General features: G+C 39.2%; 11 protein-coding genes and 2 long non-coding RNA genes across 19 annotated transcripts in view; 6 read left to right on the top strand and 7 right to left on the bottom strand.

The window, feature by feature from the left end:
- Window positions 1-14,718, bottom strand: part of atf7ip (activating transcription factor 7 interacting protein) — a 31,574-nt gene extending 16,856 nt beyond the window's left edge. Inside the window, exon 1 of the mRNA XM_077569732.1 lies at window positions 14,571-14,718. The gene's annotated coding sequence lies outside the window, so the exon portion shown is untranslated. The remainder of the gene's footprint in view (window positions 1-14,570) is intronic.
- Window positions 14,719-14,818: 100 nt separating this feature from the next.
- On the top strand, window positions 14,819-39,422 carry LOC144054603 (uncharacterized). 2 transcript variants are annotated; one of them, XR_013294681.1, is made up of 9 exons: window positions 14,819-15,031; window positions 22,596-22,800; window positions 28,048-28,148; window positions 32,299-32,537; window positions 32,606-32,740; window positions 32,810-32,989; window positions 34,032-34,126; window positions 34,237-34,393; window positions 36,092-39,422. It is a non-coding gene; the product is annotated as an uncharacterized LOC144054603 (long non-coding RNA). The 2 variants fall into 2 exon arrangements; XR_013294680.1 differs by having other exon boundaries at window positions 31,810-32,537.
- septin3 (septin 3) lies at window positions 20,216-32,518 on the bottom strand. Of its 5 annotated transcripts, none has more exons than XM_077569735.1 (10): window positions 32,375-32,518; window positions 26,570-26,965; window positions 25,673-25,801; window positions 24,859-24,940; window positions 24,528-24,665; window positions 24,150-24,267; window positions 21,966-22,061; window positions 21,780-21,876; window positions 21,632-21,683; window positions 20,216-21,551 (listed from the first exon to the last, which is right to left on the bottom strand). In XM_077569735.1, exons 2-10 carry the CDS (start codon window positions 26,961-26,963, stop codon window positions 21,431-21,433), a joined length of 1,227 nt encoding a protein of 408 aa, XP_077425861.1. In that variant the 5' UTR covers window positions 26,964-26,965; window positions 32,375-32,518; the 3' UTR covers window positions 20,216-21,430. The 5 variants fall into 5 exon arrangements, with proteins under 5 accessions (XP_077425861.1, XP_077425862.1, XP_077425864.1 ...); XM_077569736.1 differs by lacking the exon at window positions 32,375-32,518 and adding an exon at window positions 32,172-32,316; XM_077569738.1 differs by lacking the exon at window positions 32,375-32,518 and adding an exon at window positions 32,162-32,307.
- Window positions 39,423-46,570: 7,148 nt separating the features above from the next.
- Window positions 46,571-52,437, bottom strand: serhl (serine hydrolase like). The gene is made up of 12 exons (XM_077570871.1): window positions 52,243-52,437; window positions 51,764-51,901; window positions 51,046-51,159; window positions 50,726-50,767; window positions 50,618-50,637; window positions 50,450-50,524; window positions 48,690-48,796; window positions 48,526-48,605; window positions 48,388-48,422; window positions 48,232-48,308; window positions 48,047-48,134; window positions 46,571-46,836 (listed from the first exon to the last, which is right to left on the bottom strand). Exons 1-12 carry the CDS (start codon window positions 52,298-52,300, stop codon window positions 46,696-46,698), a joined length of 975 nt encoding a protein of 324 aa, XP_077426997.1. The 5' UTR covers window positions 52,301-52,437; the 3' UTR covers window positions 46,571-46,695.
- A 1,275-nt stretch (window positions 52,438-53,712) lies between these two features.
- On the top strand, window positions 53,713-55,028 carry mb (myoglobin). The gene is made up of 4 exons (XM_077570715.1): window positions 53,713-53,864; window positions 54,181-54,287; window positions 54,375-54,594; window positions 54,673-55,028. The coding sequence occupies exons 2-4, from the start codon at window positions 54,205-54,207 to the stop codon at window positions 54,811-54,813; spliced, it is 444 nt and encodes a 147-aa protein (XP_077426841.1). The 5' UTR covers window positions 53,713-53,864; window positions 54,181-54,204; the 3' UTR covers window positions 54,814-55,028.
- A 2,672-nt stretch (window positions 55,029-57,700) lies between these two features.
- pane1 (proliferation associated nuclear element) lies at window positions 57,701-62,140 on the bottom strand. The gene is made up of 6 exons (XM_077571067.1): window positions 61,965-62,140; window positions 60,988-61,064; window positions 60,421-60,519; window positions 59,442-59,521; window positions 59,222-59,313; window positions 57,701-58,662 (listed from the first exon to the last, which is right to left on the bottom strand). The coding sequence occupies exons 1-6, from the start codon at window positions 62,028-62,030 to the stop codon at window positions 58,513-58,515; spliced, it is 564 nt and encodes a 187-aa protein (XP_077427193.1). The 5' UTR covers window positions 62,031-62,140; the 3' UTR covers window positions 57,701-58,512.
- An 841-nt stretch (window positions 62,141-62,981) lies between these two features.
- On the bottom strand, window positions 62,982-69,389 carry LOC144055816 (putative RNA-binding protein Luc7-like 1). The gene is made up of 10 exons (XM_077572138.1): window positions 68,877-69,389; window positions 68,173-68,267; window positions 67,638-67,736; window positions 66,453-66,563; window positions 66,219-66,362; window positions 65,938-66,114; window positions 64,743-64,915; window positions 64,636-64,665; window positions 64,349-64,510; window positions 62,982-63,874 (listed from the first exon to the last, which is right to left on the bottom strand). The coding sequence occupies exons 1-10, from the start codon at window positions 68,935-68,937 to the stop codon at window positions 63,643-63,645; spliced, it is 1,284 nt and encodes a 427-aa protein (XP_077428264.1). The 5' UTR covers window positions 68,938-69,389; the 3' UTR covers window positions 62,982-63,642.
- A 362-nt stretch (window positions 69,390-69,751) lies between these two features.
- Window positions 69,752-71,280, top strand: smdt1b (single-pass membrane protein with aspartate-rich tail 1b). Its single transcript, XM_077572139.1, has 3 exons — window positions 69,752-69,949; window positions 70,795-70,968; window positions 71,051-71,280. The coding sequence occupies exons 1-2, from the start codon at window positions 69,791-69,793 to the stop codon at window positions 70,930-70,932; spliced, it is 297 nt and encodes a 98-aa protein (XP_077428265.1). The 5' UTR covers window positions 69,752-69,790; the 3' UTR covers window positions 70,933-70,968; window positions 71,051-71,280.
- On the bottom strand, window positions 71,234-124,922 carry LOC144055813 (uncharacterized). Its single transcript, XM_077572134.1, has 19 exons — window positions 124,889-124,922; window positions 87,241-87,397; window positions 85,077-85,228; window positions 84,405-84,571; window positions 82,320-83,383; window positions 81,806-81,945; window positions 80,096-80,246; window positions 79,946-80,023; window positions 79,088-79,120; window positions 78,918-78,986; window positions 78,494-78,583; window positions 78,187-78,281; window positions 75,975-76,605; window positions 74,511-74,745; window positions 73,278-73,377; window positions 73,040-73,199; window positions 72,839-72,943; window positions 72,081-72,167; window positions 71,234-71,557 (listed from the first exon to the last, which is right to left on the bottom strand). The coding sequence occupies exons 2-19, from the start codon at window positions 87,373-87,375 to the stop codon at window positions 71,402-71,404; spliced, it is 3,648 nt and encodes a 1,215-aa protein (XP_077428260.1). The 5' UTR covers window positions 87,376-87,397; window positions 124,889-124,922; the 3' UTR covers window positions 71,234-71,401.
- LOC144055814 (ATP-sensitive inward rectifier potassium channel 12-like) lies at window positions 80,842-103,936 on the top strand. Of its 2 annotated transcripts, XM_077572135.1 has the most exons (6): window positions 80,842-80,886; window positions 84,452-84,612; window positions 92,939-92,998; window positions 93,241-93,475; window positions 99,040-99,213; window positions 101,086-103,936. In XM_077572135.1, the coding sequence occupies exons 5-6, from the start codon at window positions 99,122-99,124 to the stop codon at window positions 102,716-102,718; spliced, it is 1,725 nt and encodes a 574-aa protein (XP_077428261.1). In that variant the 5' UTR covers window positions 80,842-80,886; window positions 84,452-84,612; window positions 92,939-92,998; window positions 93,241-93,475; window positions 99,040-99,121; the 3' UTR covers window positions 102,719-103,936. The 2 variants fall into 2 exon arrangements, with proteins under 2 accessions (XP_077428261.1, XP_077428262.1); XM_077572136.1 differs by lacking the exons at window positions 80,842-80,886; window positions 84,452-84,612; window positions 92,939-92,998 and having other exon boundaries at window positions 93,228-93,475.
- LOC144055815 (transcription factor SOX-10-like) lies at window positions 106,235-132,520 on the top strand. The gene is made up of 5 exons (XM_077572137.1): window positions 106,235-106,437; window positions 127,350-127,462; window positions 127,708-128,333; window positions 128,636-128,907; window positions 130,509-132,520. The coding sequence occupies exons 3-5, from the start codon at window positions 127,897-127,899 to the stop codon at window positions 131,285-131,287; spliced, it is 1,488 nt and encodes a 495-aa protein (XP_077428263.1). The 5' UTR covers window positions 106,235-106,437; window positions 127,350-127,462; window positions 127,708-127,896; the 3' UTR covers window positions 131,288-132,520.
- A 1,321-nt stretch (window positions 132,521-133,841) lies between these two features.
- On the top strand, window positions 133,842-138,535 carry rnaseh2a (ribonuclease H2, subunit A). The gene is made up of 9 exons (XM_077572047.1): window positions 133,842-133,995; window positions 134,234-134,365; window positions 135,534-135,605; window positions 135,730-135,856; window positions 135,933-136,020; window positions 136,196-136,333; window positions 137,438-137,525; window positions 137,602-137,725; window positions 138,263-138,535. Exons 2-9 carry the CDS (start codon window positions 134,239-134,241, stop codon window positions 138,414-138,416), a joined length of 918 nt encoding a protein of 305 aa, XP_077428173.1. The 5' UTR covers window positions 133,842-133,995; window positions 134,234-134,238; the 3' UTR covers window positions 138,417-138,535.
- On the bottom strand, window positions 137,336-141,086 carry LOC144055767 (uncharacterized). Its single transcript, XR_013294930.1, has 3 exons — window positions 140,946-141,086; window positions 138,253-139,603; window positions 137,336-138,069 (listed from the first exon to the last, which is right to left on the bottom strand). It is a non-coding gene; the product is annotated as an uncharacterized LOC144055767 (long non-coding RNA).
- Between the last annotated feature and the right edge of the window lie 1,779 nt (window positions 141,087-142,865).

Genomic DNA, 142,865 nt, shown 5'->3' with positions numbered 1-142,865 from the left:
GGACTGACTGTGTTGTTTACAGATCTGCAAGGAAACAGAAGGAAGAAGGAGGAGCTCTTCAAGGACTAGTCCATCTTGCTCTAAATCAGGGTGCGACCTGCATTAGGGTGTGTGGCCTGATTTACCTTCTAATTTGTGCAATGTAACCTAAAAGTGAAGACAACCATGGACTAAAATCTGAACTAAAATCAAAGACGGTATGTATGCACATATTTAACGTCAGAATTTAGGGTTCAATGTGCTTTTAAAAAACGGTTTATCTTTATCAGGAAACATGATCAAGGCCTTTGATGACTGTGGGGGAAGGCACTGGCTGTGTCGTTTACAGACCTGCAGGAAACAGAAGGAAGGAGGAGGAGCTTTTCAGGACTAGTCCATCTTGCTCTAAATCAGGGTGCATCCTGTGTTAGTGTGTGTAGCCTGATTTACCTTCTAATTTGTGCTAAAACTGAAAGAATTGTCTAGTTTATGAACCTACATGTAGAAATTTGACTTCTACATATACTACTTTTATGCAATCTTCTACTTTTGATTACACAAAATGTAAATCATCTTTGTATTTCATTCTGTACAAATTGATGTTTATAGCATGCTAGGGTATAACATAGTGATTGTCAAAATGTGCTGTAGCTAGCAACACAGACAGGCAGAATGGGAGGAACTGCACAAGCAGTTGCTAAGCAACACCCCTCCCCCAACTCTAGCACGGAGTAGTACACCGTATGGAAAACTACAGCCAGTACGGACAAAACCATTTGGAAAGAGGGCGGGGGGTTGCTTTTGTCGAGGGAAAAACTAAATCAAGTTACTAGATTACACATCAAGTTTATATGTAGATTAAGTTTCTATAGCCAAAAACTGACTAACACTTGAAAAGCTGTTATCTCATTTTCAGTGGTAACCCCCGAGAGGCCGAGACTGTTTTAGTGGTTTCTGTTCGTCCCAGAGAAAACCAGTTGCAGACGTTTACAGTGGAATGTATATAAATATATAGATAGATGTACATATATAGATAGATTTTCTTCCCAGGTACCCAAAAGACACGATCAAAGGAAAGGTAAAAGCAAAGGGGAGGAGCCTACTTCAGACCATACCATTAATTTAAAATCTTGATTTTTAAAGCCATTAAATCTGCTCTCTACCCACAAAAAGCTAATTGTCGGAAAAAAATATTTAAAAAAACAAATACGCTTAAAAAAAATTATATGTAGAGGCACAGCACAGACTGCTCCAAAACGCACTGAACCCATGTGCAGCCGCAAGCCTGCTCCTCCACCGTACACAATTGCGCCCCCTCCCCCACCCGCCCCCCTTCCTTTTTCTCATATGGACTGAACCATTGAAATGGTGGTGGTGAAATAGTAGCTTGTTCAAAAAGACAAAATAAAATATTCAAATAATTTTTTAAAAATCATAGTACCATTAATGGCACCCAGATTAGTTTATAGTAACATTTATTTTATGGGTAGAGTAGGACATCTTTGCTTACGACAACATGTACAAAAGGAAGCCGAACAAGCACTTCATGGATAAACAGGAATAAGTTCATTCAGATTACCATAAAGGTTGGCATAAAAAAAACATGTATTTTGTCAAATCGTAACACAAAATCAGAACATGAAATATGCAGTTAGCGTGGTAGCCTTGCAGCGTATGAAAGTGGAGCGCAGTCGGAAACACTACAAAGCCTCCATCTGCCCTCTCGCTACCAGAGCAGACAGAGCGGTTGTTGAATGGACTGAACCATTCGAAGACAGGGGTAGTCCCTTAAAAACAAGAAATGGGTAAAGAGAACCTATGACTGATTAAATTTGACTTGAAACATACTTTGCTTTGTTGTTCACAAAATAGGTTTAATAAGTGATTTGATCTTTTATTTTAGCTAATAACATGAGGCATATATTTTATATATATATATATATATATATATATATATATATATATATATATATATGAGGTATAACATTAAGGAGTGTGAAGTGTGATACAGACAAACTTTCATTTGAACACAAGCCGGTCTTCTTTAAAAGCCCTGTTATAAGAAATAAACAAGCTGCATGTCCGTTCTTTGCCCATCCCCCACCCTGTGATAGTGCAGAAACACAAAATGGCCACCAGTTCTCCTGCGAGCAGCATGCTCTGCTGAGACATGAGCGGATCCTTGAACAGGCTCCGCCTACCACCCAGGAAGAAAAAAACAAGGAAAGTCTATCAATAGAAAACGGCATTCTCATGTACGGAAGTGCATAGGAAAGATAAATGAACCCTGGTAAACATAAAATGAAATTGTATTTCCTTGTCAATGTTGTTGTTAAGAGACCATGTTATCTGATCACTGTTAACTATTTAACTCTGAGTGAAGCGTACAGAAAAACAATGTTTGAAAGTTGTTTAAAAAAAAAAATCTGTATTAACTATATTTATACGTCCAGTATATTCAAAGGCAAGTCATTGAGAGCTCAGTGTCTGCATTCCAATAATACTGCACACGGTGCATATGGTTCCCCTCCCCCCACCCTCACTGTGCTCATCTGGATTCAGTGAAACTCAAAATGGCCACCAGGTCTGCTGGTGTGCTGATCCTGCTACCTCGAGCACGTCTTGTGTTACAACACTTATTTTTTTCTTAGATGTCACCAAGTCCAAGATACTTAATGAAAACTGACCAAGACGTCAAGAGATGATGAACCAGAAGTTAATTTCGCACAACATCGACAGTAGTTTGCAAAGATAACTATGCTCTCTTTCTTCTCCTGGTCGGCATGGTTTTTAAATATTATCCGATAAATATAAAACTACAGTAGAGATTATCCAGCAACAGCTGATAAAATCTTAATAAGTAGAACAACTGACATGTATCGCTACGATTTGCGTCTTTCTCACACCTGATCACATGAGAACTGTAGGCACTGAACTATAAATATGAATTCTGATGTTTGTTCAGAATCCAGTTGCTAAATTGTACAACAAATGATTAATACAGTTAAGTGTGCGCAACTGAAATATCAAATAAAAGAAAGAAAGGAAAAAAAACAGCACAAATAACCCGAAAATTTGCAATCCAAAAGCACCGCCTCCTAGTCTGCCAAACGGGAGTACGCATAATATGCTCTCATTTTTTCACAGGCTGAGTAGAAGGAAAAAAGGGAAGAAAAGGTGGGGGAGGGTAGAAGCGACAGTTTTCACTCAGCGCATAGTGAGTATTCTTTAGCGTTATGCTACCGCACAAGTTCTTACGGGTGCAAAAAAAAAAAATGCAGGTTCTTTAATGTAAGAGAATAAACAAAACCAGTAATGTGCCAAATTAGTGTAACCAAGCTCATATAAAAGGTGAGAAAAAAAATGAAGAGTTACAGTTAATACATGTTGCGGTGTTGTTGTTAAATGTTTTGTGACATAAGGAGCAGCTTTAAAATGACTACATTTGAAAGTTTTACGGTTAGACTATAGCTAGCACCAAACAGTCGGGTCTGAAATCAGGAGGCAGACACAGAGCGGCAACACCCCTCCCCCACAACAGCATTCTGCCTGCTCCAGTTGGAAGTTTTTACAGCACAACCCGGACTAAACCATTGTAGCAGAAATGGGGGTTTCAACACACACCCCTAGAGCAAGGACACGTTCAGCTAAAGCAAGTCCGTTTGAGCTTTACGCATTTTAGTTCACAATGTTTATATTTTCCTTAGATTGCCTACGAGAGGGAGAGCATGTTAAGTTGTTAGCGCGCATGTCTGTAGAGCTATAAATGTGGCCCAGCTCCTCCTTTTTTATATCAACGTGTAAGATTACATTATTTTGTAGAATCCATCAATTTCGTGTTCTATAGATCATCAAGAGTAGAGAGCACGCTCTCTGCTACAAAAGAAGCTCAACAAACTTCAAACATTCCACGATCTTTAGGACTTAGAATCACTGGTACTCATGCGAGCAACACACTTCCCCTCCCCCACTCCCTGCTTCCCCTTTAATCGATTGCAGTCAACACGACGTTCCAAAATGGCTCCTACTGCTCGATGTAGTTACTGCAGGAAAGCTCCTCAGATTTTGCCTAATAATGTCTCTGGGTGCGTTTTCTTGAGAATCTTTTTTGTTGTTGTAAGGTTTTCTGTGAACTGAAATTCCATCTTTACCGAACAGATAGATTTTACTGATTTACTATAATTAACAATTCAAATGAGGTCCTAACTAAAGAGATGGCTATAGAATTCCGACACTTTCGAAAATGTGAAGTGTATGTTTAGTTACAATAAGGTAAGAGTTAAAAAAGAAAAGAAAAAGTAAATACCTTAAACAGTGTTGCAAAAACTAGAGAACACCTGAAAAAGTATTTGCCTTCTCAAATTCTTTTTTTTTGGGGGTTTCCCTACCTAAATGTTTAATCAGCATTCATCAAACAAATGCAAATATCAGACAAAGATGGCACACAGTTGTGATTCTATTTATTAATGAAGAAACATACCCAAAGCTACCTGGCCCTGTGTGGAAAAGTACCTACCGGTAAACCAAATAAGTGCTTGGCCCACATTTTCTACAAATGGCAATGAGTCTTCCACGCCTTTGTGGAGATATTCGAACCACTCCCCACCACCAACCTTGAACTATTGCGTTAATTCAGCAACACTGGAGGGTTTTCGAGTATGAACAAGTTTTTAAAAGAATAACTATCCCCCCAACAAATTGTGTTGTTTTTTGTTTTTGGCAAGAATATGTTGTATGTCACAGCACAACAACTTAATACAATGATACTGCATTTGTGGAAAAACAGTTAAACGATCACGATTAGCGTAGCTTGTTGCTTTACATTTGACTAAGCGTTCAATAAAAGCTGGTTTCATTCACACCCATCAAACTGCCTTTGAGAAGTAGTCCGCCGACTGTCGGCATTCTACCAGGCACTTACGGCTCGCCGGCGTAGACCAAATGGCCGTACACCCCAGCTAAGCACTGTGTGCGAATGGCCAAGGCTGCTAGCTGTTAGCCACTAGCCAGTAACGCCAGCGACAATTGAGATTAGCCGTTACAAATCAGCGCGCGCGCCATGAGCTGGCTCGGTAAGTGGGTCTGACAAATGTGAAGCTTGTCATTACTGAATATTTATCTACTCTGCCTGGTTTTGTCAGTAAATAACACGGGCAGGAAGGGCTGATCGATGTCCCATTCTTGCGACTTCGCACATGTCCTAAGGTCACGCAACAGCATTTCAATCTCATTCAAGTTCGGACTTTCACTCGGCCACTCCCAAACCTTCGTTTTGTTTGTTTGTTGTTGTTCATTTGTTTGAAGCCATTCTGAAGTTGACTTGCTGGTGTGTTTTGGATCGTTGCCCTACTCCAGAAGGAAAGCGCGCTTTAGCTTCAAGTCACGAACTGACGGCATCCAGGTCCTAAAGGAGCAAGCCGCCCAAATCATCACACTACCAACGTGTTTGACTGTTGGTATAATGTTGTTTTTCTGAAGTACTTGTTCATTTACGGTAGATTAACAAAACACAAATCCAAAATGTTCAACCTACATCTCGTCAGTCCATAGACTATTGTTCCAAGTCATTCAGTTGTTTTGTTTCTGTAAAAGTAAGGCAAGCCTTTATGTCCTTTTTGTTTCGCAGTTTTGTTCGCCTTGGTACTCTGCCACGGATGTATTTTTTTCCCTAGTCTATTCCTTATTGTTGAGTCTTGAACACTGAACTTAACTGAGGCGAACGAGGCCTGCAGTTCTTTCTATAGACTAGAGTGGCTCAAACTACTGGAGACAAGTTCCTTGTGCGTTTTTAACATTCTTCGCCAATAAAGATGATTCTGATTACAGTCATTTCTGGACTATAAGGCGCACCTGACTATAAGCCGTGCTAGCCAAATTTGGGGAATAATTGAGTTTGTTGCACATATAAGCCACACCCGACTGTATGCCGCAGGTGTTTTAATGTTACCGCACCGGGTTCCCGCTACTTTCGTTTCCATAATGAGGGCACAAATTGTATTGCTCTCGTTCTGTCTCTCCCACTGTATTTGGGCTCACTTGGTTTGTTTTGCTACCTGGCGCTCTTGCGCTTCCTTTAAAGTGTGCCCCCTTGTGACCTGATGGATAAGCCGCACCTTTGTATTAGCCGCAGGGTCGAATGCAAGTGAAAAAAGTAGCGCCTATTAGTCCAGAAATTACTGTAGATTTTTTCCTGGATTCCTTTATGACCCTGGATGAGTCGTCACTGTGATCTTGGGGTAATTTCTGTAGGCCACTTCTGGGACGGTTCACCACTGTTCCATGTTTTCTCCATTTATGGTTTGCTAGAGTCCTTAAGTTCTAGGAATGGCTATGGATGACTAATGGATGTCAATTTTATTGCTCATCGGTTCTTGAATTTCTTTGGACCACGGAATTTTGTTGTAGCTTCTTGAGATCTTTTGGCTGACTTCACTATGTCAGAAAGGTTTTAATGAAGTGATTTCTTGATTGTACAGGTACGGAGGTAATCATGCTTGGGTGTTTTCAGAGAATATGATCCCAGCTTTTCTAAAAATATGATAGCCACAGTAGATTCTGGATTTAAGGAGGGGCACTTGGTACTTTTCCCACACAAGGCCAGGTAGATTTCAATATTTTTTCTCCTTAATAAAAAAAAAAAAATCACCATTTAAAGACTACAATTTATATTTGCTTGGGTTATATTAGTCTGACAGTTACATTTGATTGGTGATATTAAAATTTGACGTGGAGAAACTAGGCAACAGCAAAAAAATATTTTACAAAGCACTGTATTTCTACAACTAACAATGCTGTTTGATATTGATTTTAAGATAGATTGTTGGCGTATCAAAAATCTACTATTGAAAAGTTGTTCTGTCCCCTGAATGGAAGCAAAAACGTATTTGTTTTTAAAATAAGCACTTACTTTGCAGTCTTTAAATTTAGGTTACAGACAGTGATGAAAACAGCAGCATACAACATCGCCAAGCCACCACCACATATTTAATCACGATTAATCACTACTATTTTCTACAAAGATTGTTAAAGATATTTACTTGAATAAAATCTTAGAATTCCATGTAAAATCAAAGTATATTTTGATTCAAAGGCTGTTCTTATTACTTAATTTAATCCTTGATGATCCTTGACAGTTGAACGCAACCGTTGAACAAAACGATCAAAACTGAGATATTTATCTCATATTCTTCTCTTAAGACCTCCATACCATTGGCGGCGGTAGTCACTATTTCTCATTGACAAAGGCAACTGGAGAGCTCTTACAGGGGTAGGAGGGGTATAAAAACGCAAACCATGCATACCCACGACATATTCCCACGGAAAGCACACCCTCGGGCTCTTTACAGAGTATTGTGTACTCTAAAAGTAAATCCTACCTGATATATCCAGTTGCGTGATATATCATAATCATATTACGTCCAAATGCGAAGGGTGATAATGAGCAAAACGAGCGATATTGTAACACAAAATTACATGAGAGCCCGGTTATTATACAGGCTTATTGTTTATCCATATTCCTCATGTCATGTTGTTGCCCCATGCACTAATTCGCTAGCTAACAGCCAATCAGAGTGATCAAATGTCACAACGGGCCGACACCGATTCGACATGCTGAACCACCAACCCCCAAACGGGATCCAACATTACGACGGGGAGTTATACATTAATCAGACGGCATATACCGACGCCCGGGTGCTTCCCAACGTCGGATTGGTGTATCAAGGCCTATAGAAACAGTTCTTACAATTGATCGATTATAAAGTTAGTTCTGCCCACCAGCACCACACTCCAGCAGTGTTATGCTCGGAGATGATACGCCAGAGACGTACAATTAATATGGTTTAATTTTGCAACTTTTTAAAGCAATACCTCGTAAAAGTTTGTTTTTATATGTCGTCGTGCCAATGACCCTCTTAAGTTTAGCTGCAAAGTAAGCAGAGGTCAGCTGCCACAGGAAGTAAATCAAAGTGAGTTAACTAAGTTAATTTACTACCGAGTTAATTTAAATTGTTGTATAATTTAAAACGTTATAGATTCGTATTTTGGCATTATAAGAATTGAAGTGTAGCTTGCCTTCATTTTCCTTTCTCCTGAGTTTGGGACACAAATAGTTTCCTACGGAAAAGTTCAAGGCATGCCAGCAAGCAGCATACAACGCAACAACTTAACTAGTCCGGATGACATCAAAGTACTCTCGAGTACTTAAATAAAGTACAAAGCCAGCCAGCCAGCCAGCCATCTTTCATCTTGCACAGTTGTATCATATAGCACCAACGGGATGTTGGACACCGCCTCTTTTTGTGTTTGTGTTTATGTCACAACCTTTTGAACCACATCTCATGAGGCTATGCGACAGGGAGAAGTACCCGTTCCTATTCATTATAAAGTAAGTTATTTTGAGTACCTTTGGAGTACCTGAATCTGGTGGAAAACTCTCCAATGAGAGTAGACTGTCATGGCGAGAGTAAAGAAATGAAATTCAAACTTGCAACTAAGGTACAGCCTGTCTATAAAGTCACTGTTGAAACTGTTGAAAACCAATTCAACAGAGCATTTGGTGCTTCTGATTGGGAGGACAATGATCACAAGACCTGACACTCAAGAGCCACGTATGAACTGTGGCACACTATCTTTGCTTATTTCATTAGTTAGCAGGCTACTTGCTGGTTCGTGGAGTGTTAGTTTGGAAATGCTTTTTGAATCAGGTGGGCTGACCATGAATTCTGAAAGCGAAAAAAAAAAATCATTAACTTTATCCAGATCATGACCAAATTTTACTGTGCGCTTCCTTGGTCATCGTGCCCGTTTTCCAAGTTTATTGGAAATGAGTTTGTAGTTTTGGCTGAATCGTGCTAATTAACCAACAAATAAAATGACATCCAAATAATACCACGCCACTTTCGCATTTAGCTTTGAAAAGCTAACCTTGCAGACCAAAATGTTTGTTTAACAAATTATTCTAATGGCAGACCATTGTAATCTATTTCATGGTGGCTGGATAAAGAGACTTTAATAGAGCAACAAAACATCATAGACCTGCTCCTGCCTAAGTCAATCATAACCTTTACACTCAGATTCAGATTTGTTTTAAATGCTACATTCATTGATAGTTAGAGGTGTAATCAACATAAAAATCACGTTATCTTGAAAAAAGAGCAACTGCGAAGCTGAGAGGGGAGGTCAAAATAATCTGAAGCAGTTCATAAACATCGGTCATAATACAACCGTCAAGAATGTCCTTAAGAAGAAAGACACCAATGGTGTACTAAATAACCAACGCCGAATAGGTAGATCCAGGAAACATGAAGCAGTTGATGAAGGTCCAGAAACAGCTTTGTCATATCAGCAACAATCTTCAGAGAGCTGGAGTGAAGGTATCAAAAGCTCATGTTTACAAAGACTTATAGAACAAAATAGGCCTGATCATCCAAGAGTACAGGTGACAAAAATTCTGGGACTCGATGATGCAAATATTCATCTTTTGAAAGTTTGAAGAGTCAAGAAACAGATGATCTTCTCATGGTCCCAAATATACAAGGTCATCTGTAAAACAGTGGAGGTAATGTCTTGACGTGAGCTTTCATGGATTCTTATGGACAGCTCAATCTTCATTGATGTAACACATGGTGGTGCCAGGTGCCAATATTAAGTCTCTCGTCTCTCTTGGTATCAAATCCAAATGTGTTCAGTGTACAGTAATAATCTAAAATGAATTGGTCTCACTGTACCAATAGGTTTGGAGGGGAGTAAAGATGGTAGCATACATAGTTTTTGGTAAGCTTGGCAGCTTCAGCATGGCAATAGCTTCTGTCTCCAAGGAGCATGAAGAAGGGTTTGATACCTATATTCTCCCTGACAACCTTAGTCTGCTTCTAAGATTCTGTCAGTTCTTCCAAAGAGATTTCGATGCAGATAAAATTGGTTCATATATTGAATGAATGAATTTTAAAAAGAAAACCAGCAACAACATCAAGGAGTAAGGTAATGGGCAGAAATGCAGCTATGATGCACTGGCAGAATATCATAGCAGCTAGACCGCCAATCAAGGTAGTTGGCTGGAATGAACACTGGCATTCCTATCAACCTGGGTAGGATCAGAAGATGGATGTGGGTTTACATGGAGGCTTTATGTGTCAATCCAATTGAAATCATTCCGATTGATGATCTGTGGTCTACTGTTTTACATGTGATGCAATTTACATGCGTCACGACATTACTCAGAAGAGCGGTATTACAGGCGTGCGATGCACAGATGATCAACGCAAACGTCACGTGATTTATCCAGGTGGACTTCACTTGTCTATTGAGTACATGAGCCCTGACTGTTTTACTCTGACTGCCCATTATAGCTTTTTTCTTCCCTTTATAGTAGAGTGTGTGGACCCTGCACACTCCACAGTTTCTTTGGGGAGGGGAGGGCAAAGTTTTTCTTACTTCATTTGATGTCATGTCTTTGTTTGTCAACTGTGGCTGTCGCCTTAAGATCGTGCAAGTCCTCGCACGCACTACGCACACCATGCACGAGCCTGACACAGATGCTGCAGTTACGCTTTAGGCCAGAGGTGGCAGTCACGAGTAAAAAAGTGACAAACTGCACAACGATCCTTTAAACTAAATTTTTTAGAAGAAAAATGAACTCTGTTCACACACTATTTTTGGTTAACGAAATATCTTAGCATGGGCGAGCAAGGCTTTTTCCTCACGCCGTGTAAACATCAGTGTCTTCGTACATCACAAGTTGCAGGACAGCCATTTAAAATATTCTTAACATGAGTGCACAAAGACACAAGTAAGTAAATAAATAAAACAAACACTGAAGCCTCAGTGGATGCAGCAGTTGCAACAAAGTCCTCCCTCCACGCAAAGAGAAGCCACTAGCAAGCGACAGCTACCTAGCAAGCGACAGCTACCTAGCAAGCGACAGCTACCTAGCAAGCTCCAGAAGGAGCTACCGATCCCAACCAGAAAGTGCTAACCTGACAGGTGAAAGTCTACCTGGGTTCCATTATAAGCCTCAGTACGAAAGCCTGCTGATGAGGATTGGCGAGGATTCTTGGTTTGCATTTTTAACATGCCGTCGTTCACTGCGAGACAACACAGCCTTGTTTCCGTTCACCGTGGATACCGCTAGCCCAAAATGGCCACCACAGCCCACAATGCAACAAGGTTCACAAAGCTTGCAGGATTTGCGAGCAAACACACTGTTGTTCTTTCCTAAAGTGTCTTTTCACTTATTTTTATATTGAACTACCGGTATTTATTTGTAACTACACAACTATACTTATAAGATCAAGGAAAACCAATTTTGTTTTGGACTGGAATTCATTCACTCTTTCCATTCATTTAAGTGAGAAACAAACATTCACATTCCGAGTTATGCAACAAATGAAACTGAGCTTCCACTGTACATACTGTTCTTGGTGTTTCTATGATGATGTGACACGGTGATATTGGGCAAAACCTGAGGGAATTGTGATCTTACCTGGGTTGAATTGGGCTGCTTTGTGAATTTGAAATCACTCATAATTTCTACCAATCAAGTGATAATGGTGCTGAGTTGATTTTGGATGGATATTACGATGTTGATCTGTTGATAGGCTGCAGAATAACTCAAACAGGTTGCACTCAGCCAAATGTTAATGATTTGCTATGCAATATGCTCAATTGAGAAGAAGCACAGCTTGATATGGCAACATTCGTGCTAGAAAATAAAAGATTGTGGTACATATATGAATGGCTCAGTTTGAGTCCGGCAAAGTCAGCATACTATTACATTATTTTATTTGTGCGTGCCATGTTTAAATATTTTTATGCATCCATGGCGTCTCCAGCAACCACTTAATGGCAGAACATGCACAATATCACTTTTCATTGCTTAGCTACACACTACAGGTGACGCGTCACACTTGGTTTTCATTTCAGTTATTCGTTACATTTCCATGACCTTAAAATCATGGCATGTGCCGAACCATTATTACTGAACACCATCTCATACAGGGTATGAGGTACAGAATCTACTCTAAAATCATCTTAATTCTATGCTGTTCCTGCGGCAGACATTTTGCCTCACTCATTCAGATGTGCGGAACGTGAAATCGCTGGAGTGGCCATGTTCTGCAGCCACTGGAGCTACTCTTCGCCTGCCCCATTTTAAACAGACCGAATACATTCTTCCTAGATAGAATAATATGTAACTAACATGTTGACAAATGGTCGATTCAGTATGGTTTTTTTGAGCATATAAAATGAAATGGATTTGTGGTTGATTTTGGCACCTTGCACAGCTTTTTCTTATTTAAAAATATGACAAAATGGGTTTGCAATTTTAAAAGTCTCAAAAACAGTTTGTGAAGCCGTAGAATCTGCAACTATTCAGGTGTCAGATTTTGAGTTGCTATCTATGTGCCCCTTTGAAATTAGATGAGAAATGACCCCCCAAAAAAGAAAATTTTCACAAGGGCATAGGTTCTGAAAATCTGCTCCTGTGAAATACAAATGAATCAGTTATGATGAATGGGTGTAAACCAGACATACTCTGATTAGTGCCAAATTAATCGGCCTTCAACAGTATACAGTAGCTGACTTGTGCCCCGTTGTTTAAATAGAAAAAAACACCACTGCTTACTTATCTATAAATAGAAAAAACACAGCGGGTTACTTATCTATAAATTACTACATATATGTCAAGTATATTGGTTATATTTTTAAAGGGACTTCTGAACTGCTCATGTCAGCCCAGCCGCTGAAATTAAGCCACACCCACATTCAAGGCCAGTGTGGCGCATGGAAAATTACTGGCCTGTACCATTTCAAACCAAGAGGGGGGTTGAATGTAGAATGATTACAAAGAATGCAGCAGCCTAATACTCACCTGTGACAAAATTCTGTTGCAAGAGGCCATAGGATGATGTTAAATCTAAACATAATGTAACCTAAAAGTATTAATCTGGTTTACTTTTTTTTAATGAATCACGGAAAATGGATTAGGTATACTTAGTGTTAAAGTGAGTTTATATTTTTTTTTTCATTTACGCTGTTTGTTACACTCAGAACACCGACAACTTCTAAACAAACCTGGTCCCCTCAAACTCTCATCTCTGCAGTCTGCTGGGCATTGAGCTCTTTTTAGCTCTAACACATTCAGTTCAATTTAATGGTTTAAGCATCCATATGCGGGACACCCAGTACACATGGATCGACACTGAAGTAGCAAGAAAATCTGTTAAAATCACAACAAACCGTGAGAGTCCTGGTATAAAGCAAGATCACGGACCAAAAAACAGTGGTGAGCATAGCAATTACAAAACACCGAAACATCAAGTCAGACAATAGACACTGGTGTAATGTAATCCCCTATTCTGCTCTCTGCCTCTAGGGGACGTATTTACAACACAGCGTTTTGATTCCTCAGTCCGTTTCTGTTAGGCAGTAGCGCAGTTATATAAAAAGATGGCAAAGCTGGCACAAAAAGCGCTTAGGCCCATTCATATGGTTTTACAACTCTTTGCATTCCGCTGTTTCTAATAATAATCATAAAATAGCAACCAAAACAGACAAAGTGATTAGACCATATCAGAACGGTTTTAAACCTGTCTCTGTATTTTACAACTATTTTGGCAAAAAAAACAAAAAAACAACTCTAATATGCTAAGCTAAGTTGGTATGGTCACATAGCATCAAAATACTAGATGTCCATTAATTGGCCACCGATCGTGATTGGCCTATTTTCGTAAAAAAGTTTGTGTTCGGCATAGATCGTTAAACAATTTCACTGCAGGGCACAAAAAGCGATCACCATCAATCACCAACATTAATTGATTAATCCATTATGAAAATGATAGTGAATAAATACTAGTAATTAATATAGTGTGTATAGTGACTAGCTCTAAAAAGAATGTATGGAATATTATCGGCCGATCTCACTCGCGCATGATCGGAATCTGCAGCATAGAACTCTAATCGGAACACCGCTACAAAATACATGAAGCATGATGTTCCGAATTAGTTTAACAGTTTGACGTTGGAATCGTTACATTGAGACATGTGGAAGGATTAGAAAAATGTGTAAATTAGTAAATTAACGTTAACTGTGGAATTTTGGAAAACAATGGGGATTTTTTTATGTGAAAATTATTCCAAAAGTCCTGAATTAACTGCACATTTTGACGCTGGGATGCTCTGATTTGGTTAAGAAATGTAGAAGTATTTGGAAAATGTGTAAAATGTTTCCATCAATTTGAAAAATTGTCATGCAAAACGTGGATTTCTGTAAAAGGTGAAGTGTTAAAAATACTTCCCAAGATACCTGAATGGCTTCAATATTTTAACATTGCTACGGTTAGAGTCGGTCAAGTAACGTGGAAGTTTAACTGACACACAATTTCGAAACGCAAGCGCTAACCAATCGCGTCTGGCTAAAAGTGCAAACTCTAAGTCCTTACAATTGAAGAAAAACTGTCCAAATACAGTATAAGGTAAAAATGTGTCTATAATGAAGAGCATATTGTGGAAAAAAGTGTCCATGAGTTGTGATAAAATGCCAAAAGTGTGTTGTCCTGCATGCTAGCTTTAGCCGCAGTACCATCACTCACCGACAGTGGCGTCGTCAAGCGATGTTCCCGCGATTTTTCCCGTGTCGCAAACGGTAAAAGAAGTCCGTCCGCTCCTTTTCCACGCCTCGGGATGTTGTGCCAACACTACTTTCTAAAAGTCCGCTGGCCCAGGAAACGTGAAAGCCGGCTAACTGTGCCACAACGACGACGAGCAGTGGTGGTGTGCTTGGTTCTCTTTTGCGCTCGCGAACCGACTCCAGTCTTCTCTCAGTCGTCCGGTCGCCTGCAGTCGCTCCTCCTCTTTTCCAACACACACAAAAACCGTCTGTGGCGCGGAGGCGGGAAGAGTGAACAGCTCGTGGAGGAGGTGGAGGAGGAGGAGTGGGAGGGGAGATGGCGGACTCAACCAACTCTCAAGTCCTGGTCGTCAGTTGAGTCTTGTCTTTAACGGTTTGTGTGTGAGAGCTCAGCCACTACACAGCTACGACAACAACAGGAAGGTAGGTATGAAAGTCCACACTCGACAGGCTCCCGGTGAGACTTAAGCAGAAGCTGTGCTAAAACAATGGGGGAGGGAAAAAGTGGAGGTCCAGCCTGTCCTAACACAGAACGCTATCATGGCGGATTGGCGGGGGCCGGGCTTGTTTGACCTGAGGGGAGGGATTAAATGGCGGGGGAGGAGTCAATTCGAAAAAACAACTAACAGCATTGTTTAAGCAAAAACTGCATTACACTGGAGCAGCGAAGTACACTAGTGGTTGGCACATTTGTCCCACAGTTCTTAAATTCAGAGTTCAAATTTCACAGTGGCTTGCCACGTCATCTCATCGCAATTATGGAAAACATCAACGAAAGCGCAGTACTGAACAGCACACAACTGTGCCATGCACACCATGGGTCAGAATCAGTAATTACCTAAAAACATGATAAAAACAAATCAAGTACTGTTTAGCATATTGGGCCAGCTGATGCAAATTTGAAATCTTGATTGGTTTAAAATACAGACTCATTGCTCATATACTTAAAAGTACCGGTGTGATTTGCCGAGGCGAGCTGAAAGTATTACGCAAATTTGTCACGGCCAAAGCATCGAGGCCGTCGAGGCATGCAGAATGAATTAACTGAAGTCCTTTATTCACATTCAAATATACTTTTAACTGTCGTATAATTGTCAAATACTCAACATAAAGAAAAAAACACTGGGTAAGTCTTTCATCCTAACTCACTGCATCAGACTGTCAAGAGGAGCTGACGGTAACTTAGCATGCACACGAGTAGACCCATCGGTCCATGACGATCGAAAAGTTGCTTATTTCAAAGGTACATTAGTCACAACTAATTCTAGAAACCACGGGCAGATTGGATTGACATGGCAGCAAATAAGAGTCTGAAATCTGGTTAATTTTTAATTCATATATTAAAAGTAACATTGTGCCACTCAGTTAAATTTGTTTATTCATCACAGGAGTTTTGGTGACGGTTCTAGATTAAATAGTGTATCTCCCGCCAACAAAAATCAGCCCTTCTACACAATAAATGTCACGATCATAGCAGTGGAGTGACATGTCTGTTTCCTCATTCTGCTGACCTCATGCAGCAGGCAGCCATTTTGTTGATGTGCCTGAAATGCGCAGTTCCTCAGGCAGCCACAGGGTGGGGTAAGCCATGCTAATGTAGCAAAGCACGAAGACGTTCTATGTTCCTGCTCCTGTAGTACGCAGGCTAAATCACTTTGTGGTCAACTTGTTTCAGCTTCAAAAGCCACAGGATGAGCAAGAATTGAGATGTAGTGTAGATATTGTCTGTTTCTCACACAATTGCTTACCACACCTGACAAGTCGGTGAGGTGACAGTCCTTTTCTAACCTTTATGCCAAAAAATAGCTACTTTACGATGTAAGTTCTACAAAACCTATTAAACTGCATAATGCCGAATGATCTTACATTTCTAGAAATGTAATGTTAACTAAAAATGAACATTAGTTTCAGGAACACTGTTTTACTATATAGTTCTTCACCACTCGCTGTTGTGAATTGACGCAAATTAGTGGAAGAAACACGTATGATCAAAAAAGTAAAGCTGATTGTGAAATGGTTAATAAATCCATAGTTTATGTAACATATCTGCATTTTGTCCCTGTGACAAAGGCCTTTCCAATTATACCATTCGTAGACACGTGTTTAGACTTAGGTGAACCTTTTATTTCCTATATAATTATTTTTGGGTGATTCTGATGCTAATCAAATAGGCCTACCCATTACACGCAAAAAATGTAAAATACTGAACATGTTTCAGAATTAACATCTCTGAAACATCCCCCGAGACAGACACACTTACTGTCGTTAACTTAAACATTATGTTATCGGAACTGTTGCTAATCGTCAAATTCTTCAGTGTCATTATGTTCGACACTCAAGTGTGTTGGTCAAGAACAAGGAAACAAATGGCCTTGGTTTAGTGACATCTACTGGTCTTTGGAGGGAAATTCCCTCTTGCTTCTTGTGACTTCCCCTTTTTCTGCAAGGAGGATCATAATAGTCAAAGTAATACATCATATCTTGCTACCTGGAAGGAAAAAGAAGTCGTTGGTTTTGCTGAGGATCTGAATAAAAAGTACAGGAATTTATGTACGTCATCGATGGAACCGGCCACTCCCGTAGAATGTTTAATGGCACCGCACATCTACTCATGAACCTTTGTGAACCAGGAAGTAGCCAGCTAACAAACAAACTCGAATATAGGCTTATTGTAGGGCTGCTAAAATAAATCGAATGGTGGTGCGCAGGTATGCGTAGAATTTGAAAACGTGATCTGGGACACAAGTCTAAACCATAGGCTCCATCTCACCAAAGGACTCTTTCCTTGCTACGTACTTTAATCACGTTTGTGTTCCCAAGTGAGAAAGTTGCTATTCAATGTCACTATCTAATCTATCAGTAAAGAAGTTGTTGTGAGACAGCAGCATTGCTCTCAGCCTTAAGCATTTTGTCAATGAAACTTTGGTTCCTCCCTTTTGCTCATCCCTCTGTCGGTGGCAGCCATACCTTGCTCAATGTGTATTTGCTCTGCCCCAAATACATTATCCAGTTATCAAGGTCGCTAGTTGACATTTGGGGGATGTAATGCGAAATACGGGAAGGGTTTAAGTAGGAGAAGCTTACATGAAGACAGCCTTGATTTCTTCGGCACGCTCTTTTCTGTTGGGTTTGCACAAGTTAAATGAGATGACAGCGCCATTATTTTCTGCTTGAGGATGGTATCAGAGACATTAAAGCGTGAAATCCGCTGGGAGGCTCAAAGGTAACAAAAGCTCCAGTCCACATATGACAATTCAGTCTCTTGATTTATCTGCTTAATAAAAATCATTGGTATCAACACATCACACATTTATTGCGTGTGTGTTGGTAATACCCGATGATACTTCTCATTCTGAATTATCCTGCCACGGCCAATAAGATGAGAGAACTACAACGTGTATGCTATCAACCATTTGGTGATAGAACCATAGAAGAGAATTGAGCATTTGAAAAACTGAAGAAATTTTAATTTTATATTTGATACGATAAACGAGTTCTGGATTTTAATCCTTAATATTCTCACAGTGCCTGCACATTAGGTTCATTGAAGACTCCAAACTGGTGTGAATTTGAGTGTGAATGGTTGTCTACATGTGCCCTGGGCTTGGCTAGCGACCAGTCCAGGGTGTGTGCCGCATCCTGCCCAAAGTTATCTGGGGTAGCGGCCCAAATTAATGAGGACAATAGAAAACTAGATGGATGACATACTGGAAGAAAAATCATCCGTCTGCGTTAATCCCTTTGGCATTTCGCGGTTAACGTAGATCGGAAAATATCGACACAAAAAAACAGCATGTCTCCCAGCCTGTCTAAACACAACATTCAACAACAATATATTCCGTTTCTGGACTAATGGGGATGATCAACCAAAGTAACATCCAAGGTTTTAAAACTAAAAAAATTGTACCGATCGGTTTTATTTGCATTTGTTTCCAGTGCAAGCCTGACCTCTAGGGGCCACACATATACACAGCCCATTTTGTATGTGGACAAAGATTAGCATTAAAAGCTTCCCTTAATTACTGGGAAGTTACAAAAATATATTTCTAACATAACATTTGATCTATGTCAATTATGACTTAATATAATTAAGTGTGAGGATAAGAAAGAGTACGGTGTTTGTCCGCCACTTGCTCGCTCTCTTTCTCTGATACTGTATTTTAATTTCTCTGAGTCAAAAGAAGATGTCTGTGTTTAGGAAGGGAGGGGGGGGGCAGTTGCATGGAGCAGGGGATTACTGCCTGCTCTCGTTTTTATTTTTGACTTCACCTCATGACAAATAGACGGATTCTTCGTAGAAAGCAGCCATCAGGTTGTGTCTGAACTTTCTTCTTGTATGCAAGGTTTTCATTAAATTGCATTTCTCATCATTCTCTAAGTGTACTAAACACATAATTCATTCATTACAAATGAACCAAACGATTATATTTAGTAAGGGTGGGAAAAAGTACTAATATATAGCAAACCAATATCAAACTATACCTGTATTGTCGCTGTCCAAAAAAAAGAATGGACTTCCACATTTGTTTTTTGTTTTTTTTTACTACTTTGATTAAAAAAAAAAAATAAAAAATGTAACATACAAGGATTATGTTTCACACCTAATTTTTAAATCATCCTAAAATATGGAGATATTGTACAAACAATATTTTGGACAGCAGTGATGGAATGGAGTCTTTATGTATACTGATATCACGCTTGTGGTTTGGAATATACTGGTTTACTAAAGCAGTGTTGCCCAAGTGAACCATTTCATGTAAAATAATCCGCATAGCTACTGAATAACTGAAGATTTCTTAGGACCAGAAGTATTTGAACAATTACATAGTTTTTGTATCAAATCATTTATTGTAAAACAATCTGCATGGATACCGAATAACTGAAGATGTATCCAGTTTGGATCAAAAGTATTTTTCTCTTCATACACCACTGTAATGAATTTGAAATTTGAGTAATGTGCAGACTTTGAGCTTTAATTTAAAAGGCTTCACAAAATATAGTGCTTTCCATTACAATTACAAATATTTGATGTATTTCAGGGGGTTCAACAAATTGGACATTTAACATTCAAACCCCATTTTTGAAATATTGACTCCTTTCCTGTAAGTGCAATGTTAAAAGTTTGGAGCTCAAAGGCAAATGTCATCCATACCTTTGCTTGCTGCTTGTTTGTGGCTTTTACTCGAGCTGCCTTCACTTCTGTCTTCAGTAAGTAAGAGATCCGACCACTGCCTTGACCATGGAAGATTATTCCAATGACGAAACCATAAATCTTTGTCATTAGCCAAAAACGTGTGGTACAAACTACAGTGTGTAAAGCCTCCAATGAATTGACAACACGACAAACAATGATTCAATTGAGATTCTTGGTTGACGCTAACTTGCATGTTTTTGGAATGTGGAAGAAGTAAAAGAGTATCCGGAGCAAATCACACAGCAGGTTTTAGCCAAGATTTAAACCTTGGATCGCTAGTTGCAATTGTGAGACAAATGTGCTAACCCCTGAACTACTTTTTTCTGGAAATAAAATGTATTCTTGAAATCAGCTCTGACATCCAACGAGTGAATCAGCTGTGGTGTAAAGTTTCAATAAAACACATTCAAATGAACAGATTTTCTATGGGAATGTACGTTTATTAAATAAATCCCAATAAATAAGACAAGAAAAATGTTGAATCAACATTATTTTGTATGATTCACAGCAACTTTAAGACGTGATGAAAGATTAAAAATAAAAAAGATGAGCAATCTTCCTATCGTGGGCTGCCAACTTAGCTGCAGACTGCAGTGCTTCCTTACACTTACTGTATTTAACTAAATATTACATGTTTGGAAATAGTTGATGATGTAACAGTACAGCGAGTGGCATTAGGTGCACAGAACATTTGGATTCAAGCATGCACAAGTTGAACAGACCAGAAAAAGAAGTCACATGATGTCCCACTGTTTCTTTACGTTTCTCCAAACTACATCAAATCACAAACAACTAATTTGCATCAGACATTACATCGCAAATCAAAAATTACACAAATGTGCACAGTTGTATAAAATAATGATTCATCTCATAAAAAAAAAAAAAAAAAAACCTGATCGGTCAAAGTGCCTGTAGTTTATTGGAAACGTCTTGCAAGGATCCAGAGACATAGAAGAGTGCTGCCACCAAGTGGTAGAGAGGAGTATGGCAATTAAATGACATCATACTTAGCTGTGGTTTTTACATAAAATAGTCATCATCTTGTCTCAGTTAGATACTAATAAATGTATTTGAATGAGTTAGACATGTGTTAAATGATTTAATTATGTGATCTTGGCACACGTTTGAGCTTTGTACTCTTTCTGCTGACTTCTCTGAATAGTTTAAACTACCGGTAGTTTTGTACACGTAAACTTTTTTAAGTAAAAACTATTATGAAAGTGACTAAATGTCTATGGAAGACACAAATGAATGACAATTGTGATTAAAGTAATAAAAAAATCCTATACGTCCATCAGCCACAAAACCTACAGTATTTACTAACTGAAATATAATGACAAACTTTGCCATTCTCACTGAGACGTCTCCTAAGCTTCAACTAACCTACAAATGCTGTCAGTGTCCGGGCATTGGCAGTCTTTCGTATCATGGCACCAAGACACTGGGTGGCACACCCAAATATTTACTTACTTTGACAAGCAAGGGGCGGGTTATAAAAATAGAACATTAAATGACACGGATATGTACACATTGAAGTGTATTTCAAGCATGCGGCGATGCCAGTCATGATCATATAATGTCGAGCATATCAGTCAGCATCACTAAAGTTGTACGACAACACCGACTGATTACAGGTTGCTTTCCTGGGTGTCGACGGGGTGCAGGCCTCCGTTCTCATGCAGTCTCTTGGCACGGTATGTTTCGTAGTGGATGTTATGAGTCACCTCTTTCAGATCCTGTAAGTGAGACCTGTGCAAGCAAAGGTGAGTTTGTGTTTAAATGGGGTCAATTCATGTCAACCTTACAAATGAGGCACAAGCCGTTTTTACCGGATGATGAAGTCTCTCAGCTGGGCAAACTCGCAGTGATTCATATTTTCAACTGCAACAAAAGCAAACAAAATGCGAGGGAAATGCTTAACCTGTCAATAGCTTCTCTGTGGCTGAGGCTGGAAATGTCAAAAGAAACAATGCTCACCTTCTACAACTCCCCATGCAGTCTTCCTCCCCAAAATGCGCTTGCCATTCACTTGATATTCTTTGTCGCTGCCCACCACGGCAAAGGGCATCGCCTCCTGTGGATGCCAGACATTTGCATGAGGTTTAATGGATCGTCGCGAGAGAGCTTTGGCAAGTGTTGTGTGGGAAAACCCAAATCACTTACCCTGATCTTGTCGTTGTCGCTCTTGTCCTCCATGTCCTCGTCAAACTCTTTCTGCGGGTAAAACTCGATGCCGTTCATCTCCAGCTCCTTCTTCACCTGCATCACAAAGCAGGGAGAATACAACATTATGAAGCCGCACGTTTTTTTGTTTATCAGTGCAATCTATGTTAATTGAATCATTAATTAGGCACAGGTTTTTTTTCGATTTTTTTTACGCTACTACTGTATTTTAATGTTGATCATTGAGTGTTGCCAGTGCCCTTGAAAAATGTACTTAATATTTTTTAAGGCAGTGTGTCTTGGCCTGACATTTTTTAACTGTTAATATGGTCATGGCAAAAATTAACTCTTATAATGTACATTGTTTATAAATAGAATGATTACATTTTGGGAACTCACACAATCACACAGCCTTGTGAGTCTTTCTTTTTAAGCTTGAATGTGCTGTGATCCATTTTTTATATATAGTTGATGTGCTGGGAGTGTGTTTGACGCTAGATAACACTTTGTCAACAGCACATAGTGTGGAAAGTAGCTTAATATTTTCTACAGCTAACACACTCAAAATAGTGACTAGATTTCCAACTTGAAAACATTCATCTCTCTCCTTCCTGCATTGTTATTTTTCAGGTGGTCGAAACGTGATATGGTGCATGCATGACATCACTTCCCAGACGGGAATGCTAATTGTGGACAGAGCTGGGCACTTCCGTTAATCGTCACTTCCCAGCGACGACGACGCCCATCTTTCGGCGAATGCTTTATGACACGAAGCCGCGAAAAAATCCACAGACTTAAAATTGCCGGCTTAAGCACTTTTACTTCATCAATCAAGGTGAGTACAGACGGTCCCTCTCATTACGTGTATTTTTGCGTATTTCGCTGTAAACACTGTAGTTTATCTTCTATTGGATTCTACACTCTAAAAATGGATTGGTTAAAAAAAAAAATCTAGTAGGTTAAGCTCACATTGACCATTCCGTGTGGTTACGGGCATACCAATTTTATTGGTTAGCCAAACAACCGATGAAATTGGTTATAATAGAAAGTCGCAATAGATCACTTGGAAATATATTTATTGTATCAATTCGAAATGTATTTATTAATTATTATAAGTGATTACAATATATTATAATATATATTATAGATAATACACTGTTTAAAAATGGAAATGTGTGTCGAGATAGATCACGAGGGATGACCAGCTCAGTGGCCTGGTGGTAGCGTGTCTACCCTGAGGCTGGGAGGTTGTGGGTTCAATCCCTGGCTGGGTCATACCAAAGACTATAAAAATTGGACCCATTTGCCTCCCTGCTTGACATTCAGCATTATGAGTTGGAATTGGGGGATTTGATCACCAAATGATTCTCGAGCGTGGCACCTGCTGCTGCTCACCGCTCCCTCAAGGGATGGGTCAAATGCCGAGAACAAATCTGACCAATCTGTTTTTTAGGGTGTGTAGTGTACAGTTGATTGTTATGTGTCGTTTTTGTGGAATGGGGTCTTCTCCTGTATTTTATTTTAATGATTAGTTTTGTTCCATGCACACACGTGATGGAAGACTGTCACCTCACTGCTGCTCTCAAGAGGCAGTTAATGGTACTAGCCCCTGATAGTGATCGGTAAGTGTCAATTAGATCTTCTGTGATCTACTTGCCAACATTGATCAAATATAGGCCGTAATGAATTGTGACTTTTCAAAGTAAGTGTAGTCAGATTACTTCACCAGGAGGAGTATTGCATTCGATTAGTTGTAGACTAATTGTACTACTAGTTGTAGTTGTAGACAGACACGTCACTTTCAAGCACGTTACTGGTGATGACGTGGTAAGCAATTTGATGTACTAAAGGTAATAGTTTTTTGGAAATGTGCCAATCTGCACAGTAACCCATAACTTCAATTAGTGCAACATGATCGGTGTCTGGTTCCTCAGGCTGACACAGTTAGCATGCCTGCCTCCCCTGTGGCTCTGCGGCCTTGCAGTGGATCCATTTTGACGACACAGTTATGAAAACAAACATGGATCCTGCATAATAATCGCTGGAAACCCCTTATGTCACAATTTGGTGAATTTCATACTTTTTCACAAATCTATACCATTTGTCAGTCCAGCATTTTTAAATCCAAAAGGCCACAATAAGCACACTACGAAAAGGTTTGTGATTTCAATGGAGCACACTCACCCGCTGCTTGAACTCATGTCTCTCTTCGGGGGTCATGGTGTCGGCCTTGGCTATCACAGGGATGATGTTGACGGAGTGACTCAAGCGCTTCATGAACTCCACGTCGAGCTGCCGCAGTCTGTCGCGTACAGTCGATAAATGAAAGGCGAGAAAGTGGGTTGGGAGGGGAGCTGTCACTCTCCATGAATGCACAAGCGCTAATAATCAGAATGGCAGACGGAGGCGCGGGAAATTAAGTTGTCATGTCTCATCTGTCTCATTAACCTTCACTGCTCTGGGAATTCTCTCTCATGCACTGGATTTGAGACACAACAGATGACTAGAATGTGGACTTAATAGAGTGGGGACAATTTCAGCCATTGACAAAGACCCACTTACGAGTGTCCAGTCGGGGAGATGAAATAGAGACAGCAGTGCACTCTGGTATCTGGGATGCGCTTCTTTCTGGTGATATTCACCTCCTCTTTGAGGAACTTCTCATACTGCTCATTGATATACTTGCAAATGGGCTCCCAGCTGTGGACACGAATGAAAAAGCTAAGTTGAGCAGAGAAAATGACAAAGGAAATGGTTCCCATATTTAAGAGAATTAGAGGTAATGTATGTGCAAGACTAAACAGTTACTCCCTTAGCTTTGCTATAATTCAGCTGTGAGTTTAAAGTTTCAAATAGTGAAGTGAAGCTGCACCTCAAATGGAAAACCACCCACCAGTTGTCGTTATTGATTAGGTCCCCAAAGCCGGGAGTGTCGACAACAGTCAGCTTCATTTTCACGCCGCCTTCCTCAATAACTGCATACAAAGAGCCATAAAACATACAATAAAACATACTTCCATTTTTATATTTTATTAATATTGGCAACATGGTGAAATAGTGGCCCGAATGCCACCTCGCAATTATAAGTTCTGGGTTATTTGTCTATTTGTGCCCTGTGATTGGCTGTCAACCAGCCCAGGGTGTACCCCGGCTCCCACCCAAAGCCAGCTGAGGATGGCTTGTCCTAATTAGGACAAAGCAGCGGTAGAGAAAACGGCTGGGTGAATTAATTAATGTTTTAATTTATTGCAACACATGTAAATGTCCTTTGCCGCTGCTGCGGACATGGCCATGAAAATGGACCACCCAAGCAGCTTATCACCGATTTATCACCTCTAACTCCCTGGTGCTCTAAATCATGGAGGACGCTCTACAATTTTTATCTTCATGCCAATCCAGAAATATCTGCCTCACAGGAATGACAAAAGCATTGGCGTGATATATCTTCAGTAGGCCTTTAAGCAAATGTCATAAATGCCTACCTCCATATTACTGTCTGTTCATAACATTACTGGGGGGTGGGGGTCATAAATAGGCATGCAAAAATAAGGTCAAGCTTTTCATCACTGAATATCACAACAACAAGGTAGTTCAGAAAGGAGCTCCAAACCTCCCATATTAACAACCTGCGTGAGAATGAATTGGCAAGTGCATTATTTCATTTCTAAAAATAGAAATGCTGAGTGTGTCTTGCTGCGTGTACTCACCGTGAGACACAGATTTGATCTCCACAGTTTTGGGGATCTTGTCATCACGGGGCCATCCTGCGCTCCTCCTGCTCACTTGCGACTTAAACAAGGTGTTTACTAGAGTCGACTTCCCCAGACCGCTGTGACCTGATGGTGAAAAGAGTCTGATGAGCAGGCCTGATAGAGACACTTATTTGTGTCCGCCCTCACAGTATGATAGTGAAGTCAAATGAAAAATAGTTACTTTTAATGATAAAATAATGAAAACTAATGTTTTTAATCAACAAATATTTTTTATTTAAAAACCTAAAAAAAAACTAAATGTTATATGTGTATGTATTTTGTTTGAGAGGTTTTTTTTTAATTATTAAATTGTGGAAATGAAAATTAAAACAAGTGCATTTTAAAATGCGGCTAAATTAATGCAGTAAATATGACATGACTCTTGACTATTGATAATAAATGAAGATTGAACATATTCTTTTCTGCCTTTTTTTATTAAATTCTCTGAAATTGTTGGCAATTTCATGGACATTTTATGGTAATTTTCCTCTTTTTGGACATATGGTCACTTTTTTTTTTTAAATTACATTTTTAGGTAATTTTAAAAACTTTTTCATTTACCTTTCGTCTCTCTTTTTCTGATAACTTATAAATTTGGACTCTGACATTTTTTTGAATATTTAAATATTCATTTTTAATCTAAATCATTAATTAATTTAAATAATAATTACAATATATATAATTAAATATGTCAAAAAATATTAATTTCTACACATTTTTAGAGATCCATAGGTGAGGGACTAACGAGCCACATGTGGCTCAAGAGCCGCAGGTTGCAGACACCTGGTCTAGACCCTCACTGTGCTGAAGTTTCACAAGCTTTCATGGGAGGCTGCAGTCAGTCACACTCACCGACAACCATGATGTTAAATTCAAAGCCCGTCTTCATGGTCTTCTTCCTCATCTGCTCAATGATGGTGTCGATACCGATGTACCCCAGCAGAGTGGACCCCCCGCTGGTGCTGTTGGAGGTGCTGTGACCATGACCACCAATGTGGGCTGCAGCATGACCGTGGCTCACATTGTGGCCTGCGGCGTGCCCAACGACATGAGAGCCCCCGAGGCTCTGGCCGTGACTCCCGATGGGCACCGGGATGGCGCTGGGAGGTGGCGCGGATACTCCAACTCCTCCCATGCCCGGCCCTTGAGGCGGGAAGGGGCTGGAGGGGGAGGGGGCGCCCACATTGGGGGGTTTGGCGGGGACGGCCGGTTTGGGTCTCACTTCTGGAGGAATTATGTCAGACATGTCTGTAGAGGAGAGAGAGGTAAAAAAATATATATATCAGTTTTCATACAGAATGTCGGTCATGTGTAAGAAGTAGGGCAGTAGAGTAGCTGGGTCGCCTGCTCCTTCCTATCTGGAGCTAGGTCAACAACAGGGATGGGTAGCGTACGGCACAATTGGTCTTCACCGTTCTTTATTCTGACCCACTGAGTACTTTTTCTGAAAATTTGGTTTATAAAATGTGTTTATTCTTTTTTCCTACTGTATTCATCTCAGTCAGTAAATAATTTGTATGTATTGGAAGTACTAAAATATTAGTAAAATATGAAATATAAAAAATAAAACTTATCATAAAATTAAATTAATTAAATGATTAAATGATCATGAATTTTGAAATCATTATTAAAATAAACAATTTGATTTGTTCCATTAATTTTGTTATTTTGTTTTATAGATTGGTTAATTAAAATCATTTATTCATTCTTTGTAGTCCTGTTTTCTTATTGAATAATTTGTTAATTGATGTATTGTATTAAATTAAATTAAATTAAAAATTAATTACATTAATTATAACAGAAATACTTATGAATATGACTTTTTAAAGGATGTGATTTATTTTTAACTAAAACTAACTATTTTACGGTACATACAAATTGTTCACACTTTTTCAATTTTACCTCATCTACAAATGATCTGGTGTTCAATTCCGAGATCAAATGTGGCCCTTGAGCAACTTTTTTTAACCTCAGAGATATTTCTCGAGTACTGATAAATAAATAAAAAAAGATGATAACTAAATTATCCATCCATCCATCCATTTTCTTAACCGCTTATTCCTCACTAGGGTCGCGGGGGTGCTGGAGCCTATCCCAGCTGGCTTCGGGCAGTAGGCGGGGTACACCCTGAACTGGTTGCCAGCCAATCACAGGGCAGATAACTAAATTATATATGTTTTAATTTACAATACATGTGATTTAGAAAAACAATAGCAACATGAAAAAAATTACAGATGTCTTACTAATGAGCGATGGGCTACCTGGTGCCCACGGGCACCATGTTGGTGAACCTTGACCTATAACCCATCCATCCATTTTCTTTCATTTAGGTTACACGTGAGCTAGATCCCATCTGACTTTGAGCAAGAGATGGTGTACCTGCACTGGCCGCCAGCCAATCACAGGACCCGCAGAGATGAGTTGAGTTAAGGTACCAACATTATTTTTTGGTGATGCTGTCATCGGGAATGACAATGGAGTCATTGCAAAAGCATGTCTAATTTAAAGAGCTTATAGGTGACAAGACAGGATTTGCGCATGGTGGCCAGTGGCTCAGTCCCTGCTGTGGATAAGACAGCAGCCCACATTCAGAGCCAAAATAAGTTGACAATCTTCAAAATATTATAGTCTCATTAGATACTAGAAAGTACGGTGGACATGACATAATTTTTGGTTTGGGGTTTGAATTCCCGACCTTTTTGAATGATGCTTGTGGATATTCTCATTCATTTAGGTCATTGAATCGATCACAACTGGACTGTTCTGTTTGTCTAAGAATTTTGAATGATGTGCGTGAGATGGGATAGGCTCCAGCCCATTAGCGACTAAAATGAGGACAAACAGTACAGAAAATGATTGTGGAGACGAGCTTCTGCTGCCTCAAATGAGAATGAATATAGTTATTAAATTGCTTTACGCACCCTGACCTATATTGGATTATTTTTAGCATGTTTGAAAATCTAAAGGTGAAGAACATCCAAGTAGGGACACCCTGGTGGATGTTGTGGGGCTGTCGTGGTTGACACGTCTCTGCAGCATCGCGTGGACATCGGGCACGGTGCCTCTGGATTGTCAGACCGGGGTGGTGGTTCCCCTTTTTAAGAAGGGGGACCGGAGGGTGTGTTCCAACTTTAGAGGGATCACACTCCTCAGCCTCCCAGGTAAGGTCTATTCAGGGGTGCTGGAGAGGAGGGTCCGTCGGGAGGTCGAATCTCGGATCCAGGAGGAGCAGTGTGGTTTTCGTCCCGGCCGTGGAACAGTGGACCAGCTCTACACCCTCAGCAGGGTCCTCGAGGGTGCGTGGGAATTCGCCCAACCAGTCCACATGTGCTTTGTGGACTTGGAGAAGGCGTTTGACCGTGTCCCTCGGGGAGTTCTGTGGGGGTTGCTTCGGGAGTATGGGTTACCGAGCCCCCTGATACGGGCTATTCGGTCCCTGTACGACCGATGTCAGAGTCTGGTCCGCATTGCCGGCAGTAAGTCGAATTTGTTTCCGGTGAGGGTTGGACTCCGCCAAGGTTGCCCTTTGTCACCGATTCTGTTCATAACTTTTATAGACAGAATTTCTAGGCGTAGCCGAGGCGTTGAGGGGCCTCAGCATTGCCTCTCTGCTTTTTGTAGATGATGTGGTGCTGTTGGCTTCTTCAAGCTGTGACCTCCAGCTCTCACTGGAGCGGTTCGCAGCCGAGTGTGAAGCGGTTGGGATGAGGATCAGCACCTCCAAATCCGAGACCATGGTCCTCAGTCGGAAAAGGGTGGAGTGCCCTCTCCGGGTCGGGGAGGAGGTCCTGCCCCAAGTGGAGGAGTTCAAGTATCTTGGGGTCTTGTTCACGAGTGAGGGTAGGTTAGAGCGGGAGATCGACAGGCGGATCGGTGCAGCGTCTGCAGTGATGCGGACGCTGTATCGGTCCGTTGTGGTGAAGAAGGAGCTGAGCCGAAAGGCAAAGCTCTCGATTTACCGGTCGATCTACGTTCCTACCCTCACCTATGGTCACGAGCTGTGGGTCGTGACCGAAAGAACAAGATACCGGATACAAGCGGCCGAAATGAGTTTCCTCCGCAGGGTAGCCGGGCTCTCCCTTAGAGATAGGGTGAGAAGCTCGGTCATCCGAGAGGGACTCAGCGTCGAGTCGCTGCTCCTCCACGTTGAGAGGAACCAGTTGAGGTGGCTCGGGCATCTGGTTCGGATGCCTCCTGGACACCTCCCTGGGGAGGTGTTCCGGGCATGTCCTACCGGCAGGAGGCCCTGGGGACGACCCAGGACACGCTGGAGAGACTATGTCTCTCGGCTGTCCTGGGAACGCCTTGGGGTCCCGTCGGATGAGCTGGCTGAAGTGGCTGGGGAGAGGGAAGTCTGGGCTTCCCTGCTAAAGCTGCTGCCCCCGCGACCCGACCCCGGATAAGCGGAAGAAGACCGACGGACGGACGGACGGACCCTGGTGAAAGCGCAGAGGAATTCATCTATCCAATTTCTTAACCGCTTATTCCTCACAAGGAGCGCGGGGGTTCTGGAGCCTATCCCAGGCATGCATGTCTTTGGAATGTGGGAGGAGACCAGAGCACCCGGAAAAAACCCACGCAGGCACGGGGAGAACATGCAAACTCCACCCAGGAAGGCCGAAGCCTGGACTCGAACTCACGTCCTGAGAGGCAGACGCGCACGGAAATTGTCATAAAAAATAGCCCTGATGTATTTGACCCACAGGATAATACCACAAAATAAGCAATTTTGTGATAAAAGGGAGAAAGTCATAAGGATGTTCACCACTGTACTCCACCCAGCCAGACACCCTTATAAATGTTTAAATAGGCAGACAAGCATAACTGTAGTCTGTGATATACTTGAGGAGTTGAGGTGTGTCTGGGCTGAATCAGCAGTGTTGAGCTGACAGATGGTAAATAATAACAACAGATAAAAGACAAGCGAGGTCCCAGCCTGCAGGCTTGTGCACATGGAGCTGGCTGCGCTTCTGTCGGGCTTCCGTTCGGTGAAGCCTGGGCCACATAATGCAGGTCACCCTGGCTGTCACTGCACATTTACCACATGCACTAGCCATGCAGTGCGTTGTGCTGTCATTTCGCACACATGCATGCGCACTGTCACAGCAGCGCAAGCTGAGACGATTAAGGGCGAGATACACATATGGTGGTGATGAATACAGTACGTAAAAACGGTCACCTGTTTCTCATAATGAACACCTTTCTTTGAGTGAGGTTAATATTAAAAAGAAAAGCACATTTTCAGCGCCTGTGTATCTTCCGGTTGTATACAACACAATCATCCTAGCAGCCTGTGTCGGCCCCTATTGTCTCTCGCGGTGTTCAAGACGGCTAGCGGCTAATGGGAGCCACGCGCTGCGATGCTAACAGCTGCTTCGTCACTAACCTGTAGACGCGACGACGTCTCTTCGGGAGGTCGCTAAAGTCGCCTTATTTCAACAAAGTGGCTTCTGACAAGGCGATGGCGAGATGAGCAGATTGTTCTGGGTACCTCCTCTCCTTCCCTCTGGCTTTGAGAGCTCCCCCCTCCCCTCCCTCCTTTTCTTTTCCTCCGTTACTAAGGCGACACGAGAGGAAAGAGGGCGTGGGAAGATGCGGTGCGCATGCGCAATACATTCTGAACGTGAGAAAGCTGAAGGTACGTCGAGTTCACACAAGAAGGCCAAGATTTGAACCCTTGAAAGTATAATAAAATGAGAGCATTTTGAAATACAAAATTACTTCCAGCAGCCCAAAAAATTGTTGTAATGCGTATTTTTTTAAATCATATTTTTATGAGGAATAATAGCACTCCTTATTTTTTTTTCATACTAACATCAATAACGTACTTAAACAGAACTAAAAAAGTTTTTTTTGTCACATGGCCGGGCTGCTGCTCTTTCTGGTATGCCGGTCTTGGCCACCTGGGGGCAGTATAAGACAAACATGTATATAATTTATTGAGACGTCTCAACTTCTCAGTTTATCAGTTTAGATATAAAATGCATTCTTCCTCACACATAAAAAATATATGTGACTGCCCGGCACAGAACAAACCATCTGGGCCAACTTTAGTGTGATAAAAGACTTCAAATGATTTTTTTGTATTGCAGAAGCATAATCTCATACCGAAAATGGTTCACACGGAATCAAGTCTCGCCCATGGCCATGTCAGTCCCCAGACCGCAACACCATTGAAAACCTGTGGAGTGAGCTGAAGAGGAAAGTACCCAGGTCGCTGGATAACTTAGAGGGATTGTCCAAAAAAGAGGAATAAATTGAATTAATAATAGACAAATAAGAATGAATTACTGTATGCTCTATTATTAAAATAAAGCTATTTTATGTACGTACGCATTTTTTTTTACCTCATCTAAGAATGTCAGTTAAAAATGTGACCCATCATGCCAACAAAGGTTGTTAAAACTACATTACACGTGCAGCTGCTGCGATAGTTTACATCACCTGTACGTACGGTATCTCATTCTCCTCCCATTCTTCCTCGGCTCTTCTTCTTCATATATTTACGTGCGCCACATCGAAACACTCCACTAACCAATGTTTTCCTTAATCGACATGCCTGCTCCTCTACTGATAAGCAGCAACATCTGAGTCTGATCACGCCCCCCCCACACCCTGCGACGGCCTTCAGTCCTCTTACAACGGCTCTGTACTCACCCTCATACACGGAATCTGGATCATAAATGCTGACGTAATAGGGATCCTCTGGTTCCTGCCTTGGAAAGCGAGTCCTTTTTGAGGATTCGGGTGCAGACGGCCTGCTAAACAGCTCCCCGCCGAGGTTTGAGGGATGTCGCAGTTTGGTGGTAGTTTCATGACGGTAGGCTCCTTTTAGAAAGTCACTCACTTCACTGACATTTCCTGATGAGATTCCATTTTGCCGTACAGGAGATGTTTGCACAGGATGCACCAGACACGTCTTAAATTTTGTTCCTCTGTACGTCCACCGGGGAGCCTGCGTTGCTCGAACCTGGTCTCTTGATTGACAGCTGTGTTCCTGATCAACCTCAACATCAGTCCAAGGTTTGGAGCAGAATCGTTGCTTCTCTATGGATTCAATGTTGACTGATGTGTTGGTTGATGTGATTTTAGTATCTTCTCTGGGATGCCAACTGAGTTGATCTTTTCTCCAGCTCGTTCTCCAGCCCTCAACGCTGGCAACGGACTTTTCAGGAGTCATCTCTCCATCTGCTTGCTTCTCACGGTGTATTTTCTCATATCCAGGATGAGGATAGCGCTGCGAAAACTCTGCTTAAAGAAAAAAGACAAAAAGTAACCAAATGAGGAATGTATTACTTAATTTAAGCAAAAATAATTTGCCAGTCATACGGGAAAATTTGACTTGGCAAATATTCTTACAACAAATAAACAGCTCGCTTCAAACACCCCATCCATGTCTAAGTTAAAACTAGTGTAATTGTGGTATAACTATTTCTTATGTTAAACTAAATTTATAGCCAGTGATAAAATCTCATAAACAAATTTAATTCATTTTTATAAAATGCAGCCTGAGGAGGACACTTGTGAAAAAATTGGAATAAAAAAAAATCATACATCAACATCAATCAATCTGATGCATTATTATTGTTGTTGTTGTTGTTATCGTTATTATAGAATGATGGTACTTCTTATTTTAACCAGTAATCTCGACAGCAAGGTACAATATATTATTAAGATTTTTAAAGGCGAAGTCAACCCCAAAAATGTCTTGACAATAATATATTCTATGCAAGCCAACTAGTCTAAATATAGTATTTTTAGTTAATATTGTGTTAGTGGAATATGAGATATGAGTTAAGCAGCAAAATCCAGCAGTTTTATCAATATCAGAAGGCGGCCATTTTGCCAGTTGCTGTCGAGTGATAATGACATCACAGTTGCTCAGGTCTCAGGTAACAACCAATCACAGCTCAGCTTCAGAAAACAGGTGAGCTGGGATTGGTCGTTGCCTGAGCAACTGTGATGTCATCTTCAGTCGACAGCAAGCGGCAAAATGGCCGCCCCCTGAGATGGATCAAGCCGCATAACTCCTATTCCACAAATGTAACATTAATCAGAATGTCATGTTTAGACGAGTGAGGTCACATATTATTGTCAAGAAATGTTTTACGTCGACTTCCCCTTAAGGTTTAGGTCAAAGACTTTGCTCATCTCTTGTACTTAATCCATGTTTACCTCTATTAGAAAAGTCCAATACTGCGTTCCGATCAAGCCCATCCTGCCTGGCTCGGGGCTCTGTGTTCGTCTTTGGAGAAAAGGAGACGGAGGGCTTTGCGGGACGTTTGACATTTATTTCTGCGTTATCCCTCTGCAGATGCTGACCGTGATTTCTCCAAGAAGGACATGTAGATGAACGAGCAGGTCCAAAATATGTTAAGCTGGGGGAACATGATAAACGGATTGATTGCTGTAGGCCTACATGTTTTTGTTGTTGATTTTCTTCCTCAAATGACCCATAATAAACCCCATTGCTCTTTTACCTGTCAGCACCCGATTCCTTTGTTTGATTTCTTTCATAGGTGACACCCTGGAGCCTAAATGAAGGCATGTCAATCCCTTTCCTGTTGACGGGAGCAGACAACGGCGCGGATGAAGGATGAGGAAGATGAGGAAGATGAGGAAGATGAGGAGGATCTTTTGCTTGTTTGGAGGACGCCGACAGCCGAGGGATTAAAGGTGACAGACGCTCAAATACGCTCATTCTTCCTTTGTCTGCTGCTGCTTACGATGGGGAAATGAGATTAAAGCGCAACCTGGTGAAGAATGAAATAAAGAAACATTTGTTAAAGGCTTGCAATTCCCTCTGGAAAACTGCAGGCAATCGACAAAACACAATTTAAGTGTCGAAATACAGAGCCATCCATCAATTTATTTTTGGAGACTGGCAAGCATTTACTCTCACATTCACACACTGAGTGCAAAATGAACCGACACTGATAGTGTAGTCAGCCAAGTGTGACGCTGTGGATACGCCGTCACTCCACAATATTGACGTTTCTCAAAATTTTAGCATTACCTCTCGAATCATTTCAGTTTTATTTATATAGCACTTTAAGAACAACCATGGCTGAAATTAAGTATTTTACACAAATACAAATTTAATTTGAATTTAAGACAGCATAATATAATGTGATACAATAAAAAAAAAAAAATAACGTAAAAAAAAAATAGTCAAAGGTTGAATCTCAAGATGTGCGAATTTACATTTTGTTCGAGTTCGAGTAGTGACAAGTACTGAATACTTAAGCGCCTTCCAAGCATTAGCCATTAAGTAGCAGAATAGATAGTTTGACTTTTTTTCACATCATTGTAGTGAAAATTACTGTCTATATTGGTCGCTAAATCAGCTATTTCTGCTACTGGAAGTGGTGTGATGTGTCTTTCAGAATAAAAGCATAATACAGGAAGTGCAATGTTAACTGTAAATGTTGCTAACTAAATTACTGTCTTGTGTCTACATTGGTCGCTAAATCAGCTATTTCTGCTACTGGAAGTGGTGTGATGTGTCTTTCAGAATAAAAGCATAATACAGGAAGTGCAATGTTAACTGTAAATGTTGATAACTAAATTACTGTCTAGTGTCTACATTGGTCGCTAAATCAGCTATTTCTGCTACTGGAAGTGGTGTGATGTGTCTTTCAGAATAAAAGCATAATACAGGAAGTGCAATGTTAACTGTAAATGTTGATAACTAAATTACAGTCTTGTGTCTATATTGGTCGCTAAATCAGCTATTTCTGCTACTGGAAGTGGTGTGCTGTGTCTTTCAGAATAAGAGCATAATACAAGGAAGTGCAACGTTAACTGTGTAAATGTTGCTAACTTTTCTTCTTCTTTTTGTACCTGGATCAGAACCTGATTTTGGACCATCTTGTTCTTGCGGTTCTCTAATAAAACCCCAAATTAAGCATTAAATAAATAAAACTAATAAGAACAATCCTGCACTAACAACTAATCAAAAATAGCTGAATTTAAAAGACAAAGTCAAAATGAAATAAAATCTATTCATTGTGTAAAATCCAAAATATTATAACCCTCTTTGGCAGTATTAAAAAAAATATATATAATCTGTATATTTAAAACAATGACAATGAAGATTTTTAAAAAGCAATTAAAAGTCACTAACCCGCACGTGGAGGCTGTCTTGTTGTTGTGAGTCTTGAGTGAGTAAAGGAGACAAAGAGCATGATGAGGAAAGAAAGACAAAGTGGGTGTCACGGGCGGACAAGTGCCATTCTCGTGATTCCTGCACACTGAGGCGGCACTGTTGTTTCGCACCCACACTGCATCCTCGCTCTGAGCTCTGTCCTGCACTTGACATCACAACGTACTCATCACAACTACAGACCAGACTTTTATTTTTGGTGTCAACAGATAAGGAAGCGCACGAGAGTGGAGTGACTCACCCACAGGCACGACAAAAGATCTCTTGTGATGCCATTTTCTGTCATCGATCAACACACATCTGCTGCTTTTATTAGTCACACATTGTACTATAGTCACGACTAACACAGTGGCACAAACTATCCACATGCGTCTCGGCGTCTGTTGTTGCCATGGAGAGGAGGGACACGCCCACATCCTGAATAATTCAATGCATTTACAGCAGGGGTGGGCAAAATTTAGGGCTCAAGGACCATTTTATTTTGAAAACAGTCATGGGCCAGGTCATTCGTATTTCAATATTTATATATATATATATATTTTTTATTTATTTTTTTACCAGTTATTTGATTAATTAAATACTTTTGGAATTTATATGTAATGATAATTTTAATGTATTAGTTCTTATGAACTCATACGCCGTTAGTCCAGTTAAAATGGATCTTTGACGTCTATAATCGTCAATGGCATTGAATGAGCTAAAAATAAATCACCAAACATGTCATTAATAAACACATGACATAATTTTAGCAACAAGAAAAAAGACAGAACACATTTTATTGAGAATGTAAATGCTCAAGGGCCAGACTTTGCCCACAGGCTATATGTTGCCTACCCACTGATTTACAGCGTCAACAGCCACAACATTAGGTACACCTGACAACACGATCCAATACAAAAATCGGCCTTTACAAAGAAAATCATGCACAGTTTTCATTCTTGTATGTGGTTGTACAATTGTATTATAGATAGACATCTGTTTGTAATTTTTGATGTTATGGGAATTAATAAGGTCACCAATATATTAAGAACACCTCCCAAGATGATGTAGTGCAGTTTGACACCAACACAACCGCCATGATAAATGTGATGCTGTCATATACGAAATAGAGGAAGCGAGATGGATGGTCGGAACAGATTTTCAATGTGTCCCACCGGGTATCTTGCAATTGTTTATGATATGCAGCAAAGCACAATTTTTGTTCATACCCTAAGTTTTGTGTTCAGTTTGTAAATATTCAATGAGTTAGATTAAAAAAAACATTCAGATAGTAATTTAACTCGGGGTATAAAATAACTTTGGGCTGAACTATTATGTACCATAAGCGGGATGACATTAGATTAAATCAGTTTAATTATTAAATTATGAATGAACGTGTTAACTGTATTTTGAATTACATTGAATCCATGAGGGAAAGGTCATAAAAAACGGAAGAGCTTTTTTTCTTCTTTAACTCTTTGACTGCCAAAAACGTTTAATAACGTTTAGTAAAATCCTAAGGAGGGCTGCCAAAGATGTTAAAAGTCGTTAACTATGTTTTTTTTTTTTTTTGGAAAAGGGTGGAGGAAAGCCTTGGTAGTATGTGTGTTTCCATAGTCCAAACACAAAATTTTCTGTGAACCTTGAAAGATCAGTCAAAATGCTTAAATCAGCTGGCACCCACAGCATCCCTTTTCTGAAAACGCTTGGCAGTCAAAGAGTTAAATAGAAGAGAATTTTTTTTGTAACAATGAGATATTAAATAATGTTGCAAACAATTCAGGTGCATCTCAATAAATTTGAATATTGTTGGAAAATAATTGCTTTAGCAGTTCATTGAAAAAAAATAATTACATAGGCCTATATTCAATATACATGTATATTTATTATAAATATGTATATTTATTTTTTATTGTTGTTGCTAGGTATGTGAGTTTCACTATTTCCATGATTGAATTACTGAAATAAATGAACTTTTCCACAAAGTTCAAATGTATGCAACTGTATCTGCATTTGAATGAGTGACCCAAATAAAACAGTAACCCGGGTTCTACATGCAAAGTAGGCTACTGGATTTTAACAATTACGCAAGGTTACCTGATGTGTCTGGTATTATATGACACTTTAACAATAGGAATACAGTACATACATCGACACTATTATACACTTGAAATGGTAGTCAAAGTACAAAAACAAAATTGCATGTTAAAAATTGGCACAGGTGGACAATGGCACGAAAGTTGACATCAAGTCTTCCCAAAAAGTCATCAAGCCCCTCCACAATCTCGTTCTGGCATCATTTACACTAAAGTCCATTTGCTTCACTTTAGTCTAATTCACCACTGAAAAAAAAAAAAACAATATGCTTGGGATCAGTCAGAGAAAAGTTGGTGTGATGAGATAAGGCTTATCCAATCATCCCTCCTTTTTCCATTGTGGAAGCGGAAGCCCCCCCAGACCCCCCCTCTGCCCTCCCGTGGGATCATATGAGAGCATCTGTGTCATCATCTCTGCAGTTCACGCTGGCCACCAGCGGGCGATGCCTGCCGCTTTTATTGCTCCACATGTGTGTGTCTTGCATCCCGGGTTCCAGGAAGTACAGGCACGCTCCGAAGCCCGCCAGCACCAGGACGGAAACCAGCAGGTAGAGCGGCACGAACCAGTCCAAGAACAACCACGACATCGCCGGTGGTTTCGGAGGTCTCAAATGGATGAGGAGGAAGAAGCTGGGAAGAAGACAAGAATTATTTTTGCTGTACTTAAAACAACACCCCCACCTACCCCCAAACATTGTAATGTGTTTTTTTTAATAAGGAAAAACAGCACTGTGTGGTTGTACTTTATAAATGTAAAGAATTAAACAGTTTGTGCGTTATGATTTAATATTTCGTTTCAATTCATTATGATGCTTCTACGGATGTGTCCATCTTGGCCACACGAGGGCAGTATAATACTGTCATACAGACAAATGAAGAAGCGCCACTACTATTCTCAGTGACTTAAAAACCTGAAATATGAGTTATTTTTCAGACAAAAAAAGAATATATTGAGATTCCTATATTTTCTGCGAATGGGTTGCTTTTATCGTTTGTGCTCAAATATAATATCAGGGTTGTAACAAACAGAATGACCATCGATGCTACTTAGCATGCTAGTTAGCAGTAGCACATCGATAATGTTTTGATGGTAAGCTAGCATATGCATTCTTAGGGCAAAGTTGTTTGTTTACATGTATTTCTCTTTCATGTTTATTTTGACAGCAAACCAACTGAGTGTTTTTTGTTAAGAATTGTTCACTATTTGCCTACTAAACTGCTTATTGTGACGTTAGTTAAGTCGAAGTCACTGTTAACATGGAGCACTCGTACCATGAGATTGTGCTCACAAGCTTTATTTTACAGTGGTTACCATTTAACACCTGTATGGCACTTACGAACAGTGAACTACGGCATATTTACAGCTTGTCATTCATGTATTCATCTTTTTTTTTAAACTCAAGTTATTCAGTTGAAAGCAAACTATTCACTGTTTTTGTACTCAAGCCCAAGCAATAAAAGTACAGTCGTGCCTTAATATACAAGTTACCAGACGATTTTTTTTTATGAGTAGTTACTGAGCTTTCGTTTTTCTTTCGAGATACAAGCCAATATAGTATAGTAGTAGTAGTATAATAGTATTAAAATTATTATAATTATTATTTTTTTGGACATATGAGCCAACATTTCACAAAGCTGCGTACATGCACAAAAAGCTAAATGTCACTTAATGACACAAAAACGCTATGACTCATCATCAAAATGAGTATTTTGGATATTTGGGCAATACGCAGGAATATAAACTTATGAGCACAGCTGTATTTATTTATTTTATTTTTTTTACCGTGGTCAACTTTCTTTTACGCTCGTATGGCAGTTATGATATTAAAGTGTTAAAAGAAAATACATGTTTTACGTATTATATGGTTTAAGAATGGAAGGAATCAGTTCAGCACAGTGCCCTAGTGGTTAGTCACAGATGTGAGGTTCAGGGTTCGAATCCTTTGTGGAGTTTGCATGTTCTCCCTGTGGATTTTCCTGCGAGAACTCGCTCCCACAACATGCATGTTAAGATTCACTGAAGACTGAACTGTCCAGAAGTGTTGAATGTGTTTGTCTCTGTGATTGTGCGGCGTCCGAATCGAGGGTTTACCCGGCCAAATCTCACCCATGTGGAATTTAACATACAAAAGAAGACAAAACATGCCAAAAATCAGCTGCGTGCTCTCTCCGGAAACAATAGCGAGTGAACAGGCAAGCGCTCACCTGTGCACGCAGCCGGACCGGCGTGTGAAGGTGTGCGACTCGGGTCGGCGATCAAATCCGTCCACGCGGCGCGAGGCGTTCCGTCACAGCTCTCGGAGTGTCACGCAAAAGAAAAATAAAGTCCCCAACAGATGACAGGTGCTCTCCGGGAAGCACGAGAGACAGATGCTGCGCGCGGATTCATCCTCCGAGCTCATGCCTCTGACGTTGAAAAGGAGGGGTGGGGTTGCCATGACAACACCCCTGCTCACGGCAGAGGGGAAGGAGGGAGTGGGAGGGAAACTTATATAACTATCATCTTTTTCTCTGTGTGTGGGAGGAGACGGGTGCGAGCCCTTCAGATGTCTCCGGCTTGCCGCGTAAAATCAATTCCACTCAATTTAACACCCAGGGCCATCGTTGAGTTTCTGTGACAAGGAGAAGGCGGATGGTGGCGGGGTGGGGTGGGGGGAGGGGGGTCTGTCATATCAACAATGACTGAAGGCGGCCCCGCGATGATGTTGAAGAGTAAAAGCTGATTTATTATCGCTCACAAGAGAAAAGAAAAGCTCAGCACAAACAAGTTTAGTGGCTATTTTTAGCCGAAGGAGGGGATTCATAAAAAGCAGCCGGATGACAGGAAGGTCATAACGATGACATTTACACGCAGGAAATGATGATGTGACACTTTTAAAGGCGAGAAGAAAGGTGTTTTCTTCATCATCTTAATGTTTCAAAATGATAAAACACTGTGAAATGGCAGCTTTGCAGATGCCGTGTCCGCTCCACAGGTGGAGTGTGTTGTAGTTAATCTGTCAACCCAAAAATTCTCTATACAAAAATATATTGTATGCGACCCTACTAGTCTAAACACAGCATTTTCTATCTAGGGGCGGCCATTTTGCCACTTGCTGTCCATTGAAAGGGACATCAGTTACTCAGGGACCAATCACAGCTCACCTCTTTTCTGAGCTGGAGATTTGAACCCACGACCTCTCTACAGTAAGGCAGATGTGCTGACAAAATTTGTTATTTTTTTAAATTTCCATTTATTGCACCGTACATGCCAGTATTATGTTGGGCAGGATGCTGCTGTATGGGTAGCTGAAGTTCCCATAGTTCAGGGGTCAGCAACCTCTTTACTGTCAAAAGATACCATTTTAGGCCAAATAAATAACAAAAAATCTGTCTGCAGCCATAAAACCTTTGAACATTGTGATGAACCAAACAGTGTGTTATGGTAATTTTCTGCCTCTCTTTTTCCATTTTTGGACATTTTATGGCTATTTTTGATGACTTTTTTCTGCCTTTTTCACATTCAATTTTCTGACATTTTTGAGCAATTTTGTGAACATTTGATGGTATTTTTGGGGATTTCTTCTTTTGTTTTCTGACTTTAAAAAAACATTTTCTGACATTTTGGGGAATTTTTTTGTTTTCTGACTTCAAAAATAAATTTTCTGACTTTTTTTGGCATTTTGAGGGGGATTTCTTCTTTTGTTTTGGGACATTTTATGGCAACACTTTTTTCTGCTTTTTTTCACTATCAATTTTCTGACATTTTATTTTTACAATTTTGTGAACATTTTATGGTGATTTAATTTTTGGGATTTCTTCTTTTGTTTTTGGACATTTTGTAGTTACTTTTAAAATATTTTGTTTTCTGACTTTAAAAATAAAATTTTTGACTTTTTTGGGCAATTTTCTGTACATTATATGATAATTATCGGGATTTCTTCTTTTGTTTTTGAACATTTTATGGCAATCTTTTAGATACTTTTTTCTGCCTTTTATCAATTTTCTGACATTTTGGGCAATTTTGAGAACATTTTATGGTATTTTTTTGTCCATCTTTTGTTTTTGGAAATTTTATAGTTACTTTTTAAATATTTTGTTTTATGTCTTTAACAATAAATTTTCTGACTTTTTTTTGGGCAATTTTCTGTACATTATATGATAATTATCAACATTTCTTCTTGGACATTTTAATGTTACTTTTGGAATGTTTTCTGCCCAAAAAAAAAAAAGAAAGATTTTTTTGTGCAATTTTGTGTACATGGTTATTTTCTTCTATTTCCTTTATCAGTGTGGACATTTTATGGTCACTTATTATCTAGTTTTCGTGTCTGTTTCTGACAACTTATAATAACTATGTGCACTTTTGAATATTTAATTATTATGTTTTTAATCTAAATGATTATTTCATATTTTATCTAAAAAATGTAATAACTATAGAAAAAAAAATTTCAACAAATTATTTTAGAGATCAAGAGGGAGCCACAGAATTCCAAACATACTTAACAGTTTCTTCACGACCAGTTAACCAATTATTACGCCACACCACTGCATTCCCTTACGGAATCATTTGCAGCCACTGAATCCGACCATTACCTTCAATTATAGATATTATGGACAACCAATCTTTAACAGTGGCCACACATTCATATGGCAGAATACTGTTTGACGACTGTAGCCTCTGTATGAAATGCAATGCACATCCACATCCACGCTTAGATGTCATTAGCCAGTGTAACTAATGCAATGCGTAGCCTAACAAAACAAGTACAATATAAATTAAGCTCAAATATTTGATTGTGTCTCCGGCCTCCAAAGTGTTGTGGCTGACAACAAAAAGACACTTGGCCTGTTGGGGCCCAAATGTTACGCTTCATTTGTAAAAGGGATGAGAAAAAAACAAAGCCGCCGATCTCAGGGGAGGGGAAGACAAATCCTGCCAAAAGAGATGCACAGCCAGCACACCAGGGCAAAGGAAGTGAGATTATTTCCTGCGAGAGGACGAGAGGAGATAAAAACAAATTCACCCATTTCGCATTTTATGAGCCTCTCGGTCTAGAGAGCGGCGTTAAACTCCCTCCAAGTCATCACCGCAAAGTTAAAGATGCCTCGGACCAGAATGATGACACATCAGTGTGTCTGATTTTATTTCATTTTCACTACTTCAGCACTCTGCAATTTAGCCTAAAGTGTCCCACATAATAGGATGATTGCTGCCGCCAAAGAACTTGTGGTTTTTAATTCACTGCACACTGCGGAAGGGCAACACTTCCCCAAATGCAAATATTAGTTTTACAAATCCATCCATTCAATTCAGCGCTACATCACAATGAATGCGCACACATCGAAGGCATCTGTTTATAGTGTCATGAATCTAAAAATGTTTCTTCTCAGTCAAGCTCTTTTTAGTGACAATCTGGGGCTCGAATAGATACAATTGATATCCTTGAAAATAAAGTGACATACACATAAAAATGGTGAAACCATTTGAAGGTGAGATTCAAACCCAGATCTTCAGAACTGTGAGTCAGACACGCTAACCGTTAGCACACTGTGACCCCCCTAAAAAAAGATACTACTGCCTGTACGGGAATGAAAAATAGTTAAAGTTGACTCAAATATATTTATTGAACCTACAATTTGAATTCATTCTAAAGAAATAAAGAAATGACATCAGAATATGCTGAAATTGGAAAATTATTTAACCATCTTGGCTCACATATCTTTTAAAATCAACAGTGTTCTTGCTCTAGTTAAAAAAAATAATAAAAAATCACAGACTATGATTGATGATCACAAAATTTAGCGAATAATCTCAAATTTGACTCCACAATTATTTCCACCATTTTAGGTCAAAAACAGTCCCGTCCAAACGTATTGGAACGGAAACGTCAATTCCTTCGTTTTTTGTTGTATAATGAAAACTGAATAGCTCTGATTGAACTTCGCTCAGCTTCCTCCCATGACAACTCTCTGGTCTTCATGTTTGCATAACAGCAAATAATAATAATAATAAATTGTATTTGTAATGCACTTCTAATTTCAAAGAGCTCAAACAAGTTCCAAGAGGGAATCGAACCCTGGCCTTCCACATGCCAGCCATTTGCTTTAACCACTCCACTACCCTGAACGCAATTTTCACAAGTCAAATCCAAAAGTGAAAAAAACATTCTCTCACATGCAAGCAAATCTAAAAAGGCACCACCTGAGAAATTAAAAACGCCCGTCAGTCACATGTCCCAACACTTTTGGCGGGGGTCGAACAAAAAGGTGCTCTCGCCTGAGTTGTTAACCACGTCTCCATGAAATAAAAGCTGGAAATGTGAACTTTTGTCTCTTTCACACAATCGACAATTTCTAGTTGGTTTGGAAATCGTTCAAGCAGGACCCTGACATTTAAAACGGTCCTTTCCCACCTGGAACCAAGGAAGTGTGCATGCAGCTCAAACATGAGACCCGCACACACAACGTTTATGCACTCTTGTGTGATAAACGAGAGAAAAGACGCAATTAGGAGAGGGGGTGCTACGTCCTGCTTTGTTTACTAATTGATTGCAGCTCTAATGATATCCCGGTGGCTTAGGACTGACTGATTGGATGTGATGAGACCCAAGTGGTACCCTTATCACCTGAGGAGGGTGTGAGGATGCAGCATGAATCGGGTGGACTATTTATATATCAGTGTGGTGTGTGTGTGTGTGTGTTTGTAGTTTGACTCACCCACGCCGCTATCCACACTTTCGTCCACGGAGACCTGTTATGAGAGATCATCTAGGAAACAAACTGATTGATACAGAGCATGGCAAGTAACCTTTAAAAACGATGACCTCATGCAGAAGCAGTCATCCTCTGTAATCCTGCTCTTTACGCCTACAGAAAGTAAAGGCTGTAGGTTTGTTTTTAAGAATGTACATTTTTGGGCATGATATATGTTGTGAGATAAGATTGGTAGTGTGTGAACCCCCCCCCCCCCCCAAAAAAAAAATCTTGACAATAATGTTATATGTGACCTCACTACTCTAAACATGACATTCGGATTAATATTGTATTCGTGGAATATGATTTATGAAGCAAAATCCTGTCGACTGAAGATAACATCAACGTTGCTCAGGCAACGACCAATCATAGCTCACCTGTTTTCTGAAGCTGCGCTGTGATTGGTTGTTACCTGAGCCCTTAGCCACTGTGATGTCATCGTCAGTCGACAGCAAGTGGCAAAATGGCCGCCCCCTGAGATGGACAAAAACAACTGGATTTTACTTCATAAATCATATTCCACAAATGTAATATTAACTCATTCACTGCCATTGACAGCTATAGACTTTAAAAAAATAATTTTAACTATTTCTATTAGTTTAACATTTTTTTCCCATTTTTGTTAACAAGAGTATAAAAACCTATAATTTTTTTTTGTTTATTTAGAACAATGCCCCAAATTTTTTAGTAATCTTGTCTTTTTAAAAAAACAAACAAACATTTTTTGTTTAATTAAAAAAAATTGTTTTTAAAGAAAAGATTATTAAAAATTAGGGGCGCCAGGCGATTACAATTTTTAATCGTAATTCATCGCATGACTTCACTAGTTAACTCACAATTAATCATACATTTTATATCTGTTCTAATGCAATAAAAAATTCTAGGTTTTCATACTCTTGTTATCAAAAGTGGGAAAAAAATGTTAAACTAATAGAAATAGTTCAAATGCATTTTTGACGTCTATAGCCGTCAATGGCAGTGAATGAGTTAATCAGAATGTCATGTTTAGACTAGAAAAAAATGCTATATAAGCTAAATGCTATAAAAACATATACGATACTATTAATTCAGAAACGAGTGAACTCATTTGTACACAAGAACAATACAATGGTAGAATTTCATTTGAGCCAACTAACTGCAAAATTGTATCACTTTTGTAACTTTTCTGACCACAGCGCCATCGGCTGGAGCTAACAGCACACTGCACTATTTAATTTAATCTGAATGCATCCTTTTGCTCCAAGGTGGTTTAGGATTGCTGACTACTGGCCTTAAACACACCTTACAGTGCTTCCAGGCATTTTTTTTTGTATTGACACACGGAAGGTTTTTCAGTTAAATAGCAAACTAAAAACAAAACAAAAAAATCCTCAAACACATCGGGGCTTTTAACAGCAGCTTATAAAGCCTCGAAAGGCGAGAGCAGCGGAATTCAAGGATGCAAAATGCTTGCCATGCAAATTGGAAATCCTCCACAGAGCAGAGCAGCCGGACCACCTTTCTAATATGCAGCCCCTGAGCCGCTCTGGTGCTGCTGCTTTCCTCTGCTTGGTTGCCTTTTGATTTATTCATGCAACCTCTGAAATATTAATGGCGGGAGACTTCAAAGTCAGTGATTTAAAGCGTTGCTCAAAGGTAGCGGGTAGCAGGCGATACGGCGACCGCCGTCTTGCGCATGTTGCACGAGTCGACTCGCCAGACTAAATAAAATGAGCCGGACGGAAAGAAAAACAAACCTCACCGGAGACATGAAGAGGCTGCTTCCCGTATCGACTGTAGCCAAAGGGCCTGAAATGTTAAACAGTTTTTTTCCCCCCAGAGTGTCAGGAAGTGTCTATGGAATCCTACCCTAAGGCAGGAAAAAAAGTGCCACATAAAGGCAACAACACATTGAAATTTATTTCAAATATGAACAATTTCAAGTAACACGGCAACTTGGATGTAAGCAGTAAGAAAGTTTGAAATGAGAATTGTAATGAAAGAATGCGTGCGACGTGTTCGTCCTACAGCTTCGTCGTGAGTCCGTCCGCTCTGACCGTCGACGATAAGACTTTGCTGTGGAGGAATTCGCACACTAACGGAGCGACCAGCTCGGGGTTGTTCAGGTGGACGTGATGGCCGCCGGGTACCGTCGCCACCGAGTGCTGAAGGAAAGGAAACGAGGGACGAGTGAGGCTGCAGCTTTTCCCCGCCGATGGAACTCCGCCCTCAAGCATGTCTAGCTGATCTGCCTCAGTCTCCTCATTAGCAGAACTTGACCACATTCCATTATGTAGGTCACTTGATGAAACATTCCGAATGTTGCTTTAGCATCTCTGCAGCTATTTGGATGCTGTTGGAATGTCGGTTTGAAGGTCGACAGGCTTTCGGCTTTATTTATTCTCTCTCGTCCGACTGTCCTTCTTATTATTCGTCTGTCTGTCTGTCTAGCACTTTAAAACAACCACTGTTTTCTTAAGATGGAACCCAAAGGCATCAGATCAGTGTTAATTTTACTAATATATATATTTTTTTAGCTTTAGTTATCTTTTGACTAATTTTTTTGCATTTTAGTTATAATGCAATTTTAGTCAAAACTAAATTGCCAATTAATTGTGATTAATCACAAATTTTATATCTGTTGTAAATGTACGATAATTTTCTCAAATTTTCCAGGTTTTCATACTCTTGTTAACAAAAGTGGAAAAAATGTTAAATGTTAATAGAAATAGTTCAAATGAATTTTTGACATCTATAACCGTCAATGGCAGTGAATGAGTTAATATTTTTCTTTTTATAAATTGTCAATTTAGTCGATTAAAGTTTTCCTTCAGCTGCACAATGAATGTAAACATGTTTGAACATTAAATTAAAGAGCAGTGAGCAGTTCCTCCCAACCCGCGTTTCATTCCTTCTGATTGGATTTAGTGAATTTTCGTCACTCGTTTTAGTCACTGACGAAATTGTCAGTCAATTTTAGTTATCGTCATCGTCTCAAAGAATGCCCTCCATTTTTCCGTTTAATGGTCTGAAGAAAAAAAACTTTTGTGACGAAAAATACGTCGAAAAAAATATCACTACAGCCGATACAATAAAAACCAGCAGAGGCCCCAGAATTGAACCCTGTGGAACACCGCAATTTCTGTTATTTGTTTTTCTGTCAGTATGTTAGTCTGACTACCCGATGGTCATTTCATTTTTGCTACCCTGTTGGTTTATCAGTCCTTCTGTCTGACTCAATGTCCGTCAGTCATTCAGTTGGTCAGTCTGTCGGTCATTTCTAGACACTTAGTTACTGTGTTCTCTCCATTATTTGGCTGTTCTGTCGATTTGTGGGTCTCTACAAGCACACCTACTCTACATGGACACACTTACATTTTTGTGTTTATAGCCCTGCAGGATCGCTGATGTAAATTTCTTCTGATCTGCTTCTGCAAATATTTTTTCAAAGCCTTCATCCGCACTAGGGGGAAAAAAAAAGAGCTGTAGAATTCCAATGTTGAAGTGTAGGCAATAGAGTAAATTCATTATTGTATGTGGCTGAAAAATTAATAACTCACAGAACCACCAGAACAGAGGCTTGTATCCTGGAGAGCAGCTCCAGACTCTGCTCCAAGCTGATACGAACTATGTTTTTCTTCATACAAAAAAAACAAAAAACAACATTGTTAATGCATGAGATACCTTAGAGATGAAGACACACAACAGGAACCTACCAAATTGATACGGAAGTCACGTGAGAAGACAACTCCTATATGACAAGATCATAGTGATTTCAATTTACAGAAGAAAAAAAAACTAGGGATTCATTTGAGTGAGGGGCAAAAAAAAAAAAAAACAAGCTGAAAACAAACCTCCTTCAACTTGAACAAGACCGCGTTCTAAAAGGCTGCACGCAGACGCCTCAGACAGAGTTGGGTTTGCTGCCGACAACCTGAGACCAAAAAAAGAAAGAAAATCAAGAGGCAGACGCTAAGCACAGTGGTCTTAAGGAAGAAAAAAAACAAGACTGGCGTACCTTTCAACTGCTTTCTCATAGGTGTAAACTCGCTCACTCTTTTCAGGCTTCTTTTCAAACTGAAGCAGCTCATCCATCCCCTGCCGCATTATTTTGGCTACGTCTTTCTGTAAACAAGACAACTTATTGTGAGACGCAATTTTACCATTTCAAATGTATTCAACTGGTTATATTTTTGCAAGCGTGCCACACGACACGTCTGAAAACATTTGAGATCTCAGTCAGCGGCATCGTTAAAAAATATATTTTGGGGTAAATGATCATTTATTAATCACTCACTATTTCATGCCAACGCACTGATTGCTTTAATCTGCTACCAACCATCCTGAAATATTTCTGAACCTACAAACTATGCAGTAACGTGGGTTTGACAAGGGAAAGACTGGCCCACATTTCTGGTATTGTAATACCTCTGACATTGTTTTCCCCAACCAACTGCAGTTTTAAAGGACCACACACTTTCTAACCAGATGCATGACAAAAATGCTCTTAACTCATTCACTGCCATTGACGGCTATTGACGTCAAAAATGCATTTGAACTATTTCTATTAGTTTAACATTTTTTTCCACTTTTGTTAACAAGAGTATGAAAACCTAGAATTTTTTTTATTGTACATTTAGAACAGATATAAAATTTGTGATTAATCGTGAGTTAACTAGTGAAGTCATGCGATTAATTCCGATTAAAAATTTTAATTGCCTGACGCCCCTAATTTTTAATAATCTTTTCTCTCTTTCTTTTTTTTTTAATCGCATCAGGCATTACATTTTTTTTAATTGTAATTAATTGCATGACTTCAATAGTTAACTCACGATTAATCACAAATTTTATATCTGTTGTAAATGCACGATAATTTTCTCAAATGTTCCAGGTTTTCATACTCTTGTTAACAAAAACGGAAAAAATGTTAAATATTAATAGAAATAGTTCAAATGAATTTTTGACATCTATAACCGTCAATGGCAGTGAATGAGTTAATATTTTTCATTTTTTTATAATACATTTCTTAATGAATGTATGTATAAAAACAACAAAATAACCACATACTGTAATTTTTTTTTCCAGTGCAAAAAGATGGCACAAAACTGCTAAACAGCAAACCTACATTAGGTGCAAGAACTCATTTTGTGCATTCGTTCACAAAACTTAAATTATTTCACTTGAGATTTTAATATTATGTGTGACTGTTTGTCCAGCAATATCATTCTAAATTCACAAACAATTATTAGACTTACTCATGTTGATAAAGTATAGGGCACTTGTTTAAGATCTATCTCTAGTGCAAGAAGCAATGTCTGCCATCTAATGGTGGATGGTGATATTACAACTTAAAACCGAACAGTTGAACCTCAGTCCTCGCAGAGGATTGGCATTGGGACCGGCTGTGAATAGCAAAAATCTACATATAATTGACGGCCATTGAAATGCATTGGAGAGAAAAAAAATTTGGGTTAACGATTAAAAAAATAAAAAACACTAATGAAACTCCAATATCAATTTTCCAGAAAGAATAAGGGATTACTCCTAGAAAAAATAGTAAATTTGCAAATGCTAAATAAGTTGCAAGTATTCAGATGTCCACTGTAGTCGAGAAAACATGTTTATAATAACCTCCCTTCCATAAAAAAAAAATAAAAAATGGGGGGGGAAATTAGTGCCGCTCCCTAAAATAGTTTCTTTATTAGCCCTAAACAGGAAACACAGGGATAACAACTCAATGCAATGGGCTTCTTGCTAAAATCATTCTTTTAAGTTTACCGGATCGGTGGGTATGAATCCGTAAGAGTCCAGCATTACACAAGCTTCCACCATCTCAGGGAAAAGAGCACTGAACTGCATCAAACACAAGGTGGATCGAAGTCAGCACTGATTACAACATGTCAAAACGCTGGCTAAAAATAATGACAGGCGAAGCAACACACTTACCATTCCAGCAATATTCCCTCCTGAAAAAAAAAAAAAAAAAAGATCAATGTGCACATTTACCAAGGAGCAATACACAAATAGATGTGACTAATCCAAGGCCTTGCTCACCCATACTGTGGCCCAGGATGGAGAACCTGCGCCAGCGGAGGGCTGTGGGAGTTAATTTCACAGATCATCAGGCAGCTACTGCATCTCATCACAATACTACGCCGCACATTGGTTCGACTTGCCGTAGAACATCAAGGGCTTGTGAGCACGGATGCTCAATGTGATTGAAATCAATAAAAGGATTATTATCTTTTTTTTTTTTTTGGGGGGGGGGGGGGTACTAATAATCAGTCTATATCAAACGATAGCAAGTGTATGCAAATGAGATTAACACAGCAATATGCTAATAAAGCCTACTTGGAAAAAAACCACACACTTACAGTCAACAACTCTGTGAATATCGGCCACATATGAAGGAAAGGAGTAAAAGACGCCAGGTGGACGATGGGAGGACAGACCGTGACCTGGCAGGTCCACCGCCACGTATCTGCACTCTAACAGAAAGAGACAGATAACGGACATAAACAATTATGGTTTATTACCTTTAAAAAAAAAAAAAAGGTTAAGTCCAGGTTTACAAAACTGAACAAATACAGTGATATTTTTGTTATAGTAATTTCACGAGAATAACATACACTCAAATATTATACACCTCAAAAAATATATGTATTTTTGCTTGAATGTTCTACTTCATTTTAGCTTTTGTATTTTATTTCCATGTATTTTTTGTTGTTGTTGTTGTCTGTTTCATATTTATCCTCCCAGTGGACCTGGCAGCGTCCTGCACGGACACTGGTGTGTTAGAGGGTGAATGTGAGCCTTTTATAAAGTGCTTTAGGCACCATATGGTGTAAATAAAGAGCTATATCCCAAGCATTCCATTTTTTGGGGGGGTGTTTCTGCATATCTGTTGTCATTTGGTTTTATACAGTATTTTGTGTCTTGTCTATGCCTGGACCTCGAATAAATAAAGCTGATTGTACTACTGATGAATGTGTATGTGATGAATAAGGTTTACTTTGATTTACAATTATTAATATTTATTGAGCAAACAACAGTAAACTTTTACATGTATGTTGATTCAATATTTGTATTTACCTTTAGGGAGAAGAGGAATAAGAGTGTTAAAGGTGCCACAGTTGTCAGCCCAGCCGTGCAGGCAAAGCACAGGACGGCCATGATCAGGACCCCAAATTTTCCCTCTGATCTCTCCCCAGGGGACTGGTACAGACAGTTCTGGGGGGTAAAAACAACCTGAACACATACTGTATGTACTACATACAGTAACATACATAACAATGTCCATATATGGTTATTTAGCTATGAGGAACTGTAAGGTTTGAAGGTTACATTACACATACTATATTTATTCACCTTAATTTAATTGTCAAATTATATTATGAAAAGTTGGGCCTGTGTCTACGGCTCGTTTGTATCAGTAATATCCATTAAAACCCCCTCTTGGTTGTTTTTAGGTCGTTGTTTATGTGATTAGATTTCTTATGATGTAATTAGTACAGCACAAAATGAAACACAAATGAAACAATCATTCAAGGGATACAACTAATAGATGTTACCAGTTTGTTTCATTGGAGCGGTGGACAGGTTTCTGACGTTTTTCAAAACTCGTATCATCGAAGAACGCGTGGAATTCTACTTAGCAAACAATGTGATTTAAAAGTTTGAATTACTTTAGATCGCGTCAATAAGTACACATTAGCGATAAACTCATCAACTCTGGAAAGGCAATTCTGCCGACTGGTACTGTGTTGTTCCGGGTTTGTTAAGCCATGTGACTAAAATAGAAGAAGCGATTGGACAAGCACGGACGCTGAGCTCCGATGTGACCAATCACCATTCAGAGGAGGAATGTTTTACCTTTCACTGACTCATGCCAGCAATAAAAGTTGTAGTGGTTCTCTTTGCAAACTTAGATGAAGTGTCACCTCAAAAAATGGTTTAGCTCTCCAAGTCTCTCCAAAATGAATGAGAAAACGAGACAATGGTTTCATCCCGAAAATGTATATTTAAAGGGGACATAAAGTCGTAAACCCAACATCCGTTTTTAAATGTCTCAACTCAGCTCAACTTTATTTATATAGTGTAGATGCCACGGACTTCCGACTTCCGGGTTTTACACATCAGCGGCGTTTCCGGCCACTGCTGGCCATGTTCCAAGACTCCCACGTCGCAAACCGGAACAGAAACAAAGTTGATGGGTGAAAACCCGGAAGTTGGAAGTCCCGCCTCCTCCGTGGCATATAGTTCATAGAGCATTGTAAAAACAACCATAGCTACATACAGTGCTGTGCATAAAGTAAAAAAAAGACATATAAAATATAGTTATTTTATTAAAAACAGTACACAAACACAATAAAACAGTTTTAAAAATGTACAGAGAAGGGGTTTCTAACGGTTAGCAAGAGGTCATTCCAAAGAGAGATCCCGGCAACAGAAAAAGCTTAATATTCTCTCTTAAGTCCTCGGAACCTCGAGTAGTATCTGGTCCGCTGATCTGAGGCACAGGGCAGGTGCGGAGTGGTGGAGGAGCTCAGAAGGGTAAGGTAAGATGAGACCTTTTAAAGATAAAAAAAAAAAAAAATCAATCTTAAAATGGACTCTAATGTGTACGGCAAGCCAGTGAAAGGAGGCCAGAAGTGGAGGTACATGCTCCCTCCGACAAGCTCATTAGGAGGCAACTGGACCAACTGGAGATGCTAGAGCAAGGACTGTCTGACTCCAAAATAAAGCTTACTACAGTAATCCAGCCGGGTAAGGCATGGATTGCTGTTTCTATGTGTTTTGTGAGAGGAGAGGCTTTACTTGCGACAAAAAAATTTATTAAATATAAAAAGCTGGATTTAACTGTCTGATTTAAAACCCAAGTTCGAGATTGTTGACATTAGATAAGACGCCAAACAGCGTGGGATGTACAAGCGGCACTGGGCCTAAATATTATAAGATGTTTTCTTTTTGTACACATAATGCAAACCATTTGCTAATGATCTGTTTATCTACATTCTTAAGTGGCGGAAAAGCGTGGTGTGGACGTGTTGAAGCCTGTGAGACGTGCATGACGGTTGGAGTCCCGTGCCAGGATATTTTCGTGATGTGACAGAGGGAGGGAATATATAAGGTGGTTGAAAGGCCATACCCAGAAGAATTGGACAACGCAGCAAGATCTTTTATATCTTCACAGGTAGGCTTTGCCATTTTATCGTCTTCATCATTTTAATATTAGAAAGCTGAATTTTATTGTTTGAAGTTAAGGAATTAAGATTCAAAATTAAACATGCACGTTTGAAGAACATGGCACACAATGCTGCTGCATTGGGGTCAAAGCTGAGGTAATGTATTCATAATAACTTTCATGTAACGCTTAATGGCTGCTGGCCATTAAATACAATACTGGAACAAAAGGATAATAGTCTTGGTTTTTCCTCCTCCTTTCCTTTTGAATTTCTCTCCAATTAGCTTTGTATTCTCCAGTGTGCTCTAATCTTTCCCCCACACAGTTTCTTCAAACATATCCTTAAGTCATGGCTGACTTTGACACAATTCTGAAATTCTGGGCTCCAGTAGAGGCGGACATTAACACATACGGAGGTCTGGTTCTAACTCGGTCAGTTGCTTTTGGGATAAAAAATGCAGTCCAAGACATAAAGGTTAATCAATAAAAGACAGCAACCAGCATACTTTCTCTTTACAGCTTATTCACTGAGCATCCTGAGACCCAGAAGCTGTTCCCGAAATTTGCAGGGATTTCCAAAGAAGACCTGGCTGGAAATTCGGCCGTTTCTGCCCATGGTGTCACAGTGCTTACCAAACTGGGGGAGCTGCTGAAAGCTAAAGGCAATCACGCCAATATCCTCAAACCCTTGTCCAAGACCCATGCCACAAAACACAAGATAGCCCTTGTCAATTACAAGGTTAAATTGAATTATACTCCCAAGACTGGTGTCCTGGAACTTTTCTGACACACCTCCTGCTGTTTGACTCTTTTACAGCTGATTACGGAAATAATTGCAAAGGTTTTGGAGGAGAAGGTAGGACTGGACAGCGCCGGGAAGCAGGCTTTGAATAACGTGATGGACGTCATCATTGCCGACATTGACGCCGACTACAAAGAGTTGGGCTTCGCCGGCTGATGTTAGCTTGCAGATAGAAATCTGGCTGCTTGAAAATGTGTCAACCTTTATGCCTTCTATTTTCAAATGAAGAGCTAAAATGTTACCAATATAGAGTATCCAGTTCATGAGCGACATAGTATTATTGGTTGTGTGAGACATGTTTTGTTTTCTTGGTGCACGTTTGTAACTGTGCAGTAATAAAAACGAGTAAATAAAAAGTAAATAAAGTCTGATTGTATTGATCAACATGATGCAAACTTTACCCACAGTTAGGGATTGGCAGGTTTAAAAAGATTTTTTTAGACATTTATAAAGGCTACTTTGATCAAATTTAAGGCCTGTGGTTTAAAGAGTGGACACAGACACAAATTCAGCAAAGGGTAGTCTTTTAAAATGCAGCAATTTTGCACAGATTTAATGATCAAGTGTAATTTTTGAGTATGAATAAGTCATTAATTTTGTCAAATCTCCACTCTGGTCTAATTTTGAGCGATACAAAATTAATTTGGAAATAGGTAAGGGTGTTTTAGCCTGGCAAGCCACGCCCACTTGCTTGAAAGAGAAAGTGGGTCTGGACAGGCGTCAGTAGACAGCGCTTAGGCACCCGCCAAAAACATGCCGGGCGAATCAAATGCGTGACGTCATCTTCGTGAGCAACGTTACTCTTCACTCTTCAAGTTTTTCCCAGCAAAACGACATCCAACAACGGCGTCATTCACAACTGTCTCTTTTCGTCTCCGCAAAATAAATAAATAAAATAATTCAACAATTCACTTTTCTGACGTCACGTCCGCTCTTCCCTCATTGGCTCATTCCACTGTCAGTTAGCTCAGGTTTGCTCCGCCCCAGAAATGCGACTGATAGGGCGGTTGACCTGGCTTGCCAGGTAAAGGGGGTTTACCATGGTATTTAAAAATATATATCTGGATTTCAATAACTGCTAATACTGGCTTAGCTGGCAATTGTGATATTTAGGCTACCAAAATGTTTCTGACAGACCGATTGTTTTACTCTAACAAAAACCAATGAGTCCAACAAACCCGTTTTGGGGAACTCAGCCATTGACTCTCATTGCTAGATGTTAGCTCTTTGTATTGTTAGCTAATCACTGTTGAATTGTGTACATGTAGGCTATAGGGTCCTCAATTCCAGACATGCTAATGTGAGGTGCAAGTGCAGTTTAAGTTTTGCTTTTGGGGCCAACAATAATCAGCCACATTCAAGGCTTCTGTTGGAAACAAGGTGACTTGGTAAAAGTCGGGCATGTTTCGGATCATTTTTAAAGAGCAACGTTAGTGACACCATCAGCAACATTCCACAGGCCGTTGCTTTCCTCTCCATGTCTGGCTCCACGTACGTGAACTTGAATTATGGATAATTGCCATGATGATAAGATATTAATAGTGAACAGTGCAGGAGGTAGACGTGACACCTTGCATAACCCCCCCACCCGGGTCGGGGGCCCTCACTCCATTTGCCATTCAAATGTCTGTAAAATAAATCCCTTCATTCTTACCATTATTGATATATGCTACAACTCCCACATTCGAAAAATTCCAACATAAGGTCATTCAGCTATATTCTTCATTTCCAGAATTGTCACTTTTCCCACAATTCTATCTTAGTGAAGAAATAGTCTCACTGTATATGCTGCTTTATATTAGCATGTTAGCATGCTTGGAAACAGTGTCGATGGAAATGGTGTCCATCTATTAATTATTACATATTGTGTTGTCTGCAATTGTGACGATTTTAAACATTTTGGGAGCGATGCAGATACATCCAGCCAATCCATCCCATAATTGCATGATGTAAATACCCATTTACGGGGGGCAGCTTGCCAACAGCATTAAATATAATTGGCAAGAAGCATTGTTAAAAATGAGAAACAATCTACAAACTTTTAAAGGGTGACTCAGGCTCTCGGCTCAGCTTAAGAAAACAGGCGAGCCATAATTGGTCATTACCCGGCCCATGTCCTACGCAACTGTGATGTCATTTTTAGTCAGCAGTAAGGGGCAAAATGGCCGCCCCCCCTGAGATGTATAAAAACAGGTGGATTTTGCTGCTTCATTCACAAACTCAATATTAATTTGAATGCCGTGTTTAGACTAGTAGGACTGCATATAACATATCATTTTAAAGAACGTATTTGGCTTAACTTTGCGAGAGGACTGCAGCCATTTGTCTGTAAACTTGCTCGTGTCCAGAATATTCTATAAAATAAATCCTTCGAAGGACCTGTTCACCGATCTCCAGTCTGTATTCAGAAAATCAACAATCTCTCTACCCGAACAACAACGAACACGCGGAAGACAAAGATAGTCTTCTAACAGTACCACTAATGAACACTCAGTAGACAAAAACACTTTCATTTCAAGTAAAGAACAATTTGAGCAAAAGGGCATTTAAATACTTTAAGATGACATTTATAAATGGAGCTTGACCAACACTGCGGTTATTTCATTGAGTCTGTTATTTTTAATGATCTAAGGATAAGTTCATCTTCCCACCAATATTAGAATTTATGTTCTCACCCTTTTATTTTCACCCCCCCCCCCCCAATAAATTCATTTAAACTCAAGCATGGCTGGAATCTTTTAATATGTTATGTTTATTAATTTAGGCATATTTCCATCATGAAAGTTAAATGGAAAAACTTTAGAGGAAAGATTCTGAAATCAGCCCCTCATGTGCTTCCAGCATCTTGCACGTGAAAAAACAACGCACGTGAACATGAATGATGGATAATTGCCATGATGATAACCTATTAATAGTAAGTGCGCGCGTGCATCAGCGCAGGATGAAGACATGACACGGGGCGCGAAGACTGCCATCAACAAGCCCCCTCGGGGTCCCCAACCACTGCATTGCAGTGAAATGTTTGACACCATTTAAAGTCTCCTTCACGGGAAGAAATCAGTTTATGTGGAAATGTTATCTTACGCGTTCTATTGAACTGTTGGATACAGATGGGCCAGAAATACATACAGAGCAAACATGGCTACTTGAGAACGACGCTGCAATATACGAGCCGTTTTTAATGCTTTGACATTTAGTTCAATAAGGTAACCAAGTAGAAAAACAGTCTGAGTGCCGTTTGGATCCGAAACTGAGCCCTAATAATTGTAATGGATTGTGAAGGTGTACCTAATGTCAAATATAATAATATTAATTAACAATAATGGGTGTCAAAATCAGTGTGTTCATTTAAAGTTCCTTTAAAACCACACATTTTTTTAACTTGTGATTAATGACCGCCCCTTACTTGGAAAGCATGTACTGGGGGAATTCCAGTTGCAACGTGACAGACACGTCCACGTCAAAAATTTGCAATACTAAATTGAATAAAAATGCATTATATTTGTGGGAACTGGAGTCAAGTTGTATTTTACAATTTAAAAAAATGTGCGGAATTTCACAAGTTACTTCATGTTAAAGATTAGATAGCTCTTAATATGAAAAGAAAAATGCACTGAGCTGTCACCAACGTCTTACAAATGCAATTATGCCATCTAGTGGCAGAAAAATGACCAACACAAATCATTATCATAATGTTTTTTAAAGTTTGAAAATTTTAGTTTAACTCAATTTTAAACTTTGTCTTCATTTATTTTATAAAACACCTCCTCTCATTAAATTAAAAAAAAAATCAACTCAAAATGTCAAATTTGTCCATGATAATGTAGAACAAACAAAAAAGAAAGTTAAAAGTAACTAATCAAAATCCACTTCATTAGTGTCTAAGGGCACGGTACACATTGTCAGGTTGGATAGATAGAGTGCCGTCGTCATGGGAACGAGACCGGCCGCCACCTTCAGGATGATCAGCAAACTCTCTGAGGCTTTGGCCACACCATTTTCCGTCTGCAGGGGACAAATATTAAGACAACAGTTTTTTTTCTCAAACTCTCTTCTCTTGTTTTTCCATTTTCTTCCAGCGTGGATGCTCAATCTTCTGAAAACTTCAAAGCCATTTCCCAATTCAGATGCTGCACATTCAAGCCTACGTGAGCTGCAGAAGCGATAACTCCTGAGCCACCGAAAGCTGCATCAAACCTTGTTTAAAATAAAAAAAGGTACAGTGGAGCTTTTAGAAGCCTTTCTTGCTTATGTTACCCTAATGTCAAGATACCAGGTGGCTAAATGTTAGCAATACCAATGTTAGTCAGTAGATGTTTAAAATAAGTAAGAATCCAATTCAGTACAATCTTACACAACAATCAGCAATTTAAGAATGTTCTTGAAAATATTACTTGCAAGAGCTCAAATCTGGGATCATTTAAAACGTGCATTATTTGTTCTCTCAGTAGTTTTAAAACTAGTAAAGCCATGTATAGAGTAGATATGATAAAATAAAATAAAAAAGGCCTCTAACACATTGTGGATTCATGTAGTGCATGTACGGAGCAAAGTTGTCACCAACCTGATCCTCAGCAAAGAGCAGCGTGCAGCGTAATGATGCGACCAGCTCTCTGAGGGCGTACAGGCGCTCTGGTGGGACAGTGGCGTTGCGTGCTACAGTCACCAAAAAAAAAAAAAAAAAAGACACGGCAAAAGCTTCATCTTCAATTACGTTCTTTGCAAACAGAAAAGTACACAAAAGTGAAGTAGTGTAAACCGTGACAAGCACAGATGAGTTTTACCGTTGGTGGCCATGAAGCAGACGTTCCCAAGGAAATATCGAGGGTCCAAATACTTGTGGGAAGCCTGGGCAGATTGCAGACTGTGACAACAAATAAATACATAAAATTAAATCAAATAAAATAAACCAGTGAAGGTCACCATCAGAAGCTGAGTTCAAATTATGGATAATGTTCATATCAATTTAAGACCTATGAGATTCATGCCTATAGATAATTGAACTATAGTATATTTTCATGCGATTTTTTTTTAAGTGAAAGAGTTTAGCACATCTGCCTGAACAATTCTGAGCTTGAACCCTCCCCCGCAAGTATAAGGAAAACACTAGGGGTGGGGAATCTTTGAATGTCTCACGATACGATTCGATTCCGATTTTTGGTTCTGCGATTCGATTTAGAATCGATTAAGAACGTTTTGTTTTTTTTCCAAAATGATTTGATTGACAATGATTTTTGCTTCAATCTATAGATGTGCAAGGAATTGTAATGATCCACTCCAGTCTGACTTGCTAATGCTAATTAGCGCGCTACTCGCAGCACTTTTATCACTCAAAAGAACAACTCCATACTGAAAAAAAAACAAAAAAACTTTTATTGAAATAACTTGATCGTGACTTTTTCCTTCTACTCTCTAATGTGGCTACAACTTAATGTATTAGACTGCGTGGAACCACACTGCCCCTCAGTGGCCAAACCGGGTACAACATGAACAGCGCTTCAAATAAAGGCACACACAGACTAAGGCAAGACAGTATAAAATAATTGAAATAAAATCAATTTTGGGACATTTAAAATCAATTCTGAATCGTACTAAATGAGAATTGATTTTTTTGGCACACCCCTAGAAAACACTGTAAACTCCCACACAGACCTGTGAGGCAGACGTTCTCAAACCTTGATAAAAACATTTGCAATTGTTACGTCCAAATAATTGATTACTTTTGTAAATTATATATTGCGCAGGTTATCAGACATGCAGCACCTGAGCTCAGAGGCGAGGTTGATGATAAAAACCACCAAGTCTATCCTGGGCCGACCGTGCTGGTGCTCAATGGGCAGAGGCAGATTCTTTGCTAGTCTCCTGTTTTAAAAAACATTGGGAAGTATTAGTAATATTAGAACGGACAAATTCCAGTTGTACATCAATGGAAGGGATTGAAAGTGCTCCTCCATCTCCAACACTGACCAACATAGACTTACTTGAGGAGGAGCATGAGGAGAGAGTGTCTTAATGTGTCCTTGAACAAGACATTTAGATGTCCTAATTACACACAATGGGGCTCTTTACAGAGTGCATTTGCAAGCCGCCATCAACCAGGATCATATAAAGTGGCCCTGTTGCTGCTAAGGAGCCGTATAAATACAGTCCATTGGGCAGGAGAAAACTAATGCAGCATAAAACAATTAGTTCCTTTGTGAGGGCGATGATGGTTCATTTTATTGAATCGGAACACTGTCACAGCTCAGTAAGCCAGAGACTCCAAAATGGCTATTAAAATACATTTTTTCTAGTAATATCAGCAGTTTGGGGGATGAAGGTACAACTCACACATTCACCGTGAATGCCGTCTCCTCCACCATGGCTTCAGCTAATCTCTGCTGAAACTCTTCTTCCCTCTCCACCAGCTGAATTGGGGCGAAAAAAGTCAGCATTAAATGCAATATCGATGTAAAAAAACAACAACAAAAACCTAATAACTTTTAAGTGGGGGAAAACTATATTGAACAAAAATATGAACACAACATTTTTTTATACCAATTTGCAGAGCTAAGACCTTTTCTATATACACAAAATGTCAACTAAAATATTGGTCAAAAATCCAAATATGTATTAGTAAACAGTGCACCCCTCTTTTGACAAAAATAATTCCTCCATGTCAGATGTGTTGCATATCAATATGCTGATGAGACCGCATGATTATTGCACAGTTAATGCACAGACTGCCCACATTATATTGGATTGATCTTTTATTCAATGTATAGTGTTTTATATAAATTATGTGTTTTATAATTAAATAGAGAAAATACGATAAAACTGATGTTCATTAGATCTTAATGTAGGTTTTCCATATCGCCCAGACTACTTTTGGCTGTAAATTTATTTAAAAAATAAAAATATATAATATATATATAAAAAACAAGTGGAGAAACAGCAAATATGGTGATAACTGAGCTGGCCTTTCTTGTGTGATGTGATGTATGAAAAAACACTTCCAGCCCATAATTCATAATAATACATTAAATAAATACAGTAATGATATTTATGTTAAGAAACTACATTTTTAAAAAATGCAACAATTTATTTCCATGAATCTCTGCAGTTTACATGTCCAAATGATCAAATCTACCACATTCCCAGAAAATAACAATGTCCCATGACTCCCCTCACTTGTGAGCGGTTTTTATCTATCTTTTTTTTTTTGTCATTGAATTTACAGTTCATTGACTCGTGCCTGCGGACACAACGCATTAAAAAACACATCACAATCCAGACAGCCGTAAACAACGCTCGAAAGCAAGACTTACCAATATAGTGGCGGTATTCAAAGAAGGCTGCCCACTAAAAGGTTTCAACAGCATGTTGCGCCACATGCCACAAAGAACGTAAAATGTTTGTAGGTGTGCAGTGTGTTGTTGTGGCTAGCATACTCCCGTCGCCATTTTCCCCCTTGCGCGCTTCTTTTCAAAAAATCCCCCTGACGTCATTACGTTTTCTTCCCATTAGTTTAACGTCACTGCCACCTGGTGGCCGAAAAGAGCACTACAACATCACCTTCGCCATATTATGCCCAGTAATATGTTATACTAACTTAATTCCAAACTCATCTGATTAAATACCAGTTCCCTAAAAGTTATGGTCCTCGAGGCGGTCCCCCCACATCCTAGGGGTGGGGACAAATTAAAAACACTGCTAGAGAGACAGACCTTTTGGATTGAATGCCACTTCTCATCCTGGACTCAATTGGGTGGATGCCATGGACTTCCGACTTTCACACATCAGCGTCGTTTCCGGCCACTGATGGCCGCGTTCCAACATTCGCACCAATTTGTTCTCATTACCTTTCTTCTTATTCTGAGCAGTTCATGTTCATTAATGGTAATTTGTATTGTAGTTTTTTCTTTTTGTTGTATTGATTATAGCGTGCCTAATTTAAAATCCCATCATATATCTATGGCAATTTGCTGTTTTGTTTTTTTAATGGTAGAAAACTCTTGCGTACATTCTATTCACTATATTGTATTTGTATGGATGTGTCAGTCATGTTTGTAGTTTTTTGTCCTTGATAATCACATATTTTTTCACGTGACAAATTTATATTTAACAAGCGCTAGCTGGTGATTCTTTAAACTTTGCCTCGCTGAAGACACGCTTGTTTTGAAACATGTCGGCAATCCGCATTTACTGCAAAACTTTTGATATCACTACAGTGCCTCGGAGACTGCTTTTCACACAAGCCTTTTCAGCAAGTCTACATTTTTCTGCTTGATTACTCTCATTCTCCCGACAAACCTTTAAATGTACACAAAGTGTAACAATGCATATCAAGCAAAAAAGTTTATTACGGCAGCACAGCAAAATAGAAGCACCCCTCACCACCCCTAGCAGACAACACGCCTCTCTGTCTCATGTTAGATTGTAAACATGCACGTCACGTCAGTCACTGAGCAGTAGCAGTTTGATGACTCATTAAGTTTTTAATTTTCAAGCATCTTTATCTTGAATTGAAGGCCAATTTTCAATGCCACTCACAGATTTTCCAAGTGGCTTTAAGTCAAAAAACAAAAGGACAACTGGTTGTTTCTCTCCCCAAGTTCAAAATGTGCTGTAGCGGTTATGCATCAATCATATTTCCAAACCCTGTACAAAGAGCCACACCTTCTGAAATGTCATAGTCCTATTGGGAAGAAAAAAAAAAGAAACATTGAAAGTTGAACTAATGATTAGAAAGAAATCAGCGCATGTTGTGACCAAAGTTAAACAGACCTCCCCTACCAGTCAAAATAACTCGGCGTAAACAAATTCAAAGTCATAAAAGTTGCTCTGCCTGTTAAATTGACAACATCCCTTCATTGCCCCGTTAACTTTCCACCCTGATACTGTACACATGCCACTTTGAATATAAACTTATGTCTCTATAACTCTTGAACAATACAATGGATTGACATGGAGACGTGCTCCGTCCCGCTCCTTTTTCTGTCCTCCTCAAATCTCCCCCGATTCCCGCTCCTCGGAGCTGGAATGTCGGTCCCGCTCTAGGGACAGGGATCTCTCCCGCTCCCTCGTCACGTCTGGCGAGGTGGACCTCTCCCGGTCCTCCCAGTCTTTGTATTCGGCTCTGTTGTCACGCCATTCCTCTAAGGCGCCCTCCTGACTCCGTTCCTGGGGGAGGGGGGGCTCCACGTCGCGGGTGTGTGATGATCTTTCTCCGGAGGACCTGTTGGGAGAAGAATACTTTCAGGGACATGTCCAAAAAGCGCACTCGTGGAATGTTTTTCATGTCTCAATTAGGGATGTTAGAAAAAATCGATTCGGCAATATATCATTTTTTTATGGGAATATTCAACAAAATGTCTTATTTAGGGTTAGGATTCACACATTAAGCATGGAAGAATGTTATATTAATGGAACATTAAGCCTTAATATTTTATTTCAGTGCATTTCAAACCTGAAACAGACTACAACCTGTTTGCTAAATGCAGTGGCTCAGTTATAAACCTGAGTTTTCAGATAAATAAATACATTTTCATACAAATCTTATAGTGTACATGCACAAGTTTACTGATTAGTATTTTCTAAATTTGAGTTTAAAAAATAAAAATAAAATCGCAAAAATCAATTTGTAGATTTGCATCGGGATTAATCGGTATCGAATCGTGATACGAATCGAAAGGTACTATGGTTGTCTCACCTCTTTCTCTTGTGTCTGTGAGAGTGCGAGTGTGAGCGGTGTCTGTCCTTGTGTCGGTGCCTCCTCTCTCGCTCCCGATCCCGGTCCCCACCCCCGCCCTCCTCTCTAGAATGAGAGGAGCGGTGGCGTCGTGACCGGTGGGAGGACGAACTGCCTCCGTCCCTACGTTTGAGCACGAGGAAATGGATCAAACGTCACACTGTGGCGTTTTTCTATTTGACTAGTAGGATTCTCCAAAAGGGTTCATTTACACGGCTGATTACATCATGAAAACACAATGGTTGTACCTGTATCGGTCTCCGCTTCTGGATCGCGACCTGGATGGGAACACATCATGTAAGGCTGTATTGTATCTGATGACAGGCCAAATTAATGGCAGCTGGGGAGCTCTTACCTCCTGCGCTCTCGCTCTCGTTCCCATTCTCGCTCTCTTTCCCGCTCCTTATCTCTCTCCCGCTCCCGTTCCCGTTCCCGTTCCACCTCCCACTGCTTATCCCGTTCGTCATTTTGCTCTCGCTCCTCTCTGCGTCTGGTTCGCAATTTTTCCTGTTTCTCCACGACTGCTTTCTGCATTTAAAATGGCACCAAGAATAAAAATTGTCATTGTCCGGAAAGACTTAACATGAACAAGTGGCGCGTCAATGACGGTTTCACTGAGATCAAACAAATGCCATTATATCTTTCAAGTAGGGCAGGGTGATAAATCCATAAGAGACACATGATCAATATCAACAGAAAATCCATTCATTTTTTTTATTTTTTAATTTTATCTAAAACCCCACCACAATGTTATGAAGGCGTTTGGGCGCATCTCATTTCTCTTTCAGCCAAGTTTCTTGTTAGTGTTAATAGAACGTGATGGGAGGAAAACAAAGATCCACCCTCAGCCTCTTGACCTATCACGACCCAGCTAAGCACTATTTTTTTCCATCATCAAACCGACTCACTAAGACACATTTTTATTCTTTGGGCTTTTGGCTCAGCTTGGTTTGTTTTAAGGTATTGTCTTTTTTTATTAATTTTTTTTTTTAAATAGTAATTTCTTGTTTTTAATGGTCTTTATAGATCTGATTTTTACTTTACATACAGCCCAGTACATACATAAGATAAGATAAGATCCACTGATTGTCACACCCACCTAAGTGGGGGCGAAATTCGTTCTCCGCATTTGACCCATCCCCTGGGGGAGCGGTGAGCAGCAGCAGCAGCCGCGCTCGGGAATCATATGGTGATCTAACTTCCCAATTCCAACCCTTAATGCTGAGTGTCAAGCAGAGCGGCAATGGGTCCCATTTTTATAGTCTTTGGTATGACCCGGCCGGGGATTGAACCCACGACCTCCCAGTCTCAGGGCGGACACTCTACCACTAGGCCACTGAGCTGATAATTTTTTCAAATTCTGGCTTGATATTTCTATATAGTAAACAGAATGGGTGCGCATCTGTTTTGTGTTCAACTAAACAGGTCCAGATTTTCTTACATTTGTTCAGTCTATATACTTTTTGTGTGCTGTGAGATCTTTCGAACCTAACATACAGTATGTGCTTTGCTCACGTCGGCTGCGTGCGACGGGTGTAGTAGCGCCTTACCCTGAGCTTTTCAAGCTTCTCGCGAATTTCAATGAAGCCCAGGTGAAGTTTGCCCCCAAAGTGGTCAGCGAGACGCCGGTCGTTGTCATGGAGACCCAAGTAGGCCGAGCACACTTCACACACGCGTAGTTTTTGCTGCTGAAAACTGGAGGCCGGCATTGAGTTTCTGTAAACATCCTGCAAGAAATCAAGAGAGGAATTAACAGACCAATTGGATTTGAATTGAAATTCAGATGCACCTTAACGTTCCCGGCCATCAAGAGTTAAAGCAGTCTTCTAACCTCTGCTTCTTTCTTCAAGACACGGGTCGTCTCCACCTTTTCAAGCAGCTGTTGGGCCTCGTCTACGTTGCCCTCGCCCCCGAGCTGCTCGGCGCTAGCAAGCAGCTTGCCGATCTCCTCGTTCAACTCGTGCACACGTTCGGCCTAACCAAAAACGGACGACATTTAGTGTTGCCGTGAATGCAGCTAATGGGTTGGCTTTGATTTGTGCGATGTGAACAATGCGATGGTCACCTTTGTTGTTACTTCAGCACTGATCTCATCTTGAGTCTCTGCTAATCTCTTCTTGGCCAGCTCAGTCCTGCGGTCACAGTCGGCGATAAAAGTCTGAAGGTGTTCAGCAGCCTGAAAACCAGCACAAAACATCCAATGGTAGGTAAACAAGTTCCACTGTGGTTTATTTGGTTTGACGAAGCTGCATTGTACAATTACAGCTGAACATATATGGATTTTTTTTTACAATTGGAAACGTTGGAAATATTAGAGGGTCAAGTTGTCATCACACTGAATTAAGTCTTTATTAATTGTACGGACCATGTTTTAAGTAAATGTTAGGATTCTAAACTGTCAGTGAGGAGTAATAATATAAGTTAAACTGTGCCAATTTTGAGATTTAAAAACAAATCTTATCATTAACTCATTCACTGCCATTGACAGCTATAGACGTAAAAAAAAAATTGAACTAATTCTATTAGTTTATTTTTTTCTATTTTTGTTAACAAGAGTATGAAAACCTAGAATTTTTTTTTGTACATTTAGAACAGATATAACATTTGTGATTCATCGGGAGTTAACTAGTGAAGTCATGCGAATAATTACAATTACAAATTGTAATCGCCTGATTTTTTTATTTTTAAAAATAGATATTTTTTAAATTAGGGGCGTCAGGCGAGTACTATTTATTTTTAATCGTAATTAATCGCATGACTTCACTAGTTAACTCACGATTAATCACAAATGTTTATATCTGTTCTAATACAATATAAACACTAGGTTTTCATACTCTTGTTAACAAAAGTGGGAAAAAATGTTAAACTAATAGAAATAGTTTAAATGAATTTTTGATGTCTATAGCCGTCAATGGCAGTGAATGAGTTAATAACAATTAACTATGATGTAATGGGCTACTGGACCACAATAATATAGCGCAGTTGCAATTTTTTTAACAGTATTTTCATTTAAAAGAACATAAAAGTTCAGTGTAGCTTTGAAAAGTGATGTTGGTTGTGTGATGCCAAAGTCGTACTACTTTGAACTTATGTGGCGCATATTGTTCATTTCAAAGTCGTAGGTATATTTTTTTTACAACCATGGGCCTTTGGGGTATTTGATTGTCCAGTATAGTAATACTGGATGCTAATTGCAGGTCACATTTTTATTTGTAGATGTAATATTCCCATAGTAGACTAAATGACTCACATCAAGCTCAAAAAAGTATTCTTGCTCCTTGGAGGCAATCTCGAAGTCTGCTCTGAGGGCCAGGTCATGCACTTTCACACACTCCCCAAGGTCCATTCTCTGTAGGGTCAGAACAATTAAGTGCATAAAAAAACAGCATTCGCTCAGTCTTAGTTAATACAGTACAGGTGCAATGCTGGACGTATTCATTTATTAACTTTAGGCCAATATGACTTTTGAAACTTGTTTGGTATGCTAGTTGAGAAAGAGTTCAGTGTATCTTTATTTTTTATATATATATTTATTTATATAAAGTCTATTCAGTGGAATATGCAGAAGTATGGAGGCTTGCCAAACAACTTGAAATACAAACATTGGCACATCAAACAAAAGACGAGTCCTGCGCTCCATCTTTGGCAACATCATCTCAGTTCACTTCCAAAGGGCTGCATCAAACATCAAACTAATCAAAACATCTGCCTAAAACAGTGTCAGAATGATAATTAATGACAAGAACAAGGATGATATGTTTGATGTGGGTGTGTCAGATACTTACAGTGCCTGACAGAATGTCATGAGGACAAGAATCCAAAAGGTGACTTTTGCACACCCGATCATCCGAGAATTTGATTCTCTGCCTCATGGAGTCTCCTATTAAAAGCCAAATAAAAAATGTCAATATTACACCCACCACTTTGCAGTTATTTATATGCATATATATTACTCGTTATAAACCCGGATGCAACATCTAAAAACATACCCCCCACCACCACCACCCACCCACCTGCCAGAAATTCCTACAATTCTATCATCACCTCCTCGATGCTACGCTTAGTTTCTATTTAAGTGTGAACTAAACATTGCTGAACAATTTAATTTATTTCCCGGGATGGTTAACTATCTCTCAAACTAGAATTTAAATGCAGACCGTTGAGCTATACAGGTGTCATTACCGTATAGGATGAGCCTACTAGAAATTAATGAAAGCCCCTAACGGAGTTTTGGGGAAAAATCCACACAATGTTTCAACGTATATATAATACACATATACACAATATCTGAAAGCCAATTTTAATACTATACGTCACATGTGAACAACAGGTAGCTAACTAGCCTCATGGCTGGTAAAGCATGCGAGCACTAGTTAGCAATCGAGCTAATGCTAGCACCAACACAAAGCTAATGTTAGCGCACAACATAAACTCTTTGACATTTTAAGAGACACTGTATTTGACGACAAACCATAACGGCCGTGCTTACCGTCTCTCCCCGTCCCCATGAGCTGGTCCAGCATCGCTCGCATCTGAGCCTGGGCCGACATGTTTGTGGCGAGTACGTCCCTTCTCGGCCGCGGTCTTCACACATGTAACCCTCTCTTTCGCCTAGGCCTCGGTCGTCAACTTTCCACCCCACGAGAAGAAACTTTTAGACAAGAAGCTGGGCGTGTAATCGTATGTATACTTGGGAGTCGTTGAAAAACAACCACCAAAAAAAAAAAGTGACTTTATGGCCAAGTTGAAGGAAGGCGACGCGCCTGTTCGAAAACTGGCGGAGTCACCGGGTCGTGTGGAGAAATGATACAGCGGTGACTGCACGTCAACGCGGGCTAGGGAAGGCTTTGGTTTAGCGCACTAAATCGATTGTCGATATAAATCTCAAGTCCTTTTGAAACATTGTGTATAAATATATGTATCGCCCGTCGGTTAAAAGTTGGCAAGTTTAGCTTCGGCGTCCTTTCTTCCGTCTTTCGACTTCTCGTCCGCGCGCGTTCTCGCAGAGACAGCGCGCGCACTACTGCTTCCGCCTTGAGGCACTGCTACTAGTTTAGCTATAGATTTTTCTTTCATTATTTTCTGGAAATTATTTATAATTTATCAACATAAATGCGATTTATAAGTTATATTATTTCATTACTACTGGAGTTAAAATTACTGCACGGTAAAGCAGCTTATTTTCTAATAAACCGGGAGAGCCTTATCATTATTATTATTATTAATTGTGATTAGTGACGACACTGTATTACTGAATTCGAGATCTTGGTTTAACAGCTATTAAAAAGTAATTCAACTTCAACCTCGTTGTATGATAAAGGTTGCTAATGAAACACGTCATCAAAAGGAAACACCCAGTACGTCATTTTGTGACACCGCCCACAGTTTTGACACTGCACAAAAATGGCGACGAGTATGTTACGGTTTTCCCTGCGTCCCAACATCAGGAATGCTGGGCTGCTGGGTCGTAACGTTTCGAAAACATCATATCTCAACAGGACGACGCAAACTCGAAGTGCAGTTTCGTCGTCGTCGGGGGCAATCCTACCGAAACCGGATAAAGTAAGTGTTTTTTTGGCGAGAGAGGCTGTTTTGTCAAGACGAAATCTGACTAACATGTGGGCGGAACATAGGGTTGTATGACACCTACTTTGGCCAATCGCTATTGCCGATATGGGTCTGCGGCTCTGCGGTAATCAAATGAACCAATGAATGTGTGTTTACACAAATTAGAGGAAATATCAGGAAGTATTTTTTTAACCTCTAAAATAATAATGAAAAAATAATAATAGCGGATAATTAAAGGATTGACCTCGGAAATAAACGTCGTTAAAATACCTGTATGTTATTTTTTTTGTCTAACTCTTAAAGGAAACGCTCCTAACAATCTCAGCCTTTTTTTTGTCCTATGCAAAATGTCCACCGCAAATGAAACGCTTTCCCAACACACGATTGACAAATATAAAACGTCATCTTTACGTCAAATGAATGTCAATATCTTTAATTCAAGTATTCCCCCCCGCCACCCCGTGTGGTTCCCTGCAGGATGCCCCTTGTTAGTTAATATTGACTTTCCTCAGTTTCATTTTAATGACTAGATTTAGATAATGACAATCGACAATGTATTTATGTGTGTACTGTAATCCGATTAGCGCTCAAACACGAGTTAATAAGGATTAACATATTAATTTTCAAAATGTTCGTCTATCTCTAAGGGTTGCTGTTTTACAGAAGAACAAAGTAAAATGCCTTATTTGTAGAAAACAAGTTAAATCAACTTAATTCGGCAGACTCAAAGTAAAGAAAACATAAATAAAAAAATAATTCTATCTCATTGCACAGTAGTTGTGAATCACTGTTTGAATAGAGCAACCTAACATCCATCTTTCCTCTGTGTTCCCTTTTAGACACCCTTCGGTCTTATTCGCATGACTGCAGTGGTGGTGCCATTCCTCTATGTGGGAACTCTGATCAGCAAGAACTTTGCCGCTCTCTTGGAGGAGCACGACATATTCGTACCAGAGGATGATGACGACGACGACTGAACCGATTTATGACACACGTGACTTATGCGACCTTGTGTAAGCCATGCCTAATTTGTGCTATTTTTTCTCATTATGTTGTATGTTGCAACTTACCCTCCCTCATTTTTTATTACTCCAGTGGAAGAATATCATAAGGCAAAAGGAAAATGAGGAAGATGAGGCACTTGTCCTTCCAGATTCATCCATCCATCTACCTCTGCTCATCTCCTTCCTCGGTCCTCCGCTGTTTATCTGTGTGTCACCTAAACATATTTTAAGAATTCTAATATCACGTGAGGCTTATATGATTAAAACATTCTAATCTGCATGTGTGCATCTTGTGAACTCATTAAAGTGAGTCTAAATACAGGATGAAAATGTGTCCTTATGTTTGTGTGGTGGCGTCAGAAATGTTGTTGCATGACAGTGTTGTTTTGTGTAGAATTATTTTTTTATTTGTATTTTTAAATGGGATTTCTACTAGGTAGCTTCATTGGTCACAAGATTCCCTGGCTTTCTCCTGCCGTGCAGCATTGACCAATCTCAAGTGTTCACTGAGAAAATCTATCTCCAAACTGCTTCGGCCCTTCAAGTCACTTAGCTCGACATAAGCCTCCTTGTAGTGCTCATAGGCTTTCTCCTTCTCCTAAAAGAAAGCATATTTGAACAGTGGATCAGCCACTCTAGGCTTATAGAATGTAGTGCATGTTTGTATCTATCAGCCACAACATAAGGTACATCTGCACAATCTAAAGCAAACGTTCTGCTTTTAAAATGTTCTTCACTTCTGATGTAAACAATTGGCCAATTGTGTTCAAAAACATTGCATTGTCCGTACAGTCACTTTGTTACTATAACAATAAAAATATAAAATGCACATTTCGGACATTAGAACAAATGTACAAAGTGCACAGTCATGCAATGTAAAGTGTGCGATAGTGCACTTGTTACTGATCAACTATTATGGTACCTGTGGTTACTATTTGTATGGCAAATTTACTCCAAATGCAAACAATAAATATCAATACCTGTAGGATTTTTTCAATAAATAAAAAATGTATTGTTATAATTTAAGGCAGAATTTCTATTGCAGGTCTTGTATTGGATCTCATTAGGTTGTGCCAATTTACCAAATGCTGGGGTCAGTGGCGTGTCGTTTATATCTTTACTTTAGTGAGAGACTGGACTTCACTTTGTAGACAGCTGACCTCCTTCTTAAGAGACTGCACCTCGTTTTCTTTGGCTTTGAGCAGCGTCTGAGAGACCAAATGTTAAAGGACAAATGAGTTAATACTTGCACCAACTTGTATAAAAATGACAAATATACTGACATCTTTTATAGGAATCAAAACAAAGAGTCAAATTGGACACTACATGCCTCATTCTGATTTTGCCCAGCTAATTAGCAAGAAAATTGTTGATAATGGAAAAGTATACTTATTGGGCATACTATAAAAAATACTGTAAAACAATTATTCACTAATATGATGTACTTGAATGAGGAGTTACAGCTGCTTTTATGCATAAAGAGAATCTGGTTAGAAAAATATTCCCATCGCTAGTATGGGACGAGCCATTCTAGGGAGCTTTATTGGTTAACCAGTAGATGGCACTGTGTGCTGCTCAATGAACCCAAACATGGGAAATTAACAAGGCCATGATGAAGAAAGGAGTCTGATAATGATGCATCAGGGACTCATTACTGGGATGGAAGACAACACATTAAGCAAACTTGTTCTAACGATTTGTCTCTTTTAAATGGTTCCAAAATCCCTCAGCACACGCCTGCCAAATCTAATTTCAGGTACAATATTTTTTATTTTTTAAACTGGGCCAGCAGGCGATGAGCTGGTCATATCTACAGGTTTGATGTAAGAGTTGAAATGACATAGGTTTAAATTTAGCTTCAGATTACTGCTGTCATTACCTCAACTTCTGCTGCCACGTTGCCGAGGGACATGACGTCCGGCCTCTGTCCTGTGATGAAATAACGCATGCGCCTAATCTCTTCTGCCAGTTTGGCTTTAAGCTCCTGGAAAAAAAAAAAGTAAATTATATGCTTTGATTGATGAGGTACATCAATCTTGTACAGTCAAACAATAACTTAAACTCTTTATAGTGCATTGACCTGGTTTTCTCTCCAAAGCTGTTGCAACTCTCTCTCTTTACATTCCAGATGACTTCCTGTTCTTTGGCTGCTCTCCTTGGTGAGATTCAGCTGCAGACATTTCTCCGAGAGACGCTCAGACAACACATCCAACTCACTGTCCCACACGTCCACCGGCGGCCTGACCAACACAGTATTCGGTACCATTTGTGTGGTGAACTGGAACACGTGGCGACACAGTGTCACGGTGGTTTCTTACATGTGCCCTGTAAAGGACGCCTCCATGTGTGCACCTCCCCCGGGCGTCCGCCTGACCTTCTCCAGCTCCTCTCTGTGGGTTGCTCTCAGAGCCTCCATGGCTGTAATAATAATGTTTGCCTGTCAGAAAACGATTCCAGCCTCGTGCTAAAACATCACAAGACGTGGCGACACACAGCTCACTATCATGGCAGCTGTTGTTATTTATGATCGACTTCCTGTCTACAATTTTTGAGATATAAACTAAGATTTTAATTTACAATATACAGTGGTGTTTTGAGATAAGAGTGAGCAGATTTGTGATTTTTTCTCGAGATACGAGCTGTCCGAACAACTAAGAAAATGCCACTCCAAGTTTACTGTCAAACTAAACATAAAACAAAGAGAATTACATGTGTATTTAAAACAACCAAACAACTTTGCTGTAAAAATGCAGACACTTGCTTTTTTTTTTTTGAACTGTTAAGCACTGAGTTGCACAAGCATGATAAAGTGGTATACACTCTCAGATGCTATACAATATTCACAGGCATATACTATTTATTCTCTTTGAAAAACAACTTAAATCAATGATTGAGTCACTTTTCTTTGTTTGTGTCAGTATGACCAGAGGTCTGAGTATGACTGTATTATACTTCCCCTGGTGGCCAAGGCGGGCACACCAGTAGGATCCGCAAAATGAATTGTATAGTCTTAAATCCTGACACAGAAAATATTTATTTCTTCATATTCTATTTAATTATTTTACTACTCTGTTTTTATAAAGTACAATATCAGAGGGAAAGAGAGAAAATAAATCTTAAGCTAGCGGAGTGGGAAGTCAATGAAACCACTGTTCTGTCTTAAATATAAAATACGAGTGAACTTCCGATTTTCCATGTGAAAATTCATTCTGGACTGGAGGAGACAGTAAGGTTGCAGGCTGAAGACATACTGCATATTATGGCTATTCAATAAGAAGCATGTATCTCCACATTTACTTAGAATTTTATTATTATTATTATTATTATTATTATTATTATTATTAGCTTTCCGGACAATAATTTGGAAAATGCATAGGATTGGCTGGCAACCACTCCAGGGTGTAGCAAATTCTCTTTATAGAAACTGCAACTGGTGTCCGGATAGATGCCGGCTTGCTTCCGTTACACCACTCAGGTGCCCCTAAGCAAGGCACACAAGTCCTGAGAGGGTTAAGCGCTACAGAATATACAGCCAAATCTTTGGACTCAACCTTTAGCAGAAGCTTGCCGCTCCTCCTCCAGCATCCGGTCTCTTTGTGCCTCCAACTCGTCGATCTCCCTTTCGTGCTTCTCCTGCAGCTCCCGCACTTCTTTACGATGGGCTGCTTCCATGGCCTCAAGCCGGGCCCCACAGGGGGCCCCGGGTCCACACGGGCTGTCCACTTTTATCACCATGGCTGCGCGCTCTTTCTTAATGCTCTCCATTTGCTTTCTAAGGGACAGGGCCTGGAAGATGAAAATGGAGATGATTAATGGAAATCGAAACGCTAAACTACATTTCTCATTGTGATTAGTACAGCGGTCAAGTCGTTCCAGGAAACTGTGGAGATTTCGCAATTATCCAGGTAACGCCATCCGCAATTAATATAAGGCAAGTTGACACAGTCATTTTATAATTGAGTTACAATTAAAAAGACGTACTGTACTGTAAAAAAACAAAAACAAGTGTGATATTCATTTGTGTCAAGGTCATTTTTCTGCCACTAGAAGGCATAATTGCATTTGTAAGACATTGGTGACAGCTCAGTGCATTGTTCTTTTCATATTAAGAGCTATCTAATCTTTAACATGAAGTCACTTGTGAAATTCTGCCCATTTTTAAAATGTCAAAATCCAACTTCACCCCAGTCTCCACAAATATATGCATTATTATAAGATTTATTACTGAAAAATGTTGACGTGGGCGTGTTTGCTATGTTGCAACATTTCCCCAGTACCGGCTTTCCAAGTAAGAAAAAATTAAGTGGCCTTAAAGGAACTTTAAATCAACTCAAAATGTATGCACTAATTTAGACACCCCTATTAAGAAGCAATAAAACGTGTAGCAAACCTCACCTTTGATGATGTTATTTTCTTCTTCATGTAACAATCAGCACATGAGAAGTTATATATATATAAAAAAAAAAAAAGCCATAGGAAACACATTGGTGTTGATGCTCAACCACTTTGTCCCATTTCATCTCGGCTTTGCCTCATTTTCCTTGAGGCTCTGAACTTTCCTTACTATTATAAGTTTTCTTGAAATTTAAGGCCAACTTCCAAGTTAGTGTATTCCAAGACTAGCTATTCAGTCAATACAATTGCTTACTTTAGTAGTAATTGCCTATTGGGGACAAGTGCTATAGAACATGAATGGATGACTGCATTGTTCATTGTGTTCTCTATCCTTTGCCTCCCAACCAATTGAGGCAGATGGCCGCCCCACGCTGAGCACATACTGGTTCTGCTCAAGATTTTCGTCCTAGTAGAAGGGAGGTTTTTCTTGCCACTGTCATCAGAGTGCTTGCTGTTCGGCCTGTGGCTAAATAGGAAGTGTGATCCTAAACCAGCTCCAAGCTAAAAATGCAGCTTGATTTTGTTGTGAACTGGAGCAACATTATAGAGACCACATTGGGTTGAATGGCGTTTCATACTGAACTCTTAAAAGTGTGTAAACACACGTCGCCTTTCCTCACCTCCTTTTGAAGGGCTTCGGCTGTGTTTGTTTGAACAATGTGAGACCCGTTTACAGTTGACGGCGCCTTCTTTGAGCAGTCACTTGGTGAACCGGTGGCAAACGCTTCATCCTTATCAGTGCTCGACCGGCGGGTCTGGGTGTCGACACGGGAATCAGAGGCCTGCCGCGTGATCGTTTGATACGCCTGGACTCCGATGAGTGACTGTGCGCTCATGTCCCTAAAAGACAGCCTCTCAAATTCCGTCCACTTCCTGCTGACCTCTGAGTCCATGGTGTCAATGACGGGCACAGGCACGCTCCCCCTCTTCAGCTGCATGCCGTCCCACCGGCTGCCCATCTCGCCAAAGGGGACACCGTCCTCAAACCACTTGTTCCTCTCCTCCAGCCGCTTAGCCCAATCGCGGTCCCAACCCGCCTCCTGTTCTTCTTTTCTCTGAGGGTCTGAGCTCACCTCCGCATGCGCGTCCACGTCCGCCGGCGGATGTAGGCCTTCGGCTCGGGGGGAGCGGGCAGCCGTGCCGTTGGAACCTGCCGGCTCAAAGCCGGAGCAGGTGAAGCGAGCAGCCGGTTGGCATGACGACGGGCCGCGAGAGAGGGGGCTCTCTTTCTCGCTGCCGCTTTCTGATTGGCTGAGGGCAGAACGAGGCAAAGTAAAGGGGCTAATGTTACACATCAGAAGAAAGATGGAAGGGCTCGCCGCAGACAGACCACCCAAACACATCGCCTGCATCTCTTTGATGAACTCAGGAATCTCAGACTCCTTGCAACATTTCTTTTTTCTTGAAATAGATCAGAATTTCACTAAATAATCCAATTAACTGCTTATGTGTAATTTGGTTGATGCTATCAAAGTCAGACAAAAGTAGCTACAGTATCTTTTGCAACTAAACTATTAGATTTTCTGCTATTACATTCTTTCAACTTTTTGGTTTAGTTATAGCACTGAGTCTTCCTAGTTGGAGGTACCAGCTTCCTATGCGCATTCACTGAAGCCTTTTTTTATTGTAAAACTTTTCCCCCCCTAATTTTAAGACATAGTTGTAGGCTTTACAAGTGAACAAAATGAACAGGGAGTGTAGCCTGTTTATCAAATATGGCTCTCTTCACCTTGAATTCAGAATTCAAGTGTTGTGTTCTTGTATTCCCAATATTCATGTAGCTTAAGGAAGTGTTTATTTAGTTTTGCGAGCTAGCTGGCTAATTGGACTAAAATTGCTCAACTTGGCATTGCAAATCGTGCAGTGAGGACGCTGACTCCCATCACTCCACTCAACTCTATATAGAACACTTTAAAACAGCCACCACTTTTTTCTTAAGATAGAACCCAGGGGCGACAGATACAATGAAAACAACAGAGGCCCCAGAATTGAACCCTGTGGAACACCATAAGTTCTGTTATACATGTGAATTCACATTGCACATATTTATCTGACCGCGTTCTTTTTTTGCTCGACATAGTTAGCATGAAGGGATTACAAAATAAATAAATTGCATGACATACCATACTTATGACATAACAGTCATAAGTTGAGGACTGAGTGCACCACAGTCCCTGCAACAATTGAATCCAGGTTAAGAACCACTGAGTTATAGTTATAAAGATGATACCGTAGCTATGAGTGTGAATAGTATGTATAAATGTGTGAGTGTATAATTATCATGAGTATTTAATTATGTATGTTTTCTATTTCTGCCATTTTTACTGTCTGGTCCCTTGTGTTCAATGTCATTGAATCTTCTATGCTTTTTTGCATTTTTTCCTGTTTTTTTTTTCTGTTTTCAGCCTATGATGTACTGTATTTGTCATTTGGTTTGCCCTGATATTTGATGATTATAATCAATAAAATATTTTGCCACATGATGAATATAGGTGTTATTTTCCATAAAGTTTGTTCATGTCATCATTTATCGTGACATTTGACAGTATTTATTCAATTTTTCATGCTTCAACATACAGATTTGGATTTTACTGTAATGTGGAAGTGTTTTGCCTTTTTAAATAACTTACTTCTTGTTTGCCATGATTTAGGTTTTTCTGCAAAACAGAAAACCATAGTCTTCGACCAACCCCTAAGGATAAATTATGTATTTTCGGGTTGGAATGTGATCTAAGCCGTGTCAGAAAAGGCATTTTTAGCCTTTACAGGCTTTTTCCACAGGCTATTTTTTTCTTTACAGCCAGTCAGTCCCCAGTATGGAGTCACACTCACTGCGTGTTGTTCTGGATGGCCTGCTTCAGTAACGTCACCCAGTTCCGCCGCAATCTAGAGGTCAACGCAGAGAGAGTGAACACTGCACTCTTTGTCTAGAAGTGATCAAAAGACCCAGCAAACACACACATAGACACACACACACGCACGCACACACACACACACACAAACACACACCTCGTTAAACAGGAAGCAGCCAAACATATAATAGATGTGAAACTGAGCAGGGTCATAAATGATGCTGATACTCTGGCACATTGTGTAAGTTAATTAGCCAACAGAAAGAAAAAAAAAAATAGCACAATACTTGAATCTGGAGGCCGTAGTTTTCTTCCACATCACAGTCCGACACATTGGCACAAGTGGATAAGTCAATCTGTCCGTCCACGTTATCCGACTATTGCACAAGAAGAAAACAAACAGCAGTCTATGAATTCATATAGATGACTTGAATTCACTGTCGGGCAGAAGCCTCTTTTGTCCAAATTTGGTCAATTTAGGTTTTCTTTTCTTTCAAATCTATGCTATTGGTCAGTCCTATACTGTATGGGTCTGTTTATACAAACTATTGACCAATCTGAGTTGAAAATGCCTCGCTGTCTTTGATGATGCAACGTTCATGACTTAACAAGCATGTCGTGTTTTCGGTTTCCTGGAAATTGATAGTTTGGGAGATAAGAGGATTCCGTCTGACGCCAGCTATAAGTGGCCTACTGTGCCTTATCAAGTACCTCCTCAGCCTCGGGGTCTCTGTAATATTTCAGCGATTCATCATCCAGAACAAACCAGTGTTTCCTCCACTGTGGAAAAAACACACACTTGTATCCAGTACATTGGTGGCAAATGTGCAAAATCATTGAAACACCTTTCACAAGAATTGTCAGGGAAAAAATATCTTTACCTTGTCGTTTTCATCCAGTCTGGACATCCACCCCTTCAAAGTGACAGCATCTGCAAAATGGAGTAGTAAAAGGAAGCATGATAAAGCAGTTTGTTGTGGTTTCCGTGTCAGTCATGACAGACAAAACAGAGGAAACAGAAGTAAAAAAAACCCCACAACAACATAAACCTACAACTAGTAGCTGGCAAGAACTTAAGTTCCCGTATTTCTTCATATGGTGATCAGGGGTCTATTGGAGCATTAAAGCATGCAAAACTAAGGTGTATTGAAACAATTGTGATTCTATCCTATTAAAACTTGAACGAGAATGACAAAAGAAAATATACTCACAATGTTAATGGTATCCAATGCAAAAGTGGGAATGAAAAAAAAAATAGAGGTGAAATGAAGCTTTTAATACCAGTCTTCCTTTTAAATTAATGGCTGTGTTGCTTTAATAATTAGTAAGCGCTTGGAACTTTTATATGGCTACAATATTATTAATGCATAATTTTAGGTGATCATCCATCATGCTGTGTTGTGTGTGTGTGCTTCAGCATCTCCCAATCTATTCATAAAGACAATAAATCAACTTGCATGGCCTAGAAATGGGATGGGTAACTTTAAAATAAAAAAAATGTTTACTGGAGCAGATCAGTACTTTTATGTTGAAATAACAGTTTTCCCCACTAGATGGCAGCCATCGCTTGAGAGCGCCTACAAACCAATCGTTAAAGTTGCCCACCCCTGGCTTAGAGCTAATGGCTTTATCCTGCAACAATCTTGCACGAAAGCACGCCTGAGGTAATTGAGAGCTGCTTTGCAATGAATGAATGAATGAGCCTTTTTCTTCCACATAAACAGATGCAAGTTCCTCACCTGTGTCTGTGGACAGTCTGGAAGTTCTCGCTCCATCACCTTTGCAGATCCGTGCTCCACACTTTGCTTGTTTGAACTCTGTGATGGAATGCCCAGAGTGTTCAAACAATAGGTTGATGTTTTGGCTTAAATTAAGTAACAAAATTGCACCTGTGTATGCAGAGATGCTGTCGACAGTCTTCGTGATAATCGCCCATTCTCGGAGTCCTTCTTCTCTCTCCTGTCTCTCCCTCGCTCTCTGCCTCTGCCTCTCTCATCAGACGCAAACTTCCAACTGTAGAATTCCGCCTGGGGTTGATGGCTTCACAGCAATTACACATTATAATAATTAATTATCACTGTGACAGTGTCACTCGTATTAATCATTAGATTTTGTGCTCCCAATGTCAACCATAGTGCCATACCTCAAAAATATATTTAAATTAACAATATAAATATATAATGATTGTAGTGTGACGTTGATAGGATTTGTACAATACAAATTATTTTTAGCGCTGCAAACTTTTGTTTCAAAACTAACATCGGTGAGAAGTTAAAATCAATATTTTTTAGTGATTATGCTATTGCTAACTAATTGATGCAACAGACTTCAAACGTCAAATTTGAGCTAATCTTGAGCTAATTAACCTGTGCAAGCTAACGTTTTTAGATACACAACTTAGAGAACACTTACACGGACACATGCAAGACAGGAATTAAAACTGTCCCAGGATTGTGACAGTAAATCTGTCCAAACAAACTAGTTGCATGATATGACTTTAGAATAGGTAACAGACACAGTAACGTGACGTGATAACAGTACCAGACGTGACGACGCAGTGCCTTCTGGGACTTGTAGTATTTAGGGTCATAAAACGATTCTCGCTTCTTTCATTAATCAACTGAAGGCGTGGATATTTACATCCGGTAAAATATTTGAAGTTGCGGCGTCTACAGTACATGTGAGTAAAAACTCTCTAATAAACACAACACGAAGGGAATTTGTTGCTAACTATTAATTGGAGAATCTACTATAGCAAATGTGCAACTTAATGCACTTAGTTTGAACAAAGTATCAACGATGTGAAACCACAGTACTATGTGCTACTACTCCTACTGTTAACAGTCTTCTGTTTTTAATACTTCTCCTCTAGTTATGGCACCATTATGTCGTTTATGGTTACCAGATTACTTTATTTGCTAGTTTAGACAACTGCATCCAAATTCAACTACTGTTTTCAATGCCTGCAAATTGACCAAACCAAGGAGAAAAGAGGACAATTGAAATATCTTCAGCTAAAACGATTCAGAATCGATTTTAAATGTCCCAAATCGATGTTATTTAAATTATTTATTTTATACTGTCTTGCCCTTGTTTGCGTGTGCCTTTATTGGGAGCATTGTTCATCTTGTACACGATTTGGCCACTTAGGGGCAGTGTGGTTCCGCGCATTCTGATACATTGTTACGTTGTAGCCATATTAGAGAGTAGAAGGAAAACGTCACAATCAAGTTATTCCAATAAAAGTTTTTTTTGCAGCGTAGGAAGAGCATATGCCGATTTTTAATGTTAAGATGCTTCTCTATATACATTCCTGAAGCATTTTGTATGAATAGCCGTTCTTTTGAGTGATAAAAGGGCCGCAAGTAGAGTGCTAATTAGCATTAGCGAGTCAGACTGGAGTAGATTATGACGATTCTTTGCACATCTATAAATCGAAGCAAAAATCATTGTCAATCAAATCATTTTGAATCAAAAATCGTTCTGAATCGAAAATAGATTCTGACTCGAATGGTGAGGCAGTTAAAGATTCCCACCCCTAGTTGCCAGTGTTAAATATCATTGTGTGTTATATGGGACAACTTTGATGTACCACCAACCTTTGAGTCCGGAACCTTTGGTCCCTACAAGGACTCGGACTCTGGTTCCTCCTACTCAGACCCGGAAAGTCTTCCTCTGACTCCACCTGGATTGTTGGAATGTCAGCCAGTACTATATAGTCTTCCTTTGTCATCCCCACCTCAGATTAAGAGTTAGAAAAACAGGAACATTTACTGTAAAGTATGAGCAACTTCTGGCATCTTTTGTGGCATCAAACATGATAATGGTTTGAGCTCCATGTTTTGTTTGTCTTTTGAGGAAAATTTTGTGGACAGTTTTGGGCGAGTGTTGACCACTTTTGGCGCATTAACCATAGGAGTTTGCTTTGTAAGCTAACTGGCTAAAATGTAACATATACCTGTACAGTCTAATGAGAACCATAATGAGAGTTGTATCAATATTTTTGTCTTTATAGTGATAGTATTATCGGTATTAATTTAACTATCTTCATTATTGTGTGTGCCTAAAACACTATTGTGAATTTTGGTGAATTCTGTAAAATGTATGGTTTACCTCCTCGAGTTCTTGTGCAGCCCTCTTGGGTTCAGAGAGCAGCAAAGCCTCCATACCTCTCCTCACGCTACTCCTGCTTCTGTCACCACTGATCTTACTATTCCCCTCATCGAACTTGTCCGTTTCCGTGATTGCAACAAGAGGCGGCGATGCGGCAGGCTCCTGCTGATCCGCGCCGTGTCTCGAAGCAGAGGAACCACATGAGATGGGAATGCTGAGAACAGACTGTGAGGATCCCTGCCAGGAGCCAATAGAGGCGCTCGGTCTGCTGTCTCTGGAGGACGGCTGTCTCTGTGAGACGTGACCGTGGGAGCCGTTTCTGGATGGAGACCCTTCCCTGGTACGAGGAGATCTTTGGAATCCCTCGTTTACATTCTGTTGAAATGCTGCGGAGGAGGCGCGGCGGGAGATAAACTCCAGATTCCTGTAGAGCCTCTCAGAGTCTAAACTATGCTTGTTGGAAGCTTGTGATGGGCTTTTAGAATCTTGGCTACATCCTCCCTGTGCTTCATAGCCTCCATTTTGTGAAAAGGAGTCCGTGCGCTTGTGAGAATGTGCCAGTCTGGATGGCGACACGGTTCGAGAGGCAAAGGAGCCCCGTCTACGTGCAGGACTGGACCCGCTGGATGCATGCTGAGAGGGTGCATGTGAGGGAAGATGAGAAGAGCCATGAGATCGAGTCTCACTTCTGGAGAGGGAGCGCATTCGGTGGTCTGACCTCTTGAGTCTGTCTGGGCTCACTGAGCCATGACGTGTTGGAGAGTTCCTCAATGACTCAGTCCCTCTTCTAAAATTGGAGTGGTATGAGTACCTCTGAGGGGATTCACTCCTCCAAGTGTCCAGCATGTAAGTTTCAGGATTTCTCCTCTGGGAGGGAACACCCAGATTGACGTTCCTGTATGGTACAGAGGCTTTGGGCTCGGGAATGTAGTTGTTGGGGAGTGGGTGACCCCTCTCGTAGTAATGATAAGACCTTTTGTTAGCATCCTCCGTCAGATGTTCACCATCAGTTCTTCGGTCTGGAGAAAAGTAGCCACTCTCTTGTTCCCTGACTCCTCTGGACTCTGAAATTCAAATAAACGTGAGATGGTCACAGGATGAGGCAAGCTGATGCAAATTGGCCTGTAACGTATACGTTTAGTAGCATAAATTACAGTATAAGTTAAGTAGGACAGTTCCATCCATCCATCCATCCATCCATCCAGCCATCCATCCATTCATACATCCATCCATTCATCCATTCATCCATCCATCCATCCACCCATTCATCCATTCATCCATTCATTCATTCATCCATTCATCCATCCATCCAGCCATCCATCCATTCATCCATCCATCCATTCATCCATCCATTCATCCATCCATCCATTCATCCATCCATCCATTCATCCATTCATTCATTCATCCATTCATCCATCCATCCAGCCATCCATCCATTCATCCATCCATCCATTCATCCATCCATTCATCCATCCATCCATTCATCCATCCATCCATTCATCCATCCATCCATTCATCCATCCATCCATCCATTCAGCCATCCATCCAGCCATCCATTCATCCATTCATCCATCCATCCATCCATCCATCCATCCATTCATCCATCCATCCATTCATCCATCCATTCATCCATCCATCCATTCATTCATTCATCCATTCATCCATTCATCCATTCATCCATTCATCCATCCATCCATCCATCCATCCATCCATCCATCTATTCATCCATCCATCAATCCATCATCCATCCATTCATCCATCCACCCATCCATCCATCCATTCATCCATCCAGCCATTCATCCACCCACCCAATCATCCATCCATTCATCCATTCATCCATCAATCCATCAATCCATCAATCCATCAATCCATCCATCCATCCATCCATCCATCCATCCATCCATCCATTCATCCATTCATCCATTCATCCATTCATCCATCCATTCATCCATCCATCCATCCATCCATCCATCCATCCATCCATCCATCCATCCCTAATAAAGTATGTACTATGGCTGTAAAAGATCATGTGTTTTGCTTTTACAATTTTAGCGGTGCAGGTGTCGTGTCCATGTGCAGAATGACCTGACGTTCTGCGGGATCTGTCCCTGCCTCTCCTCTCATCCATCCAGGGACTCCCAGCACTGCGAAGGGGAGAAGGGTCCATCCGGGTCATATCTCCGAGGGCAACACAATTCCTTTCTGGACTCGGGGAGCTGCTCCTCTGCGGACTGCCTGAATTATTTGTCGATCTGGGGAATGCGGACGAATGAAATGAATGTCAACAAAACAAGTAAGCTGATTGTTAACTGAATCCCTTTCCATCAAAACTTTGTAATCAATATAAAGGCTCGGGGCCAGGTTTTTGACATTGGTGTTGCGTTGGATCTCATTAGGACCTAATGAGATCCAATCCAATGAGATCCTTAATTGCTGATGAGAGTGAATTAAGTGGTCGCAACATGAATCTTGTAGAACAGAACAGTACTTAAAAGATGGGTTGCACAAAATGTGTGCTTGGGGCGAGTAATGTAACCAAGAAACTGACAAAAAAAGCAAACAAAATGGAATATTTTGTATCATACTGTGATAAAAATGAAGTTTTTGAATGAAGTTAATTTCTCTAATACCTTTCCCTGTAGTTAACACTTTTGACTAAGATCTGTTGTATAAATGCTTTACCACTTAGAAAACATACAGTACGATTGTTGCTGCGGAAGTAAGAAAACAGGCTAAAGGACATATATAACGTGTCACCTAGATTGTGTGTCAGTGTCACCGATATCAAGTTCGCACTCAGGACTCAAACTGCGGACAAGACTCCACTCGTAGGTCCAAGCATCTCTGATGTCATCACTGCTAGCGCTTGAATTCACCTCAGACGAGACTTGCTCATCATCACCCAACTCCTGAAAAATGAGCGGAAAAACAAGCTGCAACAATTCAACCCAATCATCAATATGGGAAAATGATCAAATTTAAAGTTCCGATTGTAGAAAGAAATGGCTGATTTGCTTCATTTGACCTTTGACCTAAATTGCCCATTCTTTCATCAAATAGCACATTTCCAGTTACCAAATCAGTTTTCTCACGCCTTTAGCCACTAGCACAGCAATGTTACACAACAGAGTGATATTTAATGAAGAGCAACTTTACTACACATTAAAACAATATTGGTATCATACAATATGACAGGTTGTACTTACTGTCGCTGCTATCTTTCATCCAAATCAGCTTCCAACAACTATTATTACCCCTCTTCATTCGTCTGGCAAAGCTAACACGTCGACAGCACGCTGGAAGTAACACAAGCTAGTCCCTGCTCACCCTCATCATTATTTCATTTCTCTTTTGCATTGCAAGAACCGCCCACATGACTCCTTCTGTGGCCTTATCCTGATCTCTTAATTTGCCTCAGCAGTCATCATGGAAACCTCACAAGTGAATTTCATTTGGATCTAATCCTCTCCAGATTTTTAAGGTCAACCTGCCCCTTTTTTCTACTTGTTAATGAAATAACTTTTCAGTCACAACTCAACGGTATTTCTAGTGTTTACATGTGTCATATGGTGGTCTCGCATTACAACATTCCCTACGCTGCCTATGAGCTACCATCAATTAATCATACAAATTCAAATGGCACCTTCTTGTTTCTCTTTGTTGATATCTTGACCTCAATCATACTAGATCAAAATGTGCGTCAGTTTGACTTTTTGACTTGACCATTGACTTCACCAGACTGTTGCATTCTTCAATTGAAATGCTTTTCCAGGCCCTTACTGTTTTCAGTTCCTGTTTGTTTCTGGGGGTTTCCCCATTCAGTCCCCTCTTCAAGAGGTAAAACGCACGCTCTATTGGTTTAATGTCCAGAATTGGCAGCAGTGTGAAACAAAAAACAAAAAACATTTTGTCTGGCAATTTACAGAAACGTGTATCCAATTTAATTGGGAGAAGCTTCATCCTGCAACAAGATAATGAGCCAAAACACATTGCCAACACAACAAAGGATGTTCAATTTTAGGAAATGAGCGGCTGGTGGAATAGAAGGGCACGGAATTTTATTAACTCATTTACTGCCAATGACGCGTATAAACGTCAAAAATTCATTTGAACTATTTCTATTAGTTTAACATTTTTTTCCACTTTTGTTGACAAGAATATGAAAACCTAGACAATTTTTTAATAATCTTATTTTGGGGGGGGAAGAGAGAAAAGATTATTAAAAATTAGGGGCGTCAGGCGTTTAAAATATTTAACTGTAATTAATGGCAAGACTTCAATAGTTAACTCACGATTAATCACAAATTTTATATCTGTTGTAAATGTACAATAAAAATTGTTTTTAGGTTTTCATACTCTTGTTAACAAAAGTGGAAAAAATGTTAAACTAATAGAAATAGTTCAAATCATTTTTTTTTTTTACGTCTATAGCCGTCAATGGCAGTGAATGAGTTAAACAGACATAAACTGAGCAAAAAAAAAACAAAAAAAAAACGAGATAATTTTTGGGGGACAACTCAATCTTCCGAAAATTGTGACATACAAAAAAAACAATTGAGGTTCCACTGTAAAAAAACAAACAAAAAAACAGTAAGTATGATAAGTACTGTTAAACACCTCTGTGAAATTCAACCACAAGGACAAACATGTTAATTTAAAACTTCATTGAAAGTGTCAGTCAACACTTTAGCAATAACTCTGTCAAGCCCAGAGCACAACACAAGTTTATGCCCGTTTCGTGTATCCAAAACTTACAACCTAGCAAACTGCAAATGCGACGACATTCTCATGAAACCTTTTAGGGAGCATCACACAACTCTCTTGAGATAAAGTGGATTCTGCCTGAGACTGAAGTTTAGAGAGCGGTCTGTCACTTCTTGCAGTACAGTCAAGATTTCTATTAAACGTGTCATGTACACACCCACTCTTGTGAAGCCTCGACGGGTGCAGTGTTAAGGTGCATATGATCTGGCCGCAGGCAGGCGCTGCAACGAGACGGGTCAAAGGTGTTGGGCTGGAATCGCCGGCAATAGCAGTCCTCAGACGGTAGAGACATGTCGTCCGTGATCCTCCGGCATCTGCCATTGAGTCATGATTAAAATGTGATTGACGAGCTTTCACTTGACGTTCTTATTTCCCAGGAGACTCTTCGCATAATGAGAATAACAACTTTTATTGAAACATTTTAATCAAATTTGAACTATTGTTGATCAGGCAAGTTATACGATATTAAAGGATGAAAATACTCTGTGTCCAATCAGCTCGTTAGGGGTCGTATTTTTCGTATCTTCAGTTGCTATATTTGCCAGCATTTTACAAATAGTAGCCCACGTGAATTATTACGCTGAGGATCACGCAAAAACATCTCTAACTAAACATACATTATCGACATGTCTCTTCTTTACCTTCTTCAAAGCCTTGTTTTCTCTCCACAGCAGGTTCAACCGTCAGGTTCAAACAGAACAGAAGTTGTTTTGATACTTTGATGCATTGTTCCCTGGCTTGAGTTCTTTCAAACTAGCGTTGATTGGTCCTCACATTGGCCCACATGGTAACTGGGTTGCATCCGATACCATCATCTTTAGAACGTGGACTTAACTCCTGACAGCTGTCTTATGGAGAAGGCGAGTTTGCTACACAGATGGTTGCCATGACAGTGAATCAGCATGGAAGTGAAATAAAAGACAACGGCACCATCTGATCCTCGAACAGAGCAGACTAGAACAAACAGTATGAATTTGGTAAGGCCTTTTATTTGAGACTTTGCAATGACTGCCCAGTAACTACAAAAGTAAGTAATTCAGCAATGTAGCAAGCAGTGATGTTATAAATGGCGCGCACTACATAATCCACACTATAAATAGCTTACTTGACATTATATTAAATAGACTATAATATTGCTTCGTGTTGCTTATTGTGTTTGTAGTTTGAAGTGGTGTAGAATTGATGCCAATGCGATATGATACTAATTCTTTGCTAATGCTAAATCATTGTTTTGGTTCGATCACTATCGCTTTGGTCAACATGAACTAAAAAAAAAAAGAACATCTTAATTAAAAATACATTTTGCGAGAGATACAGGACCAATTACAGGACTTTTAAATCATGAAACTATATCTGTACCTATACCATCAAGTCAAAATGCTCCAAGAGTTGAGGCTGTTTTTCCTTTGGGATTTCAACCACAGGAGGGCGTCTCTGTAGAGCTAACAATACTGTGTGTGCGTGCAGCACTTCTTTTTTTTATTTTTTATACAAAGCTCTAAAGCCCCTGAGGCAAAAGGCTATAATTAAACACGTTGGCAATAACAATTAACAGACAACTATTTTTTACTTCATGCCGGTTGTTATGCAATCTGTTGCTTGGTTGCTAGAGTGTTTATATGTAGCAGTTAGTCCAGAATAAAGGACTTCTACGTAAAAGTTTGTCAAACTACCAAACTTTTTGTTGTTGTTGTTACCACATCCACACAAGAATAACCGTCTTAATAACCTTCTCATGATTGTTGGTCATGCTAAGGCTCTCCAGACCATATCAATATGATCACTTCCAACTATAGAAATATACCACTAGAAATAAGAAATAAGTCATAGAAAGACGCTCAAAGAAGGCTGTAGTCAAATATGTGACATAACACTAGTGGTCTTGAGCGGAGCTCAGCATCCAACGTCAACTCAGCGGAGAGGTCAAACACTGACGCAGCACTCCTAACCCTTTTGCAACCCTCAGCCTTGAACCCCCCCTAGGCCAATATTGATCGGGACCAGCAATTATGTTTGGATCTGGAACTCGGTAACTTCAGCTGTACTTTTTTAGCATCCTTTTATACCAATTTCAGATTTATTTATATTTATTTATATTTATTTATATTTATTTATTTATATTTATTTATTTATATTTATTTATTTATATTTATTTATATTTATTTAGTGATATATATATTTTTTATTTATTTAAAATTTTTCCCCTGCAGGATATTCTTTTCACCACAAATAAATAAATAAGTAAATACTGTCAACAGCTAGCCCTCTGTAAATGCCTTAATGTAGATTTGGATGTATATAGATGATCACAAAAGTTTTGTATTTCCTTGGAGATCTTAGATTATGAGCTGAGAAAGCAAGACTGCCTATTACTGAAATGCTTTATTAAGTTACATTCGGGCTCCATGCTAGTGGCATGGGTCAGTGGTAGAGTGATCGTGTCATAACCCTGAGGTTGTGGGTTCAATCCCAAGCCGGCTTAACCATGTTGAACTCCTTGAGCAAGATACTGAAACCCCAGTTGTTGCTGATGCTGCGTCATCAATAGGTGAATGTGTCGTCAAACTGGAAAGTGCTTTGAGGGCCTTGTGAGGTGGAAAAGCACTATACTGTATAAATGAAGTACTATACCATTATCTTAAATATAGTATTTTGTGTTGTTGGTTACGAAAAAAGCTGGCTTTAAAAAGTTGTGCAACTTATTTGCATCCTTTAAAAAAAAAAAATCAAGATATTATTACAAGAGTGTCCATATACTATTCTGAAAAATTAAAGTGGGCTAAATAATTTCTGAAAATAGGTGTGGATGTGCCTTTTTGTCAAAGCGGAAGCCAATTGCCAAATCTTAGAAAGCGCATTATGTCATTTCTAATGAAGTTACTCCTCATTAACCTCGCAATTTAGCCCAAGTACAAGTAAATACTGTCTTCTTGGTAAATGTGTTTTGCATGATTTAACCACGACATTAGATATAGCTGTACAGCCAATACAAGAACTGTACTGTCCTATACTGCATGTCCAGTAATTACAATTTAGCTATAAGAGGGCCCAAAGTAATATATGCAACCGCCAACCACAATAATAAACATATTCTTAAATGAATGGATATTGATCTGACAATGCCAATGAATAATAAAAGAACTGAAAAATAACTTTGATCTTGCTAGATTGACAAATCCCCTTAATAAATTGACTGCTTTATTTTCTGTTATTATTTAGATGAGGTGTATGAATTCACTGAGAGCCCCCCCCCTCCCCCTTTCCACCCCCCTCGGCCTGCTTTTCTAAAAACATGTTGACCTGGATGAGCTCTCAAAATGAGTAATTGGCTCTCATGACGTGAGCTTGGGAGTCATCAAGTGGGGCAACAGAGACAGAAAATACCCTCATCATCTGGCTATAAAATCTAAAAATGGACTAAAGAGGAGAGATATCGGGGTGCTATTGAGGGCTTCTTGTGCTTAATTCAATTCTTGACCATCTTGTTGAGCTTTGTCCATGTTAACGTTATTTGTTTGCGAAAATTAAGACCAAAATTTAAAAAAATATTTTTGTTACCAAAATAAAATAAAAACAGGAGTACTTAAAAAATGTATTTGAAACAAAATTATAAAGCTAACTAAAACGAATTATAGCGAAAATTTCCATAATAAACAAAAAAACTAATTGAAATTAACTGAATTTTAACAAACTAAAGTCAAAACAAAATTAAAAAAAATCATTGTGATGAAAAATCCAAAACATTTCCATAAGTGACACTACTTGCGAGTTTTTCAAGATATGAGCCGTCAATCAGTGACTTGAGTGCGTAAACTAGAGGTGGGCTGTATTGTAAATATTAAAAAAAAACGAGGCTTCAAGCTTTTTGTTGCCGCTCTTTGCTGTCAGTTGTGTTTTTAAAACAACTACGCAGCCTCCGCTAGCTTAATGCTAACATACAACGAGAAACACCATAGTCTCAATTAGCATCTACTGTATGTGGCGGTGTTGTAACTTGTTACCCTTTAAAGCAACACTAAGGAACTTTCAGTTTATGTTGGTTATGGCGGCGCCATGTGGACAAAAGCGGTATTGGACAAGGAATTAGGTTATAAGGAAGACCACATTTTCCATGAGGACAAGCGCATTTTTGAGTTCATGCCAACGAGTGAAAGCCGGGCAAATGTTCCTTAGCTGTCCTTTTATCCGGATAGCTTCCCTTTTTCATTTTGGTCTCCTCAGACCAAACTTTTCAGATGTTTTGCAGCTTGTACCAGAAAAGCAGTAATCATGCATCGACATTCAAATTGAATTCCGTTCATTTGATTATTAGACAAGGCCACAACAATATGTTGAATAAACAATGAATGTAAAAAATGTGCAACCCACTTTCATTGCTCCTGCGTAAGTGCTGCACATCTTTTGGAATAACTTGCAAAACGATGCGTGCATAAATCATCAAGCTGCTAAAAAACAGTAACAACTTTTTTCTTCATTCAAACGTGTTACTTCGTGTTCTTTGGACTGCGAGTTAATCTGGCCCCACTCATTCCTTTTGTCAGCCCACGCGGGCGAACCTCTGACCTCCGACCCTCAGCCCACGCTTCTGGGTGCCGTAATACTGGATCACCCTACGCACCGAAAACACCCACCTGTTGTTTCACCAAACAAAAAAGAATGCAGTCTTAAAAATAAACCGCGCGGCGGGAGAATATGTGTATTTATATGCATGAGAAAGGCGAAGATACAGTTCCCATGGAAACGAAAAAGTTTGGTCGGATTTGCAATAATGTTTCAAAGCAAAACAAAAAAGGAAACATGTACATACAGTAGCTGCTTGCCTGTCCCAAAGTCAGGTCACTCTCTTTCACTTCACAACCATTAAGATTCTTGTAATTACCAGCACAAATATCTGTTATGTAACCTCTGTCTTAACAGCACATAATGACCGTCAACTAACTTAATCATTCCTTTTGGCACTGGCCTGCATCTGAGGTCGGCTCGGGGAGGATCACTGCCGTGAAGCATCGGCTTCTTTGCAGTTAGTAGAATGGGAGAGTCGAGGAATTGGAATTGATACTTAATTGAAGATTGAAATTAGTTCCTTATATATATATATATATATATATATATATATATATATATATATATATAAAACTTTACACATATTACTTATATATATATATATATATATATAGATAGATTTTGACTTTATTCTTATACATGGCAAATGCCTTTCATTCAATATAATAACTTTATTGTTATCTCATTTAATATTTTTGGGGTTTATTTCATCTTTAATCTTGTATCCTTTTTTTCTCTAGTAATATTTCATTCAGTAATATTTTTGTAAATCTTGGGGTTGTTTTTACCATATCACAACTTCGCCATATAATTAGACCCCCCCCCCCCCCCAATTATAAATTGATGCCCTAATTAGAAAATACTCATGTTAAATTTGGACTTAATTGATGGAAAATGTTATATCTATATATATATTAATCTGTCTCATTTTTTGATAAATATTTAGGGCTACTCTCATTTTAATCTTGGTCATCATATTGGTATTATTTTTTGGGATGATACTTGATATAAAAAGCTTAGATATAGATAATGAAAGGATGTTATACAAACCATTTATGTGACTGTAATAGTAACCACAAAACATTTAGGGTTAAGTTTCCAATACTTCCTTTTGGCAGTAGAAACGTTTGGAGCTATTTAAAATAAAAAATAATCGTAGTATATAATATCAAAAATCATATTTAGTCCCAACTGCTACATGTCTGTTTCCAAATCCTAACAAGTCATTTAAATTGTGTTTTATGTATCTCTCATCAAAATGTGTCCACCGATTTTATTCCTGTCTAACCAAGCACCTCAAGATCGAGAACGACCGCATTCGCCAGAACATTTTGTACAACAGAGACATGGCGGTAGGTATCTTCACAAATTTACACTCTTCTCAGAAAATTCACAATGATATTGAGAAATTTAATGACATTTTGAATGGTTAGGAAGTCTGAGCTGGCTGCAGGTTCAATCACAGCATATTTCCACACAATGGGCAAAAAACAATAGCATATACAGTGCGTATAAATAGGAAGATAATCAGACCTCTCTCTCTTTCTCTCTCTCCCACTATCACACACACACACACACACACACACACACACAGGCACAGGCACGCACAGATTGAGGCAGATGCACAAGCGAGGCAGCAGTGAAACGCTTCAGCGCTATGGAGCGACGAGGACCAAGCTCAAATTGGACACATTTACAAGTTTGGGCAAGACAAAACACACAAAAAGAAGTTGTGTAACTATTAGAGGGAGGCGAGAAGTGAGCGGTGAGCAGACTCAGGATGAAGGCGACGATGGTCTTCCAATGATTTGCGCTGCTGGAACATCAAGGTGAGTGTCATAGTTTATTTGGATTATTGCTTCACTTGACGTGTTGATTATTAAGATTCCAAGAACTTTATCCTGCTTATACTTGCTGCTTCATCTCACCTTTTTTTTTTTTTTTAAATTCAAATCCCAAAATATGAAACAATTTAGAATCTCTATTTAAACTATATAATGCTCAGAAACACGTTGATCGATAGTTGAACAAAACGTTCATCTGGCTGAGTAAGTCGACGGTAAAACATGTGGCCAGTGTAAATAGAGAGAGGGGAAAATATATGAATGGACAAAATCATTTTCCGGTTTAGGGAAGAGTTGGGGCTCGTCAGCCAACCCTCACTCCCCCCCCCGCTCGCCCCCTCCTCTTCGCTCGCGCCTGTCGATTGTTCCTGCAGGCCGTGCATCGATTTTCAGCACTGGACAGCTCCTGTGGCCTCAATCAGGCCCACAGACGTCACACATGCCGCTCCGTCTGCAAACTGCCCCATCATAACTTGTGCCTGCATACTTTGAATCATCGATTGCAGTCCATGGTGGAAACTTCATTGTAATTTTCAACTGTGTTATGTCAGTTCGTAAACTTCTAGGCAAAGGTTCCTAATGAATTGTCCGTGTGAAAAAATGGACAATTTTTTGAAGTTAATAACTTGTTTTAGAATATTAGCAGATAATGTTAGAAACATTTTCAGATTTCAGATTTTGAACGGAAGAGTTGTAATGCTCTTCTTTCTTTGCCAATAAAAGGTTCTCATGTACACACGTGAGATACAGGCATTTTGGACCATAACACAAAAATAATTTACTGCTTTCAAAGTCACAATTTGATTGAATATTTTACAGTAAATGTAATGAACCTGTCGCATTTTATAGCGCAGAAGAACTTTAAAGACGTACAACGATATTAGGACGCTAAGATTGTATTTATAACATAACATCATATTGACTGTATTTGGTTTAGATTTATTTAAGTGTAGGCTTTATTGTAGTAGTACAAAAGAAAAGAAAACGTGTTTATGAGAGGTTACTCAGGGTCTGGTTTTTAAACCACATTGTTGCATAAAGTGATCAAAACTACTCTGTATTTTCATCTTCCTTTTGCACACATTGCGTTTTTTCACACTTTCATTCTCGCTTCGTTTTTTTTTTTAGTAAATACCATTAGATGTAGTAACATCCTCTGATGTCATAATCTCTTCATCTTAATCTCTATTGTCTTCTTTTCCCTTTACACTTTACAAATCTCACTTTTCTAATGAAGACTTTTCTACTCATACGTTCTTTCCGTCTTTAATTCTTTTTCTCCTTGTTTATCCTTCAGCTTTCATCATTAGATCTCAGATTACACTGGACAGTTCAGGCTGGGTCTCGCCGCAACCACCTTTCATATTGTTGTTTGGACTAAGAGATTAAGAGGCATAGTAATCTGTATTTGACCAGGGCTTTCTCCATCTTTTGCCTTGCATGAGATTACGTTGGTTTCGCTGACATATTTGAATAAGGCTGACGTCAAGCATGAGGGATCTTCTCCTGATGACTTTTGATTAGATCACGTGGCTACCGATTCGTCTAATGTGACGCAATTTTACTTCTGGCTTTGATTGATACCGTCAGAATTTTTTATTTAGAGCTATTTATAATATCTTAGTCTAAAATGCAATATGACCAAAATATGCATTTCTACAATCTACATAACTCTAACCATATTGTTAAATCAACCAAGTAGTGTTATATTTGTCTGCAATGTTTATCTAATTGAATATGTGAGGTGTATCTAATGAAATTTCTACCCTCCAAATGAGTAACACAAGCACACAAACACACCCACAACACTGGGATTTCGCCTCATCAAGGGAAGAGAAATGTTACTATGGCAACGCACTGTACAATAAAGCAGCTATTTCTCAACCGCTAATTGCTAAAAGTTGCCACCAGGGTTCAAGTCTGCAGAGATATCAGCTTTACTAACTAATTTTATTTGACCAAAATATTTGATAATGTAAATAAATAAACATATGCATATACACTAAGTGTGAATTGTCTTGCCCTGACTGATGAAGTAAGTCTAAAATTGATATATATATATTTTTTATGATTAACTCATTCGCTGCCATTGATGGCTATAGACGTCAAAAATTCATTTGAACTATTTCTATCTAACATTTTTTTCTATTTTTGTTAACAAGAGTATGAAAGCCTAGAATTTTTTTGTACATTTAGAACAGATGTAAAATTTGTGATTAATCGTGAATTAACTAGTGAAGTCATGTGATTAAATACGATTACAAATTTTAATCGCCTGATGCCCCTAATTTTTTTAATAATCTTTTCTTTAAAAAAATAAAAATTAAAATGAATAAACTTTTTTTTTTCAAAAAAAGATTATTAAAAATTAGGGGCTCAAACAATTACAATTTTTAATCGTAATTAATCGAATGACTTCACTAGTTAACTCACGATTAATCCCAATTTTTTATATCTATATTAATACAATAAAAAAATTCTAGGTTTTCAAACTCTTGTTAACAAAAGTGGGAAAAAATGTTAAACTAATAAAAATAGTTAAAATGAATTTTTGACGTCTATAGCCGTCAATGGCAGTGAATGAGTTAATTATAATAGCGATGACATATTGACAGTGGTAAATTCAAGTGAAGTTCAGTGTTAAATTAATTTTCAAAAATGAAAAGTCCAATTTGATCATAATGGTAAATGGAGTACACTTACTTATACAGAGCTTTAACTACACCATATGTTATCCAAAGTGATTTACCAGGCCTCATATTCACTTTTTGGAAAAACATGTGTACCAAGACTGTACGCAGCTGATGAGCAAACGCAGCCCCGTCAACCACAAAAAGGTTTTCCTTTTTAGTTTAAAATAACTTACTCTAAACCCCAGAATCCATCGCCGTACACTGGCAAACAGCAGTAGCAGTAATAAATTTTATATTAATGCATATATTTGAGGATACTGGGGTCAAGTTGTATTTTACAATCTAAAAAAAATTACAGAATTTCATGTTACTTATGTTAAAGATTGGATAACTCTTAATATGAAAAGAAAACCAAGCTGAGCACTGAGCTGTCACCAATGTGTTACAAATGCAATTATGCCATCTAGTGGCAGAAAAATGACAACACAAATCAATATCACACTCATTTTTTACAGTACAGTACATCTTTTTAATTTTAACTCAATTTTATGAATTATGGAAATACTGTATCAATGACTAAAAGATGCAGCCATGTGTCTATTAGTTTAAAAAAAAACTCCACTTTTGCTCTAACAAGAGTATGAAAAATATTTTATTGTACATTTAAAACAGATATAAAATTTGCGATTAATTGTGAGTTAACTATTGAAGTCGTGCAGTTAATTGTGATTTAAAAAAATGTAATCGCCCGACACGCCTATTTTAAAAACATCCGTGTCATTCATCCATGTCATGTCTGTTGTACCAGCTAGCTCGCGCTAAGCTAACATAGGAGGTTTCCTCTCCAGTCCAGCGTTTGCAAACTCATTTCATCTAAGGATGTTCAAGTAGCATCAAAGGCGTTGATAAACTGCCTATATGGTCTTTATTGACACATTGCTATACAGTTTTATATAATTATATAATTATTATCCAGCTAAACGTTCACATACACATGCAAACATTTCCGGATTGCGCTGATGAAAAGCTGTCTCTGTCATCATCACTGATGTCAGCCAAGCTGTTGACATGTGACTTGTGTGCACTCTGAGCTCCCTTACGGAGCTGCTCGTCTTTAAGAACTCAGCAAAGGCTGAGATTTCATGTAGAGGACATTTTCCTCCAGATGCCCGAGTCGTCAAATTGACGTCATCCTCCTTTTTTCGGGATTATCCAGTTGAAAATCGCTCGGGATCCGGCCAATCATCAGCCAGTTGGCGACATCTGTCCTTGGGTGCAACAGGGAGAAAAAAAGTCTGGGAACGTCACACACATTACATGACACTAAATCCCATCAAGATGTGTACTTGAGAGTCTTTGAATGGTTTATTGTTGATTCTGCATGGGGCATAAAACAAAAAGCTTTTAACCTGCAGTTGTTGGAAATATTCCCAAAACCGTCAATTACTACCTTGCTTTAGAACAATGCACTCATGTCAAAGTGATTCCCAAAACTCCGATGCCCTTTAGGATTGCATGCAATTGACCCGCTATTGGTTATGCAACACGGTGCTTTTTGGTTCTGCTGCTTCTGACATAATAAGCTGAGCAAAATCACCCCACAACCTTGTCATAGGGCCAACCAGCAGATCAATTGTTCCTCTAACAGTAGATTACCACTGATTCATGTCTTTTTTAGACCTTTGTCCCCACCGATGCCCGTCTGGTTTTCCACCCCTGGTAGGGGCCTGAAGCTCCCGAAGGCAAACCACTAGAAAGAAAATGATCAATAAGCTTTCATTACGCAAAACTGTCTGACCCGTCCGTGCATTAGGGCAAGGCCAAATGCTTGATTTTTGTCATTTGGATGTTTGGATATTTTTTGGAAGCCATCTTCATCAAAAGTGAGGCACAAACCGGAGAGAATGACGGTCCCAAGCCTAAGAATGTACGCGCATGTGAGAACTTGAGTCACGGTTATTCATAACACCGGTAAAACAATATTTCTTAATTTTAAAAAAAAATGACCAATTGCAAGTCACTCAGACACTCACTTTTTGTATAAAATTAAATGAAATTCTGATGAGTGAGCATGTTGCAAGGTTTAGTTAATGAAAACAACCCAAACTAAATCTGAAAAAAAAAAAAAAAATTGTTAACGAAATCAAATCAAATGGAAAATGCACTAACTTTATTTTTATGTTTTCATCTGTCAATTAATGTCATACATGAGCTTTCAGGGTTCATTTTAAGTGTATTTATTTCAGTATTGCCGTACGTCCATACAGAATAAGGAAGGTTTGAGAATTGTAGTTTACTTTCTTACGCAATACCTATTGTGACGTTTTTTTTTTTTTAAATCTTACACTTGACAAATACTCCATAAATAAAATAAATAAATAACATAATAATAAAATGAAGCATTTAGGAAAAAATAAAAAAACGAGACTAATTATTTTCTCTAAAATCTATTTAAAGAGGAAGTCATGCAGCCCCACTTGTCTAATCACGGCATTCTGACAAATATTGTATTTGTGGAATATGACTGAGGCAGCAAAATGTACCCATTTTTGTCCATCTCTAGGGGGCGGCCATTTTGCCACTTCCTATAAAAAAATGACATCACAGTTGCTCACGACTTTTCTGTTTTCTGGTGCCGAGTCGTGATTGGTTGTTTTCTGAACACTGAGAAACTGTGATGTCATTATCAGTCAACAACAAATGGCAAAATGTCCGCCCTCTGAGATGAATAAAAAAAAAAACACAATACTGTATTAACCAGAATGCCGTGTTTAGACTAGTGGGGGCACATACAACAAATATTGTTGGGTTGATGAATAAAAAAATAAAATAAAAAATGTACAGTATAAATTGTGTTAAAATTCTCTAGGGTGACCATTTTTTTTTTGTGCTTTCCTTTTTTCTTTTCTTTTTCAGAAAATGTCATGAGAAGACGCTGGTCACAAATGCAAGACCGACCTGAGCTCATACTGCATCTCAGCCCAGCAACAGTACTTTCATGGTTGGAACTGCCCGTCCCAACCTCCATTACTGCCCCTGCAGACATAGACTGATGATCACCATTGCCATGGGAGCAGTGCGAGTCAACAGGTACGATCCAGGGAACAGATCAAACTTGAAAAAGTACAACTGGGACTGCTAAAGTTCTGATGCATTTTTTTTTTACAACCTTTTTAAAGCTGAGCCGTGCAAACAGAACTAGAAATGGAAAGATGCATGTTTTTACTCACAAGCGTGACCTCCGCTAACGTGGAACAGAATTTCCATCTCATTTGATTGGCTGGAAAGTCATGACGTGACTCTGTACTACTCCAGTGTGGGTGGCGGTTAATGCGCATTGCAAAGTAAGTAGGCATGACCTGTGACATACAGCAGGCTTTTCACCACAGATCAATCTGATGAATGCGGTGGTTGATTGCCCCCACTGGGACCCAGTGCATGCGGACGGTGATGGTGAAAAGAGAAATTAGTGTTCGTTTGTCACCGTAAGTCAGACGGTTGGGCATTGCGTGAATTTGCGTGCAAGTGAGTGTAAACGTGTTATTGGGCCCAACCTGCTAATTAGATCAACAAAAGCAGAGCAACTTGGCCAGGCGGTTCAGATAAGCATTCATTGCATTCTATTTGTTCCTCACTAGATGGCACTAAATATTACACACTGTACCTTTGTTTTCTACGGTAAAAAATTTCCGAACTTTCAAAATATGTGAAATGTTAAATTTTCCAGCATGTTAGTTTGGATTAAAACAAAAAAACAGAAAATGCAGATAATTCTCTTAACTGAGAATTTAAATAAATAGCTACCTGAAGTTAACAGTTGTAACCCCTTCAGAGCCGCATTTTCTCTGCTGGGCAATTTTTATTTTTTATTTTTGCTCTTTGACCGTTTTTCCACATAAGAACAACATGGAATTTATCACTTTTTTTTGGGGGGGGGGGGGGGTTATCTCATCTTTTAAGTTGCTATAGTGCACGCCAGGATAATATGGTTGAGACTGTTGACATCATCCAAATTATGCGTTTTATTGGTTTTGACCAATATAATTATATATATAACTAATATGTCATGTCCACTGCAATCATCTATGGATCTGAAGGGGTTTTAAATGAATCTCTTTTCGGCCGTCACGTTTCTAAAAAAAAGGCCGATACAGATATTCATCGAAATGCTGAATGTTGGCGCAGATAATTGGTCCGGCCGATAATCAGTCTATCCCTAATTTTAACGAACTGACTTTTGATTGCAGGTGTGGTCTTCCTCATTCTTGTTTAGGTCATCTGATGGAACAACAAAACGGGGAACCAAAATTTAAAAATATGAAAGTGTCTGGGAGAATTGGAATGTTAGTCTTAATTTCCAATCGATTCTCAAGACTCAATGCCCAACCTTATAGGGCAGTTTAAGCATATCCCGGCTATGAGACAGGATAGACTGCTGGAAAGGGATGCATGACCCTTATGTGCGTGCGTGCGTCATGCTTGTCGACACAACAGAAAATTTGAGCGAGACGACTCTGGCTGGAAGTGTTCGGTTTAGGTGAACGTTATGGGATTTTTTTTTTAATAGGTTTTAGGTGAACTAATAATACACACACACTCACACGCACGCACGCACACATGCACACACACACCCACATACAAAATAAAAAATAAAAAAATTAAAAATTAAAAATTAAAAATTAAAAATTAAAAATTAAAAATTACAATTTAAATTTTAAATTTTAAATTTTAAATTTTAAATTTTAAATTTTAAATTTTAAATTTTAAATTTTAAATATAAAATAAAATAAAATAAAATAAAATAAAAAAGAGAGCAATGATGAGGACATGTCAAATCGGTAAAATTACCGAATGAACAATACTGAGCTCTCCAGGAAAAAAAAAAAAAGAAAAAAAGAAAATTTGAACGAGACTATAAAACATCCCGTGTTGACAAGAATACATTCTTCTTCTGTTTTCCAGATACAGCATTGTTTCCACAGATGAAGATGCCCTGAAGATCTCAGCCTTAGGCCTCCACAATGGCCACAGTCCTCTGACTCAGCAGACCTTGACGGGGTCGTGCATGCAAGCCGAGGATGAAGCGGCGGGAAAATATCCTGCTGGCGAAGAAGGACGGGGGGCTCTGTCTCTGAGAGTGACGGACGACTCCACGGGCCACAACAGCTGCCGGGCTTCACCGTCATGTCGACACGCCGCCGTCGACCTGAGCACCGGCCGCCTACGCAGCCGATTTGTGAAAAAGAACGGCCAGTGTAACGTGGTCTTTGATAACATGGAGGATAAGCAACGTCGATACCTGGCTGATATTTTTACCACCTGCGTGGACATACGCTGGCGCTACCTGCTGCTCATCTTCACCGCCACCTTCCTTTTGTCTTGGTTGTTTTTCGGTCTGGTCTTCTGGGGAGTGGCGCTGGCTCACGGAGACTTTGACCTTCACTTCCCTGTGAAGGACGGAGACTCTCAGAGCAAGGCAGAGGACCGGCAAGACAAACGGCGGCCATGCATCCTGCACATCCAGGGCTTTATCGGGGCGTTCCTCTTCTCCATAGAAACCCAAACGACCATCGGATACGGCTTTCGCTGCGTCACCGAAGAATGCCCGGTGGCCGTGGTGACCGTGGTGGTGCAGTCCATCGTGGGCTGTATTATCGACTCCTTCATGATAGGCACCATCATGGCCAAGATGGTACGTCCCAAAAAACGGGCTCAGACCCTCCTATTCTCACATCACGCCGTCATCGCCTTGCGGGACGGGAAGCTGTGCCTCATGTGGCGCTTGGGGAACATGCGCAAGAGCCACATCGTGGAAGCGCACGTGCGCGCCCAGCTCATTAAACCCAAAGTGACGGCCGAGGGCGAGTACCTCCCCTTGGAGCAGACGGACATCGACGTCGGCTACGATGACGGTCTGGACCGCTTGTTTCTCGTGTCGCCGCTTGTGGTGGTCCACGAGATCAACAAGACCAGTCCTCTGTATGACCTGAGCAACGCCGACCTTCAGAAGGAAGACTTTGAGATCGTGGTCATTCTGGAGGGCATGGTGGAGGCTACGGCGATGACTACTCAGGCCCGTAGCTCCTATTTGGCCAAGGAGATCTTGTGGGGTCACCGCTTTGAACCGGTGGTCTTTGAGAAAGGGAACCGCTACCACGTGGACTACTCTCGCTTCCACAAGACATATGAAGTGCCAACAACGCCCTACTGCAGTGCCAGGGAGCTCAGCCAAAGAGAAGGTCACGGACGCCCGCCCTCGTCCTCCTCTTCCAGTTCCTCGCGGTCCCCGTCACCGTTTGCCCCGAGGGCCGCGCGCCACCTTCTGGGCCTCCACTCCCCGAGCGCTTTCTGCTACGAGAATGAGGTTGCGCTTTGTTGCGGAGACGACGAAGAGGAAGGGGAGGCGGGCGGCCCCGGGGTTCAAGCTGACCGAGGAGCAAGTTTGCAAGGTGACCTTCCCGTGGGCTTCAAGGAGACGTTCGTAAAAGAGCAGATGGTTGAGATGCTGTGCGTGCTGGACACGGAGAACCAGATCAGTCTGGACAAACTGCAGCCCGGTCTGCCTTTATACATCAGTCGAGAGTCTGGAGTTTAAAGCCAATGGCGAGCGAAAGCACATCCAACCAAAGCATTGCACTAATGGTGAATTCGAGAGTCAATTCATTTTTTTTTTTTTTTTTTCAAGTACAGACATGGAAAGCTTGTGTCTCGGCTGGCTCTGGTTTCGGGAATTGTACATTTTCATATGCATTGATCGATTGAGGCATTGACAAGCTCATGTCAGACTTCCGTGTTTTAGTCACTATAGCTATGAAACAATCAAGCTTTTGTTCTTGATTTCACTTCATTTTTCTGTAAATATGGTGTGCTTGAAACTGATCATTTTATTTCACATTCATACATCAGATACAGATGCTAGAAATATTACATTTTAGAGTGCTATAACACCTAGAGTTCACTTTATCCTGTGCGAATCAGTCGACGAGTTTGCACGCTACGTTCTTGGTTTCCCTCCTTTTTCGGTTACTTGTTATACGTACAGTAAAATTAAAAAAATTAAAAAATCAAAGTGACCTGAAAGACATCACAACAAACCAAGTGACTTTACCTGAGTTTTTTATTGTTCACCAGCAGGCACAGGGTTGCAAACTGGAAAAGAAGAAGTTTTCGGGAATTCATCTGGAGTTGCGTCACCGAATCACAATCAGTTTGTATTGTTCGGTTGATTTGGTCCACTCGAGACTTACTGTGTTTATTAGAAAATGAACAGGACAGAGGGATGGGGGAACAAACTTGAGTTGGTTTGAAACTGACCAAAGGGCGCTTCGTTTGGAATGATTTCAGAGCCGATCGATCTCACAAACCATTTTTTTATAGAAGTAGTCCGCCACGTTCTCAAAATCTCTATCTGGTTTGAATGGTATCATTCATACCATGATAAAAAAAAAATTGAGATATAATCACACCAGAGTTCATTTTTAATGGAGCGAAACCCATCCTGTGTTTAAGTGTAAACTTCCTAAAAGGAAGTAGGACAAAGACTTAACTTATTGTCATTCATTGTCACTGTTTAAGCATAGTTATTTCCTTACTTTTGAACATCCTTTTAAAATCACAGAAAGGAGTGAGTGGTCATAATTTGCAACAACTGGGGAAAAAAAATCATGAGCAAAGACACAATTATAACTATAAAACATGTACTGTACAGAAGAGGAAAATGCACTATTCTTCTTTTATCAGTAGATACAAACACAGTGTGTTGTTTTGTATGATAAAGCACCTAATAAAAACAGTATTTACTGTTACAGTATGATTCTTTGAATTGTCCTTGCTTAATCATTTTGCACAGCACACTTTCTTACAGGTGGGCGGATCGACTTCACCTTTTTTGTCCACATATTGACTTTCAGTTTGGTCAAAAGATGAATCAAGGTAAGCGCTAAAGTGCGTGTGCAAGATTGTTGTTGTATATGAAATATACAAAAATAGTTTTTTTTTGTAGTGTACGGGTAGAACTGTTCTTTTCTTCAGGTTGGTCAATAAGAAAGATATCTATAGTGCACATCTTGTATTTAAACCTTGTTCGCAAACACAGATTTGTCAAAGGCTAACTTAGCTAGCTAGCTAGCTAGCTGCATACTCACATATATCAGGAGATATTGAAAACAAACTTTAATAATTACACATGCCTTTACTGTACTGTAAAATAGATTGGTTTGGGAAGAGTAAGGAAACTTAAGTCAATCTTTAGACTACTCTACAATATGAGTACTTTAAAAGGTGATGTGGCAAAAAATGTGCACATTAGCATTTCCAAGTAGCTTGTAGCTAGCGTAATATTGTGCTTTACTATGCAGTTGCTTTTAAAATAATTGTTGCTTAATATATCTATTCATCCAGTGTACTTTGAGAAATTAATTTTCATTACATCTAGTGACATTTTTTTAGGCTACTGAAGCTCAGTTATTTTGTTGCACATTACAGTCTGGATTTCATTATACTTTCCTTTTGTACTTTCTAGTACTATACACCAAATATATCGAAATATAGCATATTTCGATTACTTAATTGGGTTGCATGAATTACAATCCGGGGTAACCCAGAAGCATAGTGGTTAGCACATCTGCCTCGCAGTCAAGAGGACCTGAGTTCGAATCTCTGGACTGAGCTTGTGTGGATTTTCTTCTCCATCGTGGGAATTTCAGCCTCTTGCCCCTCACCTACGCTAATGAGGATAATTTACACTATTTTCAGTCAGAGGTTGCCTTCCATCAACCTTTGAGTTAAATTTCGAAAATACTATATTCATATTTCAAAACAACAATACAATTTGACTGATGAGTTCACATTTGGTTGCAGATTAAATACAGTAAATCTCCACATGAACTCTGTACAATAAAATGCTGCTGCTGTTTATGTGTTTATTGTACCCAAAAGAAACCAGGGCATTTCAGCACTGGGGGCCCCCCCAAACCAGGTTAGCATGAACAGGACAAGAAGAACAAATAACCAAAATAACTTAATATGGGATATGAAGAATAAGTAATCATGTAACTCCTGACCCAAAATATGCCCATTCTGCCTGAGGTAAAAGATAAAAAATGGAGCAAAATTGATTGATTGGATACATGAACAAAGTGGGATGAGATCACAGGAAGGACAAGTAACACCTTTTGGGAAAACAAAAAGGACATAATGAAAGTTATTACAATAATGACAGCAAGCAGTGACTTTTTAATGACTGTTGTTGAAGCGCCCCCATGTGGCTGAACCGTAACAGTGAACATCGAAATCCACCCTGAGTGTATCTTCTCATGTTTATATCTGAGGTAATTGTACACAATCAATAACAACGTGGATGATACATTACATGCCAGTTTTTAGGTAAAATAATAACGATGTAGAAAATCTATAGAAAAAAAATGGCAAAACATTTTTTTAACATGGTCCTTCATTTTAAAGTGTTCGTTTTAATTTTTAGTTAATGCAATAATTCTGATGTCACGTTAAAGTATGTATGTGTTTTTTTTTAAAAATGACATATTTCCTTAACGCTAAGGGTTAAAAAAAAAAAAAAAAAAAAAAAAAGCAAACTCCTCTCTTGGCCACAACCAGGAAATCGTCTAATGGTTTCGAATTGGTTATTGTTCTGTTCAGTCTTTAGCTTTAGCAGTCTTTAGCCCAACTCTGTGTTGACCACACGTGCATTTATCATGGTAAATAGTGAACAGGTTTAAAAAAAATAAAAATAATAATAATAATAATAATAATAATAATAATCATGTCACCCCTGACCATTTTCGAAGCAGATGAACATACCCCACACCACAGGATAATCGCTCCAGATAATCTTTCAACGACATCCAACAATCAGGCCTTTGCTGACTTTGATCGGAAGGGGAGGCAAAATGCTCAAATTTGTCCCAGAAAAAACTTCAAGCAATTCATATAGATCACATGTCCGGAATTCTCCTTTTTTTTTTTGTGCTCCTAACTAGCTTAACTTATTTCAGGCAGGTTTCCAGCTGAGCATAATTAAGAGTGATGCGCTAATTCCCCTCTCGCTGCTGCTCAGTTTGACCTCGTTATGTCTTCTGGCAATCATCACATGGCCAAATGTGGTGCTCACCATCATCCTCTTCATGTTATCCACAGTTATGTCCGCCCTGATGTTTTTTCCCCTGTCATGGCGTCCCTTCACTCTCCGGCTGGGTCACTGAAGTTCTCCGCAAGTTCTGTGAAGGAAAGTAGCTGGCTGACCTCTGTGGCCCCTGGAAGGGCTTCTAATGACTGACGAGAGGTCTACCTAATAAGGTGCCGTCTTCATCTCTTATGTGTGCTTTCATGTGTGTGTGTGTGTGTATGTGCTGGCCTTTTTGCCCTCACTGGCCAGTGGAGGCCCGAGGCTTTGCGACCAGAGCTGGTGACAGTGCGTGCGCTCGGCAGGGGACACTATTTAGGCACTGGGAAGCACGGGGGTGATGGCGGTAATGGTGCTGATGGTGGTGGGGGGCGTCTTTGATTCCATAATGAGCTGTTGTGTGCCGCCGAGCTGCGAGGCAGCTCGCTGGAAGAACAGAAGAGCTTTGTGCGTGTGTGAGAGCGTGCACGACTCAGCTCAGCAGAGGCCCGGCTGGCCTGGGAAGCACCACAGGGCAAACGTCTTCTATCTGTCTGCCAGCTAGCCTGTCTGTCTGTCTGTCCTGCTTTTTATGTGTACTGTGTAGCAAGTTCGTTGTTTAGATTTAAGCGCAAATAGTAAGTTAATCAAAAATATAAGGCAATCATGAAATTGTCCTGTTTCAAATAGTGTACAGTAAATCCAAATTCGACCTTTTTCACAGCATTCATTTTAACCAAAATTTTTGGGTGAAGATCTGGATAAAGGTACAAATGTCGCAATTTATTTTTAGTTCAGACCATTACCATAAATGTGGTTCCTCCCCAAAACACGTTCTTACCAAATGTAATCTTATTAATATAACATTGCACATTAATGATGAATAAGCAACATTAATTTGTGACAACAAACAAGCACTGTGCCTGATGTCCAATAAAATTGCTTGCAACATTTTACTCTTAGTGACCCAATAAAAAGTGACCCATGGCCATGACAAATGTTGGGTCCTGACCCTAAGTTTGGGGAAAACCCTGGAACCTTCAACCCCCTTCAGAATCTTAAAGGGGAAACTTTTATGTACAATACAGTGATAATTTACTCATTCACTGCCATTGACGGCTATAGACATAAAAAATTAATTTGAATACTTTCTGTTAGTTTAACATTTTTAACATTCAACAAGAGTATGAAAACCTAGAAAAAAAAATATATTGAACATTTAGAACAGATATAACATTTATGATTAATCATGAGTTAACTATTGAAGTTATCCGATTAATTACAATTAAAAATTGTAATCGCCTGACGCGATTTAAAAAAGAAAAGTAAAGATTGTTAAAAAAATTTGCAGCGTCAGGTGATTAATTTTTTTAATTGTAATTAATTGTATGACTTCACAAGTTAACTCGCGATTAATCGCAAATTTTATATCTGTTCTAAATGTACAATAAAAAAAATTCTAGGTTTTCATACTCTTGTTAACAAAAGTGTAAAAAAAAAAAAAAGCTTAACTAATAGAAATAGTTCAAATTAATATTTGACTCCTACAACCGTCAATGACAGTGAATGAGTTAATATTGCATTTGTGGAAAATGAATTAAGCAGCAAAATCCCCCCATTTTTAACCATCTCAGGTGACGGCCATTTTGTCACTTGCTGTCGACTGAAAAGGACATCACAGTGCTACAAACAAACAGACATATTTCAAACCATTTTGTTTGGGAGTTATACCGTGTGACGTACTAGTTATACACGACTCACAAAAAGTTAGGGACATTTAGCTTTCAGGTATAATTTATGGAAAATGTAAAAAGTTCACGCTACAGTGATGTGATATATCATGAAAGTAGGATATTTGAGTAGAAGGATGCACTGGTGATTTCCTCACCTCAAACAATTAATTGAAACAAAAAGTTAACAACAACGGTGGGTACGCCTCAACTAAAATTTTCAACGTCTCAATAACTCGCCATGTGCCCTTGAGCATCAATTACAGCTTGACAACGATGTCTCATGCTGTTCACAAGTCGATTCATTGTCGGCTGAGGCATGGCATCCCGCTCTTCTTGAAGGGCAGCCCTCGGGTCATTGAGGTTGTGGGGCGCAGAGTTCGGAGCCTCTACACGGCGACTCAGCTGGTTTTCAATAGGATTCATATCTCTGCACAGAGGCAGATTAGACCTGGTGTTGGTCATTTTGTAGACCCGCGTAGACCACAGGATCTACGAATGTGAGGGCTGCGCTGCTGTGGGAGTGATCCAATCATGGCAAGTCAAATCAGGTCCTTTCATTCCATTCCAAGTGGGCACTTTGAGACCGCCCCTTCCCTACCCTACCTTTGCGTGGGGAACCGTTCATGTGGAGCATGCAGCAGAAACAGCGCCAAATAGAAATACCGTACACCCCCATTGGACAACCAGTTAAATATTTGAGTATGTCAGAAGTTAATGCTGTTAGCAAAAGCTAATCCATGCTAACATGGCAGCTCTCCTTAACTCATTCACTGCCATTGACGGCTATATACGTCAAAAATTCATTTGAGCTATTTCTATTAGTTTAACATTTTTCCCCACTTTTGTTAACAAGAGTATGAAAACCTAGAAAAAAATTATTGTACATTTAGAACAGATTTAGAATTTGTGATTAATCGTGAGTTAACTAGTCAAGTCATGTGATTAATTACGAACATTTTTAATCGCCTGACGCAGCTAATTTTATATAATCTTTTCTTCTTCATCTTTAAAAAAAAGTAATTTTAATTATTTTTTAGTTAATTAGTTTATAAAACATTAGGAGCATCAGGCGATTACATTTTTCTAAGCATAATTAATCGCATGACTTCACTAGTTAACTCATGATTAATCACAAATTTGATATCTGTTCTAAATGCTGTTTTTTCTCTCGTAGGTTTTCATACTCTTGTTAACAAAAGTGGGGAAAAATGTTAAACTAATAGAAATAGTTCAAATGAATTTTTGACGTCTATAGCCGTCAATGGCAGTGAATGAGTTAACTTTTGTCTTTGATGTAGTATTTCAGTGTTGTCCAGGTGTTACTTGAAAGTGTCTTTGAGTCTTCTCCCATTCCAGGCGTCAAGTCAAGGGTGGGGAACCTCAGTGCAGAGGTGGCATTATGTAAATTAGCCCCACTAATTCGTCACTGTGTGATGAAATTCAGAACGGCCTATTCGCTAACACAAATATCATCATCTGTCCCTTTTTAGTTTGTACATTCCTGGATTAAATTCTCTCTAGTCTTGGACATAGTCACCTGCAAAACTTCATGTGAAATATAAGCAACCTCAGCTCAGTGAGCATCTAACAAAACTAACTCCAAAAGTGTGTGTATAAGATGACAATACTGTGTATTTCCTTGTCTTTTCTTAGCTTGAAATGAGTTGTGATGTCACAAATCCTTCGACTAGTAAACATGAGAAGGAGATTTGAACATTCTGCTTTGAAAACACAGTGCAGTATGTGTCTATAAATTACAAAACACGATGACAAATCTTAATTTAATTTGGAGAATGTAGCACAAAACCACAAGCTGTCGGTTTAAACAAACAAGATTGATTTTACAAAATAAAGGCCTTAAGTCGCGTGAAGTTTTAGTTTTCAAAATTGTGGCAACTTTCAAATGAGAAGCAAGCTATCCTCCCAACTACCAATTTAATTTGAATATCTATTCACATACTGTGACCATTTTTGTTTCGCTTGTTGAACTTGTCGTTTTTTTTTTAAATTTAGACAAACTTATTTAGGAAAAGGCGCTCTGGTAGGAAAGTTGTCTTTTAATTTGCATTTGATATCAAAATGATGACTTTCACATTAATTGCTGTACATTAATGACCCGGGAAAATTAGATGTTTGTTTATTTGGAACACCTTAAGTAATAATGAACAAATTGATTGTGTACCGTGAAAATACGTTCATCAAAACATCAAATAAATAAACATATCAAAATCAATTAGTAATAATACATTTACAATTTATTGAGATCTCAACTGTTTAGGTCGTCTGAGATTTAATTGTAGAATCTGAGCAATGCTGAGCATAATTTTTTTTCAGGCTGTTTTTGTTGACATCAAATTTCCTGCTTAAGATAAACGCTTTCTTCTTGATCTTTTATTAATTTTTTATTTTTTTTTTTAATCATTAACTACAAATACAGTAATTCTGATGCAAGATGCTCTTGTTGTTTTTGGAACAAATTCCTACCGTATTGTTCACAATTTTAGTTTTACTCAAAGTATTATATCAAAGTGTCGTCAATCAGTCAACACGACGCAACACACGTAAGAACGGGGAAGTTACAAAATGCTTGAGGCATCATGGTTCTTTTGGGCTACATCCCTCATTTGCATATTGGGCTAATTATGCACAAGTTGTATTTGAATCAGAAACTTAACACATAAGACATTACAGTCTTCTTCTTTTTTTTTTTTTTTTTTTTTTTTAAAGAGCAGACATGTCACCAAAACATTACAAATTTGGGTTTGGCAGTCTGGCTGTTTATTAGTCAATACACAAAAGAGAGTTATTTTCTTCTTTTTCTCTAACTGCCGATAATGCAAACAATTCCCGTGAGAATCATGTCAGACAGTTGAAGATCAGATATTCGACTGACACCGCACTTCACACTGCAATTGGAAATGCAGGAAAAAATGTTTTATGTTTTATGTGGGTGTCATAAACGCGCAACCCCTGAGTCCAATCCATTATGCCCACTTTGATTCGGATCTCTGCACCCTTGCCAAACTTGTGTGTGTGTGTGTGTGTGTGTGTGTGTGTTGATGATGATGATGACTCGCTGTGTGCAGTTTGAGACCTATCACGATGAATCTTTTGAGGGGCAGTTAGAGACATATTTTCGGATAAACCTCTCTTTCACTTTTGAAATATTCTCATACATACAAGTGAAATTTTCTTTTCAATCACATACACAAGTGAAATCCTCTCACGCGCAATTTAAATGCATATTTCAGTATGAAGTGTGAAAGGGTTTCAGTAGTGTGTGGAAGAGCGTTTCACTAATTGTAAAAGCTTTTGGCCATGAAGTGCAAAACATAAAAAAACAAAGAACTAAAACACAACAGCAAATGAAAAACACACAAAAAAAATCAATTAGAAGAGCAAACAAAACACAACAGCAAATAAATAAAAACACATAAAATAAAATAAAGAACTACTCAAAACAGCAAATTAAAAAGCACAAAAACAAAAAAATAATCACAAGGATTTTTTTTTAATCACAAAAACGAAAAAAACAAAAAAATAATAATCAATGTTTTTTTTTTAAAGGACAAAAAACAAAAAAAATTATCGCAAGAACAATTTTTTTTAAATCACAAAAAATTAAAGAAAAAAATATCTCTCGCAACAGCAAATCCAAAAATCATATTAATAAATGCCTAACCGAAATGACATTTACCTGCTGGAAGTTCATGGGGGGGAGGGCAGGTGGAATCAGATTCATGTCTGATTGGATGAGAGGGAGAACTTGATTGAACGTAAGTTACTTGGAAATTATTCCGTGTGGCGTGTTTTCATTCTATTTAGTTATTTATTTTTAGGATTTTTGATTTGCTGTTTGTTTAGCTTGTGTTTTGCACTACAGGGCCCCCGAATTTCACCAGTCTACTGAATGTAAAAATGTTTTACTTGTGTAGGCTATGTCAGTAGTGATAAAAGTTAAAAACATTCAATTGTGTGTAGGAGAGCATTTCAACAGTGTGTGTGCACAAAAAGGGGCTCCTACGCCTTTTTGAATAAAAAAAAAAAGACTTTATTGAAGAAAAAATATAGAAGAAAGAAAATAACAGACACGAGGAGGGCTGACAAATTTCACTGGCCCAGATATCTCATCCGTCTCTTTGTCGTGCTGCCTTTCATGTCTTCCCTCTGCTAGGACAACGGAGTCTTTCATGTGGACGTCTTTTCCTCAGCACCCTCGGGCCCTCCTTTTCCTCTTTCTTTCTCTTCTTTTCGCTCAGACAGACTAATTAAATGTTCTCCTGCAAGTCTGCTCCACTCCTTCCACTTTATTTTGTTGTTTACTTTTGTTTGGTTGTTCATTCTTCAGCGATATATAAATACACAAGATGGCTGACGGACAAGCTACATTCAAGATGGCCGAAATAATATATACATTATCATCATATATAAAATGTAGGAACTTCATCATTCAAAACTGTTTAATTTGTGTTATGTTTGGGAGGTTGTATTGAAGTGAATGGATTTTTGGGATTAAATACATTTTAAAAAATAAACAATGGAATTATTCTATTAATCCACATTTAAAAAAAAAAAACTACATTCAAGATGGCCGAAATAATATATACATTATCATCATATATAAAATGTAGGAACTTCATCATTCAAAACTGTTTAATTTGTGTTATGTTTGGGAGGTTGTATTGAAGTGAATGGATTTTTGGGATTAAATACATTTTAAAAAATAAACAATGGAATTATTCTATTAATCCACATTTTAAAAAAAAAAACTACATTCAAGATGGCCGAAATAATATATACATTATCATCATATATAAAATGTAGGAACTTCATCATTCAAAACAGTTTAATTTGTGTTATGTTTGGGAGGTTGTATTGAATTGAATGGATTTTTGGGATTAAATAAATAAATAAAAATAAACAATGGAATTATTCTATTAATCCACATTTTAAAAAAAAACAAGCTACATTCAAGATGGCCGAAATAATATATACATTATCATCATATATAAAATGTAAGAACTTCATCATTCAAAACAGTTTAATTTGTGTTATGTTTGGGATGTTTTATTGAATTGAATGGATTTTTGGGATTAAATAAATTTAAAAAAAAATAAACAATGGAATTATTCTATTAATCCACATTTTAAAAAAACAAGCTACATTCAAGATGGCCGAAATAATATATACATTATCATCATATATAAAATGTAGGAACTTAATTATTCAAAACAGTTTAATTTGTGTTATGTTTGGGAGGTTGTATTGAATTGAATGGATTTTTGGGATTAAATACATTTTAAAAAATAAACAATGGAATTATTCTATTAATCCACATTTAAAAAAAAACAAAAAAAAAAAAAAACAAGCTACATTCTAGATGGCCGAAATAATATATACATTATCATCCTATATAAAATGTAGGAACTTCATCATTCAAAAGAGATTAATTTGTGTTATGTTTGGGATGTTGTATTGAATTGAATGGATTTTTGGGATTAAATAAATTTTAAAAAATAAACAATGGAATTATTCTATTAATCCACATTTTAAAAAAAAACAAGCTACATTCAAGATGGCCGAAATAATATATACATTATCATCATATATAAAATGTAGGAACTTAATTATTCAAAACAGTTTAATTTGTGTTATGTTTGGGAGGTTGTATTGAATTGAATGGATTTTTGGGATTAAATAAATTTAAAAAAAAATAAACAATGGAATATTCTATTAATCCACATTTAAAAAAAAAAAAAAGCTACATTCAAGATGGCCGAAATAATATATACATTATCATCATATATAAAATGTAGGAACTTCATCATTCAAAACAGTTTAATTTGTGTTATGTTTGGGAGGTTGTATTGAATTGAATGGATTTTTGGGATTAAATAAATAAATAAAAATAAACAATGGAATTATTCTATTAATCCACATTTTAAAAAAAACAAGATACATTCAAGAGGGCCGAAATAATATATACATTATCATCATATATAAAATGTAGGAACTTCATCATTCAAAACAGTTTAATTTGTGTTATGTTTGGGAGGTTGTATTGAATTGAATGGATTTTTGGGATTAAATAAATAAATAAAAATAAACAATGGAATTATTCTATTAATCCACATTTTAAAAAAAACAAGCTACATTCAAGAGGGCCGAAATAATATATACATTATCATCATATATAAAATGTAGGAACTTCATTATTCAAAACAGTTTAATTTGTGTTATGTTTGGGATGTTGTATTGAATTGAATGGATTTTTGGGATTAAATAAATTTTAAAAAATAAACAATGGAATTATTCTATTAATCCACATTTTTAAAAAAACAAGCTACATTCAAGATGGCCGAAATAATATATACATTATCATCATATATAAAATGTAGGAACTTCATCATTCAAAAGAGATTAATTTGTGTTATGTTTGGGATGTTGTATTGAATTGAATGGATTTTTGGGATTAAATAAATTTTAAAAAATAAACAATGGAATTATTCTATTAATCCACATTTTTAAAAAAACAAGCTACATTCAAGATGGCCGAAATAATATATACATTATCATCATATATAAAATGTAGGAACTTCATCATTCAAAAGAGATTAATTTGTGTTATGTTTGGGATGTTGCATTGAATTGAATGGATTTTTAAAAAAATAAAAATAAACAATGGAATTATTCTATTAATCCACATTTAAAAAAAAAAGTGGGTCATGGTGTTAAGTAAAGACACATTTCATATCATCTATCTTTGGTAGCACATGATCCTGAAGACAAAGGGCAAGCGCATTTTACAGATAAACTGAGGGTGGAAATAAGAAAACACTGATGAAGATAACATAAAACAATTTTTAAACATGGAATGATGTAAAAGTATAACTCCAATAGAAACACCCGGTGGACAAATTGAAAGGTGTGACTTTACAGCGCAAATATTTAACAACTAATAATTATAGAAGCTTGTGCTTTCAGTACACAAGCAGCAATGGTGATGTTGACTAAAGAACCACAGACAGCAGCAGCAAAAACATGAGAGTAATTTTAGTCGACTTTTTAGTCGTGCCGGCTCTTCATATCTCTCCTAGTGTTACCTTTCCTGTAGCGGCATATTCGCAGAAATCGACCATCTTGGTAAAAGTATGTGTTGTCTGTCTGCAGCCTCTCATATGCACAAGCCGGCTAATTACTAAAAATTGATGCTGATTGAAGTAAACCTATTTCAAAGAGGCTTGGACTTGAGGGTTCAACCTGGTTCATTTGCTCTCATATACCGCTTTAATGTATTTATTTGCAAACTTTTGACCGAAAGTACAAACCAAGTAAAAATATCACGACTAACAAACATTTCAACTGACAAAGTAGCAAAGTGTGAGATCACTATTTGGCAAGCAAGGGGGGTGGGGTGGGGGTGGGGGGTGATGATTGCTATTACTAAGTCTTCATAAAGTGCTAATTAACAGCCAATGCACAAGGCACGTACAAACCTCTATTGTAAAGCGATTCCTTGAGAACATTTTACTGAAAGGGTCGAAAAATAATCGACGTACATGCATGACTATTAAGCGTGCTGGCATGTGTGGCCGTGGGGCACAAACGTCATAAAGTTCGCTGTCAATGGCGCCATTGTGCGCGTGTGTCGCTATCATCCCCATCTTCATCACCACCGTCACATTCTGCTTTTCGCCATCACTCTTGCATGTGAATCACTATGTAGGATTCATTCTTTCCATTTTCTGGCTGGCTGTCAAAAAATTAAAAAAAAAATGAAAAATTCAAACACCCGAATTTAATTGGTCATATTTATTTATTATTTATTTAACAATTATAGCAATAGGTTAGCTTCCTAACCGGTTAATGCAAAAAAATAGTTGCTCGCATGTCAACGCACAATAGTTTGAAAGAAGAACGAAACAGGTCTGGACTGCTGGCAGGCCAGTCTAGTACTTACACTGTTTTTCTAAGAAGCCACGATGTTGTAACGTGCAGAATGTGGCTTGGCAATGTCTTGCTGGAATAAGAAGGGATGTCCCTAAAAAGGAACTGCTTGGATGTTAGCATTCAGTCAAATTTGTATGTAGCTTTCATTTCAGCATTAATGGCGAACTCACAGATGTACAGGTTACCCATGCGACGGGCCCCAACACATTCACAGACCACAGATGCTGGCTTTTGAATTTTACACCCCGGATGGTGCTTTGCGGACTCGTCAGACCACAGATCCATCTCAGATGAGTTTGTGTGGAATATTCCAATCAGGTGTTTTGAGCATTCCTCTATGTTGCCAGTTTTTTTTTTTGCTGCCTCTGTCCCAGCTTTTTTGGAACGTGTTGCAGGCATCAAATTCTAAATGAGAAAACGCTTAAAAGGGAAGTCAACTTTACATTAATATGCTATATGTGACTTCACTAGCTCTTTTACTGCGACACGTTATCTAAAAAAATAACCCAGACAGTGCCAGCCGATTTCGAGCATTTTAACTCATCTTTCAAGCCAAACAGATTATTGTGTGCCGTCACTACTTTTTCCGTTCTTTAGCAATCACCATTTGAAAATAGTTAATTTGAGTGACATTGAGCGAAAATTTAAACGATAAGGAGAAAAGAAGCGTTTTGTGAAAAGATACATTTTCTGCACAACAGTTATTTTAACGCTAATATTTTTTATTTAGTGACGCTCTGCGAATTACATTTTAATGTGACAAAGGCTTTGATCATTCGCGTCATTCTTGAAAATGTTCTATTTCATCATATTCAGGATGTTTCATCGTAAAGTCCATATTACTGGGAGACCATTGAAAATAGATACAATGCTGCCATCTGCTGGCCATTATTAGTGGGTGTTTTGGGATTTTACAACCCCAATGACAAAGCAGCGCTGCACAGGCGTTACCCTGCCCATTGAGAGAGAAAAAAAAAAACATAGTAGACGTTAATTAACGTTTTTGGCTGCATTCATTTTGATTTTGCTATACGTCATTAAACGTTTTTGGCGGTAAAAGAGTTAGTCTAAACATGACATTCTGATTAATGTTGCATTTGTGGAATATGAGTTACTAAGCAAAATCCAGCCGTTTTTTTTTTTTTTCATTTCAGGGGGCGGCCATTTTGCCACTTGTCAACTGAAGATGATGTCACAGTTGCTCAAGGCTAGGCCAATCACAGCTCACCTGTTTTCTGAAGCTGCGCTATGATTGGTTGCAATCTGAGACCTCAGCAACTGTGATGTCATTTTCACTCGACGGCATTGATCTGATATTGATAAAAACTTCTGGATTTTGCTGCTTAACTCATATTCCACTAATACAATATTAACCAGAATACCATATTTAGACTAGTGGGGCTACATAGAACATATTATTGTCAAGAATTTTTTTTTTGGGGGGGGGGGGTAGATTTTAAAAACAGTAACGTTTGTCAGTTTGAATATTAAATAGCTTGACATTGTAGTGTGTTCAAATGAATATAGGTTGAAAAGGATTTTCAAATAATTGTATTCTGTTTTTATTTATACAACATCCCAACTTCTTTGGATTTGGGGTTTGTAGATGTTATCAGCCTCAATCTTCTGTCATGTCAGTTTAATCTGTTCAAGGCCTTCAGAATCAGTATTGCAAGCCAACACTGGTTTGCCATGAGCGATAATCGGGTGCTGTGAGAAACTATTCGGTTTCACTTAATTTGTTAGGAAATTATTAATTACAAATGGTACATGGACCACCTTGCAGAACGGAACACCTGCCTGGCCCGCCCACTGTAATCAACAAATAACACAATAATCAATCACTTTTTCAGTTATTGATATTTGAATGGGACGAACGCATTGATTTTGAGCCCCCATTTTCCTCTCCTATACCCCCAAAACATTTCTAAATGTCGTGCTTCATCAGCTTGTTGTTCTGTTCTGCCTGTCAGGATGAAGTTAGCAGCAAATAGATGCGAGCCTTTCCAAACAATAGTCCATTCATGATGCCCTTGCAATGCAATGATGATCCCGCTATGGCCTGCACCAGCCTCCACAGCTGCACTGGAATGTAATCCAACAAGTTTGACGCAGCCCCCCCCCCACCCCTCGCTAACCCAACATCCACCCCTCCCAGCCGACTGCCTCCTCCATCGCTACCACGGCCACCACATCACCAGTGCTAACACCATTGCAACCCAAGCCCCCCCCCCCCCCCCACCAAAAAAAAAAGGAGGCAAGAAACTAGGAGGAGGGAGCTGAGGAGGGGGAGCACAAAGAGAGGATTCATAGTGGGTCACATACACTAGCAGGAAAAAAGAGCGGCACCCATTTAGGAGTGGTGCAGCTGCACTAATTCATTGGGTGAAACTGAGAGGAGGCGAAAAAAGGAGGGGCAGAGGTCAGAAAGCAGAATCATTTTTTATTCGTCTCGCTGCATCATCCACAAACACCTGCACCCCTGGCTTCCTTCGTGGATGGGAAAAAAAAAAAGAAAAAAAAAAAAGAAGCGAGAGCTCAGGCCTGTTTCTTTATCCTCGTGTCACCATCTCATGACCCGTTCCCAATGTGACCCTTTTTTTCCTCCAGCACTTTGCAACCCACACATCCAAATGACATGAAGCTCAACCGGCCGCAGTCACGGGAACAAACTCATTTTTAATTATACCACCACCCGTAAAAAGAACGAGGTATTACCGTACTGTCTAATCAAATGATTAAAAAAATAAAATAAAATTTCGATGGCTGTTATTTGGAATTCCCCCTGCGCATACTGGCTTTTTCTCGTTCCACACAAGCCCTAAGAGGTTGTTTTTTTTTGTGTGATTTTGTAATGAGCCTCTCTTTGACATTCTGCATAATTGCTGAATCAGAGCTATAACAGTAGTGCATTTAGCCGCCTGTGTCTGTTACACAGAATTCAAATGAATTGGTGTACAGTGCCTGCTTTTTCACAGAATTTTATGCAATCGTTTTTTAAGGGATTTTCAGTACACAGGCAAGCCTGAATTTAATCTTCCGCACTTTCAGTGTTGCATCATACTGGGTCGAAAAACATGCCAGGTAGCACTGAGGTGTCCCGGAAGAGATGGATAATTAAGAGCAGAAGAGGCAGAAAAGGTCCCCAACTAAGGTCCAGTAGTAATTGTTCCCACCAAACAGAGAGAATAATATTGCATTCTTTGTTTGAATGTGTTGCTGTTCTATGTTAAAGTAGCAGTCGTTGATAATTACCATACCTACACTCAACAACAATATAAAATATAAATATTAAAGATCTAAAACTTCTTCCACATGCACAACATCCCCATTTCTCTCAAATATTGTTGACAAACCGGTCGAAATCTGTGATAGTGAGCACTTCTCCTTTGCCGAGATAATCCATCCCACATCACAGGTGTGCCATATCAAGATGCTGATTAGACATCATGATTAGTGCACAGGTGTGCCTTAGACTGCTGTTTTGTTTTGTTGGGGGGGGGATTCTGGGAACCCAGAAAACCTGTCAAAAACCGACTGGTTTTCTGGGTCCGGTTGATTTTTGACTGGTTTTCTGGTTCCCGAAAATCCCCTCCCCCCAATAAGGCCACTTTGGAAGGTGCAGTTTTGTTTTATTGAGGGTGGGGGGATTCTGGGGTCCCAGAATCCCCCCACCCTCAATAAAACAAAACTGCACCTTTCAGAGTGGCCTTTTATGGTGGGCGGTCTAAGGCACACCTGTGCACTAATCATGGTGTCTAATCAACATCTTGATATGGCACACCTGTGAGGTGGGATGGATTATCTCGGCAAAGGAGAAGTGCTCACTATCCCAGATTTAGAGTGGTTTGTCAACAATATTTGAGATAAATAGTGATATTGTGTATTTGTTCATCTCGTAAAAAAAATGGGAGCAAAAACAAAAATGTTCCGCTTATATTTTTGTTGAGTATATATTGCGGGTGGGTCTCACATCTCCTCTGAAATAATCAATTCTTTAATGAATGGTTATTTGTTTCCATGCCAATGTTGTCTTGAAGGTTGCCAAAAGGAATTAACATTTCAATGTAGCTCAAGTTTCCGTAAATGATGTCACGCTGTTCCTCTTTAGACAGTAAACAAGTCGAGATTGAATTTATAATACCTCATCTCGTTGCAGGAAAGAAGCATTCTCCATTTTGTCTCCTGTTGCTTCAAGACACCATTTTACAACCGTCTATCCCACACATTCAACAAATCATTTTTTATGTCTACCCCTACTTCCGAGCGTGTCATAAAAGTGAAGTCAAACTAGGTTCAGAATGCTGGAAAATCGGCATCATTTCGGACCCTTTTGTCACCAATCGGAACAAATGTCAGCATTCTTTTCACCGCAGTGACACGAGAAGGAGGAATGCCTCGCCACCAATTATACAACCATTTAATGCAGAATGTGACCCGGCATGTGAATATTTGACTTCCCCTATCTACGTCTCTTGCTTGCTGTCTACCATTGTCCTCTTTCCCTCCTTTTTTTTTTTTTTTTTTAACCCCAGCCCTTTCTCTCCATCCAGCGTCACATATTTGAGGAATTCCCCTCTTGACAGTAGGAGAGGGTGTTTTTGTTTTCACATTACTAGCAACGTGACAATCATAACAACAATACGAGATGGCAATTTTGCAGTAGTATTTTTTGGGTGGAATATGCGTTAGAATTGAAGAGGAATAAAAAAATATTTGTCCTCTTTGCGTGTTCCAAAACTTAAAGACAGATTTAATGTAAGAAAAAACACCTTTGCAAAAATGATTTTAATCTAACAGAGATCTCTGGACATCGTAACAGTCTCCAATTCATCACTTAACAGGTGGAATTCAGAGCGTCGAATGTGCTTCTTCTGCGTGTAAAATGGATTCTTATAGTTAAAACCGACCGCCTCTCTTTCATTTGTAGACAAAACATACTCTCTGGGTACTTTTCCATGAGCGATGGCGAAAACAGAGTCAGAGGTGCGTGTTCGAAACAGATTCTGTTCTCAAGGACCAAATGTGTTTTCCCACAGAGAAGGAACTTCTAGACCAAATAATATGTCCCAGCTTAAGGTCAAATTATACTGAGTTCAACACTACTTGCTATCCACGTCCACAAAACATTTCGACAAGGTTAATATAAAGAATTAAAATGTTAACAATGTATAACAATGGTTAATATATGAAATGAAGTATTAAAAATGTTAATAATATCTAAGAGAATAGAACATAATATGATAGAATGAGCGTTTACATATTCCGGTTAATGGTTAGCACGTCTGCCTCACAGTCGAGAGGTTCTGCGTTAAAATCTCTATTTTGTACTTTTTGAAGGGCAAATCAACCGATACATTTTCTTAAACATGCCGTTCGGATTAATATTGTGCAATTAGAAGTAAACAGCAAAATCCACCTGTTTTTATTCATCTCCACGGGCGGCCATTTTGCCACTTGCTGGCCCCTGAAATCACGGCTTGTTCGCAAACTGGGACATCAAAAGACTTAAAAAGTTGAATAAGGCTAAAAAACAAAAAAAACACCTGTTTGGAACATTCCACAGGTGAACGGGTTAATTGGAAACAGGTGAGTGTCATGATTGGGTATGAAAGGCTCAGGTGTTCACAAGCAACAAGTTTGACCACTTTGGGAACAATTGTGTGAGTAAATCGTCCAACATCTGAAGAAGGACAATGTTTCTCAACTTAAAATTGCAACAAATTTTGGCATTTTATCTTCTGTGTCCATAATGTCATCAAAAGATTCAGAGAATCGGATAAAAATCTCCTACATAGAATCTCTTTGATCATCCAGGCAGCACTGCATTAAAAACGATATTGCCACGTGAGCTCAGGACCACTTCAGAAAGTCATTGTCAGTCCCTCGCTACATCTACAAATGTAAGTTAAAACTCCACCATGCAAAGTGAAAGCTAACTATGAACAACGCCCGACGGCTTCTCTGGACCTAAGCTCACTGACACGAAGGGGAAAGTGTGCTGTGGTCTGATGAGTCCACATTTCTGATTGTTTTTGGAAATGTGGATGATGTGTCCTCCGGGCAAAAGGATGATGCGGATTGTTAAAAAGACAAATTTCAAAAGACTGTATCTGTGATGGTATTGGGCTGTGTTAGTGTTAGTAACTTGCCGTACTATAGCACTAATCTATGTTAATGGGGTACGCATTAAAGTCATAGACACAGTAGTTATTTGTATGAAAACACTTGTAGGTCATAAATATAAGACGAGTAAAAAAAAACACTACAACTGTAACTGGGTGTTACTTCTTGTACCACGTAATAAAGTATTTCGGTGCTCGTCGTGCGTAATTTGCCAAATGTCCGTATCTACCTGGGGCCGTCGTACACCAAGGACCTGCTATGTGTTTCAATTAATAATTATTATTTACTGCTTTGTGATACTGTTGTCATAGTAAAATCTTATGGCAATATTGTGCTGTAGGTTACCCAGTTAGTCCCAGAACTACTGTCTACTTTCTTACTACATGAATTGGCCCATTGTGGGTTTATTAAAACAGTATTGTATTCTATTCTAAAAATAAATTCCTCGATTCAAAAGTTTATTCTTATGTTTCTCGAAATCAGTTGAGTTTCCCTAGGCCCATAACTAGTCCTTCAGACAAATTCTGTGCAAATCATTTGTGTTTACCGCGATGTACTGTTTTGCTTTTTGCATTTTCTTGATTATTATGATTTGTTGTGCACCTGAGGGGTGACCTTTTCACCCTCCCCGACAGATCATGAGACCTTGTCATCCCATCCGCTCCCTCTTTCCTCCTTTCTCTCCCCCCCCCCCCCCTCCCAGGAAGAGCCGTGTCTCAGATTCTTGTGACACTGTGGTTAGTGTGTGTGCAGACATGGAGAGGCCCATTACTGCAGTCACATGGCAGGTTAGCGCAGGCACTGATGCACCATGTGAGCTCTATTTTCCCTTTTTTTTTTTTTTTTTTTTGCTTACAGCCACAATCACCAACCCCCTCTAGGCTTTGACCAACAGGACAGGAAATGTCACAAAATGCATGTGTCACTTTTTTTTTTTTATATTTATATAATATATTTATACATTTAACTCATTCATTGCCATTGACGGCTATATACGTCAAAAATTTATTTGAACTATTTCTATTAGTTGAACACTTTTTCCACTTTTGTTAACAAGAGAATTTTTTTATTGTACATTTAGAACAGATATCAAATTTGTGATTAATCGTAAGTTAACTAGTGAAGTCATGCGATTAATTATGATTTTTAAAAAATTATCCCCTGATGCCCCTAATTTTTTAATAAACTTTTCTTTAAAAAAAAGAAAAAGGAAAAGAAAAGATTATTAAAAATTAGGGGCGTCAGGCAATTAAATTTTTTTGTAATTAATCACATGACTTCACTAGTTAACTCACGATTAATCACAAATTTTATATCTGTTCTAAATGTACAACATTTTTTTCTAGGTTTTCATACTCTTATTAACAAAAGTGGGAAAAAAAATGTTAGACTAATAGAAATAGTTCAAATGAATTTTTGACGTCTATAGCCGTCAATGGCAGTGAATGAGTTAAGATCAGGTTCACTTGTATTATAGGCAGAAAATGTGCTTTGTAGGTTCTCTTCTAGTTTTATTTAATGGAGTTGAGTAGTTTGAGCAAAGGTGAGTTGATTAAGCAAAACTTTAGTTACTTGGGCTAAATAAATTCTGAGTTGAGTTACATTTTGTTGTCAAGTAATGCTACATGTTACATTACATTTTATTCATTTGATTCTATTAAATATATATATATTTTTTTAATCAAGTTCAAGTTTTTTGCATGCAGTAAATGGATGCATGGTATACTTGAGTAACACAAAATATTCTTATTTTATACAAAAATGAGACTATTTTGTACTCAATTTTTAAAGTTAATTTACAGATGGTGTCTTGAAATATAAAAGAAGCCTTTATTTAAATCAGAATAATCAAATCTATAGCAAAAAAGGTCAGTGGTGTTTTCCAAGTAAATTTAAATGTGACATGGATGAATGAAAAAGGCCAGTGTTGCAGCTTGAACATGAGAACAACCTGCAGGCGAGGGAAAACGAACCACAAAGCATTTTATCAACGTCATCTGCCATGCATATCAATTTGCTTCTTTTAAAACTGCCGTCAACCAGTTTAAATTGAAAGAACTAAAAGGCTTCCGGCTAATTCAAGAAATCCCGCGGCCCATATGTCTAAATTGAGACAGAAACTTTTTTTTATTTTATTTATGTCTTGAAGTACAGAAATGCACACATGATTAATAAATATACATTAAAAGTCATTACTATAATTGGCTGATTCGTTTAATATTTTAAATCGCGTGATTACTAATTGACTTCGGGGGTTGGTTTAAAAATGATTGTTTACAAAATACATTTTTTACAACACATTGGCCGCGCTAAAAACATTGAAAATGTTTCCAGAATTTTCAATTAATTCCTTACGTCCCTCCTGATAACTATTTTTAACTTACATGATTGCACTAACCTCGAAAAAAAAATCATTAAATACGGCAATCGATTTTCTAATATTTAAATATTTTCTATTTGTATAAATTACGACGAGTGCACTTTCTTTAAATCTGACTTGCTTAAATGCATTTAGTTAAGCACAGGTAAGTGTGTGTAATATTAAATAAACTCGTTAAGGTGAAACAAATAAAACCTCAGACTAACGAATTGTTCTATAAAAGGCGCCCTAAATAAAAGACTTCCACTTGGTGACGAGTATAATTACAGCGCGTGCAGACCCACAGTTGGCTCCCTGGGGGTCGTGCACATCCAAGTGCATTAAGTCAACTTCTCTGCGCAAAACCGCAGCTTCCTCCCTTTTGCACTGCGCCAACCTAAAAACCAAACACTTTCCACACACACACACACACACACACTCACTCACACACAACAACAAAATTAATACAACACTCACTTCCAGGCCTGGTCCGACGAGTTGATCAGTGGGGTGCAGCCTGGAGGTACCCCCCGCCCCCCTCTTTTTTTTTCCCCCACTGCCCTCCCTCACCTCCACCACCAAGCACCTTCATCCCCATCCTCATCATCATAAATCCAGAAAGGCGCAAAAAAAAAAAAAATGTGTTGCATGCAGAGAGCAACCAGGAGCATCCATTCTTGCTGAGGAGGAATTTCTCTGTGTGCGCGACCAGTGTCAATGCTCGGACATAAGGGGAGAAAGGACGCACACATCGCTCTCTGTTATCATTTTTTCCCCTCCTTTCCTCTCTTCATGTTTGCAGCACAAAACTGCTTTTTGTTCCCCATTTTTTCATTTACGAGGGTTAATGGATAGAGGCTTGGGCGTTTGATCACATGGCTACAATTCACCTGAGATGCAGACAAAGAGAGCAAAGAGAGACGAGCGAGAGCCACGACGGACACAAGCGTCATTGTTGCTCTCTCCCAGTGCATGGGGACTGTGTGTGTGTGAGCACACACGCACGCGCGCACGCACGTGTGCCCTTCCCGGAGCAGGCCACGCTTTATCTGCGCAAATCGCGGCCTTCCAGCGCGTACAGATCCTCCACTTCATGCAAGGCGAAACGCACCGCATCAGTCGCGCTCTGCGTGCAGGAAGAGGAACGCTCGAATTAAAACCCAACGCAAAAAAAAAAAAAAATCCCCAGTTGACAAACATATGAATGTGGGCCTGTTCTTCCTTTTCAATGGTCGCTTCTTAAACCGACTGTCTGCTTAAACAACCAACAAGTCTGTTTTAGGATGAACAACTGAGTCAATAGTTTGTATTTTATAGAGCACTTTGACCTTGCAAGTTCATCAATAAATATTAAGGAGAATATTCTCACGGGGCATATAGTTTTATTATATTTTTGAGAAAATGATCATTATTATTATCAGGCCTGTTTAAAGTGTTTAAAAAAAAACTTGACGAATCATTCCTTAAATAATCATATTGAAAAATAGATAAAACTGACAAAACAATTGTTTTTGGTTTGGACTGCTGCATCCCCAAACATTGGATTAACATCACTGGGACAGCATTCGTTTACATTTATATATATATATATATATATATATATATATATATATATATATATATATATATATATATATATATATATATACAAAACAACCAAAAAAGGAAGAACGAAACACAATCAAATGCAAAAATGATGTTTGCTTCATTGCTCATTCAATTTTATCACGTTCGACTTTCAATGTATACGAACATGAATTCATTTGTAATCATCAATCGTTTCAGCGGTTCTATATTGCAGTCCTAGCTCTATATAGCACCACGTGGGTTGTTTAGTGGTTTATTTTTCATTCTTCCGGTTCTTTAGAAATGTTGGAGATCCATTACAGGTACTCATGATTCTGTATATGGTGATTCTTATATAGGCCTACTCTTATTAGCATACCCAATTTGTAGAAAAAAAATGTTGACCCCCCAATTAAACTCAGCAGTTTTAAGAGTGTGGGATTAATATCCACGAACCATTTGGTTCGATGCTAAATTGGATAATGGTTGGTTCTATACAACCATTATGAAACGGTTAATTATACCCAGAAGCAGTTCTCCTTAAGAACCTGTATATATTTGGGTAGTATGTAGATTTTTTTGTCTGCAAACTAAAAAAAAAAACCCTATATATATATAGTGAATAGTAAATATGAATGACTTACTTTTGTCTCAGTTTGTATATGCAGCAATTTGACCTGCAGTCAGATGCAGCAAACATTTGATTATAGAGTGAAACGACTTGTAACTGATGATTTAGTTCATAACAACTAAGGACAACAATGTTTATTGATGAATACATTATGTACATATTTACTGAAATACGCTTTTAAAGATTTTTGTTCTAATATTTGTGGCTCATTACCTCAACATGGACTCTGCCACACACCTGTCTAGCTCCTTTTTCGTCATTTTCACTCAAATATTTTAATCCTGAGAGTCGTAACTCGACATTTCCTGTATGACACCCAATCAAACCGGAGAAGTCGGCCAATTTGGACTGTTTGGATTCCCCTCCCATTTCTGATTTAATGCGGCCGCAAGATGTAATAAGTCAGTGGATGATTGTTTATTTGTTTGATGTAGCATGTCAACACTCGCAACAAAGCTGGCCTTCTCCGTCCACTAAATGGGCTCACTGTGGACTCGTTTAAAGCGACTCTCATGTCACATCTCACCTCTTCTCCGTTGGAAACGTTGCAGCGACGTACGTACGGGCCCGAGGTTAACGCCATCCCGCTCTCGTCCAATCGGCGACTGGCTGGGCGAGGCGAGGGCCAATAGGAGCGCCGTGTTGCGCGAGGATGGGCGGGGCCGAGTGTGTGTGCTGGAATGCTGCCTCTCTGGGAATGTTTTCCACTTTCAATCTCCCTTTTTTTTCTCCCTCTCGCAGTCCTTCTCACAAGGCGCTCTTTAAGCTCCGGTGTCGCCACACAGAGCAGCCATTCATCGGCTCCACGGCCAGCCACACGCACTCCCATGTTGAACCACTGCGCGTCTCTACTGGTAAGTTATGTAATTTTTTTTAATTTTTTTAAGTCAATGAAAAGTTTAGCGATATCGATTTGCTGGGATTGGGGTTTTAATTGCGTTTTAATGAAATTTTGACATTTGTTCGATTGATATAGAGACATTTTTTTTTGCACATTGAACTTAAATTGTCGTAATACTAAGCATAAACAAATATGATGATTTCATTAAAACGTGAAATATCTTTTGGTATAATTAGTTTACCGTGTGTTTTTCTGCAGGTGTACGTAGTGGATTTCGATGCGTAAAAAAAGGACCTGGCCACATTTACGCACCACTATGGCTTTGTATTAAAAAAAAAAAAAAAGTCCACACTAACAGGCACCATCGCAAACTCTACACAGTCTGTTAAAAAAGTTTTTTAAATCAATTTAAAGTTGTTGCTAAACAAATTAAACATTTATTAAAAAATGTCCGGAGAGGAGCACAGCATGTCCGAAGCGGAGCTGAGCCCGGGAGGTTCGGACGACGCTCACTCGCTCTCCCCGAGCCACGCCGGAGCTCCACCCGGTCACGACTCACCTCTGACCGGGCCTGCGCCTCAGCTGACTTCGCTTTGCGTGGCGGACGGCTCCGGGGACGACCGGTCCACGGTCAAGTCGGAGGAAGAGGACGATCGCTTCCCCATCGGCATCCGGGAGGCGGTAAGCCAGGTTCTGGACGGCTACGACTGGACCCTGGTCCCCATGCCGGTGCGCGTCAACAACGGAAACAAAGCCAAGCCTCACGTCAAGCGGCCTATGAACGCCTTCATGGTGTGGGCCCAGGCGGCCAGGAGGAAGCTGGCCGACCAGTACCCCCACCTGCACAACGCGGAGCTCAGCAAGACCCTGGGCAAACTGTGGAGGTTTGTATGAAAAACAACACAACGCTCATACAGTAACACTTCATTTCCTGCGTAATTTGCGCCCAAAAGGAGGGGAATTAGGAGCCCAAATTGGTGGACGCGAAAAAGACAAACAGCAACTAAGCGCGCCGTTTATCGGAGCGTGTTTAATTTGCGCTTCAAACCCACGAAAAGTCATTTGAGCGACCAATTACGCGCGAGTCTCGATTTACGCACGGCGCCAACGCGTGTTATTTGCGCATATTTTAACTTCCACATTAACTAAGGAGAGTAAAAACCGCTCCTTGTTCTCCTTCCTGCAGGCTGCTCAACGAGAGCGACAAGAGGCCATTCATTGAGGAGGCGGAGAGGCTGAGGAAACAGCACAAGAAGGACTACCCGGAGTACAAGTACCAGCCCCGGAGACGCAAGAACGGCAAACTGGCGCCTGCTAATGAGTCGGACAGCCCGGGCGAGGGCGAGGCCAGCCACTCCCAGTCGCACTACAAGAGCCTGCATCTGGAGCACAATGGGGGTGCGGGGTCACCTCTGGGCGACATGCACCACCATCACCATCACCACCACCACCCTGCGAGTAGGTGGCACTCCATACTAGTCGAAATGTAGGGGGATTGCGGCAGGGCATTAAAAAAAAAGAAAAGAATAAGAACAAAATAAATTATATTAGATATATAATTGATTGAGGCAACATTAATTTTAAAATTACTAATATAACAAAAGACGAAAGCAGTAGTAAATGAATAGTGATCACTCACTTCCGCATTTTTCAAATAAACAAATATGGTGGCCCTGAAGGGTCAGAATTAGCATACTAGTTTTAGATCACGTTTCCCAAACAAATAGCTTATTCGTGAGTCGTGAGTCGTTATTGCTGTTTGTTTGCTGCCATTTGTACAGTGTGATTTACGAGATATACTGTAACTTTGTCCAACCATCCTGCCTGCGACGTATTGTGATAATCTGACAGAGAGGGGAAACAATGAAAAAAATGATCTTTCACTATATAAGGCACTATTAACGTAAATAATTATTAGTCTATCAGTTTGGCAAATACGGACAGCACTGAAATGTGTACATCTAAAACAACAACAACTCTCATGACTCACCACAGAATAAAAATGTCACAAAAGTGGATGCACAGGTTAATTCTGTACCTTCTGCCATCTAGTGGAAGAGAATGGCATTGTTCTGCTTGTCACCATACATCACTGGCATAAATAGATGAACAAAAATATTAATTATTGAACTGTTAATATTTTTAAAGACCAATTAGGTGAAACCGAATATTCCCTAGTTTCATATTTCTCTCATGGAACATTAATGTTCCATAGCACTCTAGTTGAGTATCACCGATCTATCTTTGTTAAACTTGCAATGTTAGTTTTCTTGCTGAGAATGTGTGTAAACAAAGCAATTGATGCACTAAAGAGATTAGTGCAATACCAAACCTTATTGAGACAAGGCAGAGTTTTTTTATTACAATCTAATGGCATAACAACAAAAAAGAAATCCAAAAATGTGGATCGATGAACTCCTGCCACAGTTGTTTAAAATCCCTTTATTAAGGATATGCCTGGCAGAAAATATTAATATACTGGTAGTGATTTTTTTTGTTTACTTTTTATGTATCATATATGTTCTTTTTCCCTACATTTAACACATAAACATATTGTGGTATTGATATTGTGTAATGCAATGGTTCTCAAATTTTTACATCATCTAAAAAATACAGAAAATACTTCTTTTTTTTTTAAATAAAAACATTTTAGAAAATAAAAATGATTAAATTCATGTATTTCAATGTGGCATTAAGAATCAAACTAAAATAAATGTTTGAAAACAAACACTTCCAGATGATCAAATAAAAATGTATTTTATTTAAAAAATTAAAAAATAAAAACAACCCTGCACTCTACTTAACAAATGCACTGTATTGGATTTAAACACACTTGAACCATTATGCAACATTTGAACATTTAATTAAGTGATTCTTTTGCATACCACTAGAGGGAGCCCACATACCACCAGTTGTACTCGTACCCCACTTGGAGAATCAATGGTGTCATATACTGTATTTTTTATGTGATTTTCCCAATGTATAGATACTTTTTAAAGCACTGTACAGTATGTACGTATAGTCGTGGTTGCTAAACTTAGCACATCTTTCTCTTGCAGGTCAAGGACACAGCCCCCCCACACCCCCAACCACCCCAAAAACAGATCTCCAGTCAGGGAAACTGTCAGACAGCAAGCGTGAGGGGGCAGCGGGAGGACCTGTAGGATCAGGGGGCTCCAGGGGTTCCCTCGGCGTAGGGGGCGAAGGTGCCTCCGGCGGTCCTTCGTCCTCGGGCTCCAAGCCCCACATCGACTTCGGCACGATGGACATCGGCGAGATCAGCAACGAGGTGATGTCCAACATCGAGCCTTTCGACGTCAACGAGTTTGACCAGTACTTGCCCCCCAACGGGCACCCCCAGGGCGCCGCCGGAGCCACCGCTGCGGGGACCTCGGCCTCGTCCTACGCCTACGCCCTGGCCGCGGCCAGCGGCCACTCGGCCTGGCTCTCCAAGCAGCAGCAGCCTCAGGGCTCGCCCACGTCCTCCGACCACTCCAAGGCCCAGATCAAAAGCGAGTCCGGAAGCCACTACGCCGAGGCCTCGTCGTCACCCTCCTCGGGAGCGCACGTCACCTACACCCCGCTCAGCCTCCCTCACTACGGCTCCGCTTTCCCCTCGCTGGCCTCCAGAGCTCAGTTTGAATACGGAGACCACCAGGCCCCCGGGGCGTACTACACCCACTCCAGTCAGACCCCCGGGCTGTACTCAGCCTTCTCCTACATGGGCCCTACACAGAGGCCTCTGTACACCACCATAGGCGATCCCTCCAGTGTGGCCCCCTCCCACAGCCCCACACACTGGGAGCAGCCTGTTTACACCACACTCACCAGACCCTGAGGGTGGGGGGAGTCCAGGAATATATGGGAAGCGTGCGAGAGCAAGCGTGTGCATGCGTTTGCTAATGGGAGTTTGCGTGACGTGTGCGTGCGTGTTTGTATGTCTCCGCCATATTGATGTAGAGGTTTTTACTTTTTTAGCTGATAAAGCGCATCCAAGGGCGTGGGGCGTGGTTCATTGGGGGGGGGGGTTTGCAGCCAATCAAAAAGATACATTTGGAAACAATGTGTGCCATCCGGAATGTATGAGTGAAGATGTACAGCAACTGGAGAGGAGCCAAGAGATTGTTTTGTATACACAAACGATAACCCAGGAAAGGTTCACGGACTGACATCATCCCATTTATTAACCAAACTAAAGGAGACACGTGTTTTTTGGATCTTTTTATGTTATTTTATATGAGTAGTGTCATTGATGTTGATATACTAGAGTAATTTTATTGTGACTGACATGATAATACACTTACACAGCTTCACCACTGCTTCTGGAGTATGTTCCGTTTATCCCCTTTAAGGGTTATTTTTGGCAACGGTGACCTTTTTTCTTAGGCGATAACAGTCTGTGTGTTTCTATGTCTCTATCCTTTGCTACTTATTAGATCTGAAACATTTCTGGGAATAATAGGAAAAAGAGAGGGAAAGAGAGCTCGTACTTCACATTTTTTTGCTCCATCTTGGACACTTTACCTCAACACTCATTGCCATTTTGTGCCAATAGCAGAGAACACTTTCCATGCCTGCTTACTTAGAAATGTCACTTTTCTTTCTTACGTTGTAACAATTTGCTGAATCAAATCTGATCGCTAGCGTGTTGTAATGAGCTGTAGTACAAAGTTCGATCCAGTCCCTTGAGATAATTGGCCAGCTTTGGGTCCTGCTTAAGGATTACTTGGAATCACATGTACAATTGTTCTGCAAGTTTTCTACTCCAGCTATAGAGCGGCCCAAACAGGCTACCGTACTTCCTTTCTGGCAATGTGAATAATATTCAATACCACGGGCTTTACTTTACAATTTGTGATGCATACTTTCCCATTTTATACTGACCCTCTTACCATGCAGTCATTTTTTTTTTTGCTATGATAAGTATGCCACATGCTTCCTCCATTTTTTTTTGTATAATTCTGAATAGTTTTGTAAAGTGTTTGCCAAGTATTTTGCTTCCTTACAAGAAATAGCAATGTTGAAATACTATTGTTGTCATCTATTAAATCAATTTATTTATAAAAAATAATCTTGTAAGATCAGTTTTTTTTAATCTATTTATGTCAGTACATGTGAAGGAAAAAAAACATCTCTGTGTACAGCAGTCATATTTAGGATCAAACACATGCTTCACTTAGCAAGTGAAGGCCGAGAAAATTATAAACACGCTGCTGACGTGTGAACTGTAATAATAACACAATCAGCGCCCCAGTAGCCTAAGCTGTTTAGTGTGTTTGTATGCACAGTAGGCTAAAATGGACTACTAATTCCTAGCATTTAATCGGCTGGGGACGGCTTTTTACTGCAAAAACACAAAGAAAGCCATTGAGTGAGCAAGAGGGATAGAAAGTGAGAGAAGGGGAGGGCGTTAAGAGGCAGGGAGCAGGCCAATTTCAATTTCAGCCTTTCAGTAATGGCCTTCCTCGCACGCTGCCCTCTCCTCTCTACCTGAATAAATGCATGTCTGACTTAAAACAGCTTCAGTGAGGGGCTTCACATCACATGTAGCCCTGTTCTTTTAAGGTTCTAAGCCTGTTTTAACCAAATGGTGCCACAAGAACAGCCACTGGTGGTTATATTTATATTCTAACCATACATATTATACACCTATTCATGTTTTTATATCACTTATCATGTTCAGGCTCACAGGTCACCTGACTTAACAGTCGATTGTCAAACAGATAACCGTTCAAACTAACATTCCAACCAGTGAGCGTGAACTGAACTCATATTGCCTATAGGCGGAAGTCTGGAGCATGAACCAGAGGTGTTAAACTTTTTTTTTTTTAATGGTACAATTTGTTGTTATCATTTTCTTCAGAGGGCCACGAGGACCGAAAATCATATAAATAACTAACATCATGTTATTAGATAAACAATACATCCTGCACATATTGTATGATACTTGTATATAATTTATAGGGAACTTTATGGAAAACAAAACAAATGCCAGAAGGTCAGTTCAAATGAACAAATATGAGCGAAAGGAAGATTTGAATCAAAAGAGATGAACATTTTAGATTAATTTAAATATTCTGATTTAAACTGATTATTATTATCTTTTAGTCCGTATGGAAATATATATATTTAGATCCTAGTAAAATGTTAGATTAAATAAGTACCCACAAACATTCAATTCAATTAAAATAGATTGAAGACTGTTTAAATAGGGCAACATGCTGTGCTACTGGTTGGCACGTCTACTTCATAATCCCGAAGTCCTGGGTTTAAAAATGTGGTGGTGTGCAGTTTGTAGCAATCTGAATCAGAATGATGTGCAAAATACAGTAATAAATTAATTTGAACTACCCGCAAAGCCTTCTAGTTTCAGGCTGCATTTCCACTCCATGCCATGGAGGGGCAGTATATAAACGAAATGTGATTGGAGCATGTGACGTCATTGCAAGGCGCGAATTTTTCTGTTTTTAAGTCTGCTGTTTTATTTACACACGCCAAAAATAGACAATATCCAAGCTGGGAAAAGTAGTCATTCTCTCCTGTAAGGTAAGATTTTATAAACTCGGGTGAGAATAGACACGCATAAAGTCGTGTCATACCGATTGGAACACCGTTGAAGTCGTAAAGTGCTTCATTTGCGAGTAACATTAGCCGTCCGAGATAGCATCTAGCTAACCTGTTGGTCATTGGTAGGCAGGACAATGGTTTCCAAAATTCATGACTGGAGTATACGAACGTCGCGACAATCAAATGTATTAATTTGTGTGGAATGTGTTCTCGGTAGCCGTCATGGATACCAGCACCTTCGACGCCGACAACTCTGTCAGCTGCCGACTGTCCTCCATCATCCCTGATGTCTGTAAGACTGAAGAATGCTGCCTGGGCATCGACGAAGCGGGCAGGGGACCAGTGCTGGGTATGCTGCGTGTGTTCTACATCCACTCAACTCAAGGCTTTTCAACAATTAGTAACTTTGCTCAATTATAACACCACTGTCACGTTAGCCATCTATTCTCTATAGTGTCCTCATTAGGTAGTTATGTGAAAGAAGAAGGGGAAAAAAGAAATTAATACAAATAAACTTGTTTACTGGAAAGGCCTCTGAAAGCCCTTCAAAATGATACCAACACTATATACATCTTCAGTAATAAGTAAATGCATTAAAAGAAAAAGTCTGGATGCCTTATTAAAAAAATCTGCAACCTTTCACGGTTTGGCTGGCAACAATGATTTTTTTTAAAAATGATTATTCTCACATCTAGAAAGGTAGGTTTAACCCCCCAAAGATTAGCTTTCCACCAGTCAGTCAATTAAAAATACAACAAACGATGGTGGTGAAACTACAGCTTATTATGCTGCAGGAAAGTAAGAAGCAAAGCGAGAAAACCTTTAAGGGCCCAACACAAACAAATGTAAACATTTTAATGAGTAAGTTAAATCGTAAAAAAAAAAAACATTTTAAAAAATTGAGAAACTCAATGCACAGTTGCACACTGATAAAGCTAATGATAAAGCTAGCATAAAAGTTCAATTTTCACAGTTTCCTTAGTTTCTGCCTGATTTATAAATATCAGGCGAAGCTATAAATTTTACATTACTTAAATTTTAAACATCCTTTCAAAAAGTGTGAGACATTTTCAAATCATATGTAAACATTCAGACACATCACTGCTTTACATTACTTCAGATCAAAGCAACTCACTCAGACTTGAAAGCCTTTGAGCACTGTGGCATGTGGGGGGAAAAAAAAGTCAGCCAATTAAAAAAATTAAAAGGGATGATATAACTTACAAGAATCACTGAAAATGTATTTATTTATTTATTAATATACCTCCCAATAACTCAGTTAGCACAAAGGTGAAGGTTATGGACAGTGATCTGACAGAATAAGGCTACTGTGTCATCAGTATTTTTTTAAATATTATTTTGACTAAGAAGCCAGACTACCTAGAACATTTTAACTAAACCTTTTTTCTTTTAGTAGAGAGGATGTTCATAGTGCAATGCTGTATATCATTGTCGCATATTTAAACAAAAAAAAAGTTAAACCATCATGTGCTTTTCTTTTTTTTTTTCCCATCCAGGTCCAATGGTTTATGGAATATGCTTTTGTCCCATTTCCAAAAAAGAGGATCTAAAGGGCTTGAAAGTGGCAGGTAATTTCTTCTGGTACCGATGGTGCATTTTTATTTGCCAAGTAAATTCCGTTTCATTCATAAAGCACCAATTCACAACTGATGAAGGAAGAAATCATCATGTTTATCTCTTATCCCTTTCTAGATTCAAAAACTTTATCAGAGGCAGAAAGAGAGAATCTCTTCCAAAAACTGTACAATGCCAAAAGTTTCATAGGCTGGGCCTTGCGTATTCTCTCCCCCAACACCATCTCCACCAGTATGTTACAGAGGTATCGGTGGCAAATGTAGTACAATGTGTTTGTTGTGTGTAAATCAATGCACCAACAGCATGTCTTCTTTTGGCAGGACTAAATGCAACCTGAACACCCTGTCACATGACACAGCCATTGGTTTAGTTCAATTTGCACTGGACAGTGGCGTACAGCTCAAAGAGGTATGTAAAAGTTTTCATATTGTGCAGTGGAACTTCCTATACCATTGCGCGCTCACGTCCATACACCACTAGCCCAAAAAGTTCTAAGTACTGGAAGTCAATGTCCTGAACCACATTGTGTTTGAATTTGGAGGTTCCACTTGACACAGAAATACCTGGCTTTCCATCTCTGTAGGTGTTTGTAGACACAGTCGGCCCTGCTGAGAAGTACGAGGAAAAGCTCTCCAAGATATTCCCCGGCATCGATGTCACAGTGAGGCCAAAGGCTGACTCCCTCTTCCCCATCGTCAGTGCTGCTAGTATCTGTGCCAAGGTCAGTGCTGCGTACTCGGTACTCTCTAGTCAGATTTTCATTCAAGGATTGTTAATTGCCTTGACATCTTTTGATGAAGTTTTAATCACTGCTTTCAGTAGTGATGAAAATGATGACATGAAAAATATTGAAGCTATAAGCTTTTAAAACAGAAAATGTCAGGAATTTTGTAATCGAATTACGTAATTTCACAAATAATGCTGCTTCTCAGGAACTACTGGATAGATTAGTCTGAAACTTTATATATATAATATTCGGCCACCGAAAAATTTCTTTCGAAAATGGCAAAAATATGCATTTTATGGCCGAAAGGGGATGTTATGGTGACGCAAGCAAAAAACACTGCAAGCGTCTGTTTGAATTAAACACCAAACACGGGAGTGAGTGTCCGCCTTGCTGCTCGCTGGCGTTTTGAGAACCGGCAGCTTCATTGTGCACACTCTGGTGGCCGTATTAAATACTTGCTAATGTTAGCTTTATTGCTATCAACAGTTTTAAACAAGTAAACACTTGCCACTATCTCCAGGTGAATATCGATCTGTACAGGACGCCGTGTGTGACTTTGCAGTTTCGGTTTTTGGTCAAGCATTTCTCATTTTTGGTTTTCGGTTTCGGCCCAAAATTTTCATTTCGGTGCATCTCTAGTTTGAACCAAATTATAAGCAACTAGGAAGTTTGTTTAGAAATTGAGGTTGTTGTTTTTTTTATGTTGGAAAAACACACTTTATGGGGAATGTTTTTGTGTGCTATTAGAATTAGTAGATTAGAATATCTGGTCAAAAAAAACACCTTCAAAATAGAGTAAAACAGTATGATAATTCTCAACATAATTCCTTTGACAAGTTTTAGGTTAAAAATGTGCACCTTGTACGGGATGAATTTCTGAGGGGTTTTCCAAGTCGACGCATCAAAATGACTATAATGCTTCTAATAGCGTCACTTGCCCTAAAAACTTTGTGGAGGATTTTGAGAAACAATTGAAATGCTCATTTCATGTATGAACATTCATTTATGTATTTATTTACAATTATAAAATTCCATGAAGATGTTGTCTACTTGTCATGTTGCTAATATTAATGTCTAAAACTGCACGTGGCTGGTCAGGTGGCCAGGGACCATGTTGTGAAGAACTGGAACTTTGTTGAGGACCTTGGGGACGTGGACAGCAACTACGGCTCAGGATACCCGAATGGTAAAGAACGGCATGCTTGATGTTTGGCGTCAATAGTTTCATAATTACTGATGTATTGTTTTTGTCACGCTCATAGACCCAAAGACTAAATCGTGGCTCCTGAAGTACTTGGACCCGGTGTTTGGATACCCCCAGTTTGTGCGCTTCAGCTGGAGCACGGCCCAAACCTTGATTGACAGCAAGGCTGTGACTGTCCATTGGTAAATGTTGTAGAAATTATTTGGCTTCAAAAATGCATGCATTTTTTTTCACAATTTAAAACTGTTCCAATGTGTTTTGATAACCCAAAGGCAAAAAAATTACAGCACACTGTTTTTTGTACATTACTAAAATTGGCCTGTTCTAAGGGGGCGGACCTGTCTCATGCATTTAAGCCATGGTTCAGCTGCAGTGAGTCCAATGCTGAGATTTATTAACCAGATTTAAAAGGCGATTTACTGTGTCCTTGCCTTTGGTGGTATAAAGTAGTCCATAAAATGTGCAAAAAATGTGTTTACCAGCATCTCAGAACTCATGAAAAACATAATGGATCTTCTTCCCACATCTGTTGAGATCAAAAGGTACAAAAACGCTTTAAAAATTAGCTTTGGTTTGCATTTAATCCCCTAATGTGTGAAACCCACAATCTCTTTGATTTCTGGCATACGCTAAATGCGCCAAACATTTGACCTGAGGAGATGAGCGCTTACCACAGTATAAAGAAAAAATCACATTTGTGTCGTCGAACCTTTTCTCAGGGACGATGACGAGGAGGACGGCGAGAAGTCTGCGCAGCGGCTGGCGAACAGGTCCATGCTGTCCTACTTCAGTACGCCAGGTGGCGCCAAAGACCAAATGCAAACTCACCGCTTCTTCACAGAGCGCAGGCTGAAGAGTGCGGACTCTCTCTGAGGGCTGGGCCTGCATGTACTGTGAGTTGCTTGCACACACACAAGCAGCAGCAGTGCAAGCACATGTAATATCTTTATTTGTTCAATCTGTTTTACTCATAAAATGTGTTTTATAAAATGTATCCAGAGTCTTTGTGTGAGGGTTGCAGGGTTGCAAAAGGTGTTATTTTAATACCAATTGGGCTCTCTAGTGGCAGTACGAAAAGCTACTTTAGTGTTGTTAAAAGTCTTGTTTACGTGGCTGGAATCCTCAAAAAGACAATTAAAAAAATCCCTTTAATCACTCATGGAAGGTTTTAATATATAATGTAGCACAGTTTTGTTTTTATGAAACTTGTTGCCAATACATGCAAAAAAAAGAATTTTTTTTTTGCACAATAAGAACAAATGATTGGTAAACGCTTGCGTTCAACATTGCTTCAATAAAACAGTGCCTTACATCCTCATTCAAATAACATTCAGAAACAAGTTCATAATTAAAATAAAATAAGCATTTAAAGCCGGCTTTAGGCTCTTATGTGTTAGACACTTCGAAATCTTTAGTATCAGCCTTGCTTTTCAGAGCTGCTGTATTTACATATCAACATGAGACAAATTTAAAGGATGAGGCATGAAGATATGAAGACATACGCTTGGCGTCTTTGCAAGGTGTTAAGGCGTTGTTGCGCTGGCCTGGAGACGAAGGCCAAATTTTGCAGCAATTCCATGCAGCCGCTGTTCTGAGGTGACACCTTCGCCCCTCCTTGCCCTCCATCCACACCAGCCACCGAAGACACCATATGGATAAGATAAAACATCACATCACGAACACAGATGGACCGTCCGTCCACCTGCAGCCTGTCGTCAGTCGTCATTGGGTTTGTGCCGAGACTCTTGGATCTTTTTCCCGCAGTTCATAGCCAGAGTGGATACGGCGAATGAGGACAGGATGATGATGGAGCTCCCCACGAAATGAGACGAAGCCCCTCTGGTGGTGGCTCTCAAGGCTTTCTTGGCGAATGACTCTCGGTCGAAGGCTGCGGTGGCCGCCGCGGTCTGGGCGGTGGCTTCCATGGCTGGTTCGAGTTCACGAGCTGGTCTTGTGTTGTGTGTCTTGCTGGCTTCGATGTGTTGAGTCCCGTCTTGATTTGTCGTCGACGTTGATTTATAACCTCATGTCTCATCCCTCTTAAGAGGCCAGTTCTCCTCCTGCGTCAATGGGATTAAAAATAGTTAGCATGTCCACTGAGGACTAAGGTGGCGATCTATTTCCGATCAAGACCGGCTGCCTTAATGCCGTTAGATCAGCCTGTCATTGTCTGGCAGTCTTTGGTGGAGTCTTTATAAGACAAACGGGGAAATGACATACTAGTCATATCAGTCAATTCTAAACTGTACTATTTTTGGGGCCTTTTAAATTTTGTGTACGTACTGATAGTTGTCCCAGCATATGGACCAATTGCTCTTTCTGTGGCTAAAGGAAATGGCAAAAAAAAAAAAAAAAATCAAGGCACTTGCTTTCTACCAATATTCAAGCAGGAAGACCAGAAGTTAACTGGTTAGAGCCGCTAACTGGCAGCTTGTTTGTGTTGGCTTTGGTCAGCATTAGGGAATGATTTACACAGATTTTTTTATTAGTTTGCCAACATTTGATGTTTGTTCGAAAGAAGAGATTGTTGTAGAAAGAAAGAAAACAAAGCTCACTGAAATGATTGAGACTGGAATATACCACAATGCTTAATGACGAGTCTCAAGGCTTCTTAGATGAGGCAATAATGGAGCTTGTGGCAAATTGCATCAACTGTATGTTTACAGACACAAAAATTAAACATGCAAAGATAAACACTACCCGCTGTGAAATACGGAGGATCATATTCTGACCTTGGGATGCTTTGAAAACAGCACAGCATGTCTTGGATTTAATTCAACTGTATTGAATTGTTGCGCAGTGTTAAAAATTTTTTTTTTTGATAGGCTCAAAAATCATACAGTTTGTCATGCAAATATTTGTAAATTATTATTTAAAGCGCAAAAGAAAAGCAATGTCTTATTTCCATTAGTTAATTTTTAGTACATTTTTTTTATGCGTTTGTCAGTTTCAAGTTATTTCAGTGACCATTGTAGATTTTTTCTTTTTCTCCTTTAATGGAACGGTAACAGAATTTTTCATAAAAGTGGATTGATTAACTCTTAAATTTTGCTTATTTTGTTCTTTAAACCTCTTTTTTTATTTATATTTAAAACTTATTATTTGCATCAAATGTCTGCACTGTTCTGAATGCCATTTCAGTGGAAAATTGTCCCTTGTTTTGACAGTTTCATGTAAGACAGGAATGTACTGTAAGAGTTGCACAACAGCTGCAGCAATTGTCAACAATGGCAACACATGACACACATTTATGCTGCTAATTAAGACCCGTATTCAAATAATCATTTTCCATTTATTGTTTGTGTAATTTCAATATATGGTTTGGAGTGATTGGCTGCACACGCATAACTAACTCCTGACGATACCCATCGAATACTTCCTTTTTATAGAAGCACCAAATACCTGATAGTTGAGGTCACGCAGTGTCAGCAGGTCTGTACCGGTAATCCCCTCAGCTTGTTACGCATAGTCCTAGTTTCTTTTCAGGGCGTCTGTTTAACGACACTAATTGGATTGTTTCGCTTCTTCTCCAATTGACACAGAAAGTCTCTGAAAGACTGCGTGTGTGCTGGTGACTCACGAAAGGCTGAGGAGAACTTACCCCCCCCCCCTTCAAGTTACATAACCTTAGTTTAAAACATTTCAACAGTAACATCATAGTGAATGATTAACCTCAATGTCTGATGATAAGCATTCAGCATGTTGTGTTTTGACAGTGTTCGTTGTACAGTATCCTCTTACCACATGACGTCCCCGTTCTCCCACAATGAATTGGCCAGTAGAGTAAACCCAAGTTAATACATTTCGTCCCAAGACTGAAAGAAAGAGAGTAATATAGTAGCAGCAGTTCTATGCTCCTGATGTTTGATGCAAGCTAACGGTGTAAATTATGTAAGGAGCAAAATCATTTTTTCCAATCTGTTTGAACTGTTGACCTCTACCCTGAAGTAAAGGCCACTTAACCTTTGACACTGCTTATAGATCACCTTGGCCCGTTGAAGTCACCTTACCTCACCTCGACTCTGCATCCCTGACAGCTCTCTGCCTGTATGACTGCTGATTGCGTGTTGTTTTATTTAGAGGAGCCTCTCTGCAGAGCGCAGGCTTTTAGCACCGCTGCAGTCTGACCCACTTGTACGCAGGCAGAAGGAAAGCGAGACAAGGCAGAAGCTTCAATGGCGGGAGACGTTCGGTGAAGATGGCCGGATTATAATGTTAATAGTGAATCCCAACTTATTCGTAGAATTCCTTTTTTTTTTTGTGAAACATATCTTGGCTGCAACGCTCTAAGATGTCATAAGATGGCGCCCAAAGCCCTAGCTATTCGGGAAGTAGTAATTGGTGTAAACAAGGAAGTAAGCTGGACTGATCCGTCTTGACCGAGATACTTTTTTTGTGTGGGTTAGGGAGGAGCTAAGTTGGAACTGGGCATGTTTTATCAAAATCAATTTTCTAAGGGTAATGTAAATTGAATTTGGAATGTCTTTTGTTTTGCGATTATGGTGGTATATTTGCAAATTTAAAGAATATGGATTATGGAACTGGTTCTTACAATTTTCATGAAAGCAGATGAGAAATATTTATTCTAAATCCAAACCATCTTGGTAACCTAGTTTAAGTGCTAATAGTTAATAGTGAATCCCAACTTATTCGTAGAATTCCTTTTTTTTGTTTAACATATCTTGGCTGCAACGCTCTAAGATGTCATAAGATGGCGCCCAAAGCCCTAGCTATTCGGGAAGTAGTAATTGGTGTAAACAAGGAAGTAAGCTGGACTGATCCGTCTTGACCGAGATACTTTTTTTGTGTGGGTTAGGGAGGAGCTAAGTTGGAACTGGGCATGTTTTATCAAAATCAATTTTCTAAGGGTAATGTAAATTGAATTTGGAATGGCTTTTGTTTTGCGATTATGGTGGTATATTTGCAAATTTAAAGAATATGGATTATGGAACTGGTTCTTACAATTTTCATGAAAGCCGATGAGAAATATTTATTCTAAATCCAAACCATCTTGGTAACCTAGTTTAAGTGCTAATTAAGAGATTGAACACATTTGGGATGACTTTTTTTTTTTTTTTGCATAGAAAATGCATCGTTACAATACAAAGCAAATGTATCTGGTGTTTTGTGAATAGAATACAAGGATAGGTACCAATCTCTCATTGAACAGTCCTGATGGATGACTTGCATCTGAACGAGCCGACGCCGCATTCAGCTTCAAGGGCGCTGAGAGTGAATTATATTGTTTCTATGTGATTTTACTGTTAAACAGGGAACCTTGTCAATAACATAAACATCTCATGCTACAATGAAATGATTACA

The sequence above is a fragment of the Vanacampus margaritifer genome, chromosome 7 (assembly GCF_051991255.1).
Source record: "Vanacampus margaritifer isolate UIUO_Vmar chromosome 7, RoL_Vmar_1.0, whole genome shotgun sequence".
NCBI classification, from domain to species: domain Eukaryota; kingdom Metazoa; phylum Chordata; class Actinopteri; order Syngnathiformes; family Syngnathidae; genus Vanacampus; species Vanacampus margaritifer.
Note: the sequence above shows the minus strand (reverse complement) of the source record. Positions and strands in the feature narration are given on the sequence as shown.

Coding starts and splice junctions, on each gene's coding strand:
- LOC144055815 (XM_077572137.1), top strand. CDS start 127,897: ATGTCCGGAGAGGAGCACAGCATGTCCGAAGCGGAGCTGAGCCCGGGA. Junction 128,334..128,635: donor ACCCTGGGCAAACTGTGGAG/GTTTGTATGAAA, acceptor TCCTTCCTGCAG/GCTGCTCAACGAGAGCGACA. Junction 128,908..130,508: donor TCACCACCACCACCCTGCGA/GTAGGTGGCACT, acceptor TTTCTCTTGCAG/GTCAAGGACACAGCCCCCCC.
- pane1 (XM_077571067.1), bottom strand. CDS start 62,030: ATGTGGCGCAACATGCTGTTGAAACCTTTTAGTGGGCAGCCTTCTTTG. Junction 59,522..60,420: donor AACCTCGCCTCTGAGCTCAG/GTGCTGCATGTC, acceptor TTGTTGTCACAG/TCTGCAATCTGCCCAGGCTT. Junction 59,314..59,441: donor CTGCTTCATGGCCACCAACG/GTAAAACTCATC, acceptor TGGTGACTGTAG/CACGCAACGCCACTGTCCCA.
- septin3 (XM_077569736.1), bottom strand. Junction 21,877..21,965: donor GCGACAACGACAAGATCAGG/GTAAGTGATTTG, acceptor TGGCATCCACAG/GAGGCGATGCCCTTTGCCGT. Junction 21,552..21,631: donor CTGAGAGACTTCATCATCCG/GTAAAAACGGCT, acceptor TTGCTTGCACAG/GTCTCACTTACAGGATCTGA.
- rnaseh2a (XM_077572047.1), top strand. CDS start 134,239: ATGGATACCAGCACCTTCGACGCCGACAACTCTGTCAGCTGCCGACTG. Junction 135,857..135,932: donor TCCACCAGTATGTTACAGAG/GTATCGGTGGCA, acceptor TTCTTTTGGCAG/GACTAAATGCAACCTGAACA. Junction 137,526..137,601: donor CGGCTCAGGATACCCGAATG/GTAAAGAACGGC, acceptor TCACGCTCATAG/ACCCAAAGACTAAATCGTGG.
- serhl (XM_077570871.1), bottom strand. CDS start 52,300: ATGATACGAGTTTTGAAAAACGTCAGAAACCTGTCCACCGCTCCAATG. Junction 48,606..48,689: donor TATGAGAAAGCAGTTGAAAG/GTACGCCAGTCT, acceptor TTTTGGTCTCAG/GTTGTCGGCAGCAAACCCAA. Junction 48,309..48,387: donor GTGACTTCCGTATCAATTTG/GTAGGTTCCTGT, acceptor TTTTGTATGAAG/AAAAACATAGTTCGTATCAG.
- smdt1b (XM_077572139.1), top strand. CDS start 69,791: ATGGCGACGAGTATGTTACGGTTTTCCCTGCGTCCCAACATCAGGAAT. Junction 69,950..70,794: donor TCCTACCGAAACCGGATAAA/GTAAGTGTTTTT, acceptor GTTCCCTTTTAG/ACACCCTTCGGTCTTATTCG.
- mb (XM_077570715.1), top strand. CDS start 54,205: ATGGCTGACTTTGACACAATTCTGAAATTCTGGGCTCCAGTAGAGGCG. Junction 54,288..54,374: donor GGAGGTCTGGTTCTAACTCG/GTCAGTTGCTTT, acceptor TTCTCTTTACAG/CTTATTCACTGAGCATCCTG. Junction 54,595..54,672: donor TAGCCCTTGTCAATTACAAG/GTTAAATTGAAT, acceptor ACTCTTTTACAG/CTGATTACGGAAATAATTGC.
- LOC144055816 (XM_077572138.1), bottom strand. CDS start 68,937: ATGTCGGCCCAGGCTCAGATGCGAGCGATGCTGGACCAGCTCATGGGG. Junction 66,564..67,637: donor AATACTTTTTTGAGCTTGAT/GTGAGTCATTTA, acceptor GCTGGTTTTCAG/GCTGCTGAACACCTTCAGAC. Junction 64,916..65,937: donor AGAAGCTTGAAAAGCTCAGG/GTAAGGCGCTAC, acceptor TTTTAAATGCAG/AAAGCAGTCGTGGAGAAACA.
- LOC144055813 (XM_077572134.1), bottom strand. CDS start 87,375: ATGTCTCTACCGTCTGAGGACTGCTATTGCCGGCGATTCCAGCCCAAC. Junction 80,247..81,805: donor CAAAGGTTCCGGACTCAAAG/GTTGGTGGTACA, acceptor ATTGCTGTGAAG/CCATCAACCCCAGGCGGAAT. Junction 78,584..78,917: donor GAGACCCCGAGGCTGAGGAG/GTACTTGATAAG, acceptor CTTGTGCAATAG/TCGGATAACGTGGACGGACA.
- LOC144055814 (XM_077572135.1), top strand. CDS start 99,122: ATGGTTGGAACTGCCCGTCCCAACCTCCATTACTGCCCCTGCAGACAT. Junction 99,214..101,085: donor GGAGCAGTGCGAGTCAACAG/GTACGATCCAGG, acceptor TCTGTTTTCCAG/ATACAGCATTGTTTCCACAG.